General features: G+C 42.4%; 9 protein-coding genes and 2 pseudogenes across 9 annotated transcripts in view; 4 read left to right on the top strand and 7 right to left on the bottom strand.

Moving 5' to 3' along the window:
• Window positions 1-13,176: 13,176 nt before the first annotated feature.
• On the bottom strand, window positions 13,177-19,681 carry LOC142951324 (serine/threonine-protein kinase pim-3-like). The gene is made up of 8 exons (XM_076092821.1): window positions 19,675-19,681; window positions 19,439-19,533; window positions 19,283-19,358; window positions 19,007-19,200; window positions 18,733-18,913; window positions 18,512-18,621; window positions 13,572-13,626; window positions 13,177-13,456 (listed from the first exon to the last, which is right to left on the bottom strand). Exons 1-8 carry the CDS (start codon window positions 19,679-19,681, stop codon window positions 13,365-13,367), a joined length of 810 nt encoding a protein of 269 aa, XP_075948936.1. The 3' UTR covers window positions 13,177-13,364.
• An 11,998-nt stretch (window positions 19,682-31,679) lies between these two features.
• LOC142951323 (free fatty acid receptor 4-like) lies at window positions 31,680-33,439 on the bottom strand. The gene is made up of 3 exons (XM_076092820.1): window positions 32,900-33,439; window positions 32,688-32,819; window positions 31,680-32,045 (listed from the first exon to the last, which is right to left on the bottom strand). The coding sequence occupies exons 1-3, from the start codon at window positions 33,437-33,439 to the stop codon at window positions 31,680-31,682; spliced, it is 1,038 nt and encodes a 345-aa protein (XP_075948935.1).
• Window positions 33,440-34,742: 1,303 nt separating this feature from the next.
• On the bottom strand, window positions 34,743-36,802 carry LOC142951915 (centrosomal protein of 55 kDa-like). Its single transcript, XM_076093794.1, has 6 exons — window positions 36,655-36,802; window positions 36,317-36,422; window positions 36,003-36,234; window positions 35,826-35,900; window positions 35,370-35,492; window positions 34,743-35,051 (listed from the first exon to the last, which is right to left on the bottom strand). Exons 1-6 carry the CDS (start codon window positions 36,728-36,730, stop codon window positions 34,869-34,871), a joined length of 795 nt encoding a protein of 264 aa, XP_075949909.1. The 5' UTR covers window positions 36,731-36,802; the 3' UTR covers window positions 34,743-34,868.
• A 2,336-nt stretch (window positions 36,803-39,138) lies between these two features.
• Window positions 39,139-41,935, bottom strand: LOC142952162 (centrosomal protein of 55 kDa-like; annotated as a pseudogene).
• A 1,342-nt stretch (window positions 41,936-43,277) lies between these two features.
• Window positions 43,278-61,821, top strand: LOC142952161 (myoferlin-like). The gene is made up of 48 exons (XM_076094218.1): window positions 43,278-43,440; window positions 43,915-43,970; window positions 44,126-44,217; window positions 46,434-46,542; window positions 46,765-46,861; window positions 47,150-47,319; window positions 47,685-47,813; window positions 48,202-48,264; window positions 48,382-48,432; window positions 48,513-48,543; window positions 48,636-48,751; window positions 49,233-49,359; window positions 49,452-49,555; window positions 49,651-49,719; window positions 49,825-49,868; window positions 49,956-50,038; window positions 50,130-50,162; window positions 50,286-50,410; window positions 50,520-50,633; window positions 50,849-51,026; window positions 51,295-51,419; window positions 51,514-51,623; window positions 51,837-52,029; window positions 52,122-52,277; window positions 52,386-52,517; window positions 52,606-52,769; window positions 53,184-53,298; window positions 54,017-54,119; window positions 54,234-54,373; window positions 54,460-54,624; window positions 54,886-54,973; window positions 55,120-55,197; window positions 55,324-55,505; window positions 55,611-55,769; window positions 55,857-55,958; window positions 56,180-56,341; window positions 56,453-56,618; window positions 56,705-56,775; window positions 56,873-56,887; window positions 56,977-57,075; window positions 57,482-57,610; window positions 58,061-58,216; window positions 58,371-58,462; window positions 58,862-59,032; window positions 59,138-59,286; window positions 59,589-59,694; window positions 60,903-61,031; window positions 61,682-61,821. The coding sequence occupies exons 1-47, from the start codon at window positions 43,353-43,355 to the stop codon at window positions 61,012-61,014; spliced, it is 5,319 nt and encodes a 1,772-aa protein (XP_075950333.1). The 5' UTR covers window positions 43,278-43,352; the 3' UTR covers window positions 61,015-61,031; window positions 61,682-61,821.
• A 3,059-nt stretch (window positions 61,822-64,880) lies between these two features.
• LOC142952160 (2-oxoglutarate dehydrogenase-like, mitochondrial) lies at window positions 64,881-80,605 on the top strand. Its single transcript, XM_076094217.1, has 23 exons — window positions 64,881-64,995; window positions 65,623-65,846; window positions 66,232-66,402; window positions 67,235-67,337; window positions 69,099-69,214; window positions 69,306-69,460; window positions 69,947-70,093; window positions 70,175-70,265; window positions 70,346-70,525; window positions 70,641-70,769; window positions 71,196-71,375; window positions 71,463-71,615; window positions 72,221-72,323; window positions 72,453-72,581; window positions 73,071-73,221; window positions 76,059-76,186; window positions 76,259-76,437; window positions 76,586-76,657; window positions 77,192-77,317; window positions 78,232-78,304; window positions 78,403-78,566; window positions 78,669-78,823; window positions 78,915-80,605. Exons 2-23 carry the CDS (start codon window positions 65,625-65,627, stop codon window positions 79,036-79,038), a joined length of 3,051 nt encoding a protein of 1,016 aa, XP_075950332.1. The 5' UTR covers window positions 64,881-64,995; window positions 65,623-65,624; the 3' UTR covers window positions 79,039-80,605.
• Window positions 80,606-81,356: 751 nt separating this feature from the next.
• On the bottom strand, window positions 81,357-81,857 carry LOC142951236 (UPF0728 protein C10orf53 homolog). Its single transcript, XM_076092733.1, has 3 exons — window positions 81,764-81,857; window positions 81,546-81,665; window positions 81,357-81,421 (listed from the first exon to the last, which is right to left on the bottom strand). Exons 1-3 carry the CDS (start codon window positions 81,855-81,857, stop codon window positions 81,357-81,359), a joined length of 279 nt encoding a protein of 92 aa, XP_075948848.1.
• A 1,560-nt stretch (window positions 81,858-83,417) lies between these two features.
• On the bottom strand, window positions 83,418-87,140 carry LOC142951322 (choline O-acetyltransferase-like; annotated as a pseudogene).
• Window positions 87,141-87,954: 814 nt separating this feature from the next.
• Window positions 87,955-91,495, top strand: LOC142951544 (uncharacterized). Its single transcript, XM_076093153.1, has 8 exons — window positions 87,955-87,979; window positions 88,069-88,164; window positions 88,253-88,419; window positions 89,360-89,543; window positions 89,683-89,888; window positions 90,665-90,891; window positions 90,924-91,014; window positions 91,154-91,495. The coding sequence occupies exons 1-8, from the start codon at window positions 87,955-87,957 to the stop codon at window positions 91,400-91,402; spliced, it is 1,245 nt and encodes a 414-aa protein (XP_075949268.1). The 3' UTR covers window positions 91,403-91,495.
• Window positions 91,496-96,647: 5,152 nt separating this feature from the next.
• LOC142951321 (phosphatidylinositol 5-phosphate 4-kinase type-2 alpha-like) lies at window positions 96,648-104,180 on the bottom strand. The gene is made up of 9 exons (XM_076092818.1): window positions 104,005-104,180; window positions 103,772-103,868; window positions 102,419-102,571; window positions 101,494-101,622; window positions 101,131-101,238; window positions 97,716-97,829; window positions 97,331-97,571; window positions 96,977-97,080; window positions 96,648-96,838 (listed from the first exon to the last, which is right to left on the bottom strand). The coding sequence occupies exons 1-9, from the start codon at window positions 104,124-104,126 to the stop codon at window positions 96,758-96,760; spliced, it is 1,149 nt and encodes a 382-aa protein (XP_075948933.1). The 5' UTR covers window positions 104,127-104,180; the 3' UTR covers window positions 96,648-96,757.
• A 14,254-nt stretch (window positions 104,181-118,434) lies between these two features.
• Window positions 118,435-132,396, top strand: part of LOC142951374 (formin-like protein 1) — a 25,837-nt gene continuing 11,875 nt past the window's right edge. Inside the window, exons 1-9 of the mRNA XM_076092878.1 lie at window positions 118,435-118,742; window positions 125,923-126,006; window positions 126,540-126,623; window positions 127,972-128,045; window positions 128,647-128,730; window positions 128,828-128,968; window positions 129,682-129,790; window positions 130,290-130,366; window positions 130,504-130,597. Of these exons, the coding sequence (XP_075948993.1) occupies window positions 118,578-118,742; window positions 125,923-126,006; window positions 126,540-126,623; window positions 127,972-128,045; window positions 128,647-128,730; window positions 128,828-128,968; window positions 129,682-129,790; window positions 130,290-130,366; window positions 130,504-130,597 (912 nt within the window). The 5' untranslated portion in view covers window positions 118,435-118,577. The remainder of the gene's footprint in view (window positions 118,743-125,922; window positions 126,007-126,539; window positions 126,624-127,971; window positions 128,046-128,646; window positions 128,731-128,827; window positions 128,969-129,681; window positions 129,791-130,289; window positions 130,367-130,503; window positions 130,598-132,396) is intronic.

The following is a 132,396-nucleotide window of genomic DNA, read 5'->3' as shown; positions in this document are numbered from 1 at the left end:
AATGCAAATAAAAAACACTGTGCTAAGTGAACACTTCAAAATAATATTACAACAAATAAATGATATATAAACACACACACACACATGCATGAAGACATCCTTTTCTGACCATTTATGTAACGTTCAAACATCGACATGTCAACGAGTCATCTTAGACATTACGTTACTCTCTGGCTTGATTTGAGAATACTTTCAGTCAAATGTTGCACTTGCTGCAGGAAGTCTCCATGCTGTGGTCAGTGGAAGTCTCACCGGTCCATTGCATGGTGTCAATGTACATGTTGAGGTTTAAAACAAAGGATGTGAGAGCCTGCAGGCCGCAGGTACTTTTCTGCTGCGAGCTTCTTACTGCGCATCAGAAAAATGAGCTGGATCCGGTTCAAAATTAAAAACAATATTTAATGTACTACACAAAGTTCAGTTACAAACTGAATTAACTATCAATAGTAATATTTCATGAAATAGAGGCCCCATCCGCACCACACGACAGACTGGTGTGTCCGCCTCATGGTCCAGATGAGGTCTGATTATCTCCGGGGATTCAGTTTCTTTGTCTCTCCAAAGTCTCTGAAATGTCTCATATTACACATTCCTTAGCCCATCGATCAGCTCAGTGATTGGCTGAACCCTTCGGCCTTCAGTCGGCCACTTCCTTGACCAATTCACCCCCCTTCTTGAAGGCTGTGCTCAGAAAGTCTTCAGCAACATCCCCCTCTCTCTGACTTAATGGCGGTGTCATAAAGTCTCTGGTTTCTCTCACAGTGCACAACAAATTCAGTAACTCTCCCTTTAGTTTAAACCTTCTACAAGTAAACATATTGTAACACATAATATCCATCGCTAGGAGCGCTTTAAAACTTAAATTCCTCACATACAGATCCACTGGTGCCTGTTCCGTGCTTTCTGAAACAGCATGGACTTTCTCGGGCTTGTATTTTCATGGCTGCTACTGTGTTTTTGTCCTTCACATATTAGCAAAGTGGTTGGGCTTTTTGCATTTGTTACACTGACGTCCTTTTGCGGGGCATTGCTCCGTGCGACCGTGTTCTCTTCCTGCTAACTGCATGAACAGACTGGCTAGCTGTATTAGCGGCGGGGCAACCCATAGTCTTTAGCTGCTGCTGTGACAGCTCGTGTGAGCTGCAATGTCGATCGCTTTCTCGAGCGTGAGATCTGGACCGTGACTGAGTAGTTTTTCCCGGACTCTTGGAGAGTTTGTACCGAAAACGATCCTGTCTCTAATCATCTCATCACCGTTAGGGTAGTTGCAGTCTTTTACTAGCAGCTTTAGCTCAGTCACAAACTGGTCCAAATGTTCACAATCCTTCTGTATCTTTTCGTCAAATTTATATCGCGCGAAAATGGGGTTAGCTTTGGGCGTTACAAATGCTTCAAACTTCGCATAGTACATTTGGAGTACCTTCCTCTCATCTGCCGTGAGGGTCCATGTATTATATACATCTCTGCCTTTTTCACCGACCCACAGGAGTAGATAGCTGCACTTTTCTTCCTCCTCTTTAGCGCTCAGCGGGCCGGAGAACATTAGCTCCACATGCTGGCGAAACTTTCTCCATGCGTCGGGCAGGTTAGATGAATCCCAATCCACCCGTGGCGTGGGGACGCCTGTGTTCTCCATCTTCCGTCGTCAGGTCGAAGTGAAAACCAAGCTATTCTGACACCATGTAATACTCTGTTTCTACTGACATGTAAGTGTCTAAGTAAAACGAATGATACCAGTTTGTCTCATAGGGCGCGGTGGGCGTCCATCTTTGTTTGTATCGTTCGTTGAACCGGAAGTATCCAAGTATCCAAGATACCATACCCATGCCGTTCTAGAACGGCATGGGTATGGCGTCACAGATCAAAGCACAGATCAAAGCACAGATCAAAGCACAGATCAAAGCACAGATCAGCATAGCTCAGCACTCAAAGCCCACATTTACATTACATTACATTACAGTCACTGAGCAATCGAACACGCTAAAGTTCCTGAAGACGATCCTCTGCCTAGTCCATTCAAGAGACGGAAGAGAATGACTAACACAGTAGAAGAGGAGAGGAGCTGCAAAAAAGTCAGATGGTGGGATGAGTCTGCTGAAAGCAGCACCGACATCAACAAGGAAACTGAAACTAGTTCAATCGAACACACTAAAGTTCCTGAAGACGATCCTCTGCCTAGTCCATCCAAGAAACGGAAGAGAAAGACTAACAGAGTAGAAGAGGAGAGGAGCTGCAAAAAAAGCAGACGGTGTGATGAGTCTGCTGAAAGCAGCACCGACATCAACAAGGAAACTGAAACTAGTTCAATCGAACACACTAAAGTTCCTGAAGACGATCCTCTGCCTGGTCCATCCAAGAAACGGAAGAGAAAGACTAACAGAGTAGAAGAGGAGAGGAGCTGCAAAAAAAGCAGACGGTGTGATGAGTCTGCTGAAAGCAGCACCGACATCAACAAGGAAACTGAAACTAGTTCAATCGAACACACTAAAGTTCCTGAAGACGATCCTCTGCCTAGTTCATTCAAGAGACGGAAGAGAATGACTAACACAGTAGAAGAGGAGAGGAGCTGCAAAAAAGTCAGATGGTGGGATGAGTCTGCTGAAAGCAGCACCGACATCAACAAGGAAACTGAAACTAGTTCAATCGAACACACTAAAGTTCCTGAAGACGATCCTCTGCCTGGTCCATCCAAGAAACGGAAGAGAAAGACTAACAGAGTAGAAGAGGAGAGGAGCAGCAAAAAAAGCAGACGGTGTGATGAGTCTGCTGAAAGCAGCACCGACATCAACAAGGAAACTGAAACTAGTTCAATCGAACACACTAAAGTTCCTGAAGACGATCCTCTGCCTGGTCCATCCAAGAAACGGAAGAGAAAGACTATCTATTATCTATTATCTGTCTGTCTTTCTATTATCTATTATCTAACAGAAAGACTAACAGAGTAGAAGATGACAGATAGTTATATGGACTGAGTGAGTCAGACAGACAGTTTTAAGGAAGGAAGTAACCTCTTGAACACTAGCCCTATTTTTAGGCCTCTGCTCGAAAATTGCATACCCATACTAAAGAGAGTGTATTTCTGCAACTACAAGGTCTATTTTAATAATTTTTTGATTGTATAATACAGGTAACACTTGTGAGATGTGCTAATATGTGTATCAGCACAAAAGTTTCAGGTTCGCCTGAAAAAAAGCACTTGTGTCTAAAATATTACTTGAAATAATGCCTAAAAATGTCAATGGCATAGCCACAGTCATAGCACAACAGGTTTTACAGTCTCTAAAACTGATTTGACTTCGATTGAGTGAAGCAGGCCAGCATAAACCAAGCAAAGGCATGCAAAATTCTCATTTTTGGAAGCTCATCCGCCATGAACGCTCTGCGCTTTCTCATGAGAGACCAAAACAAAGACCATAGTACGCAGTATTTATGGTCGTTAGGATTTTATTGTCATATACATATACACATACACAAAATTTGACTTCTGCATTTGACCCATCCCTGCATATAGGGAGCAGTGGGCTGCCAATGATAGGCGCCCGGGGAGCCGGGGGTTCAGTGTATCTATCTGTCTGTCTGTCTATTATCTGTCTGTCTGTCTATTATCTGTCTTTCTATTATCTGTCTGTCTGTCTATTATCTGTCTGTCTTTCTATTATCTATTATCTGTCTGTCTATTATCTATTATCTGTCGGTCTATTATCTGTCTGTCTATTATCTATTATCTGTCTGTCTATTATCTATTATCTGTCGGTTTATTATCTGTCTGTCTTTCTATTATCTGTCTGTCTATTATCTATTGTCTGTCTGTCTATTATCTGTCTGTCTGTCTATTATCTGTCTGTCTATTATCTATTGTCTGTCGGTCTATTATCTGTCTGTCTGTCTATTATCTGTCTGTCTATTATCTATTATCTGTCGGTCTATTATCTGTCTGTCTATTATCTATTATCTGTCTGTCTATTATCTGTCTGTCTTTCTATTATCTATTATCTGTCTGTCTATTATCTATTATCTGTCGGTCTATTATCTGTCTGTCTATTATCTATTATCTGTCGGTCTATTATCTGTCTTTCTATTATCTATTATCTGTCTGTCTATTATCTATTATCTGTCTGTCTATTATCTATTATCTGTCGGTTTATTATTTGTCTGTCTTTCTATTATCTGTCTGTCTATTATCTATTGTCTGTCTGTCTATTATCTGTCTGTCTGTCTATTATCTGTCTGTCTATTATCTATTGTCTGTCGGTCTATTATCTGTCTGTCTGTCTATTATCTGTCTGTCTATTATCTATTATCTGTCGGTCTATTATCTGTCTGTCTATTATCTATTATCTGTCTGTCTGTCTATTATCTGTCTGTCTTTCTATTATCTATTATCTGTCTGTCTATTATCTGTCTGTCTGTCTATTATCTGTCTGTCTATTATCTATTATCTGTCGGTTTATTATCTGTCTGTCTTTCTATTATCTGTCTGTCTATTATCTATTGTCTGTCTGCCTATTATCTGTCTGTCTGTCTATTATCTGTCTGTCTATTATCTATTGTCTGTCGGTCTATTATCTGTCTGTCTGTCTATTATCTGTCTGTCTGTCTATTATCTATTATCTGTCTGTCTATTATCTGTCTGTCTATTATCTATTGTCTGTCTGTCTATTATCTATTATCTGTCTGTCTGTCTATTATCTATTATCTGTCTGTCTATTATCTGTCTGTCTATTATCTATTGTCTGTCTGTCTATTATCTGTCTGTCTATTATCTATTATCTGTCTGTCTATTATCTGTCTGTCTATTATCTATTGTCTGTCTGTCTATTATCTGTCTGTCTGTCTATTATCTGTCTGTCTATTATCTATTGTCTGTCTGTCTATTATCTGTCTGTCTGTCTATTATCTGTCTGTCTATTATCTGTTATCTGTCTGTCTGTCTATTATCTGTCTGTCTATTATCTATTATCTGTCTGTCTGTCTATTATCTGTCTGTCTATTATCTATTATCTGTCTGTCTATTATCTGTCTGTCTGTCTATTATCTGTCTGTCTATTATCTATTATCTGTCTGTCTATTATCTATTATCTGTCTGTCTATTATCTGTCTGTCTATTATCTATTATCTGTCTGTCTATTATCTATTATCTGTCTGTCTATTATCTGTCTGTCTATTATCTATTATCTGTCTGTCTATTATCTGTCTGTCTGTCTATTATCTGTCTGTCTATTATCTATTATCTGTCTGTCTGTCTGTTATCTAAACAACCGACCAGTGTTGAAATCAACAGGAGAGCTAACAGTGAACATTTCTATTGTATTTCCTTTTTTATAATAATAATATAATAAATTAACTTAAATTTGAACAAATTTTTACAGTATTGTTCTCATATTTTGCCTTTTATTTAAAATGTAAATGAATGTTTAGGTTGAAACGTTGGTGATACAAAGTCATGAGTTTTAGAAACAAACATTTGATTCCCAGCTTTAGTCACGTTGACTTTATGCCCAAAAATAGTCACAAAAACACTCGATTTGTTTGGTTCCAGTTGTTTTTCAGCCATCAGGTGACAAAAAGCAGATGTCACAGATTTTTGTAACTTTAACCACAACATCATGTGCAGCAGCACCATATTTATATTTCAAGGAAGTGAAATATTACAAAATGCTTTCACGCTGTTGTGGAATAGAACTTGACTTTCTACTGTCAGATTTAAGCCTTTTGAGCTCAGCCTGTGTTTCAGAGTTGCTTTTTATTAACAGACTTTCTTCTGCTCTCAGAATAGTTTTCTCAAGAGGATCAAATGTCTTTGTTTTGATCTCATGTCCTCTGTTTGCCTGCTCATGTCCAGGGTGATGTGTAATAATGTACATATAATAATGTACATTCTTGGGTATTAAATAAAGAGTCTGTGCTGTCGGGTTAGAGGTACATGTGTCCCTGTGATTCTGTAGCTTCTCTTCACTAGATTTGAATCTTAACCTCGACCTCATCGCCAACCGAACGGAAACAAAACGAGACTTCTGTCCACACGTACGTATCACTTGAAACTGAATACTTGTGCTGATAGATCAGATCATTTAAATGTGTATTATCATTGGACTATGATAAAAAATGTGGTTTCACAAAGTAGCATGCAAGGTATCATAATTCATATTATCATTGTATAGTGAGACTTGTTTGATTTGCCTGTGTTGTCAAAGTGTGTTAAATATAAATTGTTTATTTTGATCTGTAGTTTTCTCCACTCACCTTTTTGAATAAACTTTAACGCATTTAATAACTTAAAGACTCGTCTTTCCACCAAACCTTTTATAGCAGCAATATTATTAATAATACCAGACAAGCAGATGTTTTAAAACATTTCCTCAAAGCCTCTTCAAATTTATTTTCTGTCAGGAGATTACACACACACACACACACACACACACACACACACGCACACACACACACACACACACACACAGACACACACACACACACACACAGAAAGTTCATCATAATATATCAAAAGTATTTAATGCACGGCGCTCTCATTGAGAACAGCTCTTCTGCTGCAATGCGACGTTTTGACCACTAGATGTCAGTGTGATGCAGTGATTTTAAGGACATCCCTTAAAACAGACACGACTCATGGAAGATGACAGAGACAGTATCACAGACTGGTTTCATGTCATCTCTAATGTAATATTTATTACCAGATACTATTTAATCAATGACAGTACAGGGCTGTCCTGAAGATCCACTAAAAATCACAATATGGCCGCCTGCAGTTCACAGCAGGCGCACCATTTGTAAAATGTCAAAAATACCATTTTACATGTCATTTGTCTTGCTGCAGAGATTCCCTGTTCGACATCATATTCTACAGATGTAAAGCCTTTAAACACTGCAGGAGTTTTTTAATTATAATACTGTTGAACACCATTATTTGGCAGCGAAAAAGCGACATCATTATTTTACAAACTTTATTACTCTTTTTAACCTTGACAAATGCAGCGCAGACCAGATCCACCCTCTTACCTTTCACAATAAAAGCACTACACATATGACGTGCACAGGCGAGTATTTTACTTTTTCGTATAGTTTATTCTTCAAACCCCAATAAACATCCCACCATAATGATTTTTCAATAAAATAGAATAACGATGTAAACAATGATCATTCCCTTTTAATATCACACATCATATGCAATCATTGGAATTAGTTTTTCTAAATATTTCTGCTCAGGTGACGTGAAAGTCTCTCACCTATAACAGTTTACCAGAGTCCAGGGTCTCCGATCAACAAGCCAAAGCCCAAAAAAATTCAGTTTAATATCAACTACAACAAAGAAAAGCAGCAAATCCTCACAGTTGAGAAGCTGAAACGAGGTAATATTCAGATTCTTCGCTTGGAAAGTGATTCATCAATGTAGAAAAATAAAAAGCTGATTCGTTTTCTAATCGTTTCTTCTGGCTAATAATACCTTTAAATGTTCTTTGTTGGTCTAACAATAAGGTTGTTGCTGTTTATTTGCCTCTTCAGACTTTTTCTCTTCTCTATAGATAGCATATAAGCACCTTTGGAATTCGGTGAAGTTGAGCCAGAAATGCATAATCGGCTTTTCTTTTTTTTTTTTGCATGTGAGCAAACTGAATGCATTTCACAATGAAAAAGGCCTCAGGTAGTCTTACATAATACATGTGATGCATTGGAGAGAATTGTGTGGATGTTTTGATCCTGCTTTGTTTTTTCTGTATTCATCATCACTTTTTATCTAAAATTCTAACTTTTTCCCGTAAACCCGGTGAACAAAGTCCCTCCGCTGAATGCGTCACGCTTCATTAGGTCCTGTGTGCTGCTGAACAGGTGTGGCCAGACACGCAGGTATCAGTGTGACGCTCATTACTTATTAACGTCCACCTTCCAACAGTCAGTCGCTCTGTAGCCAACAACATGCTCACTAACAGAGAGGCCTTATGTCATCGCTGACACACAACTTATGATTGTGATTAAGCGCATGATCCTCTTTAGCAGCCGCATTACAACTGTGGTTTGTTTGGACGCCGGGTATTATGAGTTTCTGATGACGCAACATGTTGAATGAGGCTCTGATCACAGACGGAGCTGGTTCTGTGAGCTGCCAACAGACCTGGACAGACCCAGATCTGGAGCTCCGGAGGGAGGAGGAGAGCTCAGCTCCCGGTAGCAGCAGCAGCGTCTCCTCCTCCTCCAGGAGCAGAGCTTCTCCTCTCTGGGAGCCAACACCGACACCACGCTGCTGGAGACCCAGGATGTATGGCTGGACCGTCTGGAGGGAAGGGAGGCACGGGAGAACCAGAACCAGGACTGAGAGGGTCAGACTGTCAGACCCTGCTGCAGTAAAATGAGATGTTTTCTAAAGGTTCAGAAACACTACCACTTTAGTCCACAGGGGGAGACAGAATCAACACGAATGAAAGTTCATTGTAGTAGCTTTAAATATCGCAATGCAAACACAAAAACAAAACTTCCCATTATTGAATAAAAACATTAGGTCCAAATATCATTGACACTTAAATAAAATACATCTTTACACAGCAGATGTTTTGACCCTAAATCTAAAATGAATTCTTCTTTTTTACACCTGTGCTTTTTCCTCTGCGACACCCATCTACAACTTCCTTGACTTTCTTGTCTGGACTCATATTTAGTGAGTAAAAAAGACTTTAACTTCCTGCAGCAGCTGGTCACTGTAGTTTTTAGCAAACATTACTCAAACAGGAGGAAATGGTGCATTTGTTGGGGACTATTTTCATCGGCGGTATGATACAAATGTGGCGCACTAGTGCAACCCAGCCGCCAGACTTAAATATTGGAATTGTACGTTTCTGCAACCCACGGATACGTTGAATCTTGACGTTTCTGAACCAAAAATATGTCAACATTATGTATCAACGTTGCGCTTTTGCAGTTTTAAAAACGGTATTCTTAGTTACGTTTAGGTTCAGGTAACAAAACTTCTTGGTTAAGTTTAGTAAAAGTAAAACACAGACAAGTGGTCTCCTGGGTGAAAAGTCCCATGTTTGACTCATCCATCCGCCTCCACCTCCTCTCTACGCAGACTTATATTAAACGTATTTGTGATACATCAAAAATAAACGACATCCGGGAGAAAATACTTTCCTTCGAAACGTCATTGACAATGAGGTTCTATTTCATCCTTACTGACCGCCAGAGGCAGTGCTTCACACTGGATATCTTCCGTCTCGCGCGTGCGCAGGTCGAATATTTATACCAACAAAGTCACCTGTGACCTCGGATGACCCCCGTCGTCTATAAGTTCCGGTGTCATCCTGAATTCAGTCCTTTTTCATCTTCTTGCTACGCAGGTTAGCTACCATGGTAGCATAAACAAAGATGTGTCTACGATCAAGACATATTAGAGCTTGTCGCTGTAGCCTTGTGACCACCGGTCGGAGTTGCGGATTTCTCGCCCTCCAAGGGCTGCGACAAGCTGTCCCTCTTCGGAGGGAGCGGTGTGTTCGCCGTTCGGACATCGAGCCCCGGACCGGTGGACGCCCCTATCATCGGTCGTCACCAGTCTGATAAGGGCCACCTAAGTCGTGAAGACAGCAATCGGTGAGATCGATTAACATTGTTTTCTATAACCGTTGTTCGTTTTCCACGGTTGGCAGAGCGCTTCCGCTCTAGCTAATCGGGTGGCGTGCTAACGAGAGCGTAGAATATACGCTGTCGGCCCGCCCTTCACAGTGAGCAGAGTGTCCTGCTCAGGCTAACTTGATGAGATGCAAGTTCGACTAGATCGACATTAGCATTAGGTCCACTGATGTTGTAACATTACGGCTATCACAGTGAGCAGAGTGTTGCTGCTCAGGCAAACTTGGTGAGAGACTAGATCGACATTGGCATTGTGTCCATTGAGATTTAGTTTTTACATCTGACATAATTCACAGTTAGCAGGGTCTTCACTCAGGCTAACTTGGTGAGATGCTAGCTAGACAAAGCTGATACTGGGACTGTGTCCATCAACTTTGTAACCTTACGGCTGTCACAGTTAAACTTAGCTTTATTAAATGTCAGGTCTCTGTCAGGAAAAACATTTTTAATCAATGATTTTATTGTTCGGCACAAACTGGACATTTTGTTTTTAACTGAAACATGGTTAAATCAAGATAACAGTGCAGCTGTTCTTATTGAATCAACACCTCACAGCTTCAGTTTCATGAGTGAAACAAGAGTGCATAAGAAAGGAGGTGGAGTTGCTATTTTATTTAATGATTCTCTTCAATGCAAGCAGATGTCCTTTGGTCATTTTAGTTCTTTTGAATATGTGGCTCTGAATTCCACTCAAGCTTTATTCCTAAACATTTACAGACCGCCTAAATACTGTGCAACCTTCTTTGATGAGTTTACTGAACTGCTGTCTATAATCTGTATTGATTTTGACTGTGTTGTTATTGTTGGCGATTTTAATATCCATGTTGATAATCCCCAGGACAGAGGGTCTATAGAACTATGTGGTGTCCTTGATAACTATGATCTGACTCAGCATGTGACAGGATCCACACACAACAGGGGGCACACTCTGGACCTAATCATCACCAAAGGTGTAAACATTTCCAAGGTCGCTGTGACTGATGTTGCACTCTCTGATCATTTCTGTGTTTTCTTTGAGAGTGCAGTCTCCTTGCGCACAAATGTCCAAACCAAGGTTGTGATGAAGCATTACATCTCTGAAAACACCAGTGAACTATTTATTCAGAAGTTCTCCTCCACACCAGCCCTCTCTTGCATCTCAGTCAATGAGCTTGTAGATGGCTTCAATTCTAAAGTATATCAAGGATTAGAGGACTTATGTCTCAACAGGATTTGGATAAACTTGTCCATGCATTTATCTTCAGCAGACTGGACTACTGTAACGGTGTGTTTACAGGTCTCTGTAAAAAGTCTGTCAGAAAGCTGCAGCTGATTCAGAACGCTGCAGCTCGAGTCCTCACTAAGACCAGGAGGGTGGATCACATCACTCCAGTTCTGAGGTCTTTGCACTGGCTTCCTGTCAAACAAAGAATTGACTTTAAAATCCTGCTGCTGGTTTACAAAGCACTGAATGGTTTAGGGCCAAAACACATCTCTGATCTGCTGCTACCTTATGAACCATCCCGACCCCTTAGGTCGTCTGGGACCGGTCTACTTTCTGTTCCCAGAGTCAGAACTAAACATGGAGAAGCAGCGTTCAGTGTTTCTGCTCCACATATCTGGAACAAAGTCCCAGAAAGCTGCAGGTCTGCTGAGACCCTCAGCTCCTTTAAATCAAGATTGAAGACTTTTCTGTTTGCTGCCTTTAATTGAACCACATTCAATTAATATATTAATTAATTTCCTGCATTTCTGCATTTTACTACTGTATTTTATTTCTTACACTGTTTTGTAATGTTTTAATGAATGTTCTTAATTGTTTTTAAATCTCCTTTTCTTTTGCCTTATGTTTTGATGCTTTTAATGGTTTTATGTGAAGCACTTTGAATTACCTTGTTGAAATGTGCTATACAAATAAACTTGCCTTGCCTCTGGGGACGAGTATTATTAGAGGACGGGTGGAGTGAACAGGGCCCGGCTCTATTGCCAGCCGAGCTCTCCGGTGCAATGTCATCAGAGCTGCTGAGAGTGTTGCAGTGCGAGATGATGCGTTGGAGACGGGAGGATGTGCTGCTTGACGGTCTGAATCACAATCACTCAGAGAGATGAGAATATCAAGGAGGAGTATTTTCTTTGCTGCTTTTCTCTCTCTCTCTCTCTCTGTGTGTGTGTGTGTGTGTGTGTGTGTGTGTGTGTGTGTGTGTGTGTGTGAGAGAGAGTATTCCTCCTTCGAGGTCCAGGTTTTGCTTCACGTGAACTGATTTGTTGTGCTGCAGAGAATCTTCAGGAAAAAAAAGTATTTGTGGCAGCACTAAGAAAAACACGAAACATGGAACTACTTTCAAAAGTACTGTTTACTGCAACCGATGGGAGCAGTGAACTGATTATCAATATAATATCAGTGATGTTATTTATCAACCAAATGATAACGGACACACTCGATTAACTCTGAAGAGTTCATTAGATGGGGCAGCATGTTCGATTCATCAAGCCTCATTGAGTACGTTTCTAAGTGCATCACGGACAGAACTCATTGTCTGCTCTAGAAGTTTCCTCCCAATCATCCAGCCCCTGGCTATTTATTATCACATCTTTGCCTCCTCGGATTATACATCATACGTACTCTGGGCACTTCTTCTGTGCTGCAGCCAGAGTCAGTCTCTCATGGCAGATTTCATTTTTTCTCATTGCCCTCGTAGAAAGCCCTCATTAAGAAAATGTGTCTGCCTGGATATGCAGGACGGATGGATGTTGTATGTGGGTGTCTCTACCTATGGGAGGCTCCGTGGGAGGATTTCTATGATGTTTCACGGCTGGGGTGAGGGGGCGCTCATTCATTTACAGTATGCCTTACAGATGGCCTGCGTGAGTGGGAGTGCAAGGACAAGCTGCTTCAGAGTGAGCTCAGAAAAAAAAGACACAGAGAAGCTACTGCTTCCCTTTGTCGCTTAGTCTGCTGTCTTATTGTGAGGTCAGGTTGATCTGGGCCCAGCTCCTTTACCTGTAGTTTCTCCGCCAAAATTCTCCTCTCAAACGGGTCTTGGAGTAGAGATTTTACCGAGTTAGGGTTGAGTCTTGGAGAAGTAGTGTTAGTGCTCTCGCTCGCCATTGTCATGTCGTTAAAATAGTGCCTGTAGAGACTTCTCCTGACAGGAACGTGCAGCTTGGGGCAGAATTAATTCTGCCCCAAAACGGAATCTATTTGAGGACGCTGATTGGCTAAATTGTATGTCACTCATTTATATCTTTAATCAGCATTAAAGCATCATTGGCTAAACTGCTTCATAGATCCGCCTCTTTGGGGCAGATTCTCCAGCGTCCCAGCCAGCTGAGACGTGCAGACAGGCGGAGAAGACGTGCAGACAGGCGGAGAGGACGTGCAGACAGGCGGCGAGGACGTGCAGACAGGCGGAGAGGACGTGCAGACAGGCAGAGAGGACGTGCAGGAAAAGCATATATTTACCGCAGATATCATATTTTACACATATTACTGGGTGATTCCATATTTTGTGTGTGTGGTGTGGTGTTGTGTTGTGCGTGTGGTGTGTGTTCAATTCAATTCAATTTATTTTTGTATATTATTTATTTTTGTCTCAAATTACAAATTTGCCTCAGAGGAACAGGAAAAACTCCCCCAAAAAAAACCTTTCACGGTGTGTGTTGTGTCACACAACACACACCGCACCACACGCACACAACTTGTGTGGTGTGTGTTGTGTCACACAACACACACCACACCCGTGTGTGTGGGGTTAACAGAGCCATGGATGACTCCTGAGCTGTTTCAGGGTAGGACGCTGATCAGGGTCTCTGTTCAAACTTGTCCGAAAGAAATCCTGGCAATCTGGAGAGAAAGAAGGAGAAGAAAGGTGAGGGCGACGGCTCCGGTGATCAATCACAGTGTGAACTAAAATGAAAGGATTTGTGTCTGCCGACATGTTTCTGTATGTTTTTCTTACTTTCGGAGAGCTCGTTGCTGATTCTCTGCTTGTTTCGAAAGAACCTTGTAACAGGCTCCCTGCTACACGGTGGGTCTGTTGAGCACAATGACGGCAGCACACGGTTAAATGACGGTTTGCAACAATGTTCTTTATTTGTCAGGAATCGGCCTAGCTTGGCCGTGTGCTCTCCGTGCTCGTCCCGAGCTGTCCTCCTCGCCTCCGTCGCTACTGTTGATTAAAATACAGCTGTAAGAGACTTAATCAGGATCAGTTTCAGCTGCGCCTAATTAAGTCTCTTCCCGGCACCGTTCCCTGAACCACTCCCACACTCCGTCCCCTCCACAGCTGAGCCACCCACGCCCGCCACCACATACCCCCACCGCCCGACTTAGGCCGGGGAGCCATCCGGCCTGACCTACTCCCCCCCCCATGAGAGCGGGAGAGGAAGTCGGCCACGGTCATCTGCGCCCCCGGCCTATGGACCACTTTGAAATGAAATGGCTGTAAGGCCAGATACCACCGAGTGATCCGGGCGTTGGTATCTTTCATGCGGTGGAGCCATTGCAGCGGGGCGTGGTCCGACCAGAGGGTGAATGAGCGCCCCAGGAGGTAATAGCGCAGGGAGTCGACCGCCCACCGAATGGCCAGGCACTCCTTCTCCACCGTACTGTACCTGGCCTCCCTCTCGGAAAGTTTTCGGCTGATATACAGCACGGGGCGGTCAACCCCCCGTACCTGCTGGGACAAAACGGCCCCCAGCCCTCTGTTCGATGCGTCAGTCTGCAGAGTAAAAGGAAGAGAGAAGTTAGGAGTATGAAGGAGCGGTTCCCCACAGAGAGCCTGTTTCACCCTCTCAAACGCCAACCGGCACTGCTCCGACCACTGGACCGGATCTGAGGCACCTTTCCGGGTCAGGTCGGTCAAGGGGCTGGTCAGCTCTGCAAAGTCCGGGATGAACCGCCTGTAATAACCCGCCAGCCCCAAAAACCCCCTCACCTCTTTTTTGGTCTTGGGCCGCGGGCAGGCTGCGATAGCAGCAGTTTTGTCCACCTGAGGGCGCACCTGTCCGCCGCCCAAGTGGTACCCCAAATACCGTACCTCCCTCCGTCCAACTGCACACTTCCCTGGGTTGGCGGTGAGCCCCGCCTGCCTCAGGGACTCCAGCACCGCGGCCACCCGCTGCACATGCTCCGCCCAGGTGGTGCTGTGGATGATCACATCATCCAAATAGGCGGCCGCATATGCAGCGTGTGGACGCAGCACCCGGTCCATGAGGCGTTGGAACGTGGCTGGGGCCCCGAACAGCCCAAAGGGAAGTGTGGTAAATTGGTACAAACCAAACGGAGTGGAGAAGGCCGATTTTTCCTTGGACTCTGGCGACAGAGGAATCTGCCAGTAGCCTTTGGTCAAATCCAGTGTCGTAAAGAAACGTGCAGTGCCCAGTCGGTCCAGGAGGTCGTCGACCCGGGGCATTGGGTACGCATCGAATCGTGACACATCGTTCACCCTGCGATAGTCCACACAGAACCGTATAGACCCGTCCTTCTTGACTACAAGAACAATGGGGCTACACCAGGCACTGTTGGACTCTTCTATTACCCCCATCTCCAGCATAGCCGCCAATTCCTTCTGAACCACTTTTCTTTTGTGTTCAGGTAACCTGTAGGGTCGTAACCTCACCGTCACGCCCGGGGGAGTCTCAATTTGGTGCTCTATGAGGTTTGTGCGTCCTGGCCGGACGGAGAACACGTCAGCAAACTGCTTTTGCAACTGGGCAATGTCGGTTCTCTGGGTGTCGGAGAGATGGGCTTCACAAAGGAGCGAGGTGGGATTAGTGGATTTTGACACCTCCGGCCCCAGCTCCTCTCTCTCGGATACCGCGGACACCAGAGAAACAGACTCCGCCTCTCTCCATGCTTTCAGGAGGTTGAGGTGATAGATCTGTGTAGCCCCACCCCTGTCAGAACGCACAACCTCATAGTCGACATCCCCCACTCGCCGTGTGACCACAAAGGGCCCTTGCCACTTGGCGAGGAGTTTAGAGCTGGAAGACGGAAGCAATACAAGTACCTTTTCTCCCGGCGTGAATTGTCTCAGCCTGGCCCCTCTGTTGTACAGCCGTTGTTGACGTTCCTGGGCCTGGAGCAAATTCTCACGTGACATCCGACCCAGTGTGTGGAGTTTTGCTCGCAGGTCCAGGACGTATTGAATCTCATTTTTCCCGGTGCTCGGACCTTCCGCCCAGTTTTCTTTAATCAGGTCGAGCACCCCCCGTGGTGTCCTGCCAAACAGTAGTTCGAAGGGAGAAAATCCCGTGGAGGCCTGGGGAACCTCCCGCACTGCAAACAACAGAGGATCAAGCCATTTATCCCAATTGCGTACATCTTCGTTAATAAATTTACGGATCATGGACTTTAAAGTTTTATTCAGACGCTCCACCAGACCGTCGGTCTGGGGATGGTAAACACTGGTCCGAATAGATTTAATGCCCAGTAACCCGTAAAGTTCTCTCAGTGTGCGTGACATAAACGAGGTGCCCTGGTCAGTCAGAATCTCTTTCGGGATTCCGACTCGGGAGATGACCTGAAACAGTGCCTGCGCGACACTCTTTGCAGAAATGTTGCGCAATGGCACTGCCTCGGGATATCGTGTTGCGTAATCCACTAGGACTAACACAAAGCGATATCCACGTGCACTCCGGTGAAATGGCCCGATGAGGTCCATGCCGATTCGCTCGAATGGGACCTCCATTAATGGCAGAGGACGTAAAGGCGCCCTCGGAATGGCCGGCTGATTTACCAATTGACACTCCGGGCAGGATGCACACCATCGGCGCACATCCCCCCGGATACCTGGCCAATAAAATCGGGTCATTATCCGGTCCAGTGTTTTTTCATATCCCATGTGGCCAGCCATCGGGTTATAGTGAGCCGCCTGGAAAATACTTCCCCGACGGCTTTTCGGCACCAGCAACTGGGTGTTTTCCTGACCTGACTGAGTGTCACGACTCACTCTATACAACCTGTCCCTAATCAATGAAAAGTGCGGGTATGACTGTGCTGCGTCAGGGCGCACCAGCTGACCATCAATGCGTATCACTTGGTCAAAGGCTGAGCGTAGAGTATCATCCCGAGACTGCTCAAGTGGAAAATCTTCCATGGAGTGTATTTCGGGACCCGGTGGAGTCTCCACGGGAGGCTCCGCCGGTTCCCCCTCCCCGTCTGCAGCGTCGGACAACCTCGCGTCACCGCTGAGCACAGCACACATACCGCATGACCCTGTCTGTCGTGAACGCACCCCCGCACCCAGCCCCATTAATTTATTCAACCCTGGCCAATCTGTTCCCAAGATTAGGGGGTGCGTAAGGCGGGAGCTAACCGCAACCTGTAGACTATGTTTTTTCCCCATGTATCTAATTTCTACTGGCACCACGGGATATTCGTGAACATCCCCATGCACACACTTAATTTTCACCCACAATGCCTCCACCAATGCCCCGGGCCGAACCAGGCTCTGGTGAATCATAGACTGGGTACAGCCAGTATCCACCATTGCCTGATGTACACCCCCCTGAATCCTTACCGGAATGCGGTACGTCGACCCTGGACCGGGGGAGGGTGTTGGAGGGCCGGCAACCCGAATCACCTGGCCCACCTCCATCAGCGGACATTCCCTCCGGAAGTGACCGGGCTGCCCACACCTCCAACACTCCAGCCCTGGCGCTTGAGGAGCCCCCTGTGGGTTGGGAAGAGTGCCGGCGGATGCGGAGGTAGGTGCCTCGGTAGATGGCAGGAAGGGGACCGACCGCGGAGCCCGTGGGGGCCGAGCCAGCAGTTGCGGATGCAGCCCCCTCCGAGGTGCTGGCGTCGGCCGGGCGGCCACTGTCTCCCGGGCCGCTGGAATGAACCGCCAGATGGTCTTCTGCCAGGGAGATGGCGGTCCCCAGGGTCGTGGGCCGGTGATATCGGACCCAAGCTGACGTCCGAGCAGGCAGCGCCCCGACGAACTGCTCCAGGACCACCTTCTCAACGACTCCCTGCGCCCCCCCTGGACTCTCTGGTTGCAGCCACCTGGCTGCGTCGTCCCTCAGCCGCTGAGCAAACGCGAAGGGCCGGTCATCGGGTCCCAGTCTGGCCTCACGAAATCTCCTCCGGTGGTCCTCCGGAGACAGGCCCAGGCGATCGGTGACAGCTTTACGCACGTCCGCGTAGCTGTGCCTCGCTGCCGGTGGCAGTCCCAGGGCCGCTGTTTGTGCCTCCCCAGTGAGGAGAGGCAGAAGCCGGACCCCCCACTCTGCCGCGGGCCAGCCGCACGCCTCCGCCGTCGCCTCGAATGTGTCTAGAAATGACTGCACGTCGTCGGCGGCACTCATCTTGTGTAGGACCACCCCGGCCAATGGAGGGGGGGGGGCGTCACCGGCGGGGCTGCCGCTGCCCGGGCTACGAGCTGCTCCAGGGCGTGGGCCTGCCGCTCCGCCTGAGCCTGTAGCGCCCCCAGGAACTGCCGGTTCGTCTCGGCCTGGTCCCGCTGCATGGCCGCGATCCCTCCCAGCATCTGGCCCAGCACCATAATCGGCTGCGTCGGCGCCTCCGGTGCTGCTGCGTCCATCTCTCTGTGCAACCCACGTTTGGCTCCACTGTAACAGGCTCCCTGCTACACGGTGGGTCTGTTGAGCACAATGACGGCAGCACACGGTTAAATGACGGTTTGCAACAATGTTCTTTATTTGTCAGGAATCGGCCTAGCTTGGCCGTGTGCTCTCCGTGCTCGTCCCGAGCTGTCCTCCTCGCCTCCGTCGCTACTGTTGATTAAAATACAGCTGTAAGAGACTTAATCAGGATCAGTTTCAGCTGCGCCTAATTAAGTCTCTTCCCGGCACCGTTCCCTGAACCACTCCCACACTCCGTCCCCTCCACAGCTGAGCCACCCACGCCCGCCACCACAAACCTGTTCGGAACAAATGTATCACTGTGGAGCGTCTCAAAGAGGACCACTCCCATCTGAAACACTGTGGTGGGTCCGGCTCTGTAAAACCCACGATCGTGATACTCTGGGGGGATGTGAGTACCTAGAATATACAGACATAATAAAAAGACAGTGAGGATGAGGAGCTTTGTTTCAATGTCAAGTCACAGATGGGTAAGTTAGTGAAGAGCAGGAGTAAAGCCAGACGTCTTACCGAAGAAGACGCGGTAAGTGGATGTTTTCTTCACTAAGCAGCTCAGACCAAAGTCAATGAGGCGAACTCGCGGGATGTCCGAGCTGGTCTCGATCAATATGTTTTCCGGTTTTATGTCCCGGTGGAAGACGTGTTTGTCTTCAAGATCAATTGCTGCATCGATGAGCTGTTTCAGAATCACCTGACAGACAAAAAGAGAGTGATGATGATCAGAGAGGAGGATGTTCTGACATGTTCTCATGGCTGTGACTCGGAGCCGACTACAGCAGCTTACCTTGGCTTCCTCTTCGTCTAAGGGGCCTCCGTTAGTTTTGATGTGGTCTAGAAGGTCTTTGGCAGGGATTGGTCTCTCCAGCACCAGGATCAGCTCCTGGTCCAGTTTGTAGCAGTCCAGCAGGGATACGGGTGCCGATGTCCCCTCTGATTTGGCCGCCAGTTTTGACATGACGGTGACCTCCGCGGAGATCCCTTTCTGAAACATCACAACAGAGTTGAGTATGAGAGAGAAACACGATTCATCCGTAATACATTCAGAAAGAGAGCGCAGCACATTTCAACAGCAGCAGGTGTTGCTCACTCACGCGTTGGCAGAGAATCTTGTCATTAGGAACGTGTTTGATGGCAACCTACGAGGTACAAACAAGACTTGGTTAGCACTTCCTGACCATAGTGTGTGTGTGTGTGTGTGTGTGTGTGTAACACTTACAGGTAGATTATCTGCTTTGCGGTAGCCAGCAAACACAGATCCACATCCTCCTTCGCCGAGCAGATCCTGCTGCTGGTATTTGGCCTCAAATTCAGCTAAACAGAAAAACAAATATTCAGTTTTATTACATTTGTGAGTAACAGCAACTATATGTTACCTAAATATGAATCCCTCCTACGTTTGTTATATCTAATATAAATTATGATTTTACACTGAACATAATAAAGCCAAACTACTGACCATGTACCGACAAACCCCGTTGGGTGTGTTTAGTCTCTGTAGGTCCAGAGGCCTCCTTCAGGTCCAGCCTGCTCTTCTCTGGACCTTCAGCACCGGCGACGGCCTTCCTCTTATTGCCTCTCTTGCTCACATCTTCCACAGATGTGTTGCAGCTTTCTACAGATGAGGAAAACAAACAGAGGAACATCAGTTTGTTGACAATCACAACACTAACGTGGACAAAAACTGATGATGGGATACATTTCCAACAGCAGTTTCACATGATCAGCTTACCAGAGTCTTCTAAGGTGGACGCCTCTACATCTTCTCTGACTTTCTCCGTCACTTCTGTCAGGCCACATTCGTCAGAGGAGGTTCGGTCGTCACTTTTAGCACTCCTTGGCAGGTTAACACGGGGGGTTAAAGCGGCGCCATTGCGAGGCCTGATAGTCCGGTTAGGGTTTCCAGATGCTGAACTTTGTTCAGATGTGCTGGTATTGAGATCTACAAATGAGAAAAATAAGTGGAACATCAGTTTGTTGTGAGCTAATGTCACTACACACAGAAAAAAAAAGGTTCTTAAATGGTTCTTTAAAAGGCCGTGTGGTTCCACGAAGAACCATCCCCTACTGAAGAACCATTTTATCTATTGGATGGTTCTACATGTTTTTCATATGGTTCTTTGGGGTATTAAATGGTTCTTTGGGGTATTAAAGGGTTCTTAATTCATGTTTGAGTTGTTGAATCGTGGGGGATGGGATAAATTAGAAAAAAAACTATCTTGCCATGATCTGGGTGTGGGGTAGTTAGCACTTTATGAGTGATACGTATATATATATATATATATATATATATATATATATATATATATATATATATATATATATATATATATATATATATATATATATATATATATATACATATAAACATATATATATATATATATATATATATATATACACATATATATATATATATATATATATATATATATATATATACACACATATATATATATATATATACACATACATATATATACACATACATATACATATATATACACATACATATACATATATATATACACATATATTAATCGCTGTGTTCCAGAAAATTCTAAGGGGAAAGTCATGAATGACAACATAAACCACCAATCACGATCATGAGATATGTGTCCGCCCCGCCTACTTCCAAGTGACAGTCGTCCATCTCTCTGACTGACCAGACCAACGTCTTTTCAAACCAGTCGCCCACAACTAACAGTGGTCGGTCTAAGGTAAGTGTTGGAAGCTTGGTTATTACAGGCAAATTATTGCTCTTTTTTATCATGTCACAGCCATCTGTTATTCGAGTGTCTGAATAAGCTAGTCTACATCGAATATATAGTATTGGTGCCTGTAGCTTGGCTGGAAGCGCCATATTTCCCTCTTTTGTGGATGCCGCATATATATATATATATTTGTGGATTTTGAGGTAATGTTAGACTTTTAGTTTCAACAATCCTTAGGTTGTTGAAACCGTTATGAGTTCATTTCGCATGTATTTCGTTTTCTAACGGTAACTTGACCGTTAGTTAATTGCCTTTGCTTGTCTGCTAGCTAGTTGGCTGAAGCTAACGCTAGTTAGCTAGCTAACATTAAATCGTGGCCTAGATAGCGCGCGAAAATATATTTAACCGTAATTTAGCTAAGGGGCTATGCTTCTGCCTGTGAAATATATGTAAAATGTCATTAGCGTTAGCTGATTAACTAACACGGGTTAATGTTACTGTATGTCTAGATGTGAACTATCTAATTACTTTAGCTATCAAATATTCTTTATTAAAACTTTTTTACCAATTAAAAAATGATGCCATTGCTACATGCGCAGTTAACTCAATGCAATGTTATGTTAGCTAGCTAACTGCCCACGATTGAAAACGCTACCATTTTGTGCTTGCTAGTCGACGGAGTATTTCCAATTGTTGAGAGCTAACGTTAAAAAATGCCCTTCGGTTAGAGCTGCTTCGGACTCCATGTTTGACTGACAGCGGCCGACAGCTGAGCTGTCTGGTGGGGTAAGACAGTAAATAAACGTGTGTTTGTAACTGTAGCTTACAAGTTAAGGTCAGAAAGCTGCGTTAGCAACTGATGAAGATCAGTCTTGACAATTTCAGGCACCGCTAGTGTTTTGGCTAACGGTAAACTAGCGATGTGAGTGAGTGGGCGAGCGAGAGAGAGGGAGCGGCGTTGTGGCTGCTGTCAGACAGAGCTGTGCTGATCCACGCAGAGCTTAGTGAGCTGTAAAAACTGAAGGAAGCTGTATACTATGTGCCACATTTTGTGATTATATAAATTATGTGGACCTTAAAGCAATTCCTGAATGTTGTGTAAATACACATTATTGATTACAGATAACAGTAATGACATGTTATCTGCCTGTAAAACAAGTTTCCTTGTTAATCAAGTTTTAGGTCTGTATGCCATAGTGAAAACTATGCATCATGATGACAAACTACACATTTGCAGACCTTTACCTGCTCTTTCTGATCATTTGAGTTAGGTATCTCTGTTTATTGCGCTGATCTGGAATGTTAATCTTGTATAACGCCTTGTGTTTTGTTCCTTTTGAAAACTTACAGGTATCCGTCTCATATTCAGTATGTGCAGCTCTTTAAGTCTGTCCTGCTCAACTTCCCTTTTCTGAAGGAAAGTTATGGATCTGGATATGTAAGTATTTTCTCATTGACTAAAAGAGTAATGCTAAACTGAATTTTATGCTTCATACTTCATGCTCCAGCTCAGTCCTAATTGTGTCATTGTTTATTACTTAGCAAACAGATGCAATGGATGCTGGGGACGACGAAAGAAGTACGAGCCACCATATTGCAACAATGAAGCAGGAGTGCCAAAAGATGAGGCCCAACTTGGTCATCATTCGCCAATGCCTCCAGAGAGTACAGAAGACACTATATTCAACAACACTCTACTGCAGAGGTCTTAAAAGAATTCACCTGCTTCTCTATTCCAATCTTGGTGAGTGTTTTATCTAATATATAACACATGTACAACAAGATGGTTTTACAAGTAGCCAAATAATTTCAAATCAATAAATAACTTTAAAACTGTTAATCAACGTTAAATACTTTTTCTTGCCTCATTGATCCATTTTCCCTTTAAGCCTTTTAGAATATCCCATATACTGTGTTTTGTGTAGAAGTGCTCTAAAAAGTTGACTTGACGTTTACCTAGATACTGTTATCCAAATCAACACTCCTGAGGAAATTGGTATGATAGTCTCAAAACTTTGCAGAATCAGAATTGTGACATTTATTGAAACATGATTTGTCATTTGCAGGCCTGTTGGTGAATGCAGCCATACTCCTCCTACCATCGGTCTTCAAAGAAAATGCATCACAGCTCTTTGCAATAGATAAGGTTAGTCATTTGTGTTTGTGGGGGGCAACTTGAATTTGTTCATTTAAAAAAGGGAAATATATTTTCAGAAAATTAAGATAAAGTGCAATTTCAAAAATATGACATCTAATCTCAACAAACTAGCATTTTATGTGCAACTAAGCATATCAGAAAGCTTTGATCTTTAAACATTACAGAATACAGCTTTAAGTTTCAAATGTTTTGTTTCAGATTTTGTTTCAGACAACCCACAATTGTCCTGAGCAGCAGTGATGGCAAGCCCCTGAGTGACGGCACAGATGTTTTTGTAGCAGTGGATGGACAAAAAATGATGGTGGACAATGAAGACGCAGACGGTTCATTGGCCATGGGTGTTGTGTTGGCCCTCTATCATCTGAAAAAAACATTTTCGTTTTTGGAGGAATTCATCCTGAAGCTGGACACATGGGTACCTGTAGCTGTGCAGAGAGTGGCAAATGCTCTGAACATTTCTTAGATAGGACACTGCAGCACATGGATTACATTGTATAGAGTTGATTTCTGACAATAAAGTGAAGTGCAGTACATCTACAGGTGTTTCTTTTATCCACAAATCAATTTTGCCATAATTTCCGTGCATGTAAAAGATGATTTTATAGCTCATCACAGAAAGGATCCTGGAATATGATCTCTAAAAAAGAGTGGGAACCCTGATTCCATTGTTATGCTGTTTAAATGTAAAAAAAAAAATCACGTTTTCCAAAAATCAGTTCTTTAAAGAACCATTTATTCCTTGAAAGAACCATTTTTAGCTAAAGAACCATTTGAAAAGGGTTCTTTATGGAACCATTTGGGTCCATAAAGAACCTTTTTGAAAATAGTTCTTTAAAGAACCTTTTTGTCTTTAGGTTCTTCAAAGAACCAGAAATGGGGCTTCAAAGAACCATTTTTTGAAGGTTCTTTGAGGCACCTTTGTGGGTTCTTTAAAGAACCGTTTAAGGAAATGGTTCTTTAAAGAACCCTGGTCGGAAAGGTTCTTTGTGGAACCAAAAATGGTTCTTCTATGGCATCACTCCGAAGAACCATTTTCGGTTCCAGATGGCACCTTTATTTTTCTGTGTGTAACTGTATGAAACTGTCATCTTTCATCATTTCACAGACTCGGATCACAGTAAGAAAAAGGTCTCAACAGCAGGAATCAGGTCTATCTCGAGGTACTAACTCTAGATTAGTGCCTTCTCCTCCCTCCCTAGATTTATGCCTGGATTTCTCACTTACCTTGATCTCTTTTAAGGGCCGGAGAACCGCAATTCATTGTCTTCTTTGCAGAGTCTTTGTCCATTAAGATATTGAAGAAGTTTCGAACAGGAGAACTGTGTGAGTACTGATCCAATGCTTCACTGAGTGAACTTGCCACCGAGTGTCTTCTTAAAGCTGTGATGAGCGGAACATAGAACATGGTGAGCGGAACATAGAACATGATGAAATGTTCTATCATGAGGTCATGTCTGTAACAGAACAATCAAGTGTTCCGGAATTATGCAAATTAGTGTTTATAGTAAATTGTGTATGTGTGTGTGTCCAGTATATTTGTATAGATGGAGGTTATCCACTGAATATATTCATACAATGCATAAAATACTATGTGTACAAGCATACAATACTTGATATTGACTCTTTCTCATCTGGCTGACTTTCCTACAAACTATTAAAATGTCCTCAGGTTGTTTCTATGAACTGTTCATCTTGATCTTAAAGTCAAAGACTTTAAAGAATGAATAAATACTACATCGTGTAAATACGTGGCAATGTGATAATAACAAAAAAGTACTTTTTGAATGAAGTATTAAATGTCTTCATGTCCTGCTGCCACTGCTGACTTGTCTTCATGTAAAGTTACTGTTCAGTTTTGAGGTAGGCTACTTATAGGCTGCTATACGTTTCATTTTCTGCTACTTTATACTTCTACTCCACTAGATCTCAGAGGGAGATATTGTACTTTTTACTTCACCACATTTATTTTGAAGATGTCTTCACTTTGAAGATTCTGATAATGAATACATTATTATGTATTAGTATAGGTAGTAGTTGAAATTAGCTTCAACATTAAATTGATGAACATATGAATCAGCATTTATAATATAGTAATTTAATTTGACATTATTTTGAAATGGGCCATTCTGCACAATGAAGACTATTACTTTAACTTAAACGCCCTTTCTTGTCCTGCAAAAAAACAAAGATTCCATTTTAAATAGAATTATAGGATGAATAACAAGTATACGTGTCAGGTCAAACTATTTGAGTCATCATTCTCCACTTAAGTCTCACCTGCAGCAAACCTGCTTTTCGAAGGATTGGCTGTTTGGGTTCAGTCACACACAGACTCCTGGGCAGATCGGCCCCTTTACGTAACGGAGAGTTGGAAGGCAGACGTTTGTCGAATAACTCGGGAGACAGGGGACCTCCAAAGGCAACCCCTTCCTTCTTCATCTGGGATGTGGGCAAGTCGGCTCCAAGTTCTTCACTTTTCCGTTTCTTGGACATCTCTTTCACCAAGAAATGAAGGAGAAGAAAGGTGAGGGCGACGGCTCCGGTGATCCATCACAGTGTGAACTAAAATGAACAGATTTGTGTCTGCCGACATGTTTATGTATGTTTTTCTTACTTTCGGAGAGCTCGTTGCTGATTCTCAGCTCGTTTGCAAAGAACCCGATGGTATCAAATGTATCACTGTGGAGCGTCTCAAAGAGGACCACTCCCATCTGAAACACTGTGGTGGGTCCGGCTCTGTAAATACCACGATCGTACCACTCTGGGGGGATGTCAGTACCTAGAATATACAGACATAATAAAAAGACAGTGAGGATGAGGATCTTTGTTTCAATGTAAAGTCACAGATGGGTAAGTTAGTGAAGAGCAGGAGTAAAGCCAGACGTCTTACCGAAGAAGACGCGGTAAGAGGCTCTTTTCTTAACGAAGCAGCTCAGACCAAAGTCGATGAGGCGAACTCGCGGGATGTCCGAGCTGGTCTCGATCAAGATGTTTTGCAGTTTTATGTCCTGGTGGAAAATGCGTTTGTCTTCAAGATCAAATGTAATTACATATGAATCAGCATTTATAATATAGTCATTTAATTTGACATTATTTTGAAATGGGCCATTCTGCACAATGAAGACTATTACTTTAACTTAAACGCCCTTTCTTAATTCTTTTTTTATAAAAGTTAAAATGGGACAGTTCAAAAAGTATAAAAGATATCAAAAAGCTGAATAATGCGGCAATAGATTAGGGTTTTCTCAACATTTTAAAGTTGAAATGGTGTCTGTAGCTGAAAGTATGAGGAAGTAGAAGGATTTGAAAGTTGAAGAGGATTTGAACATTTTCTCCATTGAAACCCATTCAAAGAAAAATGTGCAAAAAGCTTAATAATTCAAAAAGTTTAAAGATTATAATTATGAAAAGTCATAGCACCCCTCTGCTGAAAGAGCTGAACATTTTCATAGCATAAGAAAACAGAACTAGTCACAAATCAATTGGTGGTAAGTTACGTTGAAGTATAAGTGTAGTGCAACAAACCTGTTCTCGGCCCACTTGAACATCCACATATATACTTTTGTGTCCCAATAAAAAGCACAACTCAAATTTGGACTCTTGAGATGTTTTGCTACTCTCATAGACTTCAAACATGTGGCTATATTTTGAACTGGCTGGGTGTCACCCCAATACAATCTTCAGTCTTGAGTCCAGCTACTTTTTAAATGTATACAACTCTTACAATTTTGCTTGCAAGATGGCAGGAGTCAGGGAAATAAACAAACCTGGACCAATGCTAATATTAAGAATAACATCATTGGTTTAAGTGAAGACCGACAACAGCCATTTTGGGAGATTTATCACCGCAGAAAAGGAGCTGACTTTTTAGGACATACCAGTCGTACCAGTATAGATAAACAGGGGAGCTGGGAGAGAGAGAACAGCATCATTATAAGATATATTTTCCATCAGAGCCCAAATGTGTGTCAAGCTGTCAATAATGAGTGGGGAAATGGGACATTGTGCTCGGAAGAACCGACTCCTTGAAAGTGCAGCGTGTTAGCGTGCACTTCCTCTATGCTAATTCACGAGGCATTAAATTCTAAGTGGCTCTAATTAAAGTGTAATCAAGACTGACTGATCATGTAATTAACCAATATGTAGAGGTGTAAATACAGTAAGAGGGAACATGAATTTGCAATCTGGTAAAAGCTGCACTCAAATCAATAGTGCAGAGAAGTATTTAGTGAGTATTTAGAGTATAAAGCGACGGCTTACAAAACCATCAGCATACACTTCAGAATGTTTTCTCAACACACACACACACACACACACACACACACACACACACACACACACACATCATCATCAGTGTTGTGCTTTTTAGGAAATATCTCTAATACACAAACATTGAGCCTTAACCAACTGGTACACTCGCTGACCACAACATGACAGATGATATTCATGAACCACAAAGATACTCATATACAGTATGGATACACAAGCTAAATGGAGATTTGCCATTTAACAATCAGATAGTGAGCATCAAAGGTCACATAGAGCTGTAGCAGATTGCATTGAGTCGAGAGTGGACTTAACCTTTCACTGGCCACTTTACAAGGCTATTACATCATCTCCCGACCTGTTAACAATCCCAGAACTATTCATAGTATGAAGCAATTTTAACATTAGCCACATAAACAAGAATACATATTACCCAAGGAACCAAACCAAGGTTAGGTTGAAAGGCCTAAACACAGTACAACAATGGTATCACAGATTCATTGGGCCGTAAAAAGGAATCATCGCAGAACAGGGTTAGGGTAGGTAGATAAAAAAGATGAAATGTACAACTATCGTTATCTATCCATTAGTCATCAACAAACCAAAATCGGTCTACAGTTAATCTTCGAACTGTTGTAGCAGTACTTCCTTACAGGAGTACTTCTTCTGCTTTAAACCACATGCAATGATCAGTCCCTCACAATGTAACAAAAAATAATGTGACCATGACAGGCTGTATGTGACCTAATTCTGTGGAGCAGCTTTAACTTCTCAGTCAGGGCTACCCCCTTACTCCAATTCCTCCCTCTGCTCACAACCACAGCATGGAAAGGTCAGCCATAATGAGGACGCAGTGATGCTAAAAGTAGAGCAGTGGTAAGGTAAAAGGACTGCTGTGCATGTGTGTGTGTGTGTGTGTGTGTGTGTGTGTGTGTGAGAGAGAGACAGAGACACAGAAATAAAACAGGGCAAATGCAACCAACTACCTGAGTAAGACATCTGCAGTGCAATTAAAGGCTTATGGTAGTCATGCCTTGTATTGTGAGACGTGCATTCACATCAGACACTAACAGCTGGTTCAGGTGTAGTTCAGCCCCTGTTCGTCACCAAATCGCACACACTGAGCTGCTGAAGTGTGCGTTTCTGAGTGTTAGACTACCGTAGAATATGCCAGGTACACTCAGCCTATTCAAAGTATAATTCAGACAAATATTATTCAGTGTTAGCATCTCCTTCGGGGCTAAGTTCTTACAACAGACAAACTCCTATCTATGTCGAAACACTAAATGTCGAATGACTAAGGTCAAAATAGGTCACACAGAAATTAAAAGTTGTCATCAAGGTACATGCAGACAAGTCAACAAGTCTGTTATGACAACAGTGCTGTGCAAGTCCAGCTATTAAAGGATATGGTGATTTAGACTGACTGAGCAACAAACAGGCTTATGGTATATGGCCTGTGCTGTTGAGGGAATGAAGCTGCTCAGCAACATGTCGCATTTCATTTTGGCAAGTGTGCCACAGGCCCATGGCACAGTGACTCTGTGGTGAAGGAAGCACACACGCACACACACACACACACACACACTAGTAATGCAGGCACTTGGATACATGTTTGCATGCATGCAAGAGCAGATCAAATATATATTTTTTATGTTTTTTGAGACACGTTGGAATGAAACCACAAGATGCTTCTATGAGTTCCTCTAGCTGTCATTGCCTCAGGGTGCAAAGGATGTGAGGCTTCCAGCTTTTCTGTTTTCCTCACCGTAATCACCACACATATTAGCTGTGGGTCACTCCTGCAGATATTTATAGAATCTCCCTTTTATGCAATCCACAGAACCAGGCACAGCTACTCTGAGTCAGACAGAGAGAAAGGACACAGCAGAGAAAGGGAAGAGAGAAGGAGACGGGGAATGAAAAGTGAGCCAGATAGACAGGGTGACACAAAAAGGGGCTATGACAAGAATAGTGAATGAACCTGCAGGTTGGGGAGGGTTTAATGGAGGTGCAGCAAGTAAAGAGTGGCGCATAGAAACACTAAAAGTAGAAACCTGAGGAAGACCCAAAGGAAGGATATTTAGAACTAGAAAATGCATTTCCTGCTGAAAATGCGTTGGAATGCTGAAAGCTGAAATGAATCTCAAAAACATTGCTGAAAATAGATATCCAATTTAAAAAAAATTGCAAAAAGCTTAATAATTCAAAAAGTTGAAAGATTACAAATATGAAGTCATATGTAGCTGAAAGTATGAGAAGAAGAAGGCTTTGAAAGTTGAAGTTTAACAGGATTTGAAGATTTTCTCCATAGAGATCCCATTCAAAAGAAAATTGCAAATAACTTAATATTTCAAAAAGTTAAAAGATTACAAATATGAAAAGTCAAAGCACCCCTCTCCTGCAAGAGCTGAACATTTTGATATTCGAACGGTTTCTGTGGCTTAAAAAATGTCAGCAGTAGTGATATTTGTAGTAGTAGTACTAGAAGTTGTAGTTGTAGTAGAAGTATTATTAGTAGTAGAAGTATTAGTAGCATTATAATAAGTAGTAGCAGTAGTGATATTTGTAATAGTAGTAGTAGAAGTTGTAGTTGTAGTAGAAGTATCATTAGTAGTATAAGTATTAGTATTTAGAAGAAGTAGTAGAAGTAGTAGTAGTAATAGCTGTAGTAGTGGTCGTAGTATATAATATAACAGTAGTAGTAGTAGTAATAGTAATGGCAGTATTTGAAAAAGTCTAATTTTGAGCTTAATGTTTACATACAGTTAATCCATGGGGATGACTTTGATCAATATTTATGATTTTGATGACCAATGGGTTGACTTGGCAAGAATAACTGATTATTACAGGTATATTCACACAATATTACAATTCAAGGGACAATACTTATCAAATGAACCATCATTATCAAAGTGGGGCCAAAAAGATGGGACTCTAGTTTGAGTAATGTTTTCCATGTCCTAAATTATAAATATCCTAAATAATTTAGAATGACTTGGCTTTTTTATTTAAAAGAACCCTATAAATTTAAGACTCATTTTTAAAGATGTATTTCTTCAGTAGGAATTATGTGGCTGAGTGCCACAGGCAGGGTGGGAGAGTTTAACTTTAATTATGTATTCTTATAGTGTGGCTGGGATCCCCTGTTCCTAAAAACCTCACCTTTTAAACAGTCCTTTCCTTGACTACCTCACAATTTTGTCAATAAAAAAGCATGACAACTGAACTCCTGCTCACCTGTTCTCACTGCCACAATCAGTCATTTATCAGCTCAGTTTATTTGTTCGCATTTGTTCTTTATAACAAAGTGTTTAATGGTCTAGCTTCCACCCTCCACTAGTGCTGTGAGTTCTTGTTATTAGTCTTTTGGATTTTCTTGTTGCCTACATGCAACATGACTGCCGTTACCTGCCTGCATTTTTAAGTTATTTTCAAAATAAATTACTTAATTCTGCTGCTTCGTCATCTATCTGCATTTGGGTCCAGTCCCTGTTTCCCTGCATTGCCTGCCCTATACTGTGACGGAGAAGCTTTGCCAGAAGGTGATTTGAGGACAGAATCCACAACTGATTCAGAGCCTAAACACAGAATCAGGAGAACTTTAAAAACGGTTTAGCATCTGTTATGTTTGTTTTACATGATTATACTACAATCAGCCACAGAGGTAATGTAGGCCTAATGACAGTCCGGCTTACCTGGGCCACTTCTGTGAGCTAGCACGTTAAACCATAGACAGGATTAAGTGGGATTGTAAACGGCTGATTAGAGCTTAATTACTCTTGTTGACAGACAAACTGCTATTGGTTAGTAGATCTGCTTATAGACACTTTCACACCAGATAATGAGGCAATGGCATGACTAAAACATTCTCTCAGTAAAGGGCTCCCTTTTTTATATTAGTCACTTGATTGTTGTTGTCACTGATAGTTTGAGAATCAAAACACTATTCAATATTGTAATTTTTAAGGCACAGAATGTTATAAAATAACTAAATATTTAAGCTAATCTGTGCTGTATTTGAGGACACATCACATTTATTATTTAGCATTTTAAGATTAATTTATCGTAGATTTGAAAAGAAACAAGACTCTTTAAGTGGCAGATGATTTATTGTAAAATAACTCTTTACAGTGTTTGATCTTAGGTGTTTATCTTATATTAACATTAATGAATAGTACTAATGCACCTATGAGCAGGCATTGTATCTTCCATGAGATGTATATCAACAGAGGTGTTGACGTGCTGCATACATTCTGTAAGTTTGAACACTCCATTAGACGAAACAGTCATGATATTGATCATGGATGTTTTCCTTGTGTTCAACCACTGCCACGAGGTCCTTTCCTCAGTGGCGCTACAGCAGAGCCACAGCAGAACCTGCGCCAGCTGTTCTTGAACTGGCAGACCGAGTAGAGGATGGGATTGAGGGCTGAGTTGGCCAGTGTGAATGTTAACACCCAGAAGAACATGGTAGAGGACACATCTAGGTGACCCAAGAAGTTCCTGGCCAGGATGAGGAAGTTTATGGTGAAAATGGGACTCCACATTATTAAGAAGGAGAACACGAGGAACAGAAGGGTACGGAAGAGCTTCATATCCTGGCGGGAGACATGGTATTCAAGAGCGTCTCCAACTGGGGACTGGCTGTCTCTGGGTCGGAGCCTTAGCCGACATCTTTTAGCAATCTGTAACACAATAAAATGTTGCATAACGGCATTCTGTATTAAATGGCCTTATATAATGTGGAGAAAGATATAACAAAACTTTGATTGATTTACATGTAGTCTTTGTTTGCCTCCCTGGGTCTGGGACCCAAACATCAATAACATCTTCCCAGAGATACAATCAATTTGTGGCTTTGTGTCTCTTTTTTAATTGTCTGCATCACTTAAATGTCCACATTGGTAGAACTGGTTGCTCAATGTAATATTGACAGTTGATAGCGCAAAGCTCTGAACCTACACATCATTTCAGCTTCAGTAATTCATAAAACACCTGCATGTCTGCTCAAACAATGACGGAGAAATGTCTATTCACAAGTGGCAGTCAATATATCAGCAAACCAATGGGTTGAGTTGACACGAATAACTGATTGAACTGAAGGAAAATACTTAAATGAACCATCATTATCAAAGTGGGGCCGAAAAGATGGGACTCTTGTTTGAGTAATGTTTTCCATGTCCTAAATATTTTAGTATGACTTGGCTTTTTTATAAAAACGAACCCTATAAATGTAAGACTCAAGTGTGGCTGGATCCCCTGAACCTAAAAAACTCTTCTTTGACTACCTCACAATTGTGTTCATAAAAAAGCATGACAAAACCCACCTGTAATATTTTGCTGTAACTGGCCACAATTATGAATCCTGGGAGAAGGAAGCACAGGACGGTGAAGGCCACATTCCACACAATCTCTGCAGTTGTGTCAGGCCACTTAAGGGTACAAATGTGTACACGTTCCTGTGGAAAGAATAAACCTAAAAAATACCTTAATGGTAGGGACACTGAGCCTTTCCTTTCATCCATCAATCCATCCATACCTGCTCAGGGAAATCCACTTCCATCACAGTGAAGAACAGACTAAGGGGTATGGAGGCGAGTGCAGAAAAGGCCCAGATGAAGAAGAGGGTGGCGGTCACCATCCTGCGGTTTAAAGTGGGCACAGTCCGCAGTCGAAGGATGGCCTGCACCCTCTCCACGCTGATGGTGGCCAGGGTGGTGACGGTGACACAGCCGCTCACACAGATGACATACAGCACAATGTGACAGGCCGTATACCCCAGCATCCAGGACACCGTCCACCGCACTGCCACAATCAGCGGGATCATGCTGACAAACAGCAGGTCGGCCACAAACAAGTTGAGGGTCAGGATGGTCTTGTTGGTCAGCAGTCTGCGTTCCCACATTACCATGGCTGCAGCTCCCACATTTGCCGCCACAGAGACCAGGAAGACAGCGGTGATAGCCAGGGTCTCCACAACAGTGGTGGCCACATGATCTGAGTGGTGCACCTCAGAGAAGAAGGAAAAATAGGTGAAGTTTCTCAAGTAGAGAAAGTGAGTGTGAGGGTTTATATCCATATAGGCTGAATTCACGCCTGGAGACAACCAGAGAAGTGAATGGGGCAAAGGAGCTGATAAGGCATAAAGTGATACCAGAGATGGGGAGGAGGAGGAGGAGGAGGAGGAGGAAGAGGAGGAGGTGGGGTGGAGGGTGGTGACTAGCCTCTATAATGCTGTTTGCTCAACCTGAAAGGGAGTCAAACATTACAGGATGTTCTTTGTGCTGCGCAGTCAAACACTCTGTGCTACTTAAATGTCACATTTGTTTTCCAACAATATCAAACACAGGTATACTTGCACACTGTGGATCACTGCTTTGACAGCACATTAGGTTGTTGTTGACTGGGATTGACACGGCTACCCTGAGCCTTAATCCAGTTTCTAATCTTCAATCAATGGAGCTGTTGATCAGTAATACCGTGTAAACCTTAGTGTAACTAATTAAGATATAACACCTGTTGTATTTACGTTGTGAATTAGATTACCAGGTTTACTTCCTCAGCAGTGATACATTAATTGATCAGTGGCTTTACTGAAAACAGGCTTTCCATCTTGTTCAACCTCCACAGAGATTTAAAACTGTTTAGGATGTGGAGAGATTTACCTTTTTACAAACTAGTTTAACACACACGGTCCTCTTTTCTCCGAAAGTATTTTTGTCATGTCTGGGGTTGATCATCTTCAAGGCAGTCAGAGAAACATCCTCTTGGAAATACTGTAGGTCTTCCTCTCAGACAGGCTAAACTCATATTCAACTTTCCATGAAGATGTTTCTGTATGAAAAGTTGCTGAAAGGCATAGCAAGCTAGGAAATGTCTACACCATATTAGCATATTTTTCTGAAGCTGTTGGCCAACAGTAGCTTAACCCTTGGAGTCACATTTCCTTTCAAAGCCCTCCGTCACTGCACAGACCTCTGACTCCCCGTTTGAGAGTGTGCGACGTAGGGATGTGTGTTTTACAAAGTCTCACACACAACTCTTTATTCATTTTTTGGGAATACTTACAAAGAAGACTACAGCCATGCTGATGTTTAGCAGGATATATTTACCAGGTTCACCATCGCAGATTAGCCTGTTAGCATGCTAACATTTGCTAATCTAAGAATGTCTGGATAAAATGTTGTGTCAACACATCTGGTAGATGTTGGGACTTTGACGTGCTGGTGCTGCTAGAGGAAAAGTTTGAGTAAAAGTCATAAGACTCAATCCTCTAGGGACCTTGGATTCCTGCAGAGCTGCTCGCGTGGCTAAAGATCTGCTATCTTCTGATAAAGTAAGAAAGAATTCAAGATACTCTGAAGCACCACCTCAGCAAGTCAACAAGTAGTTTATTAAGATAACCTTAAGATGACGTGTACCTCTGGTTACACAGTGTACTGTAGGTTAAAAAACAACAACAATCCATATTACAGAAGATACAGAATTGAAGAAGTTCTCGTCTCGGCTCAGTCGAAACAGATTTCCAGGTGGCTCAACAGTTCTCGGTAGTGACTGGCTGGATACTCGGCTCGGCAGCTGGGACACTCCAGGAAGCTTTCATCCAGCGAGCTGCTGGGAGGGGACCATGTCGGGGTGTCTCTGGAGCTCAGGGAGGCCGCTTCACAGGAGGTGCGATCCTGCTGGTCTCTCTGATATGAATGGAGTCAGCAATCAGTTATGACAGATAAGACTCTGGGTAACAAAATCAACTTTTCAGGTAATGTTATGGTCAACCAGCAAAACTTAAAGCTGTACTAATCAATATTTGATATTAAAAATGGATCAAATTAGCTCTTTCAGTTTGTTTTGGATTATTGTTTTGGTTTTTCAAACCGCATCTGACTCTTATCAATCTTTTCTGTGTTTTTACGCTGCCCCTCCAAAAATCAATTACTGCAGCTTTAAGGTTCATCGCTGATGAAGTTAGGATACAATAATTACTAATCCTTTGCACTATTCATGCCAACCTTTGACTGTTTTGTCGCGTGGTCTCTAGGTTTTTGCAGCTTCTTCAGAACTCTGACCATTTGCTTCTTTAAATATGAACAATTCTGCTTCTCATCCTCGAGGTCTTGTGAAGAAATCTTGATCTAAAATGGAAACAGTTTGCATTATTATATAATATTGCATAGTTGTGGGGTATTAGTTTTCAAACACAAAGAAGTAAATCCTTTGCGTATGTGAGAACAGATAGTTTCCCTTTAGAAGAAAAGCAAAGAGGTAAGAAAGTATGACACGCCCACTTCTGTGGAAGATTGAGGCTTAGATTCACAAAGACAGACTGAAGGACACGAGTCGATGATCCTCCTCACAAAGTAATTAATGTGGAAATATTGAGAGTGGATGGATTGACAATAGCCCTCAATATTTAGTTAAAACTAAGGATTTATTACAGTAAGGGGACCAAAAGTGAGATTTCATACCTGTCGCTCCAGGTCTGCAATCTTTTCCTGGTCTGCATGTTGATGATTTAACAAAACCTTCTGCAAGACAGACGACTGAAAAGAAAGATTCTACTTCCATTTGGTCTGCTTTCTTCCCTTGTATGTTGAAGGTAAGATTCTTTATTTTTCTTACTCTACAGTTCAATGAAGACGTACCTGCAGCTCAAAGTGAGCAGACCTCCGCTTCTCCTTATGCAGTCTGCACTGGAGGTCTTCGGTCTCAGCCCTCTGCCATTGTTCTTCATCCTGGAGGTTTTCGGTCTCAGCACTCAGCCATTGTTCTTCATCCTCAGAGCAATGATGATCTCCCGGTGCACTTGTTCTGCTCATATTTGCAGTCTGCAGCTGTTGCTTTAGCTCTTCCAACCCCCTCTCTGTTTCCACGCACCTACACATAAAACGGTCTGTCTTGCAGCTGACTACCAACTTTAAGCAGCAACATATTCTTTATTTTTTAGCAGCAGACATACCAGTTTTGGGTCATGTTGAACTTCTCTCTGAGCACCTCCAGCTCGTCTTTGGCTTTCTGCAAGAGTCTTTCATAGTGCTCCTGCATCTGGCTTATTTTCTCCATCTCTGTAGCGTAGGATTGAGGACAAAATTACACAATCACAGATGTCAGAGACAGCTGTACAACATGCACCATGTAGTAATAAAATACATGTTTTTGCCAGTGCATTGCAAGCTGCGGATTCTGTAATAGCGGGCTACTCAAGGGCAATCTTGATACCCTAAAAACCTTGTTGTGACAGTCTGTTGCCACTTGTGGCCCCAGCAGTGAGTGTCCACTGCCCACTGTCTCACTCACTATCTGAATGGTCCTCATTGTGCTGCTGTAAGCGGGCCTGATTGGCTTCGTTCAGCTGCTTCTCCAGCCATAACATTCTGGCCAGAGTTGCCCCCACGTAGGCCTCTCTCCCCTGGTCATATTCCAGCCACTGCTTGTTCTTCTCCAAGGCCTCGGGGGATTGAATAAAAGAAAGAGAAGCACATAACTGAGAAACACAAAAGCAAGTCTTGCTGGGGGGGGTATACTGGGGTATACTGTACACAGGCCCACGTGGAAACAAATGCGCACACAAAGTAGGCACTAACCACGAATACAGAAAGGTGGATTAGGCTTTTCTGAACAATACAAACAGAAGAGACCTTTTCCCTCCAGATGTGTGGCCAACAAACAACACTTACCTCACTTAGCTCATTTTTGAGCTGTATTGCAGTGTTGGTTGAGGCCCATTCATCTGAAGCGGAGTCCTATTTGACAACAGGAACATACAGTACAGCATTACACAACTCTCCCCACTGCTTTAATAAGACACTGCATTGTGACATGTCATACCAAGGCCCGAAACACAGGCACAGTGGGATTTAAAGCAACACATTCTCAAGTGTTGTGACCTCTACAATATCCAAAAAGTCACTGTGAATGCATGCTCTGTATGAGGAAGTGTGAACAGGACTCCTCTTCTGAATGGGAGACACTGCAAAACAACTGCTGCCATCTAGTGGTGTAAAACTGGTAATCACAATCACTAAGCAGCAACATTTGTCATTTAATACTAAAATCAAGTCGTGGTATACCTTCTTCCGTGCAACTTTGTTCTCGAGATATTGACACCTAGTTGAGACCCTCACGAGCTTGTTCTTGATTTCTTCGACCTCTCTTGAGTAACTGGATATGCTTCTCTTTCTCCTCATACTCACTACGTCCACCTGCTTCCCTTCTTTCTTACTCATCTGCTCCGACGGCAAAGCCTTCTCGTCTCTGGTCGTGAGCTGCTGACAACTCACAAGCCCGACAGTTTCAAGAGAGAGCAATCTCTCAAGTTATTTTACTGATGCTAAGCTATTGTAAATCCATACCTTGTATTAAAACAACTCCCAGCTCCCAGTGGCAACATGATTTAACAGATAAATGTGAGAACCTTGGCTAGTTGGCTTCTGTTGGGTAAATACCAGAGAGTATTATTGAGTTTACCTCTACTAGCCTATTAAATTCAACCAGGGTCTTCTTCGGAAAGGCATTCTCCTTCCTCAGACTGCTGACGACCACATCAAGCTCTGACTTGAGCTTCTTCTTGAGGGCACGCTTATATCTGGGTGACGTCATCTCAATCACCTGCTAACACATATCACAAGGGAGATAATACATTTTCACATTTTGTCAGAATTTACAATTTCAACAATAAACATTCTCAAAAGGGTTTAAGTTGATTTCCCTCCAGATGTCATTAGCAAAGTAACTTTGTTTTTTATGCAATTCAGACATTTAGCGTTAGCTGCATCATACTAACACATTTACAATCTAAAGTTCCAAAGCATTAATTCCACAATAACCTTTAGGTAAACATCTTATGACATCGAGTTAGTGTTCTGATTTTAAAATTGTATTGAGTTAAATTGGCTAGCTTAACTTTTAAGCTAACATGGCCCAGTGCTCAGAACTAAATGAAAATAATGTAACCGAAAATAATTCTTCATCTGAATGTAAACTACAAACCGCTAACCTTACTAAATGGACCTATAGTTTAGTGACTGTTTGGGCAACAAGTTATCGGTAACTTAACCTTACATTTATTAATGTAGCTAACGCTAACACGTTAGCTAACTGATTGCCTTTATACTGGATTTTCGATGCTGGTCTTACTAAGCTAACGTTAGCAGCTAACTACATAGCTAACAATATGTTAGCTGAACGTCAATTTATCCTACAGATATTTTCACATTTTAAAGCTTGTTTTGTTAGCCAGTAACATATTCATGCTAGTAGATGACATCACATAACGCTAACGATCATTTAGCTCGGTAACTAACCTTATTTTTGATGACTATTTCACCAGGTCCCCTTTAGTAGTAAAGGAAGTCAGTAAACGGTCTAGCTAACGTTAACTGGCTAACTGTTAGCTAACGTTAACTGCGCTGCTTTCAACACTGCCGCCTAAACTCCGGCCCGGTCCAGCCAGAGCAGTTCAGTGCCAGCATGTTTAAATAACAATAACATTGTTTCTGGAGCAGCGTGTTTTTGTGACTTAATGATCTGGGAATTTTAGTTTAGTTCACGTCTCATCAAAGTAAGGAGTGAAGGCTTACTGCAAGCTAGCATGTTTAACATGTAGGTAAGGTTAACTGCTAGTTATTGCTGACATCATAGGATGATGCATTACGCCACTAAGGGGCGTTGCAGCACAAGAGAAAAGAGGACCAACTCCGCAGGTTTGCCTGGATGGTACATGATTTAACTCCCAGTTCTGCACAATGATGCCAAGCAATATATAGTTATACGCATGACGCCTTTTTGAAAGCTAACGAGGCAACTAGGCTCTCCTTTCCTTGGTGTGTGTTTCTCGCCTCCAAACTCTCGCCACCTAGGCTGGCTGCGTGTGTTTCCTCTGACTCATGAGTGAGGCTGCCCTCTGGTATCCAGGGCTCACCCCTCTGCACATCTGTGCGTTTCAGTTCCCTCTGTAGCGGTCTCCCTCTCTCGCGACGGAATATGATTCGTTTCTCTGAATAAATTTGGACTTTTACCAAAATGCTTCGTGTAATTGTGGAGTCGGCTTGTGGGATTCCCAAAAAGAGAATTGGAAACCCAGATCCAATCGCTGCGATTGTCTTTAGAGGTGAGACTATTGCTTTTTAATTTTTTCCCCCTGTGGTAACAGCTGTAGGCTCTATTTACTCTTTATTCATGCACACAGTGTTTCACTTTCTGTCAAGCTATCATCTTTTCTGTCATCATGGAGGTTTTCTACATCACTTTTGCAGTTAAATGCATTAGCAGTTTACAGTAGTTTGAATAAGTTGGTAGTGATTCATAATCAAAACGAAGAGTACATCCTTATAAGGTCAGATAAGCCCTCTGTCCACAGATCTCAGCCACTTCCTTTGACCTCAGCTTGGACTTTATATTTACAAAATGAGATACCTAAGTGTATTAAGTGGTCCTCTGTTTCCAGCAGATTGTAAAATGTTGATTCAATCATTTTTTTTTTTTTTTTTTAGAGGAAGTATCGACTGTTCTTTCCAGAACATAAAACTGTAAAACCAGATTGTGAGTTTTTTTATATGAATATGGTCTGTTTGTTGTGTTTACAGGTGAAAAGAAGAAAACCAAAGCAATTGACAACGAATTGAATCCTGTATGGAACGAAGTAAGTGCAGAATGAGTTAACTGTAATGAGAGACGTTTACAGTGTGTTGACTTGGAAATGACTTACCTGAGAGCTGCTGTCATTACCTCAGTTACCTCAGTTACTTCATCCTCAGAGCAATGATGATCTCCCGGTGCACTTGTTCTGCTCATATTTGCAGTCTGCAGCTGTTGCTTTAGCTCTTCCACCCCCCTCTCTGTTTCCACGCACCTACACATAAAACGGTCTGTCTTGCAGCTGACTACCAACTTTAAGCAGCAACATATTCTTTATTTTTTAGCAGCAGACATACCAGTTTTGGGTCATGTTGAACTTCTCTCTGAGCACCTCCAGCTCGTCTTTGGCTTTCTGTAAGAGTCTTTCATAGTGCTCCTGCATCTGGCTTATTTTCTCCATCTCTGTAGCGTAGGATTGAGGACAAAATTACACAATCACAGATGTCAGAGACAGCTGTACAACATGCACCATGTAGTAATAAAATACATGTTTTTGCCAGTGCATTGCAAGCTGCGGATTCTGTAATAGCGGGCTACTCAAGGGCAATCTTGATACCCTAAAAACCTTGTTGTGACAGTCTGTTGCCACTTGTGGCCCCAGCAGTGAGTGTCCACTGCCCACTGTCTCACTCACTATCTGAATGGTCCTCATTGTGCTGCTGTAAGCGGGCCTGATTGGCTTCGTTCAGCTGCTTCTCCAGCCATAACATTCTGGCCAGAGTTGCCCCCACGTAGGCCTCTCTCCCCTGGTCATATTCCAGCCACTGCTTGTTCTTCTCCAAGGCCTCGGGGGATTGAATAAAAGAAAGAGAAGCACATAACTGAGAAACACAAAAGCAAGTCTTGCTGGGGGGGGGTATACTGGGGTATACTGTACACAGGCCCACGTGGAAACAAATGCGCACACAAAGTAGGCACTAACCACGAATACAGAAAGGTGGATTAGGCTTTTCTGAACAATACAAACAGAAGAGACCTTTTCCCTCCAGATGTGTGGCCAACAAACAACACTTACCTCACTTAGCTCATTTTTGAGCTGTATTGCAGTGTTGGTTGAGGCCCATTCATCTGAAGCGGAGTCCTATTTGACAACAGGAACATACAGTACAGCATTACACAACTCTCCCCACTGCTTTAATAAGACACTGCATTGTGACATGTCATACCAAGGCCCGAAACACAGGCACAGTGGGATTTAAAGCAACACATTCTCAAGTGTTGTGACCTCTACAATATCCAAAAAGTCACTGTGAATGCATGCTCTGTATGAGGAAGTGTGAACAGGACTCCTCTTCTGAATGGGAGACACTGCAAAACAACTGCTGCCATCTAGTGGTGTAAAACTGGTAATCACAATCACTAAGCAGCAACATTTGTCATTTAATACTAAAATCAAGTCGTGGTATACCTTCTTCCGTGCAACTTTGTTCTCGAGATATTGACACCTAGTTGAGACCCTCACGAGCTTGTTCTTGATTTCTTCGACCTCTCTTGAGTAACTGGATATGCTTCTCTTTCTCCTCACGCTCACTACGTCCACCTGCTTCCCTTCTTTCTTACTCATCTGCTCCGACGGCAAAGCCTTCTCGTCTCTGGTCGTGAGCTGCTGACAACTCACAAGCCCGACAGTTTCAAGAGAGAGCAATCTCTCAAGTTATTTTACTGATGCTAAGCTATTGTAAATCCATACCTTGTATTAAAACAACTCCCAGCTCCCAGTGGCAACATGATTTAACAGATAAATGTGAGAACCTTGGCTAGTTGGCTTCTGTTGGGTAAATACCAGAGAGTATTATTGAGTTTACCTCTACTAGCCTATTAAATTCAACCAGGGTCTTCTTCGGAAAGGCATTCTCCTTCCTCAGACTGCTGACGACCACATCAAGCTCTGACTTGAGCTTCTTCTTGAGGGCACGCTTATATCTGGGTGACGTCATCTCAATCACCTGCTAACACATATCACAAGGGAGATAATACATTTTCACATTTTGTCAGAATTTACAATTTCAACAATAAACATTCTCAAAAGGGTTTAAGTTGATTTCCCTCCAGATGTCATTAGCAAAGTAACTTTGTTTTTTATGCAATTCAGACATTTAGCGTTAGCTGCATCATACTAACACATTTACAATCTAAAGTTCCAAAGCATTAATTCCACAATAACCTTTAGGTAAACATCTTATGACATCGAGTTAGTGTTCTGATTTTAAAATTGTATTGAGTTAAATTGGCTAGCTTAACTTTTAAGCTAACATGGCCCAGTGCTCAGAACTAAATGAAAATAATGTAACCGAAAATAATTCTTCATCTGAATGTAAACTACAAACCGCTAACCTTACTAAATGGACCTATAGTTTAGTGACTGTTTGGGCAACAAGTTATCGGTAACTTAACCTTACATTTATTAATGTAGCTAACGCTAACACGTTAGCTAACTGATTGCCTTTATACTGGATTTTCGATGCTGGTCTTACTAAGCTAACGTTAGCAGCTAACTACATAGCTAACAATATGTTAGCTGAACGTCAATTTATCCTACAGATATTTTCACATTTTAAAGCTTGTTTTGTTAGCCAGTAACATATTCATGCTAGTAGATGACATCACATAACGCTAACGATCATTTAGCTCGGTAACTAACCTTATTTTTGATGACTATTTCACCAGGTCCCCTTTAGTAGTAAAGGAAGTCAGTAAACGGTCTAGCTAACGTTAACTGGCTAACTGTTAGCTAACGTTAACTGCGCTGCTTTCAACACTGCCGCCTAAACTCCGGCCTGGTCCAGCCAGAGCAGTTCAGTGCCAGCATGTTTAAATAACAATAACATTGTTTCTGGAGCAGCGTGTTTTTGTGACTTAATGATCTGGGAATTTTAGTTTAGTTCACGTCTCATCAAAGTAAGGAGTGAAGGCTTACTGCAAGCTAGCATGTTTAACATGTAGGTAAGGTTAACTGCTAGTTATTGCTGACATCATAGGATGATGCATTACGCCACTAAGGGGCGTTGCAGCACAAGAGAAAAGAGGACCAACTCCGCAGGTTTGCCTGGATGGTACATGATTTAACTCCCAGTTCTGCACAATGATGCCAAGCAATATATAGTTATACGCATGACGCCTTTTTGAAAGCTAACGAGGCAACTAGGCTCTCCTTTCCTTGGTGTGTGTTTCTCGCCTCCAAACTCTCGCCACCTAGGCTGGCTGCGTGTGTTTCCTGACTCATGAGTGAGGCTGCCCCCTCTGGTATCCAGGGCTCACCCCTCTGCACATCTGTGCGTTTCAGTTCCCTCTGTAGCGGTCTCCCTCTCTCGCGACGGAATATGATTCGTTTCTCTGAATAAATTTGGACTTTTACCAAAATGCTTCGTGTAATTGTGGAGTCGGCTTGTGGGATTCCCAAAAAGAGAATTGGAAACCCAGATCCAATCGCTGCGATTGTCTTTAGAGGTGAGACTATTGCTTTTTAATTTTTTCCCCCTGTGGTAACAGCTGTAGGCTCTATTTACTCTTTATTCATGCACACAGTGTTTCACTTTCTGTCAAGCTATCATCTTTTCTGTCATCATGGAGGTTTTCTACATCACTTTTGCAGTTAAATGCATTAGCAGTTTACAGTAGTTTGAATAAGTTGGTAGTGATTCATAATCAAAACGAAGAGTACATCCTTATAAGGTCAGATAAGCCCTCTGTCCACAGATCTCAGCCACTTCCTTTGACCTCAGCTTGGACTTTATATTTACAAAATGAGATACCTAAGTGTATTAAGTGGTCCTCTGTTTCCAGCAGATTGTAAAATGTTGATTCAATCATTTTTTTTTTTTTTTTTAGAGGAAGTATCGACTGTTCTTTCCAGAACATAAAACTGTAAAACCAGATTGTGAGTTTTTTTATATGAATATGGTCTGTTTGTTGTGTTTACAGGTGAAAAGAAGAAAACCAAAGCAATTGACAACGAATTGAATCCTGTATGGAACGAAGTAAGTGCAGAATGAGTTAACTGTAATGAGAGACGTTTACAGTGTGTTGACTTGGAAATGACTTACCTGAGAGCTGCTGTCATTACCTCAGTTAAACTACTGTATGTTGTTGTTTTAAATGATTGAGTGTAAAGGTCTCTTCCCTTTAATTACAGGTGCTTGAATTTGATCTGAAAGGCTCTTCCCTGGATGCATCTTCATTCATCAACGTGGTTGTCAAAGACTATGAGACAATCGGCAAAGACAAGTATGTGCATGACAAGCATCAGGCATTGACATTGTGACATTTGCATGTTTCATATTGTTAGCTTAAAGTGTACTAAAGACATTGTTTAGTTTTTTTTTTTTTAAATGAATGACCCTAAGTCTACATCCCAGTATGACTAAATACTGATCATTTAAACACACTGTTTAGTGGAGGAGGGCCTGTGAGTGTGAACCACTTCCCCATGACTACGTGTAGGCGGTCTTTATAGAAACCCCCCTCCCAAAAAAACAAACACCTATGTTTTGCTTTGTAGCGCAGGTAATAACTGAACGGGGAAACCTCACTACGCCTCAAAGGTTTACCTTTTGAGAAGGTACACGTGTGATTCTGTGAAAGTGCTTGTTTCTTACTACAACTGATACTACAACTATCCATTTTAACATGTTGAGAGTAGGTATGATCTTTTCTTAAGAAACAGAGCAACATGTTTTAACTTAACTGAGCTATATAACCACAGGAATCACTGCGGCCTTGTTAAGACTTGCAGCAGCGTCTGTGAAGAAGCTGTTTTGTCTACATCACAATCGCACTCTCGCTCTTACGAGCAATGTTACCTTAAAAGGAAAAAAAAGTCATTTCTTTCTAACCCTCCCTACGGTAGACTCTGCAATTTATTATGTTTCTGCTTCATTTCTTATCGTTTATCTGTTTGTTAGGCATTATTGTAATTGTGATTTTGACTCTTTTTGTCTGTCTGCAGTGCAGGCAAGAATGTGGAAGTAATAACAATAATAACAAGTGACTCACTAGTATAAATTATTCTGGGGCAGGCACAAGGGATGGGGGGAGGATGGGGAGGTGACTGCTTCAGCCACGAACACACGGATATTTTTCCATGATCGCTGCCTGCAACGCATGAGGGGGGGGGGGTGAATAAGAGAGCTTGCGCTGGCTTGTCATTGGCACATTTGTGATGACTAGTTGTAACACAGCCTGTAATCCAAAGCGAAATAAGCTTCAGACAGACAGTCTAGCTGATTCTGGAGGAAAATATGTTTGGCAACACTTTGTGACAAACTCTTCCCCATGTCTTCAATCTAGGAAAATCTAGAAAATGAATTTGACTCAAAGAACAAGGAGATTTGTTGAAGTTTGTTAAAGATTGCTTTACGCCTAAATTAGCTTTGTTTAAAAGTGATGTCCAAGTAGTGGAAAATATATCAGTATGCCAGGCAAGTATCTATCTGGCTCTCTCACTGTGGATAGAAAAATTAGTTTCTTTCAGTGAAGCAGATCTAAATACTTGAAACTAGAGTTTTAAAGTTTTGTTTTCGTTTCTGAAGCGAGTAATGGAAACAAACGTTAATTTGTATAAACCAGTCCTTGCATGTGGCCTCTGCAGTGGTTGAGACAATACATTCTCGACAGTAGAGACAGTAAAGTTCCATACCACATTCCTCTCTGTTACCCTCCACAGTTGACCATGCTTTCCAAGGACAAGCCACGTTTTTAAAGCTCTGTGTAATGATTAATAATGGCACAAATGTTGAGAAAACATAGCCTGAGCATAATCACGAATATGGTTTTGCCTGCTCTCGCGTTGCTTACCTCAGACTGCCTTTTCTCCCACCTCCTTTGCTCTATATTGGACCACACTTAATCTGGGCACAGAGCGCCCAGCACATGCCTGTGGTAGATGTTAATTGTTTCCATCTTTCTGCTTTTTCTTCTGCACTTTTTCATCATCTTGGGGCCTTGCCAGTGTAACCAGCTGACCCTTGTCACACAGCAAAGTATCCAGTTTGTTCTCTTAACCTGAGATACTACTGCTGCCCACAAATGGCTCTTTTGTTGTTGTTTTTCATGTTGCTATTATGATTTTAGAAAATGCCCAATGTGTTGTAATCCATTGTGGTTAATAATCACTGTTGCTACATGACTTCTGTTGGGTAGAACAAGTAGGTGGTGTTTCTAGGCTTGTCATAATATGTGAAGAAGTGAAATTGGGAAGTAGAAACCGCCAACTATCCAGAGCAACGAGTAATTACAGTCCCAAACATTGCTTTGAATCCCCTCAGGTGGTAATTGCACAAGTTTGTCACAAACTGTGGAACCAACGCGTCCTCTTATTGTTTCTTTTAGCTATTCGTCCCTTTTTAAACAAAGACTATTGTTTCTCTGCAGCTGCAATGATGCATTTAAGATGTGTGTGTGATCGGCTGTCAAAAGGAAAAATAAGTGTGATTGCTTTTCAGGTTCATTGGCTCGGCAAAAATCCCTCTGAGAGACTTGGCCAGTGGTCACATGAATTCCCTCCCATCAAAGAATGTGCCCTTGATCAATGAGAAACAACACGCTACTGGGGTGAATACATTTATCAATAACATGTGATACTTATGCAATTTTACAATACAGAATATAATAGTTCCGCTTCAGCTCTGGCAGTGGATGGTATCTGTATACCATATACGATCTGCAGGAAGTAGTTGACGTTGAAGTAGTTGACTATCCTATGACATATATTTGGTGTTTGACATATACAGTAGAACTTATAATGCTAATTTAGAAAGCATTGTCTTTGTTCAGGCAACCATCAATTTGGTCATTGGGTATGAGCCACCAGACGACACGACTGTAAACCCAAATGACCAACCTGATGGAGACACGTCTCATGTGGATGCAGGTAAGTAAACAGATAAGTCTAAGAAAAGAGATGGTAGCTTCTGATTTTACTTATTCCCTCCCAAAATAACAAAACAAAACATCGCATTCCTTTACAAGGAATAAGGAATTTTAAAAAATAGTAGTTTTTAAGGTGTCTCCTAGAAATAAACTCTGATTATTATCGTCAAGATTTCTATACATTTAAAGAAATGTGTTTGTTGTATTGGAGGTTAGCAGATACATCACACACTCCCAAAAGTGTTTTTGGAATATTGATTTCAATAATTTTGTGAATTGTGCTCTGCAGGAGACAGTGATGAGGGTGATGAGAGGGAGGCAGACGTGGAGGGAGGAGGTCAGAGTGGAAGCCCAGGAGCTCCCACTTCCCCAAACCAGCCTGGGAAACCCAGCCACAAGCCTGTCCGTCTCAGACGTAAGAGGACTAGAGCCTTGGCCAATAAGCCTCAGGACTTCCAGGTATTGTTACAGTTTTGATTCATGTGTTCCTGGATCATCACAAATTCCAGTTTAAGGTGGAATTCTTATAATTAATCACATGAATGACAGCAGGCTTCACCAGTGCCAATATACAATGAAGCCAACAGATAGTGAACTATAACATGTATCCCTCATTTTAGAGAATTGCAAACATGGGAACCTTCTATTGATTATGGCTCAGGACAAGTTTCACTGAGTTTCTTTGGGAACATAATTGTGTTCCTGTAAAAGGTCTTTGTCAGTATTTGTCAACCCAAATTAATCAATGGTACCTTTTCATAAAGGACCCAGATAAACGTTCTCACTGTTTGCTCAGCTGCCTCACTGTGGCTTGCAATGTTCAGATTCGTATTCGGGTTATCGAGGGTCGACAGCTGTCTGGCAACAACATCAAGCCAGTGGTTAAGGTGAACGTATGCGGACAGACCCACAGGACCAGAATTAGAAGAGGAAATAACCCGTTCTTCAACGAGGTAATTAGTCTGTAAAAAGACACCGCATCCTATAGAAAGTAATAGGTGACCGCTAACTTTTGCCTTTTATCTTGCTTGTCAACATCCATGTGTCTTCTCTCTTTGCCACTGAATCTCCACCAGCTTTAATAACTCTCTGGGGTATTTCTCTCTGTGTCGGCCGCGGTGATATGACAGTTGACCTTGAAGGCAGTGTCAGCTTTGTCTAACTCCTCTCATATGCATTTTCCTCTGTCTCAGCTTTTGCCAAAGCATAAGCATCTCAGCTTAACAAATTGTAAGTCCTATCATGTTTGTCACAATCCCTGATAACAACATGTGTCTGACATCAAAAAGTATTGTGCATACAGTGACTAGGGAAATACTAATACTTGTTTATGTCCCTCAGATGTTTTTCTACAATGTTAACATGCTACCTTCAGAGCTGTTTGACGAGAGCATTAGTCTTCGGGTGGGTAGATAACTCCTTTTTAATGCAATTTTCTTTTGCAAACATGAAAATTAACATTCATTTTTTTTTAAATCAGAAAATGTCTACATCTACTGTAAGTTGTGTTTTTCTTGACAGGTTTATGACTCCTTCTCCCTCAGAGCTGACAGTCTAATGGGAGAGTTCAAGGTATGCCAATTGAAGTGCCAGCAGGTTGACAGATTTTACATTTTTCAATGATTAAAACGTTTTTATTCTTGCTTACCCAGCTGGATGTTGGCTACATCTATGATGAACCAGGTCAGTATTTCCATACAAAATGCATACTATGTGAAAAATTAATATTGTTTGTATACTGTAGGTGTTTGAACGTGTTGAATATCTATGTCCAGGTCATGCCATAATGAGGAAATGGCTCCTCCTGAGTGATCCTGATGACTCTAGCTCAGGGGCCAGAGGATACCTGAAAGTCAGCATAACTGTTGTGGGCACTGGAGATGATCCACCGGTGTGTGTACCTTCTTTCTTACCATCGAGTTTATTTCTAGTAGACACAGAAGACAGATCTGTTTTGAAAGCAGACCTACAGTAGAGGGTTGTACATGGGGCAATAGCAACAAATAGATACCGAGCACACCTGGATCCACACATTGGGGAGGAGTGTTGTTTCTGCTGTCAGACTGAGACCTTGGAACACTAGTTTGTTCAGTGTCCTCGACTGTTGAAGGCCCGACTCAGGGTGGAACACGCCTACTACCAGACGGTGGACAATTTACAGGCCTTCAGGGAACATATTGATCATTGTGATTGATTGTTTATTTGTTATTTGGTGCTTTAATGTGGTTAGTTTGATTTTTTTTTTTTTTTAACTTTGCTTTTCAAGTGATGTTTTAGAGTGTTTCCTGTTTTTCCCTGCAATAGTGAAATAAAGGGACTTTAAAAACCAAACCTCTCCTCTCCTCTCCTCTCCTCTCCTCTCCTGTGCCCAGACTGAGAGGAAAGGGATAAGTGAGGAGCAGGAGGACATAGAAAGCAATCTTTTGGTGCCGGCCGGTGTCACAATGCGTTGGGCCACACTCAGCCTCAAAGTCTACCGTGCCGAGGATATGCCACAGAGTAAGTGACCTATAAATTCCTGCAACCATCGTAGTTTAATGCAGTCAAATCCCCTTGAAAAACTTCTATTTAGAACCTATTTTTCATTGCAGTGGATGATGCCTTTATTCAGACGGTAAAGCAGGTCTTTGGAGGGGATGGAGACAGGAAAAACTTGGTGGATCCATATGTGGAAGTTAGCTTTGCTGGCAAGAAGGTACTTCATGTTTGACTTAAAAGAAAAAAAAGATGTTTAAATGTTCTCACTGTGTGACTATTATGTGTATAGCAATGGCATTTTCTTTTTTTTAGCTGCACACCAAACGCGTTGAGAAAAATGCAAATCCGGAGTGGAATCAACTCATCAATCTCCAAGTCAAGGTAAGAAAGATGCATATTAAGATGTATCCAATGGGCTTGATTCAAATGTCCAAAACACTTGAACCTTCAGCACAAATCAACACATGCCTCTGTCCGCCTCTTTAGTTCCCGTCCATGTGTGAGCGCGTCCAGTTGACTATTTATGACTGGTAAGAACTCAAAGTCATTCATACACAGCTGCACAAGTGACAATGATATCAAAACCAATATTTTAAGTGCCAGTTTATTCTTGGCAGGGATCGTCTAACCAAGGACGATGCCATCGGAACAACGTTTTTAAACCTGAGCAAAATGTCTTCCTCTGGTGGAGAGATTGAAGGTAATAATGTAATCTGTATTTTTATAATGATTACATTTTGATATTGCTGTACGACATTTAATATATATGTTTTTTTTCCAACTGGAAACAGACGCACGGGCTGAGTGTAACCCAGTGTCTGACTGTACGTAAGAATGGTCCTCTGCATGTTTTAACATGTTGCATTGAGTGTTTAATCCTCTTGTTCTCATGCACCTTATTGCTTTAAAGCCTTGAAACTGTCAAACAGAGTGTCTGTATGTTACAGTGAGCACTGCAGCATCAGAGATTGGTTTTCTCCCAGCTTTTGGGCCTTGCTATGTCAACCTGTACGGTAGCCCGAGAGAATTCACCGGCCTGCGCGACCCATACGAGGAACTCAACTTTGGAAAGGTAGGCTTACTTTATCAGCTTAGTACAGTCGGTTCAGTGCTCTAGGTATAGACAGATGGGACATTTTACCTACATGAGAATCTGTATATTGCATTTTGATACGTTTCAGGGTGAAGGGGTCGCCTACAGGGGTAGGGTCCTTGTTGAGTTGTCCACTCAGCTGGATGGGAAGGTTGATAAGAATGTGGATGACATCTCCAGTGATGACATCCTAGTGGCACAGGTATACACTTTGTACTGTAACTACTGCTGTCTCCATATTTATTTGATTTCTATGATAATCCTTAAGATAAAAGCTTAAGGTTTTGAATCTGTAAATTGTCATAGATTACTTTAGTAGCTCAGTGTCTAGCGAAATATATTTCCAGTTGAGAACAGACACGGAAGTAATCCCACCCTAACCTCTAACACTGCCACTTCCTTTTGAATTGAGTGCAGAAATACCAGCGGAGGAGGAAGTTCTCTCTGTGCGCTGTGTTCCACAGTGCGTGCATGCTCCAGATGCCGGGCGAGCCAATCCAGTTCGAGGTCAGCATTGGCAACTATGGTAACAAGCTGGACTCCACCTGCAAGCCCCTGTCGTCCACCACCCAGTACAGCTTTGCTGTGTTTGATGGTATGAAAAGCTAAAGTCTGAAAGAATTAAAAAATTACTCGAAGATGTATTCTGATTTATAATCAAGGGTGTTATATGTGTATATTAATACAACCTCTGCTGTAGCAGTGGACAGCTCTCATGTCAAACTGTTTACCATGCTGTAAATCTGTGTTTAACGTGTCATGAAGCCAAAGAGAAGAACCACATGTGCACCAGATATCTATGAGCTGTCTACTCCACAACTTGTGTTTAAAAAGACGGGTTATATTTATCTTCTATCCCACAGGTAATCACTACTATTACCTGCCCTGGGCTGACACTAAGCCCGTAGTGATTCTCACTTCACACTGGGAAGACATCAGCCACCGTCTGGACTCTGTCAACGTTCTCCTCTTCATCGCTGAGAGACTGGTGAGAATGAGTTACAGTAGCACATATTGTACGTCTCAACACAGGTAGTACTGCTCAGTCATCTCCTTTTATCTGTCTTTGTGATTTGTTTTAGGAGTCCCACCTCACGTCTTTAAAAACCGCCATGTTAGCCAAGGTGTCTGAGACACGTCTGGCAGAGATTTGGCTCAAACTCATCAACCACATGATTGAGGACCTGAACAGGTAGGACAGGGCCAGACAGATTCCCACACTGGACCTGTGTGTTGTATGAAGTAATGCTATAATGTAACTTATCATTAGGAAAAATGTAGTATGGTTATTGCTTTTAGGTCAAATACAGATCAAATGCAGGTCGTTGTTAGGGTTTAGTTAAGTTCATGCTTTACCTTGTGTTGTTCCCATCCAACATTAATCTCACGAACAAACTTTTAACAGTTTCCAGCTTCCAGTGCTAGAAGGCCAACCCAATGTGACTGCACTGGATCTCCAGTTGAAAAACCTGCGTGATGCTGCTGTAGTCGATATCAGAGAGATGGCCAATCGCATGAGAGAGGAGGCTACAGATGTCAAGGCTACTGTTGGTGACATTGAGGACTGGTTGGACAGAATCAAGCAGCTGGCAGAGGAGGTCAGGAAATGCAAATAAAATAATGTTATGTCGCTCAAAAATACATCAATTAAACTTAATTACGTAACTGAAATGTAGTGTGTCTCCATCAGCCTCAGAACAGCATGCCAGATGTGATCATCTGGATGTTAAGAGGAGAAAAGCGGGTGGCTTTTGCTCGAGTCCCAGCAAACCAGATCCTGTTTTCAAACTTTAGCGAACAGGCTCGTGGCATACACTGTGGACGGACCCAGACCATCTTCATGCAGGTACAAAACTAGCCAACATACAGTAACACATTCATATATTTTTTATTATATATTTCACTGTTACATTTTCAGAAAGAGCTGCCACACTAATACTTTTTGGTTTGTCAGTACCCCATGGACAAAAACAAAGGTGTGAAGGTCCCTGTTCAGCTGAGGGTCAACATGTGGCTCGGTCTCTCTGCCCATGAGAAGAAGTTCAACAGCTTCTCAGAGGGAAACTTCAGCGTGTATGCTGAAATGGTACAGTAGCTACACAAAGCATTCGCTTTTTTTTAAATGCATACATATTTTAATTTCAGTTGTGCTATCTCTGACTTTAATTCCGCAGTATGAGAACCAGGTCCATGTTTTGGGGAAGTGGGGAACTCCCAGCCTGGTTGGTCGTCACAAGTTCTCCGATGTGACTGGAAAGGTGAAACTCAAACGAGAACGCTTTCTGCCGCCCCGTGGATGGGATTGGGAGGACGACTGGTTTGTTGACCCAGAGCGATGGTAAGTTTGAGAAACTCACTTTATCACACACAAGCACACACACTCTTACAGTTGTACGTGATTCATGGCTTGTTTAGTTTCATGTACAAACATCCTGTTATCACTGAGCTCCACGCTCCAGAATCCTGTTCTTATTTCAGCCCTGTCCTCTATTAATCTATTAGTTGGCAGTAATCATAAATCTGTACCAGCCACAGCGTGAAAACAATCACAGGAAATTAAAAGGAATTTCGGCATTTCTCAGGGTTTTGGTTTAAGGAGGTCTCCCTCCCACCAAGGCTCATGTCAACAATTTTAGCTCTCTGAAGCTTGTCTTCCTGACCTGTTCCACTTAGTTTGTCATGGTCCTACATAGCTGCCGTGTGACTCACAAAGCGTCCCATTAACTTTGTGCTGTGGTGGTGTTTCCTATAGCCTGTTGACAGAAGCAGACGCCGGCCACACACAGTTCACAGATGAAGTTTTTCATAATGAAACACGTTTCCCTGGTGGGGAGTGGAAGCCCGCGGCAGAGCCCTACACAGACGTGGTACGACCTACTGCTCTCACACAGATACAGTATACACACATTCAATTTATGTGAAAAATGTGGATGAAGATAACAGGACCAACGTTTTTTTTCCTGCGCCATCATGTACTTTGGAAATGTAGGTTGCATAGTTGTTGGTTTTTATTTAGATAAACATATGGACCTTTGCAAACCTTTCATGGATGTGACCTGGTGTCTTCCTGGTTATGATATGTAGTTTCCATTAGGGCTGATACTAATAATTGACATAATTTTGGGTACTTATAGCTAAAAAGAAATAAAGCTGCTATACTCAATATTTTAAATGTATTAAATTACTATGTGTGATGTAGAGTGGGTCACTCAAAGAGAACTATCACCCAAACTGCTCAGTTCTTTGGAGCATTTTTGCATCAGCTTGTTTTAGTTTCATGGGCGACAACTTTACTTTTGGATTCACTTTTATTACAGAAGTCTCTCTGATAAACGCACTGTATGCTACCAGCAACAAAAGTTAAACGCACAAAACGAGCGACTAGATGGTGAACGTAAAGAACCGGATATTTTCCTCAGGAGTTGGTAGAAAGATAAAACAGAGCTAGAAGAAGAGGGCATGTTGGATTTCATAAAGCCACAAGTAGCAAAAGAAAATAGTAATGCTTATAAGCATTGATAGTGATATCAATAGAAATTCTTTACACCGAGTAAAGTTGCTCAAATTAGGGTCTGTGTTGTCTAGAATGGCGAAACGGTTCAAAGCCCAGCAGAGTTTGAGTGTCCACCTGGATGGAACTGGGAAGATGACTGGAGCTTTGACAGCGACAAAGCTGTTGATGAGAAAGGTATCATGAACACTAAAACTGAACTATGTGATCAAAAGCTTCTATTCATTGTGTTTGAAATACTGCAGGTTTAATTGATCTGTGTGTATGTCTGTGTGTGTCTTATGACACTAGGTTGGGAATACGGAGTTACCATTCCTCCGGATGATAAGCCCAAATCATGGGTTGCAGCAGAGAAAATGTATCATGTCCATCGCAGGAAGAGACTCATTAGACCACGGACGAAGATATCTGATAAGATGGCTGTTATTGAGGTGAGGAAGAGGAGATAAAGAGTCGATTTGAGAGATGTTATGAGTGCAGTTTCTCATTATTTTTCCTGTCCTTGTCTCTTCCACAGAAGCGAGAACCAGGGGAAGGCTGGGAATACTCTTCCCTGATTGGCTGGAAGTTCCATAGGAAGGAGCGTTCCTCTGACACGTTCCGGCGCCGCCGCTGGAGAAGAAAGATGGTCCCATCAGACTGCATCGGTTCCTCCGCCATCTTCCGGCTGGAAGGGGCATTAGTGAGTCTTACTTAAGTCCCCTGAGAAACTCTTCTACATATGAGTTGTATTCTTAAATTTCCCCGAACGAGGCCGTTCTCATGGCAACAACAGTTACTTTATGCCATCTGAGTCACATCCTCTCATTATTCTCCTGCATATGCCTGTTCCTGTCAGAAGTTGGCAAATCACTCAGGAAGTTTGTTTTGGTTCTGCATTCTGTCCTCCACATTTTCTTCTATTTTGTTCTTTTAAACACTTCACCCTGCGTTTTGTTAACAGGGAGTCGATGTTGACGAGAAGGCCAGTAAAACGGATGCAGCCAAACTATTTGGTGCCAACACACCCACTGTTTCCTGCCACTTCAGCCGTAAGTTGTTGGGTCAGATAAACCTAATTACTGGTCCCTCATGCTGATTGTTTCTTTAAACCTCCTGATGCACGATAACATTCAACGAAGAAGTCAGTTTTTACAATTTACAGTTGAACATGCTGAGGAATGTTATCTCCCTTCAGAGTCTCACCGTTACCATCTGAGAGTGTACGTGTATCAGGCGAGGAATCTCTGTGCCATGGACAAAGACAGCTTCTCAGGTAAAAACAAAGCAAAGTGCAAGCCTGGTCAAGAGGAATAAATGACAGTCACAGTATGAATTACATTAAACAGAACATATTCACATGATTTGAATACTGTTCATCAATACTCCTGGTCCTCCCCAGATCCCTACGCTCATGTGTCATTCCTACATGTGAGCAAGACCACCGAAGTCATAAGGTCCACCCTGAACCCCACATGGGATCAGACTCTCATCTTTGAAGACATTGAAATCTACGGAGACCCACAAACTATTGCCCGCAACCCTCCTGATGTGGTGTTGGAGCTGTGCGACAGTGATCAAGTTGTACGTTGTATATTTAATCTGCAATTTAATGCAAAAGGGGTTCATGGACAGTGTGATCAGGCTATGCTAATTGTCTGTGTGCTGTTGCGCCGCTTTATTTCCAAGGGCAAAGATGAACCCCTGGGTCGCTGTACATGCCCTCCAGTAGTGAAACTGAACCCCACTGTGGCTGTCAGCCCTAAGCTGCTGTGGTTCCCGGTCACCAAAAAAGGTTGCAGTGCTGGGGAGATACTGCTGGCTGCAGAGCTCCTGCTGAAGAACAAGGTAAAGAAGAAACTAGAGAAAGTAAACATACTGTGACTTTAACTATGAAACTGTATTTAGGAGGTGATGCTGTGCTTTGCCGTCCAGGTGAATGACGGAGATCTGCCACTGGTGCCTCCTCGCAGGGGGGAGAAGCTCTACATGGTTCCCCAGGGAATCAGGCCTGTAGTGCAGCTCACTGCGATTGAGGTACACCATCACACCACCCTGCTCCTTTGCCAGCCCCTATAAATTCCCTTCACACACATTAGTTGATCAGCCAACACCAGCCCAACACTAAGATTTCTGCTGTGATTGCATTTCTCCCCCGTAATTCTCTTTCACCTGTATCCTACCACCATGCCAGGCCTTTAATCTGCTCATCTGCTCAGGTTTTTTTTAAGTGCGTTAATGTGTTCCTTTGATCCCAGGTCTTGACTTGGGGCTTGAGGAATATGAAGACCTACCAGTTGGCCACAGTTTCCTCCCCCAGTTTGATAGTGGAGTGTGGTGGTGAGATTGTTCAAACCGCTGTAGTCAAGAACTTCAAAAAGAACCCCAACTTCCCTGGATCTGTGCTGCTGCTCAAAGTGGTACAAACCCTTGAACTTTCTAGAATAAATATTCAGACACCTGTAAGTGTTTCATGTCTGGACTCATCCATATTTTCCTACAAGTTCTGTTCTATTATTTTGTCGCCTTAGCTTCTGCCCAAAGAGGAGATGTACACCCCTCCTATTGTGCTGAAGGTAATCGACCACCGGCCATTCGGTAGGAAACCAATAGTGGGTCAGTGCACCATTCACTGCTTGGAGGAGTTCCGCTGCGATCCGTATCGCATTAACAGTGAAGTCTGCATGTCTGCAAGAGGTACATACAAAAATGCATGTAGATAAATGCACACTCAGCTACATATTCTAGAGGCTTATTGTATCCTGTTTCCATTGACTTTGCAGTGGCAATGATAACTGCTGCCCAGGGAGATGTCGTCATAGACATTGAGGAGAGACCCATCGTAAAAGCTGAGGTAAATAGCAATGCTCTCACAAAAGGTGAGAGACAATATTTTTTATATTTACTTACTTTTATTGATAAATATTCTTTGTTTGCTTCTCACTTTGCAGCTTCAAGCAGAAATGGTGAGATGTTCTCTTTTCAGAGATCTACAGTCTAATGATAGATAACATCCCTAAAAATACTAAGTTCATCATTATTTTCCATCGTGTAGGAGGAGGAAGCAGTAGACTGGTGGAGTAAGTTCTATGCCTCTGTTGGAGAACAGGAAAAGTGTGGGCCTTACCTGAAAAAGGGATACGACACATTACACGTAAGAACATGTCGTTGCACTTTGCAAAAACTCAATTTTTGATTTTATCTTTCCTTTTTTCCTTGATTGTGTTGGTTCTACAAGCAGCAGCAAGCTAGATGTGACAGACAGCGTCCTTGATCTCGTTCCTTTTGATAAGAGTTTGCAGGTTTATATAACCAAAACAGAGAGACGATTGCTGACAAGAGCAGTCAAACATTAGGGAGACTCAGTAGTTAAGTTAGGTTTTAAGTTTAGTTCAGGTCTTTAAATGAAAAACAAGACAAATGCAACTTGCAACTAAGGTGTGAAGTATAGTTAGGTCGAAATCTCATACTAATGAAAGTTTGACTTAGTTTTGTGTAGCAGATAGTACAACATTATGTGATTTACCATCTGTGATGTGGTTGTGTTATATGGTTTTCAGGTGTTTAACAGGGAACTAGAAGAGGATGCACAGTTCCAGGGACTCAATGATTTCTGCAGCACTTTCAAACTTCAGCGAGGAAAGACTGACAATGAGGAAGAAGATCCCTCTGTGGTGGGAGAGTTCAAGGTAAAGAAGCTACATTTTGAGGAGATATTCCTGTCATGAAGCATCCCATTATACCTGAACTTTTGTAACATGTGAAGTCTCTGCTTTTGCTGTTGGACAGCCACGTCTGCCCTCTGGTGGAGGGATTTATGAATTTCATAGACATAGTATGGACAGCATTATTTATTGAGCCTGCAGATTGGTATGTCTGTAAGGGGATAGTTTGTTGCATGGTATTACATCCTGCCCTGAATGTTTAATTTAGTTCTGCTATATCTTGAACTGGAATTCACTTTGGATTATATGGATCATTCTTTTTATATTGTTGCAAGCATATTTAATAATTAAGAGCAGTCACAATGTTTAAAAAGATTGACCAAGCTGAGTGGCAACGTCAGTAACTTGATATTTTGTTGCTTGTCGATAAGATGTTGTATGACTAATGGTGCTGTCCTCTTCGGTGATATTCAGGGCTCGTTCAAGATTTACCCACTGCCCGATGACCCAGGGGTGCCAGCTCCACCCCGCCAGTTCAGAGAGCTTCCTGTGAGCGAACCTCAGGAGTGCCTGGTCAGACTTTATGTGGTGCGCTGTCTTGACCTGCAGCCGAAGGATACGAATGGCATGGTGAGTATTATATGATGCTACAACTGATCAACCAACCTGATTTTGTGATAAAGAATTGAATCACAACCACAACCATGCTCTAGATTTAATTAAGTGAAAAAGATGATTGAAGCTAATGAAGCTAAGATTGTTTTTTTTTCCGTTCTCATTTCAGTGTGACCCATATGTGAAGATTGCACTGGGAAGGAAAACACTGGATGACAGAGATAACTACAAACCAAACACCCTTAACCCAGAGTTTGGGAGGTGAGACTGAACCTTTTGTTCATTTATTATTCGTTCAAATGGTTATGGCTGCTTTTAAAGGAATACCTCACCCCCAAAAATGACCATCTGTGTATTAATTACTCAGTTACCTTTGATTCTAAAGTTAGTTTTTCCTGCATGTCTACACGGTGAAGGAAGAATCCAAAAATTTAGAAAAGTCTTGATGAATTGAGCTAAATGGGGGCCACATCACATCAAGACTATTCTCAGTTTTTTGATTCTCCGTACACCATGGGAGCATAGGAAGACATTTTTCTTTAAGAATTCAAGATTCACATTTGAATTATTGATGTAAAAATGGTAATTTGAATGTTAATGTATACTTTTAAGTTTGACATAAAGGAGCAACAAACACATTATATGTCCATTTATGTCCAGGATGTTTGAGATGTCCTGCTTCCTGCCTCAAGACAAGGACCTGAAGATTTCTGTGTATGACTATGACTTACTGAGCAGAGATGAAAAAGTCGGTGAGACAGTCATCGATTTGGAGAACAGAGCCCTGTCTCGTTTCAGGCCCTGCTGTGGCCTGCCACAGACTTACTGTGTGTAAGTATGTACTCTGACAGTACAATAGCTACAGTACAGTACAGTTGATACATCCTACAACGTAAGCCTCAATGCCAAACCAACAAAGCTACAATTTTCCTGCAGCTCAGGGATCAATCAGTGGAGAGACCAGCTGAAGCCTTCTCAGATCCTCCAGAACGTGGCCAGAGTGAGAGGCCTTCCTCCTCCACGCATAGAGGCAGATGGCAGCTCCCTGTCTTTCTCAGGAATACAATACAACCTGCAAGATTTTGGTAATGCCAAATAAGATCTCTAGATTTCTACTTTTTCTGTTGAGGAATTAGGCAAAACATTACGCACCTGTGGGCACTTTCAAAGGCTTTATTGCAATTCACCACTGTGACTTTTTGATGTTCAGCCCACATTAGACCAACCAAACTGAAACCAACACTGCTGTATACTGTACATCTCAATACAGCACCCACAGTTCTAATATATTGTACAAATAGAACGTAGAAAAATATTGAAAAAGTTTCTCTTGTGTCTATTTCCTCCCCACCTTCCCTTCCTCCCACTCCCTGTGCGTGTATCCCAGGCATACTGTGGATTCTTCAGACACAACGCAGACAGCAAGCCCCTCTCTGCAGTAGCCACAGGCAACTGGGGCTGTGGGGCTTTTGGTGGAGACACACGGCTCAAAGGTATCGTTAGCTGAATTACAAACATGTATCCAGATAGATTGTGTATAACAAATAAAGCTTTTTCATACACCAGAGCTGAAATGGTACCACTGATATAGGCCAGGAGATGCGTAATATTCCTTACGTTAAAATATGAACCGTGGATTCTCAAGCAGGAGGTAAATATAAGTAGCTCAGATGGACTCCTTGTCGCAGCCATTGAAGCTCCTGCTCTCGCCCAATCTCCTCTGGTCAATTAGTAGCTCTTCCAGGGTGTCACTCACCCGTCCCGTCCCCCCGTTTATAGATCAGCTGACACACATTTATGTTTTCCATTAAAAGGGCAATTGATTATAGGGAGGGGACACCATAAATCCAGGCTGATGCAGTTCTCTGCGGGCTTACACTACATCACTCTTCACAAGCAGAGCTGACTGTCCCCTCCAGTAAACCACACTGCACAGTTGTTTTTTTCTAGTCAATGTCTTTAAACATTTTAATTAACTGTTATGTTGATCGTACTTATCATTAATGGGGGCTGTGCTTTACTAAAACCCAAATCTTCCCATGAATGTCCTTCATTATTAATGTGATTGGAATAGCATAGGTATGTTTTTTGTACAGTTTCATTTAGAACTGAAGCTGTTCATTTCCTCTGCAGCACGCTATGAATAGATCCCCTGGATTTGACAAAGTCCCTGAGGATGATATTAGCTTTCGGGGACCCCCGCCCTTTAGCCCTGGAATTAGCATAGCAGGTATTTTTAGACGGCAATAACTGTATTTTACATCACAGTCCCGAAGCTGAACTGAGATGTGGTAGTTACATAATACCAAGCTGTTATGTTGTTGTTAAGATTATAGACCTTTTGCAAATTATGTTCGTTTTGTGTGTTTTAATCTGGAATCCATTATGTTAAATATTTAAAGGTGTTAAGACCCAATTTGCAAGGGCTAAAAGATTGAGTGCTGTTGATGAGGCTATGCTAGCAGTGGTGGATTATTTACTCTTCTGATACAAATTGCTCCTGTCACTCCCGTTCTTTTCTGCCAGAAGCCCTACCTTATCCAGCTTATTAACCAATTACTTCCTTTCCTCAGCTTCTTTTCAGCGGTCAATTACACATTTATGATTGCATTCTGAAACTGAAGGATACTAATGATGCTAATATGGTAAATTGGTGTTGCCTGGATTTCCCTTTTAGCTTCTCACCCTCTCACTTTCTCAGCCCTGATTCAGTTGATGGCTGCAGCAGAGGCCGGGAGAGACGTGGCGTACTTCACATTTGGAGATGCTCAGCTCATGAGGGACGTTCACAAAATACACACGTTCCTCACTGAGAGACAAGTCACCGTCGGTAAGACTCGCACACAAATGTTTTTAGTCTTTTTGTTTCGGGAGTTAGACTCTCTAGTCACTAAATTGCATAACAAACATGAATGGAAATGATACCAGCCGCTGTTAGGAGTGCGGGGCTCATGAGGCTCGTACAGCACACGGAGGTTGTTCCTTGCTGGCGTCATTACAGAGACAGTATGCATAAATAACAGAATGCAGTCCATCTCAATGTTAAGTTATTCCACCTCGTGGGCCATCTCTGTTCCTCAGCCCATCCATTCAGCCTCAGCCGCAGAGTGGATTACTGCCTGAGCTGACCCCAGCCTCTCCCCTCCCCCTCTTTTCATTTTTCTTCCGCTGACATTTATTGAAGCCTTTCAGAGAAATTCCCCTCTAGCCATCCATTTCCTAAAGTGGAGCTACAGAGAAAAAGCTGACAACTTGTGTGTACGTGTGCTTGATTTATAAATGAGCCCGAACACGCTTTCATTTTTCTTTTTTCTTCTGGTTCAGTTTCTGTCTCTCTTGCTTGTACTGTGACGACCTGTTTATTCTCATACTCCACATTTTCTCATAAATCCTGTTTTTATCTCCCTTTTATTCCTTTCTTCTCTTGACCCCTGCACCATCCCCTCTCTCTATCTGCACCTCTCTTCTTTTCTCTTCCAGGGAGGCTGTACTACCTTCTGAACCAGTACTCCAGTTTGATGTGCAAGAATTGCCGCACGACGCGACCTGACGTCAGTCTCTACGGTTTCATCTATAAGAGAGTCTCTTCCCCTGCGCCCGCCGACGCCCCAGACTCTGCTAAGGATTCTGGGACGTCCTCTCTCACATCAGACTCTCATTAATACGGACAGAGCTGCAACTTAACCTCCCTCCCTCTGTCTCTAGTGTAAAAGAGACTCCAGGTTCCGAAAAAGCCTCAATGTGCTCTCAGCCTTGTGCTTACAATCACGTTTTCTCTCACACACTCTCCCTTTAAGTTTGTGATCCCAACACAAACTACCAAACACACAGTTTTGCCTTTCTCGTTGGTGGTATTATAGGAGCCTCGTAGTATGTCACCTACATGTGGTGAAATGTTTCAGAGACTTATAGCAATAGTAAATCCTGGTTGCTGTTAGGCCTTTCTTTAGTCTAAATGTGATGTGGAATTATTTAGTTTTTACACCAATTACAAATATTGCCAAATATTCATCATATGCATGGTTGTGGACACTTCATTGTTAATAATCCAGGACATGATGATCATCCCTAGTTATCTTGTCCTATATTGTGTTTGCTTCTGTTGTGGATGAGTTGTCTTCTCTATTTGCCATATCCAGGCTGTGGTGATGTTCCTGAATGCAGAGAGATGATGAGATGCCATACTGTAGTCTATGCATGGGTAACATTTATTTATCAAATATTCTACAAACATATGCTGCTCTTTTATATCCCCTAGGATGTAGATGTTCAACTCACATATTGTCCTTATTTTAATATGAGTCAAAACCAACTATAACATTTCACCAGTATGAGAATCATCTCGGATGAAACGGATGCGTTTAATTTATGCTGATTTTCATCTTCAGACCTTTGATTATATTCTGAGTAACATAATCATTTTCAATATATATTTGCTGTTAAGCACAGCAATATTACTGTACTTTATATACAAATTAATAAACGGGAAGCAGATAAAGAAATAGTTGCACGCAAAATATTATTTTTGTTAATGTTTTTACTCAACTTTTACTTTGGCGATGTTTTTTATTCTTTACTGTATTTTCTGATTGACAGTGTGGGTTCTATTTAATGATGGGTTCGTAAATAAAATGAAAGGCTGTAAATGTCTTGCATAGTAGTGTACTTTAGTTTTTTAGGTTGTACTCTTTATTATCTTTTCTTAATTAAAGTATGTCCTGTTAAAATGGTATTTCTCTGCTGAAATCATTATGATTTACTGCCTGATGATCAAAGGATCACTAATACAAGCAAAACCTTTGCAAAATAATATGGGGACCAGCTGTTTATTGGTTGCACAGCCTCGCTTCAGTTCACTCACACCTTTTGATGTAAACCAAAAAAATATGTCAAGAGGCCATTCTGCTGTATTTTCAGTATGTAGTTTATTTACATCAGAATATGATGGTAATGTAATTATTCATAGATAATCTAGAAATAATTATTTCAGACACATCAGAGGAAATTAATGTCTCATGTGCATGTTTGTGGTTGTGCCTCGGCGCCACAGATTTGTCACGTAATTTCACATAATCGTACATTATTTAATCATATGGAAATGTGATTGATTTTTGTGATAGCACGTGTACCAAGGGCTTTCAGACAAATTTAATTCGGCCTCCAAACATGCTTTATTAGATGAATTACGGCTCCTAACTACCCTCATGATGTGGACTTCCATAAATGGGGTGCAGGCTTGGCTAGGGTAAGTGGATTACACATTATCTGCTTCTCCCGCTCTTTGTACTGAGGCCGGCAATGAGCTGTGGTCTCAAAACAAAAGTCAATGTGGTTTGGCAGGCCTGACTGTTGATGGCTGCTGTGAGCCGGGGTCACCTGGACTTGAACTTTATTTGGGTTACTGGTGCCTCCTGGATTTATTGACCGAATGTGCCAGCCAAATCCAGCAAATGAATAGCCATAGTCAACAACAACGATGACATATTTTGACTTATTCATATATAAAAAACAATTTATGTCAACAAAAATAGAAGGTTAGAGAGATTGTCACTTGTTTAATTTCCCGCTGGTCCAGTTTTGGCCTGTCTAGTGATGTAATTATTCTAAAACAGAATGTAATTTAACGCTGAGCCTGTAATGTTACCCAGCGGCACAGGTCTTTTCATCGATAAACACTATTAATAAAACGCCAAAAAGCAACTGGTCTTCACTCCATCTTTGTCAGGTGGTGAAATCACTGCAACAAAATGGCATTTCAGTTCATAATTGCCTGACCCTATACGTTCTCCAGGTCAGCCGGAGACCAGCAGCAAACACGAATGCAAATAATGAAAAAGGAGGAACTCTGTCAGGAAACACTGAGCATGACTGTGGTTTGTTTTAGACTCAATGCATAGTGAATATGTTCTTGACGTGGGTTTGCTTTTATTGTTTGCTTGTATAAAGTGTGCTGTGCATTATGTGAATACATATTTTAATGGTTACATTTTACATTTTGCTGTTGTTGAAAGGGGAGACACATAATGATGTTCTAATTCATGTGACGCTCTGATATTTAGACCTACACCGTTCTGTCTTTTAGATCCTCTTGCAGCTCTTGCCCACTCCATTTTCCCCTTTCCAGGGTCGTGTTTGTCATGATTGATAATACTGTTCATTCTGTGCCAGCAAGTATGAATGATGAAAATCTAGATGAGGAGGAGAGACAGAGAGGTTGGGGAGGGAGGAATGACAGAGGGAGGGAGGGAGAGAGGGCCAATTATCTTATTGTTTAACCCACTCAAGGTAGAAGCCCATCAATCTGAAACCACTTGCTCAAATGACTCATGTTCAGCCTTTATAAAAGTTTAATTGCCTTATATAATTAACACTGAGGGGAAAGACGTATGCGTGATGTAACTTAGAGGGAAAAATGACTTGTCTGGATGAGAAGTGTGTGCAGGGACTCAGAGTACGGTAAGTAGTCTGATTATAACATTGGTTGCTGTTACAAATAATACCCCACAAACACAATAATACATTTTTTTTATTTTTAATCACTTAAGAAAAAAAAAATGCATGAAAAGATATTTAAGTTTGATGATTCTTTTCCTTTCTCTGTTTCCCTGAGATGGTGTGTTGGTCCGTTACCTGTGCATCACCAGCACCTTTGGGTGCAGCAGGCTGCTCGCTGTGCACAGGAAGCACCACCTGACACGCGGGGGGGGGGGGGGCGTGTCAAGCCACTCGGATCTGTCACCTTCACTGATACCTGTCCTGTTTACATCCTGCGGCGATGACAATAAGAGTCTAAGGTAAATGTAATGTAAAGAAGTAAAACGTGGGTGACATTTGAAACCACTGTGCTATTTCCCGTGATACCGCGCGAAACGCAGAGACTAGGGGGGATTATGAGGATTTATGTTGACGTTGAGGGATTAGTGGTCAAGGGGAAATAGACCCAGAATGAAGTAGGCAAAGATTCGGCATTGATTTCATCACTGTAGCTTGAAGAAGCGTGTAAAGCATCCTGCAGGAAAAGGTGAGAAAGTTAGTAGCGGTAGACGCTGCAGCGGCAGACCGTCATACTTTGGCTGTTCGCGGCGCTTCTTGCAGCTGCAGCGACTTTGCGCTGAAACAAACGCGCAGGCCGTTACGTGGCCGTATTTAGTCTTGCAGAGGTGTTATACGCTGCTTCGGTCAGTGGAAAGCCCATTGAAAATATACGCATGTAAAGGTCATTCATGACGTGCGCAATTATAGTGCGATATATGCGCTCTGCGTCTGTGCGTAACGTACAATTTAAGCAGCTGAAATATTGTTTGACGCGTCACATTCAGAAATACCTCATTCAGAGGTTGTTTTTAATAAACCATCAAACCCAATAATGTGCACACATTGTTGACTCTCTAACCCCCAACTTTGTCTTTGCCTCTCTCTAGCTATGAGTCAGTTTCGGGCGTTAGCGGGTGTGCTGAGGGGTGGGTGTGTTGGAGGGAGTCAGTGGCTGCGATGGTGTGGAGGTGTCCCGGCCAGGCGCTGGGTTGATCCCAGGAGAGGCTGCTCCTCCGGGGCCGGGCCTGTTCTCTCCGCGGTGGTCAGCAGCCCCAGCTATGTGGAGGAGATGTACTTTGCCTGGCTGGAGGATCATAAAAACGTCCACGAGGTAATAGTGCAACATGTGCCATATCTTCCCACGTTACAGAATAAGAGATGACAATGTAAAATTGAGTGTGTTTTTGCCCATGAATGGATATTTTTAGAGGGAACACACAGAGTTGGGTGGGAGTGGGTTTAGCAGCTACATTACCATAAACTGCTGTTGCCAGTGTTGGTCTTGAAAAGGGCACTTATTAAATGCTCTGGTAGCTCAGATGCCTGGGGCATCTATAAAATGGAGGCTACTGCTGCAATGTCTTGGATTCCTGTCCAGTGTTTCTCTGTCCTGTCATCCTCCAACCTAGCAGTCAGTAAGCAGCAGGGATACTCCTCCTCCGTGTTTGCGATGGACCTGTTTGCCTCTGCTGGATCTGTCTTTCTGTGTGTTCTAGTCTTGGGACACCTTCTTCCGTAACATCCAGGCCTCCAGTCCGTCTGGCGAGGCGGGTGAGAGACGCCCTTCCGCTCTGCTCCAGGGCCGAGCGCTGTCCCACTCACCAGACATGGCACAGAAAGTGGTGGAGGACCACCTGGCTGTGCACAGCCTCATTAGAGCCTACCAGGTACTCCACACTCACCCGGCCCAGCTGTGACACACACACACACACACACACACACACACACACACACACACACACACACACACACACACACAGCTATCAGCTTGTATAATGTACATTTATTTTATTCACAAATTAAAAGATTGATCACATATCTCATGGGCATCTGTTTAAATTGTAATGCAGTGTCTGTGTACAGAATTAAGATGTCATCTATACCCCGAGCCGCAACTCGACGTGTGTGTGAAAAATGCATCAAACAAAATCCACTCGACTTGCCTAAACAGATGCATCTGGCAATGAAAGCTGTTTATACTCTGTGTCCTTGTATTAAAAGGAATATACAATTTGTTTGTCCCTGCACGAGGTTATGCAAATTGCAAGATTACCTCTAACCTACTTACCCTTGCTGCTTTTTGAAAACTGGAAATATCAAAGAGATTACTTAAACAAAACAGGAGGTAACATTTCCCCTCGACCTCAAATTAATTCGAAGAACTATCTGAGGGATTTATTAAATTCTGTCTTTTGGCAAAGGCGTCACTTTTATTCCCAGTTTGATGCAAACCTGGTGGGAGTGTGTGTGTGTGTGTGTGTGTGTGCGTGTGTGCGCACGTGGACATAAAAGCTCTCCCATGGGGCTCTTTTCTCAGAAAGGCTGACCTATAGCTGAGTGTTAGCTTATTCTCCAGCTGTTCACACTCGGCATCATAATGGTAGCCCCTTGCTGAATCTTACTCTCTCCTACCTGTCACTTTCTCTTTTCTTTACCTGATTCTCCTCAACTCTTCTTTTCTCCCTCCTCCTTCACATCTTTGTCTGTCTCTCTGTGTAGATTCGTGGTCACCATGTTGCCCAGTTAGACCCTCTGGGAATCCTGGAGGCTGACTTGGACTCCTTTGTTCCCTCTGACCTGATCACTACCATCGATAAATTAAGTGAGCCTCACAACACCAGCAATCATACCAGAGACATCCAGATCACAAAAGACTACCTAAAATCTAAATTGTGAATAAAAGAAGATTTTCATGATGTCTTGAGTAGATTATCTTCATAGTTTTTCATTTACTCAAGTAGTTTCATAACCATAGGCTCCATGAAACACATATAAAACAGGCTGTATCATTTAAACAATACACGTCACGTTAAAATGTTATGTCATGTAAATACAGGTCTACAGTAATACTTGTACATTTTCTGTATTAGATTTTGTGCGGATATTGTATAGAACTCCCTCCCCCATTCCTAACTAACGGCAAATAGACATAACCCACAGGCGGTAAATATACTAATTAGATTCCTACTATAGAAGTCCTTCCTTCTAATTACCTCAGGATACTTGTTGTGCTTACATATTTCAGTCATAAGCATATTATTCTCATTTACGGTTTTACTTCAAAAGCTTAATTTGTCATTTATAATGGAAATATCTGGATTTAAATGTTTCCTCCTCTTAATTACAATAACATTTTTTATCCCATTGAGGGTTTGTACAGTACATACATGTGCATCTATACACACATTATACACACCCAGGGTTGCAGAACTCATCATCAGACTCTAGAGTGTAAGTGGTATTTCAGTATAAAAGGCCCCATCACGTTTCCCCGCCAAGTCTGTACAGTATACGGGCTGGTCAGCCTAATGCTGTCATTAATCTCAGGCCAAGCTCTTGTCATTCTCCATTTCATTTAGCGGACTGAGGATCGGTGGGATGCGGGACGGCCACTGAAAGCAATCAAAGGCTACAGTAATAGCTAGTAAAGAGGAGAGAGAGAGAGAGAGAGAGAGAGAGAGACATTGTTTCTGTTATCAGTGTGTGTCAGGACATAGCGTTGCATTATGTATTGTTACCAGGGCTAAAGCTCCCTAATGAAAGCTAATGACAGCCTCCGTGGCCCCTTATTTGGTCAGCTGATAGTACAAGAGTCTATTCTCGGCCCCCTTTGTCTTTGCTGTGTTCCTAATATGATTTGCACCTGTCTCCTCTTATGTTGCCTGCGATCTTGAGCTTGACCAGCTCTCTCAGGTGGGCTTTGTCAGCACTGAAACTTATGTGGGTCCTCTGATATGGGTGCTGTATCTCCACAGGTCCTGCTATTGTACTGTCTATAAACACGTCCTGGAAGTTGTTTTTATTTCATAACCAAGCTATATTTTCGATAGTTTTTGTCATCAAAAACAAATTTACTTGGATCAAGATGTAAGTTAATTCGCTGCATGTTTGCAGGGAGCATGACTGTCCTATTCATAAAAAAAGGTCCAGTCCAAAAAGTGATTATGCTACCCTTTCAATAAGATTGCAGCCTCAGTTAAGTCTGCAGGTAATAATTATATTTATGATCAAAACAACTTATTTGTTGGTTATTATTTTTTCAAATCAATGCATTCATTATTTTGGCTATAAAATGTTAAAAAGTTGTGCTTGTTTTGCCCACCAACAGTCCGAAACTTCACAATGTTAAATTTAAAATGCTTGGATTGTCACTGGAATAGTTCTCCTTGTAAGCTGGCAGCTTCCCTCCTCCACAGTGTGGTACTGCACAAACACATGATAGCAATTGATACATATCAATAATTTAAAAAACACTTTAACTATAATTTGTGAGGGAGATTCTTTTTGGCAAGACTTGGAATACGTGTTAGTTCTGTCTCAAAAGTCTGAAGCAAACCTGTGTTTCACACGGTGTTTATCGTAGGTTTCTACGGTCTTGATGAATCTGACTTGGATAGAAGCTTTCAACTTCCCCCCACCTCCTTCATCGGAGGAGGAGACAACACTCTTCCTCTTAAAGAGATCATACGCAGACTAGAGGTATTATATTTGTTTACATGTGTTAATGATGGGGGGGGGGGGGGGAGCCGTAAAATTATACCATGCTATTTGTTTATCTCTTCTTTTTCAGGCATCGTACTGTGGTCACATAGGAGTTGAATTCATGTTCATTAACTACGTGGACCAGTGTCAGTGGATTCGTCAGAAATTTGAGACTCCGGGAATCATGCAGTTCACTAATGCTGAGAAGAGGACTTTGCTCGCCCGTCTGGTCAGATCCACACGGTCAGCAGTGAATAAACATCTACTGACTTCCACTTTGATGACAGCACAATACCTCACTTTTAGTTATAGCTCACATCAGAGCCTCACATAACATTAACACAACTCTTGCACATGCATATATTTGGAGAGATAAACACCCTATTCTTCATGTGAGCTAATTTTCATCTTTGATGAATGATCTCGGGAGTTACTGGAGTTTCCTAGAAGTGATCTGTCTATTGTTAATGTGTATGCACTTCTTATTGTATCCTTGCTTGTACTATGCTGTTGCAGGGTTATCATTCCTATTAACACACACACATTGGTCCTGAAATACATAAGCTAAATTCTTGAGTACAAGTTCTCTAAACCATCACAGTTTTGTTCTCATAATAATTGTCTGTACAGCGCTTTATTTACCATCAATACCAGTCAGTGTAATCTGTATCATCAGTTGTGCAGAAAAACATCCGTGAACCCTACATCTGAACATTTTTTTATGCCCAGCTTTGAGGACTTCCTGGCCAGAAAGTGGTCATCAGAGAAACGTTTTGGTCTGGAGGGCTGTGAAGTGCTCATCCCTGCCCTTAAAACCATGATTGACAAGTCGAGCGCTGCTGGCATCGACAGCGTGATCATGGGGATGCCTCATCGGTACCGTGTATAACACATTTCCTCACATCTCAGCTCAATCTGTGCACACAGCTGATTCTTGCCCTTCCATATTTGATATAGGGGTCGACTGAATGTGTTGGCCAACGTGATCCGTAAGGACCTGGATCAAATCTTCTGTCAGTTTGACCCCAAGTTGGAGGCTGCTGATGAGGTGAGGGAACAGTGTGGAAAAGTATCAGAGGAAAGCATTCTGGAGATGCTTTATTTCATAACCTTTCTCTACACCTGTAGGGGTCAGGTGATGTTAAATACCACCTTGGGATGTACCACGAGAGGATTAACCGTGAGACAGACAAGAACATCGCTCTATCACTCATGGCGAACCCCTCCCACCTAGAGGCAGTGGATCCAGTGGTTCAGGGCAAGGCCAAAGCCGAGCAGTTCTACAGAGGAGACACTCAAGGAAAGAAGGTAACTCTTATTGTACTGGATACATGGTGCCTTATTTTCTTTTTGGTGGCTGTAAATGTAGATTTCCATTAGCGATACGTTGTGTCCTGTTAAGTCTATGATGTCCTTTTTACAGGTGATGTCCATCTTGATTCATGGCGACGCTGCTTTTGCTGGACAAGGAGTTGTGTATGAGACTTTCCACCTGAGTGAGCTCCCCTCCTACACCACACATGGTACAATCCATGTGGTGGTCAACAACCAGGTATTGGAGTGTTTGGTGTCATGGGACCTGATACATTAAACAACCAGAATGCATATATTTTTTAATGTACTCGCATGTTATGGCAGTCATACTAATCTAATACTAATGATATCACTGTTACTACTATATATTTAGTACTTCTGCAACTATTAATAATTGGGGCTGGACAATAATTCACTATCGTCTGTTAACTGAAGGTGTAATCATATCGTTTTATTGATTCATACAAATCTGTTGTTTAAATTAATTATACCAAGAAAACTCTGAAGTAAAAACTAACAAAATGAACTGTTAAACGTTTTGTTTTAGACATATTAAGATATTTTACAATGTTAGTCATAACACATATGGGTATTTCGTTGAACATGATTTCATTAAATGTGCATGTGGCTCTCAATGATTTGGTGTGTGATTGTTGCCTCTCAGATTGGCTTCACCACAGACCCTCGAGTGGCCCGCTCCTCCCCCTACCCCACCGATGTGGCTCGGGTTGTCAATGCGCCCATCTTCCATGTGAATGCCGACGACCCCGAGGCTGTCATGTACGTGTGTCGGGTGGCTGCAGAGTGGAGGAGCACCTTCAACAAGGATGTGGTCATTGACCTGGTTAGTCACAGCCATGTCTTAATGGATTATCAGGAAACACAATTATAAGTGCACACTTAGACATGGTTCCTGCGTGTGTATTTACAGGTTTGTTACAGGCGGTTTGGCCATAATGAGATGGACGAGCCCATGTTCACCCAGCCGCTGATGTACAAACAGATCCGTCGGCAGCAGCATGTGCTGAAAAAGTACTCTGACAGGCTCATTGCGGAGGGAGTGGTGACACTGCAGGAATTTGAGGTTTGTGATCTAATGCTGTTTGCTCTTATTATATATATACTGTATATTGGTAGCCGTTACTGTATACTGTTTTATCTGGCATCACCATCCGCAGGACTAAGTGCATTAAATCACGCTCAGAGATTACCCTAGCCTTCGAGTAAATATGTTGCGCCAGCAGTGCTGTATTTGAGTTTCAATTTACTGCCTCAGTTCAATCACCTAGCCTCACAATCCCTCACATAGAGAATATATTGCTCAATGAAGTTGAAATACACCTCAGATTCTTGCGCCATTCAATGGAATTGCTCAGGCTCTTCATCCAAAACAGAAACTTTGATTGTAACATACATTCTGAAAATTTTTTTTACACCACCATGTCAGAGGAATACTTCCTGGCTTTTGATGGACATTGTTTTCTGTTGTGCTATTTGGACTCATCTGAAATATAGCAAAGCAGAACCATTACTGCCGGTGGAGACTTCTCTCCTCTAATATTTCTCTCTCTCTCTCGTGTTCTCTTTCTTTCTGTCTCATTTACACACAGTGTTGGTTAGCTGTAGTCCTTTAATTGAAGTAATTCAACTGTGCATCAGTTAATATGTGGCGTTTGTCATTGGTTGCAGGAAGAAGTTGCCAAATATGACGAGATATGTGAGGAGGCATACACAAGCTCCAAGGATGAAAAGATTTTACACATTCGACACTGGCTCGACTCCCCCTGGCCAGGTAAATTGTTCCTTTGCAATCCAGTAATTCAAATTAAGAAAAGAAAATCTTTTGATTGACTCCCTTTTCTGTGGATACTTTCTGTTCCTGCTGGAGTGAAGCTGTCTCACTCTCTTTCTCTCTCTGTAGATTTCTTCACAGCTGAGGGAGAGCCCAGGAGCATGAGCTGTGTCCCCACGGGACTGGATGAGGAGGTCCTGCAGCACATTGGCCAGACAGCCAGCTCAGTGCCTCTGGAAGACTTTCAGATCCATGCTGGTGAGTTTAGTACCTTTGTGCTGGAGAATGGAGCAGACTGACTGATCTGATGACGGTAGTCCTACTGATATGCTGTGCTAGAAATCTACACAATGACAGACGAACATTACTGCAGGATACGAGATACAAACTGCCGAATGATCAAGATCCTTAAAACACTTAAACCTCAGTGCCACGATTACTTAATTTGTTGTCTGCAGGGATGATATCAAGTCAATTAAAGGAGTTCACCTGTAAACACATCCTTTCCTAACAGCAGGTGTTTAGCCTGCACAGCTGATTTGGCGCACACTATAACTATTAAGCCTGCCACAAGGGTTTTTAATGTTATTTATGACACAGTGCGTCAGTCCATTACGTTTTACACTCGCTTCCCCAGTGCTCTCCTAAGAAATCCCTTGGTTTCATTTTTGTTCATCTGTCTGTCTCTGTGCGTGTGTGTGTGTGTGTGTGTGTGTGTGTTTGTGTGTGTGTGTGTGTGTTCTCCAGGTGTGTCTCGTATCCTGCGTGGCCGAGTTGACCTGGTGAAGAATCGGCAGATGGACTGGGCTCTAGGAGAGTACATGGCCTTTGGTTCCCTTCTCAAAGATGGCGTTCATGTACGACTCAGTGGGCAGGATGTAGAGCGGGGCACCTTTAGGTGAGTCCATGTCAACCCAACTGAAAGAGTAAGTGTAGCCAGTGAATAAACAGAGCATTTTAGGAATATTGATTTTTACCGTTTATAGCTTGAGAGTCCTTGTGAAGTCATTGTCTCGTCACTCGCTGAATGAACTCACTTACTGGGTCACACATTAGCTTTGTCTTTCCTTACAAGGCGTGTTGCTAATTGGTGCTAAACAAACTTAGAGCTAAATCATATCGAGATGAAATTGAATTATCTTTTCATAATTCAACAAAGGTGTTGTCTGGAGCGCATTGGTAGCCGAATGATTACAGCGCATGACGTAATTTAACCGCATCGTCATTTTTATTCTGGCCTCGGGACCTTTGTTGCATGTCACAACCCCCCTCTCTCCCTCTCTCGCCCATTTTTACGCTATCCTCTCTTAAATAAAGGCAAAAATGGCAAAATAATAATCTAAAAAATCAAACTAAAAAAGTGTTGCCCAAAATTAATAAAAGGGGTTGTTTACTCATGAAGCATTTTTTAAATTTTTTTATTTAATGTACAACACTGGATCGTTATTGGAAAATATTTTTAACATTGAGATATTGATTTCAACTAACCACCCAGCCTAACAATGACTTGAATCGATATTGCCCCAAATGTATTATTTTGAAATAAAATTGGCTCATTTGTTGAGTCTGTTGGGGCCAGCCTGCCTGACTGGACATTAAGGGTAAATCACCTGGAAATAGTGAATTGAGTAATTGTGGGGGGGGGGGGGGGGTCTGACAGACAGAAGACGTCAGCACAGTCTCCTGGGAACTGTGAGGCCCACGTGGTGTTGTCATGGTATGGAGGGACGAGTGACACATGAACAAAACCAGCTCCCCCTTTCACTGTGCCTGTCTCATCTGTCCCCTATCATTTCTCCACCAGCCCATCTTCACTGACACCCCCCCCCCCCCCCCCCCCCCCACAACCCCCATCCCCCCTCTCTCTCAGCTCACAGCAACATACATCACACTAACTAACTAGAGGCTACGGGGCTTTTTCTCCTGCCTCGCATTTACCACTGACATCTACTTCTTCCCAGCCGCTGTCCCCTCCAGCAGGGTAATTTGCCAGGCTGACAAAAATGACAGCAGCCAAATACTCCACCCTTTATCTCCGTATCACCTGTTGTTCATTTAAATCCTCTTCCGTGTGAGAGTCCGCATTGTGTGATTTGTTTTCTTTCTCATTGAACTTCAGGTATACTTTACCACCTCTTACTGCTTTTTTTCATCCCCCGCTACTCTGTTTCCCTTCACAGTTCTTAGGAGCTGAGCATATTGGCATGTTACAGTCGAGTGGGTCTGTTTGCGTTTCTGTGATGTACGTAACAGCGTGCACTAATGGATTCTTTCGTCGTGTTTGGGTGGGTTGCGTGCGCTGTGCACCCCTTTCCCTGACTAATGGGGCCCCCAGGCAGAGGAAGTGTGTGTGTTTTTGTGTTTGTGAAAGAAAGAAGAGAGGAGTGGGCACACAGTTTATGAGGCAATCCCAGAGAAAGACCTCATTCTCGTGAGGTTTTTGGTTCCTCTTTGGATTGCATGCAAGTGGTTCGAGAAAATGAAACGTGAAATTATGTGCGTTACCTCAATTAATGCTGGATGCTCTCGATTTTGTTCGTTCATCAGAAGATTTCTTGAACAGAAAGTGTATGTACGAATGTGGATCAAGGATCAAACCCAACAATTATGCAGTACATTATATGCCTTCATTAGTCCATAATTATGGGTGGTGTTATTCAGAGCACTCAAATCATGATTATCTAGTCTTCAAGGTGGTAATATATCATGTTCAAGATAATAATCAATAGATTTTGGTTATTTCCTGCAGTTCTTCCGCCTGGCCGTTACATAACCTTTCGCAGTGTGTGTGTGTGTGCATGTGTGCGCGTGTGTGTGTGTGTGTGTGTGTGTAGATTTCATTAAAGTGATGTTAAAGGGGTGTAAGTGATTGTCTGATCGTGCTGGTTTTGAAGGCTGATTCTTGCAGTGGGAGCGAGTGGACTGCTAGAACGCTTGGTTCTTTGCTCCCATCAACTCCTGTACAACTCCTCATACTGACTGAAGATGAGGAGAGAGGAGGGCACTCTTCATGAAGCGCCTTTATGTGCAGTGTGTGTGTGCACCCTGCATTTCCTCTGTTAAGAACCTTTTTAAGAAATCCTTTTACCCTGTTGTTTTTACCATCGTCATTTATTAAGACAGCTTAAGAGTCCTGCAAATCCTTTATGGCAATATCGGACCGCTGTTATAAATACTACACTTTGTTTTTGTCCTCTACTTTAAATACTAGTGGTGAAATTATTTATGCAAGCAATAATTAATAACCATCAAGTAAAAATATTTGAAACATTTTTGAATCAATTATGAAAATGATCATGTGTTTCAGCCCTGCTGAAATCCGTTTTACGTAACATGTGTCACAGCCTCTTAAATTGATTTGTGTGGTTGTTTTTGTTTATATCCAACTTTATCAATTCATCTCAGCTAAATGTGATGGTAATGTCTTTCTGTTGGTCAGTCAGTCCACTTTGATCTGGGCTGGAAACAACTATTGATGGCTTGTCAAGGTCCCCAAAGGATCAATCCAAATGGCTGTGTTAATGTTTGCATGCTATCACACTCAACTAAGATGGTTAACACTGTAAACATCATAACTGCTGACAGTTAGCTTGTTAGCATTTTCATTGTAAGCATGTTAGCTCAAGCCACAGATGTAACTAAGTACAAGCTCACAGAGCCGACAGCATGGCTGTAGTTCTGTTTCTTTATGCCTGTTTCAGTCCTTTCTGTTTCTGCCTCCCTTATGTTTTGCAGCCACCGTCATCATGTTCTGCATGACCAAGAGGTGGACAAACGTACCTGTGTTCCCATGAATCACCTGTGGGCCGACCAGGCTCCTTACACTGTCTGCAACAGCTCCTTATCAGAGTACGGAGTGCTGGGTAAGCCAGACAGCATGCTTTAGTTGATACGTCATTTTCTGTAGCTCCATATAATGATGCATGTGACTCCAGGTTTTGAGCTTGGCTTCGCCATGGCGAGTCCGAATGCTCTGATCATCTGGGAGGCCCAGTTTGGAGACTTTCACAACACAGCCCAGTGTATCATTGACCAGTTCATCAGCCCGGGTCAGGCCAAGTGGGTCCGCAACAATGGTATTGTCCTACTGCTGCCACATGGGATGGAGGGAATGGTGAGAAGGGAAAACAAAGCAGTCTATATGATGTCATTCTGTAGTATTTAAAGATGAATTTGGGTATTTTTGGAATACATGTTTTAGTGTTATTCCTCTTCCATTTTGTCATCATGTGTTATATGCTGTTGTTCTCTTCTGTCCTCAGGGCCCAGAACATTCATCAGCTCGACCTGAACGTTTCCTGCAGATGAGCAAAGACGATCCCGATCACTTCCCTGTATGTTCCCTTGTGCAATTTACATTATGGCTCTAATGGTTACCAATTTAAGTAACATCATTACCTAATGCAAAAACTCTAAGCCACCACACAGTGACCTGCAGTTATCCAATAGCTTCCTCTATTATTGGCTATGCTGATGTCATGACCACTTAAGTGATGGCTTAAGTGATGACTGCCAATTTCTCTAGAGTTTAAAAGTCTCTTCATTATGGCCTCCAAAGAGTTGGTACTCAGCAGTAACTCATGTCCCAAGGGTGCGCTGGTATGAGTGAACATTCAAGGAGGTAACCACAGCGGGCTGTATCAGCAAAAGCTTACCAGATTCATCTTCAAATGGGATATTGATCAAACTATTAGTGGGAGCACACAAAGGGATTAACATTCAGTGTGTGTGTGTGTGTGTGTGAGTGAGAGAGTGTACACTGATGCACTCATGCAGAGAAAAAAACCATGGCTGCAACCAACACAATAACCAAGAATCAATAACCTTTATAATGCTTTTGTAACTCTTCTTTTTTTTTTTTTTTTAAGGAGTTCAATGGAGATTTTGAGGTCCAGCAGCTGTACGACTGTAACTGGATTGTGGTAAACTGCTCAAAGCCTGCTAATTACTGTCATGTGCTCAGACGGCAGATTCTGCTACCATTCAGAAAACCGGTAAAGTGTAACATCGTCTTTACTATATTTTCTGTGTCTTAATTAGCTCCAGTTTGTGCTTGTTTTGTAATTATTGATTTTACATTTGAAATTCAGCATAGATTGAAGTCACACACGTACAGTAAGCCTACTACCAGAAAACGTCCAGATGGTCATTTGACAAGACTATATATAAAAGGCAATTCCTTATTTCCTTGCTGACATAAAAAAAAAAGCAGTTTGGGCTTTGCATTTATCTTTGAGTGGGTCATGTCTGTTATTGGAATGAAATCAAGAGTCTCAAATATGAAAACATAAGAGGCACAAACTGGGGTTATGTCCTTTTCACATCTGTTCATTGCTTTATCATAAGAGACAAACTATTAAAACTACTATGTTATGATACAATACTATATTAAAAAGGATCTCTGTTTTCAGAAAGATGCAGAACCTGATTTAAACCTCTAAAGTAGAGCTAGTTTGGGTATAAAGTTTTGGGACGTAAAGCATTTCTCCTTTTGTGTATTTGCACAGCTCTTTTTTCAGTCTCTCACAGTTTTCAGCCACAGTGAATGTCTTAACTGATCCCCTGTTGCACATAAATGCAATGCTTTACGAAGCATGAGAAAATGACTTCCTGAGCAAATTAGCGAGGGGGCCAATTGGGGATAATATTGTTTGTTTTTTATGAAAAACTCTGGATTTGGTCGACTGAGCACAAAGGGTTTTATTTACTTGATTGTTAAAGAAATGTTTTGTTTTCCCAATGCTGATGTTGCGTGCTGTATGGTGGCAGCAAATTAGCGTGAAAAGAGATAAAAACTTTTTTTCTCTTGAATTTTTTTCAAAGTGTGCAAAAAAAGATACGGATGATAGAATCAATCTGTTGTTTGTCATTGACGGAAACGTTTTCCTTTTTCTTTTTTTTTTCACAGCTGATCATTTTCACTCCAAAGTCTCTGCTGAGGCACCCTGATGCAAGGTCCAGTTTTGATGAGCTCGCTGAAGGTGGTGTTTTACTTTGTCTCAGTAAAATGTGACGTAAACATCTGTCATAAATGTTGGTGGACTGGATTTGTGTTACATATCATATTCGATGTTTGCAGGCACTAAATTCAAAAGGTTGATTCCAGACGAGGGCCTTGCGAGTCAAAACCCATATCAAGTGAAGAGGGTGATTTTCTGTACTGGCAAAGTCTACTATGAACTGGCCAGAGAGAGGAAACAGCACAAATTGGAGCAAGACATCGCCATCATCAGACTTGAACAGGTGTTTAACCCCTCAGCGCATGCCATGCACTGAATTTTGAAAAAAAGAGTGATACAATGTCATCATTTCCTCGTCTACTTATTCTTCGACCTCCCCCCTCAGATCTCTCCATTCCCGTTTGACCTGGTCAGAGCAGAGGCAGAGAAATACATCAATGCTGAGCTGGTCTGGTGTCAGGAGGAGCACAAGAACATGGGGTACTATGATTACGTCCGGCCACGTTTACTCACAGTGGTGGCCAACAGGAGGCCAGTTTGGTAAGGGTTTATGTTCACTTGTCACCTGATTTGTTCATGACAGAGGTAAATTGGAATAATCCGGTGACAAACCTTCAATGTTTTATTTCAGGTATGTGGGACGGGACCCTGCAGCTGCTCCTGCGACAGGGAACAAGTCCACCCACCTGAATGAGCTGAAGAGGTTCATGGACACAGCGTTCAACCTGAGCGCCTTCCATGGGAAGGACTTGTAACTGAGAACTGGAGCGAGAAACAGACTGGAGGTGCATTTTCATCTCCAACCATTATGGTCTATTTATTAAGTCTTAAATTAAGTGCAAATTGGCACGCTTTTAACTCTTTTAGCTTTGTGACAATCTGGAGCATAGTGTTTTTAGTAAATATAGTTTCAACCCATAATAATCTTATGGGAAAGAAACATCGACAGCACTAACTGACCTACTCCTGGATCAGACGGCACAACGTTTATGTTTATTGAGATGCTCTCTATGTCAGATTTAGTAAGCGATCATTGTTCAAACCCGATCAATAATAGCTTGCAGTCTTTCACGACCTGCAACAACTATGATGTGAAAAGCATCATGAAGCACAACAACAAATTGGACGCACTAGTCTTCCCAGGGGCCTCGCGAGTATCCCAAACACTGTGATAGAACGACAAACTGTTGTGCTCTGACCATGTCCCATGCAAGTAAAATCAAGTCGTTCTGATTGGTGTAGCCTCAAATAACCCTTTATAACCATTTGTCCTTTTAACCTCAGTTTGGATAAGGGACACTCCACACAAAACACCTCATCTGTCATCGGCCATTTACAGTCCAATCACATGTAGTCTGGATCTGCACTTTATTCAATGAACACTACTCATCGCAGGACATTTACTGTATGAGGGCTTATATGTGTGCATGCACCACAAAGCCTTGTCTAAAGAGAACCAGACACAAAGACTTCCAGGCTCTCAACCGTGCTACAACACCTTCATTTCAAAATAAAAGAAAATACAAACATCAAATAAAAGTCACAGAATTGTTACCCAGTTATGTGGTGAAGTAGCAACTGTACCCTCTTTGTACCCCTAATAACACACCAAAATCAAGATTTGTGACAATCACGGTTATTGGAGTAGCTTTAGTACTGTATTGCCGCCATGCTGAATACCAGTATATGATAGTAGTAAAGATTTGTTTTTGTATTGATATTTGTAGATGAGTAATAGAAGCAATGAGACGCACACAAAACACCAACTGGTGTAATTAAACAATGAATGTGAAATACATATCGCAGGTATGAAGACTGTTTTGAAATTTAACACATCAGTAGGTTTAGTGCCTGTATTTGTTTTGGCTACCTTAGCTGTTAGTGAAGGAGTGTGTATTTATTGTCACACCTCACTTCACCAGGAGACGTGAGCCAGCTGCCACAGCGACTGGCAGCCATGTTTTCTATTGAGGACATAAGGCTCAGCTTCCTCTTTGGAGGCTGAGGGATGCGCACACATAAATACAGCAAAGCTTTGGATGCTTTCAGAGCAATATTGACACTTGGTTGTCACGTTAAAATCCCCAGGTATTAGTTACCACTGTGTTTAGAAATGTTATGTTTCCTGTTTCGCTGTACTGTAGCTTACCTTTTTTCACTTTCAACAGGGATATTTAAACATAAGCCATGCACAGATGTAATTTTACATATCTAATTATTTTAAAGACGGATTATGTGTGTTAGTTTTTTTAATGAAAAAATAATGTCCACATATTGTCGTGGGCATTAAGAGATATGCAATAAAATATGCAATAAACTATATTTAAGTTGAATAACCTGCTTGGTCATGATTTTTGGTTGCAGATGATGCTTAACATAATGACTTAAAATAGTTTAAAGTGAGAATTCATACATTCTTTTTTTAAATTTATAAATACACTCAGATGTTTTGCTGCTACACACGACTTGGTCCGGAACAAATCAGACCAGTCTTGTTTCAGCAGACTTGAGATAGATTTTGCTGTGTGACCGACATTAGAGTCAGTTTTCAGGCTGTGTGACTCTGCTCTATTACTGTGTTATTGTTTTCATTTACTGTTATTCCATACAGTAGTTGTTGTTCAGAAAAAGTGTACGTACACAGCAGGACAGAAATCTGTTAGCGGCATCATGTATGTAGTATCACCTCCCAGGTTGTCATTTAGTAAAGTCAACACAATGGACTTCATATGGCAGAATTTGCCCAGAAATCAGCCTGTAAACATATGCTGGAACTATACAGACAGGTGTTCTGTGTGTCAGTTAGTTTGTTATAATAAATATAATTTAGGAATAAAAACATGAAATAATCATGACCCTGGAATATGCGATGGGTGACACATGCCCCTCTAAAAAAGACCGGCCCACCGGATTAGCAAGTAATGCAGTGATAATAATAATAATAATTTGAAAAACAACAACCAATAAGTGCATTTATATACAAATTAACTGTTGTCTTACTAGACTGGGTTGTTGAACAAGAGAACGGAATGCACATGAGTGTTTTATATTGTATATATGATTTCTGTTATCTTCAGTAAGCGTTCTCCACAGCAGTAACAGCCTCTTTGCAAACTGGGTCCAGTTTTCCATCTCCACCTACAGAGAAAAAGCATGAATAGGTTTTCAGACGATGACTCTGCTTAACGTCACACGGTGATATCACATTAACGTAACACGTAGTCTCCGCTTTCGGTCGAAGGTCAAAGCTAACTAAACTCACCAAACTCCAGCTGCTTTACATTACAACTGAAGACGATCTCCCCGTTGACCACGAGCTCCACCATGTTCCACTCGCGCGTGTTTTCCAAGACGCATTGGTGCCCGCGCGATCTCAGAGCGGCTGCAGACATATTGGACGGACACTGTTTGAACTCACTTAAAACAGTCAAGACAGACACAACATGCTGGTATCCTTGTTGGACTAGCAAAGAAACATACCCAGAAGACCCTGAAGGCGGAAGGTCCTGTGTTCTACTACTCCATTGGATTCATAAGGTCCATTGCAAAGAGTCACCCGCGCGTTTTTCGGCATTGTTTGTTGTGGTCACCTCACCTGGGTTACTGTTGCACACTATGCACCTGTTGCAAACATGACCTCTCTGAAATCTGTCCAAGGATTTCTTTGCTCCTCTTGTTAAAAGTTTGAAATATTATTTTTTAAGGCTATGTGATCTAATAGTTCTTTAGTAGAACACTAAATGACATGTTACGATAAATCAAATATCAACATTATTATAAGTCAATATACTGTAAGAGTTAAGACTCAGATTTTACTTTTTTTTCACCATAAGAAACTTTATTATAACCATATATCACAAATAAGATACTATGATATGACTTACTATGCTGGTTATATTTAAACGAACTCTTTGTTTGCCATAATTCCAAGGGTTTTGGTTAATACTGACACATTTGCAGATGTTGATCAATGTGCATTGTCAAAATGTAAAAATAAATACCTAATTTAAGAAGTCATAATTATGAAAACTTGCTAAAAATAAATGATATAGTTATGATCAAATGGACATCCTGATTCCATAATACAACTGGTCCATCAATTCAGAGCAGTTGCTGGCATGCTCAGTGTATAAGTTAATGTGGCGGATATGTGTTTTAATAAAGCAGAATCAGAGTAGATTATTTAAAACTCAAACATGGTATTGATATGCATCTACTCTGTGAACATTCAAATGAATACAAGCCTTTAGGTTTCTTTCTTTTAATCTTCAACAGTACTTCATAAATACAATTGGACGGTCATTAACACAGTGATCACCTCTGGTTAGTAAGTTTGATATACTTACTTCTTATACTTACATTTACACGTAACATTAAATTATATGATACAAAAATAAATAACTTAATCGATATCTTCTTTTCATAAATTTACAAATAAACATTTTTTATCACACTTAACATTCTTTGATAAGCTAAACAGCATCCCTTTAAAATCTTTGCCAGTTGCTTTTTCCAGTTTATGGAATACAGAACTCAGAATGATTTTATAAAAGGATACTTTTGTTTTTAAATAGACATGTAATTATTAGCACATGTATTGTTGGTACATTAGACACAATTTATAGACATTGAAATTGCATAGAAGATTCTAGTTTAAACAAGTTACCTTAATCTTCAGAAAATCATGAGATAGCAGCATGCTATTTGCAAGTTGACATATAGTGAGATGATCAGCAATTTATCAGAACTCACAAACTACTTTTGCTTCACACCAAAAAATATATTTACTCTTTTCTTTGGCTGATTCATCACAGTTTAATGCAAAACAACAATCAAAAGCTCAGCTTGATTTTTTTTTTTTTTTTAACCTACACATTTTGACAGACGTTTCTTGATTTTTTTGTATGTGACAACAGAAAATGTCCTCTATAATAACCAAACACCTCTAATATTCTCTAAGTAAATTACCATCAGCATGTCATACATTTTACAGTGTACAACGAACAGCTTTACGTAACATTTTGTATCACAGTTACAGTGCATATTTTGTGAACGACTCCAGGAATACATTGTGACAGCACAAATATACACTTAAAATCACATCACCACTATTTTCACTGGCACTGACAGTTCCCTATGATTTTTTTCCGTTCTTCAAAGCTTGTGCCTCTTCCTGTGATGAAGTCTGGGTTTGAGCCTCCACTTTAGTCTGGTCTGGTGTCTTCAGCAGAATCTGCGGCAGTGTTTGCTGATTCTTGGTCAGGTCAGTTGGTCTCTGAGGTGTTTTGTTTGGCCAGTTTGTGTCTGTCTGCGTGTGCGTCTCAAGGGTCTGACCCTGTCTTTGCTGCGCCGGGTTGGAGCCGTAGTTACATCTATTGCAGAGATCCCTCATGTTCAGGAGTCCCTGCACCAGACTCTTGACAAATTCTGCTGAACATGTCTGCGAGCTCTCGCGGAAACTGGACACTGAGAAGATAATGTGGTCTGATTGGGGGTTGTAGCACGCTCCATATCCGTTTGGAACCACCGGCCCGTAGCTGCAGAACATCTCAACAGTAGTAGGAACCTGAGGGAAGACCAAATCCTTTAGTACTGATCTAATGACAGTTTAACTAGTGTGTTCAAATACTGCTTTTAGGCCATGTATTAAAGGGGTACGCCTGCGCTTTAGTAAGAAATGAATGATCAAAGCTAAAGCAGCTGAGGCCGAGATACCCTGAAATACCCCCGAGAAAATGTTGGCTTCTACACTTCCCATTATGCAACTGAGCAGTGTCTTTCATTTAGAGCTGCAAGAAAATTAAAAGAAAATTAATTGCCAACTATTTACAAAAAATTTGATTCCAGGTTTTCAAATGAAGATGATTGAAGAAGTTTTTCTTGTTCTTACATTCTAGAATATCTTTTGTGTTCCGAACTTTTGGTCCGATACAACAAAACATTAGATGACAGATAAAACTAGAATAGGAGTAGAAAGGACATTGGACTGTTTTCTTTGGGCATTTTATTAGATTAAAAAAACAAAGCAATTGTTGTTCATTGTTTTGGTGACGACACACGTCAGTGGGGCAGTAAAGTATAGTTGCAGCTCGCCGGGAAGAGACCGGACGCAGCTCCAGAGAGATGGCTGGCTAGTTAGCTAGGTAGCTTGTCCTTGTCAGTAACGATGGGGAGTGAGGCGGAGGGACAGTTAGACCCAGCGCTGCCACTGGCCAGAAGTCCGCTGTACGGCCCCCTTTTCTGTAACCAGTGTAGCATTAAAGCATGACGGAATTAGCAAATTAGCCAGCTGTCTGCTAGTTAGCTGGCCAGCTAGTTAATTCCACCATGCTGAAATGCTACATGGGTTACAGAAAAATTAGCTAAGTTGTCACATATGGCGATAGCAATGTGCTTTCCTACACCGTGACAAGAGATGAAGCATTAAATTGTTCAATTTTACTCATTGACTCTGCTCTCTATGCTTTGAAAGATTATTACTGCACCGCTCATTTTATTCGTTACTGCAAAATCTCACCTCAGTGAGTACGCAACGTCCCGTAAGTTTGTTTAGTTTATGATGTTATATTTTCAGACTTTAGAAAGCTTCTTGTAGAGCCACAAGCTCACAGGCTGAGCAGTACTCCTTGTAGTGAGTAAACTGAACTTCATGTGTAAAATCGGTTGATATTTCTGATTTAAATATAGTTTCAGTCTAATGTTTTAAAAATCAGATGACAATACCTGACTTGTAGAGAGAATGAACTGATTACTGATGAGATGAGCTTCGTCTTTGAATATTTCTGGCTTCTCCATCTTCAGTTCACGTGCAATTTCACGTAGTCCTAGTAAGTGATTGTCTATTGCCATCCCTGTAATAGCCTGAAAATGAGAATGAATACATATGTTATTGTGTTTTCTTTGGCAAGTAAAGTCAATGTTGTCATAGAAATCAGTTTGAGGTTAGGGAATAGTCACCAGAATAGTATATTTTGTTTGCGCGGTTATGGCACTTCGTAACATCTCCATCTTCTCCGTATCCTGGAGATGTAAACAAATGAGAGTCAATTGCTAGATTATTAAATCCCTTTACTTGTAAACATAGTTATCATGGTGAAGTTCATCAACAGACTGAAGTAGAACATCGAAACACACTCTCAAAAAGGCAAAGACAACTGCCAATCTCATTTAAATTGGACAGTACGTATCTTACGTTTGTGCTCAGTTTCCCATCAGTCATTGCTTTGACAAAGGCCAGAGCTTCTGGTGTGGCTGAGCGGATGTTGTCGACCCTGCCCTCCTGAAAACGCCGAATAGAAGCACTCTCATAGGTTGACACCGCTCTGCCGTGACATCTGACACAAAGACAAAGCCTTGTAGCTTGGTGCTCTGGGTTAATGTGACGTATGAGAATCAGTCCTGTTGTAATCATCTCTTTCTTACCGGTAGTAGGCTAACTGAAGAGCAACCTGGATGTAGGCATCGGGACTCATCTTCTGCTTCTTGATGAACTCTTTCCCGTAATCGAAGAATTTGTGGACATTCATGTCCAGATTTTTCACCTGTCTGAGCAAATAAGGATACACCCTGCTGCAGTACAAGCTGAAAGCATCTACTCACATATTTGATTTCACAGAAACTAGAGTAAACACACACCTCTGTAGTTTGTCAGCAGAAGAGGCGAGGAGTTTGTGAATCTCTGGAGTACATTTCCACCGGAGCCTGCGTGGTGCAGGCAGCTCGCTCACACTTGCCGCCCTGACCAGCTTTGATGGGCTTCCAATCCTAATTTCACATGAGAATATTATATCAATTGGCATGTTTGTTTTAGGATAGTCTTATTTGGATTTTCTCATCATATCGCACACACATTTTACATTCCATTTCTTACATGTATTTGAGCAGATATTCTGTGCACTGCACAAGGACAATTCCTTCAAATGCTGAGTGTTCACACACAACTCCGCAGCAGCCGTCAGCTCCTACAACAAACTGACACAGTCATGCTTTTGTCAGTGGTACTTTCTCATTGAACCAAACTGCAATGCTTGATTATCTAAGATTCAGTTAATTTGCAGTGAAGAAATCATTTTAAAAAAGAAAGCCAATTCATTCGAGACATTTGAATTCTTCATCAAAACATCTCCATCAAAGTTCATGCTAATTAAGGAGATCCCATCTTTACATACATTCCTCGCTTCATTCTTGTTTTCTCTAACTGTTTAACAAGTTCTTTAAAACATTGAGGGACAGTGTGCAACATGCGAAGGAGGCCAACATTAAAAGTAGCCTTACTAGCTCACTGTGCTCACTAACCTGCATTGGCTTGTCGTACCAGCGGTTGCCCCCATTCTTGGCCACTCCTCCGCCGTGCAGCATCAACATGGCTCTTGTTGCATCATTTAGCCCCAGCCCACTGGCGTCATCCAGACAGACCAGACACAGACAACGTTCAATCATGTCCAGAGAGTCCCTGTTAGTAGACTCTAGAGCATAAACAAAGTCAATTTGTTGGGGCAAATTGGAAACACTGAGATCCACCTGACTTAAAAGAGTTTCGTACCTCTCATTAGCACACTGCGAGACTCTGCCCACTCTGTCCGTCCATCTGAAGTGAGGAGCCCGTAGGTGGGAGCTGCTCTTCTTCGCTGTCAGCCATCCTGGCGATCTTGTCCAGCTGAGTCAGCAGGTCTTTTTCCTTCAGTCGGCGGAAGTTGATAACCACATCCAGCACAAAGAACTGGACAGAGGTTCAGGTTGGACAGTAGATGTTTCAGTGCACTTGTCCCTCAGGTCTTATTTTAATATTAGCTGGGAATATACAATGCAGGCTGAAGCACACAGGAGAATTGTTTCTGATATCTGGTAGGATGTGCATGTTGAAGGGCAGCAGAGACTTAAAGGATAATTCTGTTTTATTACAATTAGTAATTGTTAAACTTTGATAAACTGGTCTATGACAACTTTGGATTTGTTTTTTTCACTGTGTCTGATAGGTTTAGTAATAAATAAGTCCTGGATCGGATTATCTAAAATATACTTTATTTCAGCCATTGAGTTGTAGGATAACATGACCAAACGCAGTGATATGTCTGTTTGCCCGATTGGACTTATTTCTATTCATAGGCCTACTTTTGTTGAAATTCCTTCACATATTGTTATCATCGCCTTTTCTTTTCTCTCATCTGCAGGCTCGACAGCACAATTAGACCCACGCAAACACCAACCGAGAGAAGGAGGGTTTGGAGTGATCACATTTCAATGAGCCCACATATTATAACGGCCTAATAATAATAATGACAAGCTTTATTTTGGCCATGTCACTTTTTAAATACTGGATTTACAAAGAGCAACAAGAAGAACTCGCACAGGCAGCTCATCCGAGGACAAACTCCTCGAGCAGGCAAGGCCAGCAGAAGTTGAAAAGAAAGAAATGAGCACAATGCCATGCTGTGCAGGCTAAAAAAAAAGGCGGATTGCGAAAGTAGCAGGGTGAGTCATCTTTACACGAGACGATCTTCGACCGCAGCGCCAATCTGCTTCCTGTCTGTTGCCACGCCAACACTTAACAACAACACCATCCAACTCAAACCTGGAGACGGCCAGGAGAAACACTGCATTGAATCCTGTGATAAAGTCATTAAAGTAAATAATAACTCTTTAGGAGGAGGCACTTTTCCATCAGGGTGACAATGACTCAACGACAGATCATTCAAGGTAAGATCCACCAGCTGTTTTGGTTCATAATTGATTGAGATTATGCAGTTTAAAGTCAAACTGTCTTTCTGTTTGTTTGTGTTTTGCAGTTTTTGAGCAGTATCAGAAATCAAGGATGCAGTTTGTGCAAGCTGTCGCTGATCTGGCAGCCAGACCACAAAACATAGAAATCCTTCAAAATGCTGGTAAGAAACCAACGCTGGATCATAACCAGTGGACCGTGTTAGCTTTAGCTTTGCTATTCCAAGTGTTAACTGCTCTCTTCTCCTGCAGGTGTGATGTCCATGCTGCGTCCCCTCCTGCTGGATGTGGTCCCCAGCATCCAGCAGACGGCAGCTTTGGCTCTGGGCCGCCTGGCAGACCACAGCGATTACCTGGCCACGGCCGTGGTGAAGGAAGACATCCTGCCCCAGCTGGTCCATTCTCTGGTCTCGCAGAATGTCAGTATCTCATCCTTTGGTAACACAAGTGCTATAGTTTCATAGAGACAGGTTGTCCAATGCTCCGTCTCCGCCCTTTAGAGGCTGGTGCATTTGTGTGTGTGTGTGTGTGTGTGTGTGTGTGTGTGTGTGTTTGTCTGAGAAAGAGAGAGGAAGGAGGCCCTGCAGGCCCTCAGGGTCAGCCCCCTGGATGTTAGAGTGGGTTTTGGGCTACTTGGCAGCTCGCCTGGGGGCTACTTCAGAACCTAAGAGCCCTTTACCATGAGAGCAACCAGGCCTTTGTTTTCTCTCTTCCTGCCTCTCAGCTCTTTCAGAGAAGACACAGAGGGTTTAGCTCTTGTTGTTAATTGGATATTGCAGTCTCTTATAAGCATAACATTGCACACAATTCAGGTTATATTTTTCAACATTTTATGTCAAATATGATAAGAAGAATTTTGTTGCACTTTAGCGAAAAATCTCCATCGGAACCTTTATGAAACAAAATCACAATGTCTGATGTGGCTTCACAGCTGTTTACGGTGGGTTGACAACACACAAATGCTCAAATATGAAAGCCCAGTGTTTCTATTGACTGGAAAAGAAAAGAAAGTTGTTTTTGAAAGAAAATAATTAGTTGATTTTTGCAATTATTCCTATTCTTACACATGCAGTAGGTATGGAACCCCAAACAATGAGGAATTAAAGTATATGAGAACAAAACACAAGGACGAGGATACATGAGATGATTGAATCCTTATGTTAAAAACAAACTGGTTTTTTTTACAACACAGGGGATAAATATCAAATCTCATTCCAGGCTCTACTTGGATATTTGTCATCAACTCATGGAACAATACAGCTGCCTAGTATCTCATTCACAATGGAAGTCTAATGTTGGTTTATACCTTAATTTGGGCCGTGACAATGGATGTGTGTGTGTGTGTGTGTTTGTATTCAGAGGTTCTGTAAGAAGGCAGCAGCGTTTGTGCTGCGTGCAGTTGCCAAACACTCCCCTGAGCTGTCCCAGGCTGTGGTGGACTGCGGGGGAGTTGATGCCCTGGTTCTCTGCCTGGAGGAGTTTGACCCCGGGGTGAAGGAGGCTGCTGCCTGGGCTCTGGGCTACATCGCACGACACAATGCATGTAAGGAACACACACTGACATGCTTAGATTTCTATGATTTCCATTCTTTGCCAGCATTCTCTCCTTGCACTGGCACTACATCCTTTACCTCTGTGTGTGTTTGTGTCCATGTTTCACACCTCTCTCTATTGCTGTGCAGTGTTGTCTCAGTCGGTCGTGGACGCGGGTGCGGTCCCCCTGCTGGTGTTGTGTCTTCTGGAGCCCGTGATGGCCCTCAAACGCGTCACAGCTTCCACCCTCAGCGACATCTCCAAGCACACACCTGAGCTTGCCGAGACTGTGGTGGAGAATGGAGCCATTGCACATCTGGCACTGATGATCCTCAACCCAGACGCCAAACTGAAGGTAGGAGAGCTCAAAAGACTCACATAATAGGAATAAATGATTATAGCAGAACCCTTAAATGCATATTTGTGAAAAATGTTCTGTTCAAAAAATGTACTCAAGCTATAGACGTACGTCTAACTATATATATATATTTTATTTTAAATTTATTTTATGATTCTATTGGGCTCAATGTTATTCTCCATTCTCCATCTATTTGTCTTGTTGCCCTTTTATTCACCTTTTTAACAAACATCTTGCCCTATGAGCATTTCATGCAATGCATTGTGATCCAATTGTGGATGAATTGGGATTTAGAAAGAAATCTTCAAAACATTTTTATTGAAATGCAGAATGTCAGGAAACATTTTACTACAAGGACAAATTACCATCTTAGTAGCTCAACACTTCTGACAAAACATTACGTGGTGGAATAGAAAAACTAAATTGTGTGTGCATTACAGATCTTGTAATACAAGAAGTCAGGTTTCTATCAGCCTTGGAAACCTGAAAAAGTGGTGACATTTGAGCAAAAAGTGGCATCTTCATTTTTTTTTAATTTAAAGAATATTAGCATTAACTGCAGGTAGATTTTTTTCAACTTAAAAAACAACTACATAGTCAATTTAATTAAATTGAATAAATGTAACCTCCAAGTGTAGCTCAAAAGAACCAGGTATCTAATGAATAACAGTGAGATTTCAGCATAAATGCTGGACATGAAGCTTGTGATTGAATTTACAAAAAAATGCATGAGCTCCGGAAATAATTCAGACATCATTTTGGTCTCCATTCAGAGGCAGGTGTTATCAGCCCTCAGTCAGATCAGCAAACACTCGGTCAGCCTGGCAGAGATGGTGATAGAGGCTGAGATCTTCCCCGCAGCGATGGCCTGCCTCAAAGACCCAGATGAGTATGTCAAGAAGAACGTCACCACTCTGATGAGGGAGGTGGTGAAGCACACACCGGAGGTACGGCACTCTCTCACACTTGTGGGCACCGACGTGCATGTCTGGACACAAAAGTAATCTGTGTCTGTGTTTCCAGCTGTCCCAGGTGTGGAAACCTGCGGTTGCCTGGGATCATGATGCTGGGATATGTGGCAGCTCACAGTGAGAGCCTCGCCATGGCTGTCATTCTCTCCAAGGTGGTAATCTCTCTTGTGATTCCCCTCCTTAAGCCATGTGACAACTAAACCCACCCCTAAAACCCACAGACTAGGTCCAGTATATAGGTCATATTGACTGAACCAGCCCTATCATGCTGTGTGTCTTCCTGTCCCACAGGGGGTGTCCCAGCTGGCCCTGTGTCTGTCCGAGGAGCACGAGCCTCACATCAAGGCGGCCACAGCCTGGTCCATCGGCCAGATAGGTCATCACACCCCTGAGCACGCTAAGGCGGTGGCCACCGCTAACCTCTTGACCAAACTGCTGGAACTCTACATGGACGCCAACAGCTCAGAGGACCTGCAGGCCAAAGTAAGAGCTGCAGCTCATGTTTTGCTTCTCAAAAACAGACAGATTTGGGATTACTAGTTTTTTTTACTTTGGGCCAATAACTACAGTAGCCCTGAGAGCTCAACGAACTAAAGATTAAGAAAAGCCATGCAAAAAAACTAAACACAAGCAAATAAAAAAAAAAATGTCACCACAAAAACACAACCAAATATGTATATATATGTAATATACAATATGCAATTAGCTCACACTACAACAGAAACTGTCTCCAGGGGTCACAAAACATATGCTTATTGATGCCATGGTTTTTGATTTATAACGTTATTGAGTGGTGTTAGACAATGAGCTAGAATATAGTTGTGGTTTATTTCAACATTTGAATCGAAATAATTTGATAGTGTTGCAGATATATAAATGTATTAGCCTTATACTTTTCATTAGCCTGCCAATACAAATAATCTGATGAAATACACACAATTCATTTTAAAACAGGCTAACCTTATGGTATTTATATCAAATTGTTTTGATATAAATACCACATTTTCTATGTGTGACGTTTAATATTTTGCTGGCATAAAAAAGGCAAGGGCAATATCTTGACGCTGGACGTTTCTCTATAAACGGACTGCCCCTCGCATTAGATCAGTTATTATCAGTGGTGTGTTTGGGTCAAACACTGCTCTGAATAACTTCACTTCTGCAATCACGTTACACTAAATTATGCATGAAGTGGTTTAAAGCATGTCGCTATAGTGTAGTTTTTTTGTGTGCAAAATGCAAGTAAATGATGCAACGATTTTAGCAATTATAACGTTTTGATCCTTCACGTGCAACTAGGAACTTTGTTGAATCGATTGAAAAACGCAAACGGTCTTTTCAAGGCGTTTTGTTTTTTTTTACAAACAAAACCACATTAAAAAAAAAATAAAAGTTTTTGTACATGTTCTCCAACTTTGATTACATTGTTAATTCAAATGTTGGTTGCCATGTATTTGATTATATCAGAGGAAAGGACAGACTTTAACTCAGGATGAGACTGATGCACGAGGTTGAGCTAATCCCCCAAAATAATGCTTCAAGTTTTCTTTGCAAAAAAAAAAAAAAAAAATCATTTAGGAGTCATGGGAAAGCCATTTCTTTGTTCATCTCCTCCGTAGCAGAGACTGTGTAAACTAGAAACCATCTCATTTCAGATGTAAAGTATCAGTGTAAAACAAACGTATTTAGAAATGAAGGAACAAAGTGTTGGAAATGGTAAACAACAAAGAACAAAACACCAGAGGTAGAGTTAAGCAGAACAAGTGCTTTAATTGGTTTGAGTGAACGCTTATGGAATGGAGTGTATTCTCAACACCATCATTAAATGTGAAGAACAATAAACATACATTGTCATTTTGGCCTCTCTGCCACTGAAAGAGAACTCTCACCAACCATTGTCAGACGGCAATAAACACACACACACACACACACACACACACACACACACACACACACACACACATACACAAGACTTTTAGATATTTTCTAAAAGTACTTGGGACTTTTGTGAGACCAAAGCTCAATTGCAGACGGGCATGTTTCAGAGCCCTGGCTCTGTTGACTTGACATGCAAATGCAAAGAATGCAAAGAATTCCTAAATCATTTTTTTCTCCACAAAGATGTCTTGGCTTTGAATCTTAACGCCCAAAGGGAATTTTGTCATCTCTGCAGTTCTTGCCTGGCCTCCGGTCATTTGCATTTGTAATCAAATTTTCCCTTAACACGTTCAACACTTAACCACACGAGCACAGGGCTGTTTCTCATAACTTTGGACATGTTCACATATCAGTGATGCACACCTCGCTCCATTTCCCAGTGCATGTAAAAAAAACAACAAAAATTCATTTCAAACAAACACACACTATACACAATGTTCTTCAAGCTCATGTGTGGTATTTCTGACCGTTGAAAGATGCTTTTGGCAAGTCAACGTGGCAGCAGGTTGACTGGTGGGGTTGATGGGTGAAGGAGCTCATTCACGAGAGAAGTCACAAAAGCAAGGACCTATTAAAGTCAAGGTACAGCAGCAGGGCGCATGTGTTGTTATCGTCATTAATTTGCATTTGTTTAGTTCTGGCATCATCATCGCCTTCCTTACATAAGAGCCAGATTTAATATTCCCAAAACAAAACAGAAAAAAAAGAAGAAAATAAATCACTCTCCCAGCATGCACTGCTCTGTTTTCTACTTGCTGATATCTGACCAGAGGGAGGCCTCCAGGGCCAAACAGAGCAAAGCAGACTAGAGCGTGATTATGTTCCCTCATTCCCTGTTTTCTTTATGACACAACCTATGTACAGTATGAGCTATGTGACAATAGAAACAAAACAGCCCAGAAATACTGAAAGAACACTGAAATATCAATTAACCACCGACTCAGGATGAACTATCAACTATCAGGGTTACACAAAATGCAAGAAAACATAAACCTGTTTCAGAAATGAGTCGGAGTTTTATATCAAAGTGAAATTTTGGACAAAAAAAAAAAAAAACATTCCTGAAATCTGTGGTTAGAAGGTTAACGTGACGATGATGCTGACAGACTCCTGAGGTGGGGTGGGGGGTGGGGGGTGGCAGCTGTCAGTTAACGAGTACAACAAAACACATTTCACAATGCACTTCCACACACGCACGTTCTTTATAAAGGCAGGACCAGCGTGAACGAACAAGGGATTAATATCAGCAGACACCCCCTCACTCTGAGGAGCAACGGGACGCCCGTACACACTGAATAATCACAATGATAGATTTCAATTTACAGAATCCAAACCAATCCACCATATTCAAATGTAAGACAGCTATTCACTTGTTAATGTCGGTTAAAACCCAATCAGTCGAATGGTTTTGTTTAACTGACCGAATAATATGAACAAATTTAAATACAGAGGTGGTGGAGTGGAAGAAGGTTGAGCAGGGGGAATAATCCATGTGAAAGTACATACCCTATTGTTAAAATAACCGTTTACCTTTGTTTTAAAAAAAGATTACAAAATATAAAATTTAATAATTTTGGAATATAAAGGCACACATCTTGCACAGTGTATACAATGAAAAACAGTTATTTAAAGCATGGTAGGGACTATTTTACGCTAAACAGCTCACAAATATGGTTAAAGTGTAGGGACACAAAGAGAACCTGAACAGCCAACAACACAGACTTAGCGAGGGGGAAGGAAACTTAGTCCTGTGACATGCAATTTTTTTTATGATTTTTTAAAAAATTTTAAGTACATCTATCGTAAGTATTGTGTAAATTCAAGCAGCATCATTCTTCATTTACCACAGCACCATCATTCATTCACAAGGGTGGCTCCTTTTTTTCTTTTTTTTTAAAAATAAAACTATATTTCATGACTAAAATCCAATGTAAAAATATAAATGTGATTCCTAACAAAGATATTGTGATGGAAGCTTTTTGCATGGGTTACAATGGTCAAGGAGGACAACTTTACTTGTTTTAGTTGGTTATCCAGAAGTGATACACAACATCACACGCACAACTTTTCTCACTTACACACAAGTATATTGCATTTCCCTTGTTAAGACTATATCAACTAATTGGGATCGTATTCGTAACATTTGGTTCCTTTCCTCTTGTGCAAAATATACAAAAAAACTCAAACAGAAACAAAACGATTATTACCACGTTAATTCATAAAACCGCCAAATTCAAACACAGATAAACCACCTTTAAAAATGTCAACAATAACAACACAAAGAACGATGAATAACAGACTCACAGCTGAGGTTAGAGAAGAGAAAGATGCGAGAAAGTTGGTGTTAATGACTTAATGCGCATCTTTACATCTGCAGCTACTCTTTCCAATCTTCCCTTTCTTTTCCCCCCCATTTACAAGTTTTGAACACTGACACACACATCGTTCGCCATCATCGAGTGTGTGCTGGTACGATGCTGGAGGTAAACAGTCTTCTGCCTGCCCTGAACGCACACTCACACCGTTGCCTGGGCCGAAGCCCCGCCAATCAGACACCCTACAGCACTTCTGAAAAGGATTGGAAGGTTAGTTTACAAAAAGCCCTGTAAATAGAACTCCTCCACTTTTCCGTCTAATATTGCAGTAAAGTCTTCCTTACCAATCCCGACAGTAAGTGTACCCATAGGTGAGAAAGGAGGCGGACAGGAGGAGACAGGATCTGAGATCAGGCCCCTAAAGATTCAATTCTTAAAGAGCAGAGCTCCTTTCCCTCTTTGTTGCAGCACAAGTAACAGAACAAGAGCTCCTAACCTCAAATAACAAATAAAAGTGCAACATTTTTGATTTTTTTTTTTTCATAAGGTGCTGATGGCAACAGAAAGGTAAGGGCTGTTGATGTTTTAATCTGGAACACCCTACATGAAGATATAACAAAGAGTGACGGACTCTTATCACTACAGCCACACGAGTTCTGGGTCATTCCCTCCCACAGGAACAGAAACCAGGCCGACATAACAATGCCCAACGTATCATTTCTAGGTACACATCTTTCCCTTATTCATTCTTAATCCTTGTGCATCACAACAAAAGGGACAAAGCACCGACAACCACTGAGGTGCAACTCGTGCTGGAAACAAGCATCGAAATTTACTTTAACAAGTGAACTCATCTCGGCTAATGCAAAGTGTTTGTTGTTGTGAGTGTGTGGCAAGAGGATAACCCAGAAGCACAATTTATTAACTGTACACGAAGGAAAGGGTGGGGACGGGGTGGCGTCTAAAGGTTGGGTGATGCAGAAGGAACTCAAGTGGGAATATTTGTTTGGCCGAGTGCTTGTATAGCATTTGGGTGGGTCGGGGGGGGGGGTCTGGCTGTTGGCCTATTGGAAGACTGCTTCCCACTCCCTGAAATGACGCAATTGCATTAGGCAAGACTCAACATGAACTTTCTCATTACATCCCGCTTAAGCCTTCCCCTTGCAAGAGGAACCTCACCTTGTGCCGTAATCTGACCTCTACACTCCGCTTCATCACGATAAAAAAAATAATGCAGGGTGCTGGATGTTGGATTAGATGCAATAAAAAGCCATATTCCCACATAAACAACCATACAGACAAAAACAAAACAAAACAAAAATGTAATGACTTGGATGCTTTCTTTCGACACCCTTATTCAAAGTAACTCATGAGCAAAAGTCAACAGAGGAGAGGTTAAATGTAAACGAATGACGTTTCTGTTTTAGCTGCAGAGCATGGCACGCCATTGAAAGAGAGAGAGACAAACGGGGAGGGATGAGGAGGATGCATGAGGGAGAGTGATAAAAAGCCATCACAGCACCTTATTAATTCAGCCTCTTGATGGTTTTTTTTTTTCTCTCCGTCACCCCTCTGCCCCGACCTACTCCCCATTTGCCCTCCCTTTCCTATGTGCCTCGGTGCCCCCTGTCGCTCCTGGAGGCTATGACAGGATAGTGGTGATGAAATCGTAAAACCTCTTGGAGTACTGCTCTGGGTTCACCGTGGAGATCTCCGCTCCGGCCTGTGAAAAAGGGACACAAAGACGACTGTCATTCACCAAAAAAGTATATTTGGCTTCCGACTCAAGTCGGTGTGATTCTTCTTTTTTTTTTTTCTTTTAACAGAAGCATTTGAATAGCTCTCGGGTGCAGCTACATACTCCATGTTTGACAGTCTTGGCGGCGTGAGCAGCTTTCTTCTTGGCATCGTAATGCTGCAGGATGTCTATGACAGCCATGAAGTAAACCTCCTTCTTGGGAGCACCTGTAGTTTAAAACAAATGCACCCTGGATGACAATCTATACATCAGCACAGTGTCATCAGGCAAAACCAGGTATTGTTAAATGAGACAAACAGCCGGTTTGACGACTAGAAAGAGAACTACAACACCCAGTAGGGGGAGCTCTCAGTACAGTATATATTATTTAGTTGTAAAGTACAACCCTCACATTACACGGGTTGTATTTATCATTGTATCATAAGCCCGAAAAACACATCGCGTCTGGCGACTCACTATCATTGCTTCTGATGGCGTAGACGTCAATGGCGGGATCAAACTCTCCAGGTGACAGATGCTTGGTGCTGTCCAAGGTGTTGCTGGGACTGTCGGGGGGTGTTCCGATGCCTCCTCCGTCACTCTCACCCTCCTCCTCGGGCTCGTTGTCCTCGCTCTCCACGTCTTCCTGCTCGGCTCTTTCCACATCGTGGATCCCCACCAGCAGACTGTAGTCCATGAGCTTCAGCTGGGCAAGGAACTAAGGACGGCGGAAGAAGGTAGGACAGGGGAGGAAATAAAAGCAAGTGAGGAGGGAGATGAAAGAGAAAATGTATTTATACAGACAGAAAGGAGTGATACTGAAGGGGGGTGGACTTTTTCTGTAACTTTCTACGACACATACCTCTACGTCTTTCCTAAGCTTCTCCAGGAACATCTTCTTGTTTTCCCCGTCAATGCAGATCTTCTGCCCGTCATTGATGAAGTCATTGTCCTTGTAGGTGGGCAGCTCCTTTGCCTGCCCATTAGTATTGGAGATTAGTGGCCAAATAAACAACAGCCAGAACATATAAAACTTAGACGGTTCAAACCTGAGAAGCACTGTAGGCAGTAGACCTGGGCAAAAAATACGTCACAGACTTCTGGTGAGCAAATCAAGTTTTCTTTGAGATCAGATCGGTTCATTTAATAACACAAAGCCAAATCCCTAAATATAATTGATTATTGTTTGAGATATTTGACATAAAAAGGTCAAAAATTGAATAGAAAGAAAACATTTACTAAAACCAATAACACCAGAATCAGTGTTCTTCATCCTTTTCCCCAGAACAACATCAACAATGTAATAAACTGTCATTACACAAGACTAAACCATAGCATATAGCCGTCTTGTTCAACTGTAACAATTAAGGGGTATTTCGAAATGCCCGACGACAAAGATTAACACTAATCTTAGAAATGAATCATGTCAACAGCGTGTTTGACTGTATCTGCCTGACAAGAAAGTCGTGCATGTTGAAATACCCCTTTGTCATAAAAGAAGCCTTGTGAGCCTGTGGTTTGTTGGATAAGCCCGTCTGATTCAGCCAACTACAACACGCATCACTGTCGAAGGAGTTGGCTGACAAGGTACAGGTCAGTCCAAACCAAGGCTAACTGTGCAAAGTTGTACATGCAGCATGCTCACAGCAGGGCACAGATCCATCTGATGCACCATTTGCATATTTTCCATATTGTCCACAGTGAAACATATTCACTTCTCAGTGCCATCAAACACACGGCATTCAGCATTTTTGTGGCAAATTGCACAGAAGTTTGGTCTTTAGATTTTTAAATGCATCCGGTAGATCCATACTCTGTCATGAAAGAAAGGACGTCCAATCAAAGACATGGAACGGCCTTGTTGGCACTGGGCTGGTCTCCAAAAAGCATCCCGTTCTTATCGGTTTGATAACAGAGTACATCCCTCACTGAGACAAATGATACGCATATTGTTCATCCAAGATGCTTCTCGGAAACCAGACTGTGGTTTGCATCAACTAGAAACTCTTTTTATAACTCTGTTAAGCCAGCGCATACGGTATCGTGACGGATTCCCACTATTCAGCCTACAAACAGAATGAAGGAGTCTCCTATTTAAGAGTCTGTCCACTGGGATCAATTGACTTCGTGACCAGGCTGCTTGCAGAGCTGCCAGCAGCCTGTAGGGGGTGCTATGTGAGGAGGGACGGGGCCTTGTTCTGAGTCACTTAGGAAAAAGAGAGCAGGACATGAGGTAACAAGGCAGCAGCAGCAGCAGCAGCAGCAGCAGTTTAGTTAGTACAGTGTTTCTATAGCAGCAGGAGAAGAGCAGCAACACAACAGCACTCTGTAGCACTAGAATGAGTTTGGACGGCACACATTGACACACAAACACACACATACAGATTACACCGTTACACGGATGAAGACAGGATTACATCTCACAAAATAGGACATTTGAGCACATATATATATATATATACACAGACATAGACCTCCAATTTGCAAGAAATATGGGATGTACAACTTGCTAGACTGACCATTAACGCAACATAAAAAGTAAATGAGGACGCAACATAAGGCTGACTGCAAAGGGTGAACATAGCCTGAAAGCATTTCGCAGGCCTGTCACCTGAACCGACACCTCGACTCTTACATTCACCCGTCTTTTGTACGCCGTCGTTCTCAACTGCCTTGTATTTCTATGCCGTACACTCTCAGACTTTCTAACCGGTTCATTGAGCCTCACACTTCCTCCCAGTCGTGCGCAGGATTCTGTCAGTGGGCTCGTTACTGATTTTCTCGAGTACAATGACTGCAATGAAATGTTTCTGACTCTTGAGCGGATTCACTACATCGAGGTAAGTAGAAGAAACAGAAAGATATATTAGAGGCAGGAAGAAAGGGTGGGTTGCTGATGAGGCTTGTAAAGCTGTGTGACAGGTGGATTTTTTCACAGGAAAAAAACCAAAAAAAAACAAAAACATTTCTTTTCTGTCTCCTGACAGCTGGCTGGAAAATGGATCTTGGCCTTTGGCAACTTGATGTCTTGCCGTGTCAGAGGAGCAAAGCTATGCCTGTAGTCTTTGTGGGCTGCTCCTAGACCTTTGTATCCAGTTATATTCCCACTGACAGAGTAACATTCACCGATATGCAGTTTGTAAATCCTGCACTCTGACTTTAATAGAATTTGTTTATCATCAACAGTCACTTTCTTTATTCACGTGGAATCGTCATTCAATACTTTGATCAGCAGGTTCATATCAACCACATGCAAGCCAAGGCAACGTCAAGCATTTCGTGTGTTAACTAGCATTGGTATGCATGTGAACACAGTATAAGCTGTGAATATAATTTATGCACAATCAACTGTTCGGGTGAGTAGGAGAGCTCTTGGAGTACGTAACAAATACTGTAGTTTGCACCCAGTTCATTTCATAATTTTATGTCAAATGTCCTGAAACTACTTCTGCATTTATACTAAAAGCTAAATATACAAAACCATACCGTCTGTCATATACTTGACTTTTTAATGGAAACAATGTCCCCGAAAAACTAGAAACAAAGTGAGAATTGAGACACATGTAATTGCTCAAGGATGCCTAAAAAACAAACGGGACTCATTTCTCAGACTAGCCATCAACTAATGTCCCACGGCACCAGCTCAACTACTGCCTAACACATTATATTTAACAAAGCAAAGTGGGATGTAAGACATAGAGAAAGGACACGTTATCTTCTGCCATCTTGATTTGAACTCTTCAGAAACTGAAAAAATGCACTCTGTTCTCTATACTGCTGTGGCTAGTGTACACAGGTCAGTTAATGTGGTCTGCTCATCAATTGTACTGCAGAAAATCGTAGCATTTTGTTTTAAACTTAGAATTAAAATTGCAACGAAGCAAGAGAATTCTCCAGGAATGCAAGTATACGTTCCCTTTCCATCTCTGGTTCCTGATTATTAGTTTTAGTTTTTGAATGTCCCTCCCATTCATGCCGCCACCTTACTCCTCCACTTCTTGCTCTCCAGTGTTTCACATACATGTTGTTGCCGTTGAGTGAATGGTGGGAACAAAAACAAACTGTCTGGCAACTAAAACATAACTTGCTGACAAGTTGAGCAAAAGGTGACTTTAAATGGACGAAAAGTGTGTAAAATATGGCCTTTAAATAACAGTGCATCAGACTGAATCAGACGAGGAAACGAAAATGCTTGACCGTAAAAAATAAAATAAAAAAAAGATTGGTTTAATAGATCATGCCTGGTATATGAGCCCTGGTTCTCTTACATCTCTTACGTGTTTCATGGCGCAGTAAAAGCGCGTGGCAATCCGCAGTGTTTGCAGCCTTTGCTGAACGTTACCAGATTTGGGCCGCAGGGGCACATCCTCTGGTTGGGGCGGCTGCTAGAAAAGGGGGAGCGAAGGAGGGACGGTAGGGGTGGAGGAGAGGAGAGAAGAAAGGAGAGAGGAAGGGAGGAAGGAAGTTGGAAGTAAAGGCAAAGTGTTTAAAATGTAACAGAACACAATTGTTTTTTCAAATTGGTAGAGGGTTGGAAAGGGCAAGAACGCGAAAGATCCGTCTATAAACTTTTTGCAGTTACACTAGTTAGTTTAACTAGTCAATAGGATTTTATTTCTATTCAATGTATTTCTGCCTACACTGGTATTATGACTGTTTCCTGGCATCAATGCCTGGTAGAGGAAGGAAGCAGCCTGCAGCGCTACACTAAGGAGGCTAGGAGCTGGAACTGCGAAGAGCAGTGTGTTGCCATGGCACTCCACGATAAACTACGAAAAGACAAGGAGGAATATGAATGTTTAAAGCGTGTGTAGCATTTGTACGCTTACTGCCTTTAGAGGGGAGACAGTGAGAAAGAAAGGTTTGTTAGTGATACCTTTAGTATCACTCTGTGATCAACAGTAAGGTGATAGATAGACAAGAGTGCTCTGACAACAGCTGGATTAGGAAATGATGAATGAATTTGAACCCTCACACTTATTGAAAGTTATTGAGCGAACCAAAATCAATATTTTAGAGCACAAGCTGTAAAAGCATCATTGATGTTATTAAAAGTCTTTGACTTCTGTGGGCCAATGTGTCAGTTTGTAATGCAGGAAGACAAAAAGGGTCAAGATGACCAATTACATGCGTTTTATAATTTAGTCCAATTTTGTACAAGCTCCTTCAAAGAATGAGAGAGAAAGACAGAGTCTCCGACGTCCAGTGGTCCCCCTAGGAGACAGGTGTTTCTATCAGAAGAGGGTGCTAGTAGAGTCAAATTATGTTTGAGGTATTTTGATTCTATCAAAGACACACGGTTTGAGAAAGCTCATCTTATAGAAGGATCAAGGCTTGTGTTTATATATATATGTATAATATGAAACTTGAACACTTTCTTCCACTGCGCACACAGAACGAACAGCTGGCAGACCGTGAATATATTCGCTGAATTTGACAAAAAGTGTCTTATTATAATTGAAAAAAAATGAAATGACGGCTAATAAGATATGACAGAATTTTTTGCAACACTGTCAGTCAAAATGGCGGGCAACGAGAATGTCCAACTCCACCACTGGTTCTCACCTGATGATATTTCTTTAGAATGTTGTGCATCTCTGCCACATCCTCGCTGCTGATGGTCTTGATGACGTAGCGTTTGTCATAAGAGGTATGGAAGCGGGCCCCGCTCCGTCCCTGGGCCTCACTGTTCAAAGGCGCACTGCGTGTCAGAGAGTTCTGAAAACACAGAAAACATTTTGTATTTCAAATGCTTATTCAACTACGAGTACACGTTTTCTTAGTTGGTTCAACGGTTGAAATAGTCTGGTGTACTTGAATGGATCCCACGATACTGCATGTCCTGCCTCTACGCTCTAGTTGTCCGACCACCTTCCACCCTCCAGTCTAAACATGTGGGGTTCTGACTCCGATGCCTGCTCCCTGTCCAAACCTACACACAGACACAAACAGCTGCTGCCCAGACTTTGGAGCTGAAAAGTAACATGATCCAACACCCTTGGCTGCACGCCTCATTCTCCAAGAATTCCTAATGTCCTCTGCCCTCGGTGCACTCTCCCCTCTTCACGCCATAGCATCTTTTGCTTAAAACCATGGAACCTTAAGAGGCCCACTTACAGTCCAGGTCCTGGTGCAACATTGAGGTGGTTTGTGTCACAGGCTGAAATGTTTAAGAGGCCCTTCGCCTGAGGCTGGCATAGATAAAAAAAAAATTAAAAAAAGCTTTCAAAGGAATATCCTAATGTTTGTTTTAGTTTGTAATTTTCTGCACCAGACATTTATCATAATGTGGGGAAAAATGTTAATCTGTTTGCACTTCTGTTACCCTCCCAGAACTGAATTTAATACTGCTAGCATTGCTTATGAAAACTAATGGGTACTGTGCATGTCATCAAAAGAGCCTGCAGCTGGTGGTACCCATTGGCTGTACTGAAGAATTTCACCAATGGAATTAGAAATAATACCAACAGGCCTTTAGAAAAATATAAACCAATAAACCTTTTTGACCACAATGTGACTTGTGCCTCATGTAGAAAAGTAGTTGAGAATGTCACAACATTTCTTTGCACTGGCCAGTGTCTTAACAACCCCAACTGCCCACTCACTGCAGCCAGCCGAACCCTAATGTAAACATGCGAGAAGGACAGCTGCACTGAGCTGGGACGCAACGACCTCCAAATACTGCCAACTCATTGCCTGCTCTGGGAGTGGGGATTTACTCGGGAAGAGTGGAAAAAAAAAGAAACGGAAATCAAGGCTGAAACAAAAGAGGGAAAGGAAAAAGTGCAATCATTTACAGAAGAAGACTGTGATCAAATTAGTTTAGAAATAGTTACGAGTGTTTCAGTGGTCTAATAGGACCACAGGGTTACATTTATTACACACTCTTCAGATACATTTGAGGATAATGTTTCTTACCAAGAAGTCCTGATCGTCGATGCCAAACCTCTCTCTGAGGTTTCGAAACACCAGAGGGCAGTACTCCTTGAACTTGAAATGGCTGGGCATGTTCTCCCTGTGGGTACACAAAAAAAACAATAAAAAAAAAAGAAAAAACAGTGACATAGTTTATGAGATGCTCTAGGTTCTAAATTCACAGGTTTATGAAAATAAAATACTATAATTGTATAATATACTTAAAAAGACCTTACTTGTTGAATAGGTGGTTGTCCACTTTGATCTTAGAATAGGCCTTGAAGTCGTCTGGCATGAGCATGATGGGGATCTGAACATGGCTTAACTCATTTATCTGGGTAGGAAAAAAAAAAAACATAGAAAAGAAAGGGAGGTCAGTGAAGTATCGAGCAATAAAAAGCAGTCGAAAACATGTCAGTAAAATCACGTTACATAAGTCATGCTAGAAGCCTTGGGATACCGAGAGTGCACTGTTCAGCTTTCTTTCATGTGCTAGCTGTGTGCTTCCTTTTTCACGATGCAATATTATCACACCTAATCAGCAGCATCTTTTAACAGACTGGTGTAAAGATAAGCAGTGGCTTACACGTGACTGGATTTAAAAAAGACATTCAGTGTAACACAAGGATTTGGTTTTTGCATTGGCAGCGCGAAAACGACTCGCATGATTAATGTCACTTTTCTTTGTTAATCATCTCTGATAAAGAGTGAAAGTGTGGTATGTTGCGGAATTACAACAAAAAAGCGTCACTCCTGCAAGAAAGATAAGATCTGTGTCGTCTGTGATGCAGTGCAATTTTCTAATCTTTGAGTGTGTTCACCATTCAAGAGCGTATTTGCTTTCTACTTGCACTCATATTTGAGACTTAAGTTTGAAAATACATAAACTAGATGTTGTGTACTACCAGGTGAGTTAGACTGTTAACTAGAGAGTCACCAAATGTTCTTGGCCGGTTCCGATATCCAATATTTTAAAAGTCTAGCCTGCCGATTCAGAGTTGCCAATTTCTTTCTAACAGCTATATAATTGACAAAAAGGCTCCATACTGCCGGTCAGCGTTCGCTGTACAGCTCTGTGCTGCTGGCAGACGAGCCGGTCACTGCGATTACTCGGAGCAGCAGCATGGGAATGAATTACCATATAATAAGTGTCTGATTAAGTTAGTTGTTCCAAATGTTTTTAAGATGAACAAATTGTGAGCTTTAAGTCCTCTTCACTCAGCGACACGTGTGTGTGGCTGTGAAGTTACTATCATGCAGTAAATATAAGACTGACCCGCCGGTAACAGGTCACGGCCGAATCAGCTGAAAACACGTGTGTGTCTCGACTGTTAACACTTGATTATACGAGTTCCATGTTTCTACACATTTATGGTCATGATTGCCACCCAACAAAATGCAAATTACAAAACACTTCAAACCTTGCGAACTGCATGAACAACGGGGCTTCTAACACATACGGCACATTGCAGGGGTTACAATTTGGAACTGGTCATGCATCACTGATTGCTGCAATACGCAGACCTGACATTTGTTATGACTCAGGCACAGCTTGATACAAATAGGATGATGATGGTGCGTGTGTGTGTGTGTCTGCGCACCCTTGTGTATTCGTTGTTGGCTGCAGACAGGAGTGTTGGCAAGTTTCTTGAATCTATTAATACTCTTTCATTCTACCAAGCACACTTGTGATGTAGGTGTACTGAATACACTTAAACACTCAAACTTTGGTGGCAATAACTGCCTGGCATACTCCGTCAGACTTTCTGGCAGTGAATTGCAAGCCCTGCGTAACGTTACAGAGTGTCCGCTCGAGAGAGAGAGAGAGAGAGAGAGAGAGAGAGAGAGAGAGAGAGAGAGCGTTTGTGTGAAGATGAATATATAGTCAGCAGTAACACTATTTCAACTTTGCTGTTAACCAAGTCAGCAAACATGCACAATTTGAGCACAGAAGCGTTTCAAGAACAAGCCTGTTTACCTTGCCTATAGCACTTTGATGTTGTCTTACTATAGGTAAGAGTTACCATTCTTACTAAATATCCTCTAGGATTATTGTAAGCTTTAAGCAAATGTGTGTGCACGGTTAACAGAAGATAGCCTAAGAGCAGGAGAGAATTTCTCGGTAGGAAAGAAAAAAAAAAAAAAAAAAAAAAAAAAAAAAAAGCGTGATTAAAAAGATACGGAAAGGAGGGCATTAGAGAGACAGAGCAAGCAGAGGATCCAAGTGCCATATCCAGAAATATTTCAGTGCCCTGGTGTGACAGGCACCAACGTCACAGTGATGCTATACCACAGATGCATCCTGGGTACTCAGTGGGGAGATGTCGCCTAATCAACAAAGCTGTGTTTCACACAAAGGCAGAGACAGTGCCTGATCTTACAAAGCACACATGCACGCACGCGAAGACACCTAGTGTACAAACATGCTTAAACACAAAAATCAGGTAAAAATAAATTCGATAAAAACAATGCATAACTAAAAATACTCCTTTCATCTGCTCGGCTCTGGTCATAATGTCTATCTTGAGCTAAGTGTGGCTCTTGTGTGTTGTTTCATCAGATGTCTCCAGCGTATCGGCCCATCTTCCTGCAGCTCGCAAACTTGCAGACAATTTTCACACCACCACTTCCTGTTTGTCTCCATGGTGATGAAGACTGGTTTTCCGGCCCAGGGTGAACCAAGCGTGTGCTGTTGCTCCATCGGACGGGAAGTTAGTGAGTAGAGTGTGCTCTGTCAGCAGCATGGCATTGCCTTATCTCTCTGAACAATGACCGATAGATGACTCACTCTCGCAGATGACAGCCCGACGATAGTGTTGACTGGGTGACATTGCAACAAGTTTTAATTTTTTAAATCTTGGTGTAAAGATACAAACGATCGGGCCATTTCTTAGGAGCAAGATATAAAAGGGAAATGAAAGTATGGAGAGAAATCTCTCCCAAAGGAAAGAAACAAGACTAAGCATCAGGTATGACAGCAGGATGGAGGGGGAAAGCTAAAACTGACCGTCATCTTGTTCATCTATTCTAAATTCTGACAACTCAGTTAGTGACCTACAAGCTACAACATGAATGTGTCACTAGAAGAGATTTTAGGGCTGTCCAGAATACCAGTTTTTGGAATCCGGAGACCAAGAGAGCCGGTTTTACTCCTCGTGAGAACGATGCATGATGCCTCAGTCTGTGCGTAGCGTGTCCTCTCCTCATCCCTCTGAGTGAGCGAGTGTAGACATTCCTCAAAAACACATTTGCGGGCCTTCTCCCCCTAAACGCTGGCCCATTGGAGGCTGCTGTCTCCGGGCATTATGCGATACATCAGTGCCCGGCTACCGCTCAGCCCATTTCGGCCCAAGCCCTGTGAGGGTTGTGCCGACACAAGCAAATGGCCACGTTTGATTGGCTCATCTCCATGACATGACGAGTGAAGGACTGAGGCAGACATTTCTCCATTCTAGGCTGAGATGGACGGCTTAGTGCTGCAACACAGGTCTTTACCTTGAATTAAAGGTAGTCATTTTTAAGGATCCTACAGTATTTTGGGTTGTATTTATATTTGTTATTGAATAAGAAGCATTTTTCAAAAGGTTTGGTTTGATTTATGCATGCTTCTTCTCCCGATGCGTTCATGGTTCACTTGCTTCAGTGCCACCAATACATGAGTGGTCCCCATCTGATTCATAGGACTGATATCCGTATTTACTAACTGTCCATCACATGTACTTTAATTTCTCGCTGTACAGGCTGCTTTTGTACAAAGCCACAATGCAGCCACAAGCATAAGAAAACAGAACTAGTCACAAATCAATTGGTGGTAAGTTACGTTGAAGTATAAGTGTAGTGCAACAAACCTGTTCTCGGCCCACTTGAACATCCACATATATACTTTTGTGTCCCAATAAAAAGCACAACTCAAATTTGGACTCTTGAGATGTTTTGCTACTCTCATAGACTTCAAACATGTGGCTATATTTTGAACTGGCTGGGTGTCACCCCAATACAATCTTCAGTCTTGAGTCCAGCTACTTTTTAAATGTATACAACTCTTACAATTTTGCTTGCAAGATGGCAGGAGTCAGGGAAATAAACAAACCTGGACCAATGCTAATATTAAGAATAACATCATTGGTTTAAGTGAAGACCGACAACAGCCATTTTGGGAGATTTATCACCGCAGAAAAGGAGCTGACTTTTTAGGACATACCAGTCGTACCAGTATAGATAAACAGGGGAGCTGGGAGAGAGAGAACAGCATCATTATAAGATATATTTTCCATCAGAGCCCAAATGTGTGTCAAGCTGTCAATAATGAGTGGGGAAATGGGACATTGTGCTCGGAAGAACCGACTCCTTGAAAGTGCAGCGTGTTAGCGTGCACTTCCTCTATGCTAATTCACGAGGCATTAAATTCTAAGTGGCTCTAATTAAAGTGTAATCAAGACTGACTGATCATGTAATTAACCAATATGTAGAGGTGTAAATACAGTAAGAGGGAACATGAATTTGCAATCTGGTAAAAGCTGCACTCAAATCAATAGTGCAGAGAAGTATTTAGTGAGTATTTAGAGTATAAAGCGACGGCTTACAAAACCATCAGCATACACTTCAGAATGTTTTCTCAACACACACACACACACACACACACACACACACACACACACACACACACATCATCATCAGTGTTGTGCTTTTTAGGAAATATCTCTAATACACAAACATTGAGCCTTAACCAACTGGTACACTCGCTGACCACAACATGACAGATGATATTCATGAACCACAAAGATACTCATATACAGTATGGATACACAAGCTAAATGGAGATTTGCCATTTAACAATCAGATAGTGAGCATCAAAGGTCACATAGAGCTGTAGCAGATTGCATTGAGTCGAGAGTGGACTTAACCTTTCACTGGCCACTTTACAAGGCTATTACATCATCTCCCGACCTGTTAACAATCCCAGAACTATTCATAGTATGAAGCAATTTTAACATTAGCCACATAAACAAGAATACATATTACCCAAGGAACCAAACCAAGGTTAGGTTGAAAGGCCTAAACACAGTACAACAATGGTATCACAGATTCATTGGGCCGTAAAAAGGAATCATCGCAGAACAGGGTTAGGGTAGGTAGATAAAAAAGATGAAATGTACAACTATCGTTATCTATCCATTAGTCATCAACAAACCAAAATCGGTCTACAGTTAATCTTCGAACTGTTGTAGCAGTACTTCCTTACAGGAGTACTTCTTCTGCTTTAAACCACATGCAATGATCAGTCCCTCACAATGTAACAAAAATAATGTGACCATGACAGGCTGTATGTGACCTAATTCTGTGGAGCAGCTTTAACTTCTCAGTCAGGGCTACCCCCTTACTCCAATTCCTCCCTCTGCTCACAACCACAGCATGGAAAGGTCAGCCATAATGAGGACGCAGTGATGCTAAAAGTAGAGCAGTGGTAAGGTAAAAGGACTGCTGTGCATGTGTGTGTGTGTGTGTGTGTGTGTGTGTGTGAGAGAGAGACAGAGACACAGAAATAAAACAGGGCAAATGCAACCAACTACCTGAGTAAGACATCTGCAGTGCAATTAAAGGCTTATGGTAGTCATGCCTTGTATTGTGAGACGTGCATTCACATCAGACACTAACAGCTGGTTCAGGTGTAGTTCAGCCCCTGTTCGTCACCAAATCGCACACACTGAGCTGCTGAAGTGTGCGTTTCTGAGTGTTAGACTACCGTAGAATATGCCAGGTACACTCAGCCTATTCAAAGTATAATTCAGACAAATATTATTCAGTGTTAGCATCTCCTTCGGGGCTAAGTTCTTACAACAGACAAACTCCTATCTATGTCGAAACACTAAATGTCGAATGACTAAGGTCAAAATAGGTCACACAGAAATTAAAAGTTGTCATCAAGGTACATGCAGACAAGTCAACAAGTCTGTTATGACAACAGTGCTGTGCAAGTCCAGCTATTAAAGGATATGGTGATTTAGACTGACTGAGCAACAAACAGGCTTATGGTATATGGCCTGTGCTGTTGAGGGAATGAAGCTGCTCAGCAACATGTCGCATTTCATTTTGGCAAGTGTGCCACAGGCCCATGGCACAGTGACTCTGTGGTGAAGGAAGCACACACGCACACACACACACACACACACACTAGTAATGCAGGCACTTGGATACATGTTTGCATGCATGCAAGAGCAGATCAAATATATATTTTTTATGTTTTTTGAGACACGTTGGAATGAAACCACAAGATGCTTCTATGAGTTCCTCTAGCTGTCATTGCCTCAGGGTGCAAAGGATGTGAGGCTTCCAGCTTTTCTGTTTTCCTCACCGTAATCACCACACATATTAGCTGTGGGTCACTCCTGCAGATATTTATAGAATCTCCCTTTTATGCAATCCACAGAACCAGGCACAGCTACTCTGAGTCAGACAGAGAGAAAGGACACAGCAGAGAAAGGGAAGAGAGAAGGAGACGGGGAATGAAAAGTGAGCCAGATAGACAGGGTGACACAAAAAGGGGCTATGACAAGAATAGTGAATGAACCTGCAGGTTGGGGAGGGTTTAATGGAGGTGCAGCAAGTAAAGAGTGGCGCATAGAAACACTAAAAGTAGAAACCTGAGGAAGACCCAAAGGAAGGATATTTAGAACTAGAAAATGCATTTCCTGCTGAAAATGCGTTGGAATGCTGAAAGCTGAAATGAATCTCAAAAACATTGCTGAAAATAGATATCCAATTTAAAAAAAATTGCAAAAAGCTTAATAATTCAAAAAGTTGAAAGATTACAAATATGAAGTCATATGTAGCTGAAAGTATGAGAAGAAGAAGGCTTTGAAAGTTGAAGTTTAACAGGATTTGAAGATTTTCTCCATAGAGATCCCATTCAAAAGAAAATTGCAAATAACTTAATATTTCAAAAAGTTAAAAGATTACAAATATGAAAAGTCAAAGCACCCCTCTCCTGCAAGAGCTGAACATTTTGATATTCGAACGGTTTCTGTGGCTTAAAAAATGTCAGCAGTAGTGATATTTGTAGTAGTAGTACTAGAAGTTGTAGTTGTAGTAGAAGTATTATTAGTAGTAGAAGTATTAGTAGCATTATAATAAGTAGTAGCAGTAGTGATATTTGTAATAGTAGTAGTAGAAGTTGTAGTTGTAGTAGAAGTATCATTAGCAGTAGAAGTATTAGTATTTAGAAGAAGTAGTAGTAGTAATAGCTGTAGTAGTGGTCGTAGTATATAATATAACAGTAGTAGTAGTAGTAATGGCAGTATTTGAAAAAGTCAAATTTTGAGCTTAATGTTTACATACAGTTAATCCATGGGGCTTTTATTTTGAAAGGGTGGGGCTGGGTGGGGGGGAGAGGAGACATAATCATAATGTTTGACACATAAACAGAGGTTATTAAATGACAGGCTTCATCACAAGCATTTCAGTTAGAATTCACTCTGTGGGGCTTTTACTTTGAAATGGGGTGTGGGGGGGGGGGGAAAGAGATGGACTCATAATGTTAGATAAACACAAACAGGTTATTAAATGTCAGGCTTCATCATAAGCATTTGAGTTAGAAATCATTCTGTGGGGCTTTTATTTTAAAATGGGGTGTGTGTGGGGGGGGGGGGGGGGATCCTCTAAAGATCTCTAAGAACCTGAATGACTGTATGAGAGAGAGAGAGAGAGAGAGAGGAGTGTGTGTGTATGTGTGTCTGTGAGTCTGTGTGTTTATCAACATCACTAATGAGCTTAATCAGAAACACCTGTGTCCTTGCAGCCTTTTCATCGAGATTAAACAGGGAAACACCTCTCAAACAAATCCTCAAAACTCCCATAACCGTAGCTCCTATTGCTCCGATATTAATAAATGAGAGGAAGGATGAGTTGAAGAACAGATCCTGTAAAAATTGTATCTGTAGTGTAAAAAATGTGGCTGAACTGGCGATTTAGAAATGGGGTACCGTGTTCTGTGGAAGATGTGTTTTCATTGTAATCATTGTAATCTTTCAACTTTTTGAATTATTAAGCTTTTTGCAATTTTTTTTAAATTGGATATCTATTTTCAGCAATGTTTTTGAGATTCATTTCAGCTTTCAGCATTCCAACGCATTTTCAACAGGAAATGCATTTTCTAGTTACTTATTAACGTCCACCTTCCAACAGTCAGTCGCTCTGTAGCCAACAACATGCTCACTAACAGAGAGGCCTTATGTCATCGCTGACACACAACTTATGATTGTGATTAAGCGCATGATCCTCTTTAGCAGCCGCATTACAACTGTGGTTTGTTTGGACGCCGGGTATTATGAGTTTCTGATGACGCAACATGTTGAATGAGGCTCTGATCACAGACGGAGCTGGTTCTGTGAGCTGCCAACAGACCTGGACAGACCCAGATCTGGAGCTCCGGAGGGAGGAGGAGAGCTCAGCTCCCGGTAGCAGCAGCAGCGTCTCCTCCTCCTCCAGGAGCAGAGCTTCTCCTCTCTGGGAGCCAACACCGACACCACGCTGCTGGCGACCCAGGATGTATGGCTGGACCGTCTGGAGGGAAGGGAGGCACGGGAGAACCAGAACCAGGACTGAGAGGGTCAGACTGTCAGACCCTGCTGCAGTAAAATGAGATGTTTTCTAAAGGTTCAGAAACACTACCACTTTAGTCCACAGGGGGAGACAGAATCAACACGAATGAAAGTTCATTGTAGTAGCTTTAAATATCGCAATGCAAACACAAAAACAAAACTTCCCATTATTGAATAAAAACATTAGGTCCAAATATCATTGACACTTAAATAAAATACATCTTTACACAGCAGATGTTTTGACCCTAAATCTAAAAGGAATTCTTCTTTTTTACACCTGTGCTTTTTCCTCTGCGACACCCATCTACAACTTCCTTGACTTTCTTGTCTGGACTCATATTTAGTGAGTAAAAAAGACTTTAACTTCCTGCAGCAGCTGGTCACTGTAGTTTTTAGCAAACATTACTCAAACAGGAGGAAATGGTGCATTTGTTGGGGACTATTTTCATCGGCAGAATGATACAAATGTGGCGCACTAGTGCAACCCAGTCGCCAGACTGAAATATTGGAATTGTACGTTTCTGCAACCCACGGATACGTTGAATCTTGACGTTTCTGAACCAAAAATATGTCAACATTATGTATCAACGTTGCGCTTTTGCAGTTTTAAAAACGGTATTCTTAGTTACGTTTAGGTTCAGGTAACAAAACTTCTTGGTTAAGTTTAGTAAAAGTAAAACACAGACAAGTGGTCTCCTGGGTGAAAAGTCCCATGTTTGACTCATCCATCCGCCTCCACCTCCTCTCTACGCAGACTTATATTAAACGTATTTGTGATACATCAAAAATAAACGACATCCGGGAGAAAATACTTTCCTTCGAAACGTTATTGACAATGAGGTTCTATTTCATCCTTACTGACCACCAGAGGCAGTGCTTCACACTGGATATCTTCCGTCTCGCGCGTGCGCAGGTCGAATATTTATACCAACAAAGTCACCTGTGACCTCGGATGACCCCCGTCGTCTATAAGTTCCGGTGTCATCCTGAGTTCAGTCCTTTTTCATCTTCTCGCTACGCAGGTTAGCTACCATGGTAGCATAAACAAAGATGTGTCTACGATCAAGACATATTAGAGCTTGTCGCTGTAGCCTTGTGACCACCGGTCGGAGTTGCGGATTTCTCGCCCTCCAAGGGCTGCGACAAGCTGTCCCTCTTCGGAGGGAGAGGTGTGTTCGCCGTTCGGACATCGAGCCCCGGACCGGTGGACGCCCCTATCATCGGTCGTCACCAGTCTGATAAGGGCCACCTAAGTCGTGAAGACAGCAATCGGTGAGATCGATTAACATTGTTTTCTATAACCGTTGTTCGTTTTCCACGGTTGGCAGAGCGCTTCCGCTCTAGCTAATCGGGTGGCGTGCTAACGAGAGCGTAGAATATACGCTGTCGGCCCGCCCTTCACAGTGAGCAGAGTGTCCTGCTCAGGCTAACTTGATGAGATGCAAGTTCGACTAGATCGACATTAGCATTAGGTCCACTGATGTTGTAACATTACGGCTATCACAGTGAGCAGAGTGCTGCTGCTCAGGCAAACTTGGTGAGAGACTAGATCGACATTGGCATTGTGTCCATTGAGATTTAGTTTTTACATCTGACATAATTCACAGTTAGCAGGGTCTTCACTCAGGCTAACTTGGTGAGATGCTAGCTAGACAAAGCTGATACTGGGTCTGTGTCCATCAACTTTGTAACCTTACGGCTGTCACAGTTAACAGAGCGTCTCCGCTCAGGCTAACGCAGTGGGACGCTAGCTAAACAAAGCTGATACTGGGACTGTGTCCATCAACTTTGTAAACCTTATGGCTGTCACAGTTAACAGAGCGTCTCCGCTCAGGCTAACGCAGTGGGACGCTAGCTAAACAAAGCTGATACTGGGACTGTGTCCATCAACTTTGTAACCTTACAGCTGTCAGTTAACGGAGCGTCCCCACTCAGGCTAACTCAGTGGCATGCTAGCTAAACAAAGCTGATACTGGGACTGTGTCCATCAACTTTGTAACCTTACGGCTGTCAGTTAACAGAGCGTCCCCGCTCAGGCTAACTCAGGGGGAAGCTAGCTAAACAAAGCTGATACTGGGACTGTGTCCATCAACTTTGTAACCTTACAGCTGTCAGTTAACGGAGCGTCCCCACTCAGGCTAACTCAGTGGCACGCTAGCTAAACAAAGCTGATACTGGGACTGTGTCCATCAACTTTGTAACCTTACGGCTGTCAGTTAACAGAGCGTCCCAACTCAGGCTAACTCAGGGGGAAGCTAGCTAAACAAAGCTGATACTGGGGCTGTGGCCATCAACTTTGTAGCATTACAACTCACAGTTAGCAGAGTGTTCTCGCTCAGGCTAACTCAGTGAATGCTAGTTATACTAAATCAACATTGATGTTGTGCCCATTGATGCTTTTTACGCATTACGTCTATCGCAGCTGGCAGTGTCCTCACTCAGGCTAACCTGGTGGGACACTAACTAGACTAGGTTAATACTGGGATTGTGTCCATCGATTTTGTAACATTACGGCTATCGCAGTTAGCTGAGTGTCCTCGCTCAGGCTAACTGGTGGGACACCACTATTTACAAGCGACGGTCCTAGTGAAGAGTGTCCTCGCTCCCCTCTCACTGTAAGGATTGTTTTTTGGGTCTGTTTCCACAGTAGCAGAGTGCTCTCGCTCAGGCTAACTGGTGGGTCACCGCCTTCCCGCCCTCACCACCTTTTCTGTTCCTCCCTCCGGGGAATATCTGAGGGAGTTGCATGCATGCTGGAGAGACACCAGGGCTCTCTCCCGCCTTACATCAGATGGCGAACCCTGACGGCCATGCAGGAGGTGGCAAAATTTGGCCTTGCACGTATGCCAGCCATTTAGCCGACTATTGCGTCCATCATAGTTTCCCCCGAGGAGACTCTGAGGCCCAATGCCAGGTGCCCTCGACCCAACGTCGGGTCAAAGATGACCTGCTATCCAGGGCTTATGACATAGCAGCGCTGTGCACCGTATCGACAACTCCCTCTCCCACCTCATACTTGCCCTCGCAGCTTCTCTGCAGCAGGCTACTTCGACGCTTCCGCCTCCAGCCTCAGTGATGCTTCATTGCAGGCATTTGCGCTCATGTCGAGGGAACTTGGACGTATGACTCCAGCTTACCCTAGTAGCCGCCACAGGCCTCAGCGTCCTGCTAAGAGGCCGGGCCGCTACCCATACAACCCTACCTGCATCACCACAGGCAGTTTCTACATTTCACCTTTTAAGGCCGCCACTTTCAGTCCAGGGTGCTTCCATTCGGACTCTCCCATCTCCCCATGGGTGTTCACAAGGTGTGTTACTGCTGTTCTTTCCCCCTGCAATCACAGGGCGTGAACATACTGCCGTACTTAGACGACTGGCTGACCTGGGCGCCATCCCGGCTTCAGACGCCACAGGACACTGCTCGCCTTCTCTCACGTGGCCCGGTGGGCCTCAAGGTGAACATGGAGAGGAGCTACCTGAGCCCTTCTCAGAGCATAACCTTCATTAGTGTGGCCCTATGAGGGCCTGTTTATCACCCCAGCATGTGGACAACAACCCCCACAACCTCTCCCCCTTCCGAGGGGGCAGATGGTTGCCCTACATCCTTTTCTCCGACTGTTGGGTAAACTGACAGCTGCCTCAACTGTCGTTCCCTTGGGTTTGCAGATGGCTGAACAGCCTTCACTTGGATGCCAAGTGGCACAGATACAGGGCAATAATATTATCAAAACAGTGCCTACTCACTCTATCCCCATGGAGGGAGAGTGCATATCTGGCAAACAGTGTCCCCATGGGCTCGGTTCCATTCCACCGGGAGATTGTCACAACAGATACCTGCCTCTCAAGGTGGGGTGCAGTGTGACAGAACAGACAGCTTGGGGGCAGTTGTCTGCTCAAAGACCGCAGGGGCAGGTCAAGGTTCTAGAGCTAGCGCTCAAGCACTTCCTTCCATATTTGAAGGGAAAGCATGTGCTTGTCCGGTTGGACAACACCTCTGCTGTGATTTTACATAAACTATCAATGGGGCACCAGATGTGCAGAAGTTGCTATGGGGATCACCGTGCCCTTCTGACTTGGGAGGCCCCTCGCCTGACCAGCCTGTGGGCAATGTACCCACCAGGAGAACGGAACCAGGTTGTGGTTTTCCTGTTCCGTCACAAACCTCCACCGTGAGAGTGGCGGCTGCATCCAGACGTGTCGACCCACTGCCCCACTGGGTCTCCCTGACAGAGAGGACCAGTCCTCTGGGTCAAGATGCCCTGGCTCACACGTGGCCAGAGGATCTTCTTTATGCCTTTCCACCATTCCCTCTGATTTTGCTAAACGCTTGTCAGAGTTCTTCCCCGACAGGAGGGATCTCCTGTCGCAACTAGAAGGTCGGATTTGGCAATCCAATCCCTGCCGCCTTCAACTATGGGTCACGGGAGGGCCCGACCGGATGCTGAGTGGCTGCATAGAACCACTCAGACTGACTATTCTGAATGGCAGCGCGATCTACCTGCCTGCAGTACAAAAACAGGTGGAAGCTGTTCTCTGACTGGTGTGCGGCTCAGAACAGGGTCCCAGTACAGCGCCCCGTGCCTGCTGTACTGAGTTTCTACAGTCCCTCCTAGATAAGGGCTGGTCTCCCCTGCATGGGACCTACCCTTGGTACTGGACACCTTATGCTTGTCTCCTTTTGAACCCCTGGCACAGGCGGAGCCGAGATGGCTATCGGCTCCGCCACTCTCCTTGTCGTCAATTCAGCTCAATGTGGGGGCGGGCTGCATGCCCTGTCGGTGAAAGAATCATGTCTGAGGTGGAACTCAGATGGCTTGGGTGTCACTTTGTGGCTTAATGCAGTGTTGGTATAAGTCATCCAGTGTCTCTGGTGGTCAGTAAGGATGAAATAGAACAAAAGTTACGAATGTAACTACGGTTCTATGAATCCTGGATGACCGCCAGATTTCTTGATTCCATAGGACTGAACTCAGGATGACACCGGAACTTATAGACGACGGGGGTCATCCGAGGTCACAGGTGACTTTGTTGGTATAAATATTCGACCTGCACATGCGCGAGACGGAAGATGTCCAGTGTGAAGCACTGCCTCTGGCGGTCATCCAGGATTCATAGAACTGTAGTTACATTCGTAACTTTCGTTTTATCGTATGGGATCATAACCTATTTCCATATTTCTGAATAAACTACAGTGTGTGTGTGTGTGTGTGTGTGTGTGTGTGTGTGTGTGTGTGCGTGTGCGTGTGTGTTTTCATGGCAATGAAGGAACAAGTCAGCGAGTGCAACAGTGAGGCTCATTGATGAGTTTTTAATGGAGCTCTAAAGAGGAACAAGAGATATCAGGCTTTGATACACAAACAACACTTATTATTAGATACAGTTTTGATGTTTTGATGTGATTTGTATAGAAGAAATATAGAAAATCAATCTTTAAAATTGAACGTGTGGCTCAGTTTATGTCAGAAATGAGACGCTCTACAAATCACATGTGCCTCCTTGTACCTGGAGGCACTAGGACCCAGAGAGCTCCCTGCTCTCAGCTGTGAGGTACTACCTCCACTGCTGCCGCCTGTCTCTCTCTCTCTCAGTGTCCCTGTTTCGGATAGACAGGGTGTCTGCCTGCTGGATCGCTGCCTTTTCCCCTCTTTTCCTCCTCTGGATGCGGAGATCAAAGAGACTCCCAGCATCCAACAGCAGATGGAGGGCTTCCAAAGACCAGCTAAGTCTCATCACCAGAGACCTCTGCAGCTTTTGGAGTAGTTTAGAGTTTTCTCCTCCACCTGAAGCACAGAAGTGATATCTTTTCCTGGTGAATCTTAATTTTCTTCTTCTTCTCTTTTGCAGCCTCGTCCTCTGAACTCTTTACCTCCTCCTCCCCCTTTTTTCCCTCTTTCACTCAGCTGTCACTCGGCCTGTCACTCTTTAGGATATCCCCTTCCCCTCTCTCTAGGGTTTCATAATGCTTCAGGATCTCATTCAGAGGCAGGGGTGGATTTCACCCCGCTGCTTTCTCCTGGTTTGAGAATCATGGACGAGTAATGAGCGGCGCTTGAGTCAACAGACTGTGGTGGGGGGGTCATGGAAATAACGAAAGGTCACGGGCCAAAGCCTCAAACTTTGAATAAATAAATACAAAATACTTTTTATTATCATCTTTTTAGCGGAAGCAGGTTTTTTTGGGGAGTATTTCTTGGATCTATTGTATTGACAATCATGGGAAACGCAGCAGGAAGCATGGAGGTGCCTCAAGGAAAGGAGGGCAAGGCGGCGGCATCGTCTGTGGCCCCTCCGGGCTCCACGGGCCCCCAGAGACAAACGGGGCTCAAACTCCCGATGCCACCCGAGGAGGAACTGGAGCAACGCTTTGGTGCAGTGCTGGTGAGTTGTGACACAGAGCAGCAGGCGAACACACTGCAAAAAGATAACAAAGAATTTGGAATATGTTGGAAATGTGCACGTCCTCAGGACAAGCTTACCACAGTGCCAGGTACACAATGCCGCTGTGGAAAGATACATAAGAGGTCCTTTATACTGGAGCTTACTGCAGCATTAGGCTCACTGCAGAAGAATGAAGGGGGGGGGGGGCGGGTTGTTTACAATTTAATAAAAGGTGCAGCTAAACTTTACTTCTTTTTTTTCATCACAGATTCAATTTCAGCTCAGATTAACTTCTTTATGATGATTTATTTCATGAGATTACATTTAGAGAAGGTCAAATGTTACAAAGAGTTTTACATCATGTGGCCAAAAGTATGTGGACACACATTGGGTCTACTTGGTTTGGTCTGAGCCTCTAAGGCCCAGAGTCCGTATAAAAGAAGTTGTGGGCGATCGTGGCTAAGTGGATAGCAGGGCCGTCTTTCAATCAGAGGGTCGGCGGTTCGAACCCCAACTCCGGCTCTGCTAGTCGCATGTCGATGTGTCCTTGAGCAAGACACTTAACCCCAAAATTGCTCCTGTAGCTGTGCCTACGGTGTAGAAATGTGATATAATCTGAATTGTAAGTCGCTTTGGATAAAAGCATCTGCTAAATGACTGTAAAAGTGGATGTAGTCATCGTGACATCACTCATTGGTTTGTGGACTGATGTTTTGAAGCCGTGGCCATCTTTGATTACGGCCGTCGCCATGTTGTTGTTTTGTTTGTAACCGACAAACAGAAGTGACCATATCTGGACTGAGGAGGAGTGACGTAGAGACGCCGTATACGTCTCTGGTAGAGACCTGTCAATCACCGTGTAGCCCCGCCCTAAAGCATCCCCTGCTTTATGGTCTGTTTGACTCTAAATGGACCATAATGTACTAAATGAACATCATGCTGTATTGAAGAAGACTTGAAACTAGAGATTGAGACCATAAACTCATGTTTACAATGTTTACTGAGGTAATAAATCAAGAGAGAAGTAGAGTCATTTTCTCATAGACTTCTATACAACCAGAGGAGTCGCCCCCTGGTGGACACTAGAGAGAATGCAGCTTTAAGACAATTCAGCATCGGCTTCACTCGGAACAACCAGAGGTTGCCGCCTGCTGAGTCCCAATCAAGAGGAAGTAAACTGCGGCAACTGTTTGTGTCTTTCCTGTTTCAACATGAATTAATGTCCCGGTGCGTAAAAGCAAAGTCCATAAAAATAAATTGTTATTTCCAGTTACTCACCTGCAAATATTTCGCATCATAATTCATACCGGCAGCGGGCTTCTGTGTTGTTGTACAACACAGTCTACGCTTTTGATTGGCTGAGAAACAACAACAAAAAAATAATAATCACGTTGCTTTTTTTGCTGCATAATCTTCCCTTTCTGTGTGAAAGTACTCGTGACTGGAAACATATATTGAAGCGTGAAAGAAAACACACCCCCAGTGTTTAAAGGCCTTGAAATGAGACGATATAATGTCATTGTCAAAACTAGTGTTTTTTGTTTTGACACACTCTACAAGTCTAGATATTATTCGTTTCGTGCTTTATTTTGTTTATATCGCACTAAAAGGAGTTTTCTCATAAACAAACGAAAGTCATGTTTACATTCTGTGTTGGTCACTAAAACACCTCAATCCTTGTGGTCTTAAACAATTATTTAATTGACTTCTTTTCCTCTTAAAACACTTTAAAATCTTTGCAAGAAGACTTCTTCTTCACTGCCTTCACTGCTGCGTTTCTGCCACCTGTAGATCAGAGGAATAGTGTGACCCCGTTGGGTTCAACATCAGCTGCTTTAGCAGCAGATTAACGCTCGTAGTCTCACTTGTGGTTTTATTGTTTATCACTTTCGCTGACTTTGGGTGTTTCAGGCTTTTGTAGCGAAGAATATAGCAACACCTCATGCTAGATAAAACTTTACGTGCGTATTTTATTGCCTGGACTTCCCCCATGACTCGGAGTCAAAGCCAGCGACCATCATTCCTCGACCACAACTTGATTTTCTCTCCGTGACTTCCTTCACTGAGATGTTTGTTACGTGGTGACAACCCTCATGCCTTCATGGTGACAGTCAGAGAAAGATCTGTGGCAGAGACAAAGCAGCTATGTTCAACATGTGGCCGGACGACTTGTATGATGAGCCACATTCCTTTTGTCTGAGAGGTGCATGATGGGATGTGACATCATGTTGAGCTGATTTGAGGTTTAATAACATATAAGAGTAAGTCTTTATCAACAAAGTTTGCTAAGATTTCCAAACTGAGGCGTCCAAACCAAGAAAAACAGCCCCACATCAAATACAGAAAAAAGAGAGATAGTCAGATGGTGTATTCACAAAATACTGCATTTATATCAGTCAGAATGTATTTATACCTGTTTCAACATGTCTGATCCATGCTGACCGACTATACGAGACCTCCTCACCTAAAGCAGATAAAGCCTCTATTCTTGTCTCTTGTTTTGCATGGAGACAGCTGTTTGCATATGATGTCTTTACTCACAGTGTGTATATATACAGTACATTGAGTGTGTGTTGCAGTGGACTGATTTGTGTGTGCAGGCGGTGCAGCGGGGTCGTGGGATGACCACTGCAATGAATTAATGTGACAGCAGCATACGTCTTGTGCCAGCGGCTGCAGCTTTTTGTTCCTGCTCGAGCATGTGCAGTCTCTCATGTGCAGTCTCTCATGTGCAGTCTCTCATGTACTGTCTCTCATGTGCAGTCTCTCATGAGCAGTCTCTCATGTGCAGTCTCTCATGAGCTGTCTCTCATGTGCAGTCTCTCATGAGCAGTCTCTCATGTGCAGTCTCTCATGTGCAGTCTCTCATGAGCTGTCTCATGTGCAGTCTCTCATGTGCTGTCTCTCATGAGCTGTCTCTCATGTACAGTCTCTCATGAGCAGTCTCTCATGTGCAGTCTCTCATGTGCAGTCTCTCATGTGCTGTCTCTCATGAGCTGTCTCTCATGTACAGTCTCTCATGAGCAGTCTCTCATGAGCAGTCTCTCATGTGCAGTCTCTCATGTGCAGTCTCTCATGAGCAGTCTCTCATGTGCTGTCTCTCATGTGCAGTCTCTCATGAGCTGTCTCTCATGTGCAGTCTCTCATGTGCAGTCTCTCATGTGCAGTCTCTCATGTGCAGTCTCTCATGTGCAGTCTCTCATGTGCAGTCTCTCATGTGCAGTCTCTCATGTGCAGTCTCTCATGTGCAGTCTCTCATGAGCTGTCTCTCATGAGCTGTCTCTCATGTGCAGTCTCTCATGAGCTGTCTCTCATGTGCAAACCCAAACAGGCATCACTCTGCTGCAGTTTAACTGTTTGCTGCATCTGATACATCATGTCTCCTCCCACCCTCTGCTGAACAAGTGTGCCTTTTTGCTTCAGCGCCATCCTATCCCACAACATATAGATCATCTCTTCCACCAAACAGCCCCCCCCCCCCCCCCCCCACACACTCGTCTTCTGCTGAGTCTGCATAGCAAAATCTCCTGTTCTAAATGGAGAAGATACTCCGTCTGCATACAAACCAGCCTGTGAGTGAGGAGGTAACAGTGAGGGATGCTGCAAACCGTCCCTGGTCTCATTCTGCAGAGGCTCAACGTGTCGGACTTTCCCTCACAGGTGTGGCTTTGGGAGGTGGAGGACAATATGTGTGTGTGCTCACATTTGCATGTGAACATGCAGTATTTACGTGCTTTAAAAAAGCCAGTGTTTTTCTATTTGTTTTATGAGCAGCTCTTATTGATGTTTCACTCATATTGTGATGGATTTGTGCGATGCCACTGCAGTGCTTTCAAACTGAGAAAATCAATATCGGAGCAGCAGAAGTCCTCACAGTGCTGTGCTGCATGTGACTCTGATGACGCCAGTCAAATCCAAATTTACTTGGAGCACCCCCCCCCCCCCCCCCCCCCCCCACTGTTTTGCATAACACTTTGCATATTTCCCAACAGGGAACGCGGCAGTGGGTGGACTTGTAAATATACATCTGTGGATTTGTGTACTGTATTTACAGACGCAGAGGAAAGGAGATAACATTTACTCACTTGTTAGCAGTTTTTTGTTAAACTGTTAGCTTCATCCGAATGATCACAACATCAGGGATGTTATCTCTACAAAGAAGATCTTTAAAGCCATATCTTCACCAGGCGGTGCAACCAATGGGCACGTCCCCCCCAAGAACGCTGTCAGCAGCAATACCGGTAGCCAGGCAATAGCATAGCCCAGTATAACCTCCACCCCCTCATGTCACTTCTGGTTCCAAAAACCAAGATGGCGATGGCAGAAAACTTAAACAAAATGCTGAACTCGAGGCTTCAAAACATTAGTCCACAAACCAACAGGTGACTTCACGGTGACTTCGTCCACTTCAGTCTGAGATCTTGACTTACACTTTCACACCAGACATTAATATGCATTTCATTTCTTTAAACATGATTTTATCAGGATGACATTTACACCAGATAATGAAATGCAGTGCACTTAGCCTTTCCCTTTATTAAATAGATGTATCGATCCTTAAATGTGTTTCCCTGTGATCACATGTGATGCAACAGACTCAGCGTTGTACTGTTAGTCGGGTTGAACGGGGAGACGAAGGAGGACAGTAATTATTCATCCACTGCTGCAGACGCAGCTTGTTCCTGTTCACATGACGTTTCATTGATCCGTCCTTTGGGGACCGTCAGCACGTTTAGAAATGCAGGAACGCGTCTCTGCACGTCCCACTTCTTCTGTCTGCCGGATTCAACACGTCGTCTTCCTGCTAACAGTCTCAGCCTCTTGAATTCACAGCTGTTGTTTCCAATAATGTTTTGACGGTGTGTGTGTGTGTGTGCTAACAGCAGGCGTAAAGGTCGCTGATTTTAACTTTTTAATGCCGCTTAAATCAGCATGTTGAAGCAGAGTTGGAGGGATTTGTGATCCTTGAGCACACGGAGGCAGTTATTGTGCAGGTTGTCATGGCGAGAGTGTTAATTTGAGTGTGACAACTTGCTTTCACACTTATCACGAACATTCATGTCCTCATTTTACAACATGTTGTACTGGGTTTGGACATAAATGGGACAAGCTGATCACACTGCAAACCTTAGTGCTCGATTCTGGCTTATTGCTCGCATACAATTTTATTTGTTTGGCTTTTTGCATAATTTTTGAAATGTGGCCAAAATCAGATTCCAGCGTGAACCACAGACTGTAAGAAGTGGACGTAGTCGTCGGGACGTCATTCATTAGTTTGTGTGTTTTGAAGCCTCGAGTTCTGCGTTTCGGTTGTCGCCATCTTGACTTTTTTGCAACCGGTGAACAGGAAGTGACCATATTTGGATTAAGGAGGAGTGACGTAGAGATGCCGTATACATCTCTGGTAGATAGATACCTGTCAATCACCGTGTAGCCCCGCCCTAAAGCATCCCCTGCTTTATGGTCTGTTTGACTCTAAATGGAGCATAATGTACTAAATGAACATCATGCTGTATTGAAGAAGACTTGAAACTAGAGATTGAGACCATAAACTCATGTTTACAATGTTTACTGAGGTAATAAATCAAGAGAGAAGTAGAGTCATTTTCTCATAGACTTCTATACAACCAGAGGAGTCGCCCCCTGGTGGACACTAGAGAGAATGCAGCTTTAACACATGAAGCATTGGCTTCACTCGTCAGCTTATACCATTGCCGTTCTGTTGCTTTTGTCGCTCGTAGTGGGAACATAACCTTCGACTTCTGTTTTGCTCACCAACAAAATACCAGTTGGGATATTCTGACCCATGTTGCTAAACTGTCCGTTTGACATTGTTGGACAAATATGACAATATTCTCACAGATGTAAGTTGGTCTCTGTCAATCAAGCCACATCCACACTGTTCTGATGAAGCACATTAGAGTTTTTAATCATAAATAAAACCTTAAGATGTTTTTCCAAAAGTCCCTTTTCTACTCGTGATTCTTTAATGTCATTAATAAATACTGTAAATGTGCAGCAGAGTGAAGTAAGCTTGTTTCTCTGTGATCCAGCAGGTCAAATATAACCAGCATTGATCCTCAGGCCTGATTTATCAGGTTCACATCCAGCCTCACAGCAGCATTGATTTATTGAAGTGGAACCCACTGTGCCCGTTTTTAAACTCGGCACGCTAATGTCTGCACAGTAGACTTCCATGTGTTCCAGTATTTAGACTGCATCGGCTTGTACCTCAGGGAAATGATTGTATAACTACTTCATATAATAAAAGAACAAAAGTCCGATTTAAAAGCTGTTTTATGCGGTTCAGCTGAGGCCCGGAGGTAAAGTACAATCAGCACTAAGTACCGACTGCTGGACATTTACTCAGAGTCCGTCTCGATGACCTCGTGAAGGAGTCGCTCTTCTTCAGGAGGTGTGAGGATGAAGAGGAGAAACCGATAAAGAGATGTAGCTTTGAAACAAAGTGAGGAGTTAGCTGAGTGTGTGGGCGTCTCCTGTCGACTAGCCCAGTTTCATGTGTGGGTTATAATTAGTTCAGCTGATGTGTCTGTAATATGGGACACCACGACGGGTGTATTAATGTGTATTAATGTGTGTGGTGAGTATTTTTTTTGTCATCCACACAAACAACGTTGTCGTTGACCCCATCAGCTGACACTCAAGAGTTTAGGACGAGCACTTCATCAAAGTGCAGCATCGGCTTTCTGTTTAGAGATGATGTTGCACACAAAGCAGCGTTATTAATATGCAATTCAAATGTTCTTAATCTAGTCATGTGTTGTTACTATGGAGTCAGATCAGGCTCAGAACTAATGAATGCACACAGAAGGATTCACAGATGCGTTTTGTGTTTTATTTACAAATGACTTTCTCCACAAAAATAGTTTTCATCGTGTATAAATGTAAACAAAAGTAACAATATATTTGTGAATTCTTCTGTGTGCTTTCGCTGATACTGAGACTGATCTGACGTCTGTTTGTGAGGACGTGATGAGTAACAGCATCCGTAACACAACTGTTGTGACAACAGACCTGCAGACTGAACCGATATTGGTCAGCGACGTCTGACTCATGGAGTCATGACTCAGCACCAGACGAGTGACTCCAATAGGACTAATGACGATTCTCACTGGAGTCATGTCTTTAACAAATTCTGCATCTTTCCCTCTGTTTTCAGAACACGATGAATCTTCCTCCAGACAAAGTGAAGATCCTCAGTCAGTACGACAACGAGAAGAAGTGGGACCTGATCTGTGACCAGGTGGGTCTGCTCTCTAGATCCCCTCAGTCATCATGCATATCGTCTCTCTGGTTACTTAACAAAGAAAGAGGACAATCAATGGCTTTCTATGTGCAGTGTAGGGCGATCGATGTAGTGACGTAATGTCATTACCAAACATCACAAACGCACACGGGAGGAAGCTCATTAACACTGTACGTCACCGGAGTAACCATAGGGAGGTCCAGAACACCGTGACGGGAGAGTGACAGAGGACACCGCTCACTCTGCTCAAATTATACATCATAATTATAACTGCACAAAGATGGAAGCCAATCTTTGAAAGCTGTTACTGATGATTTTTTTACAAAACGGACAAACCGTTACAGCTGAAGTGTTTGTGATGTAAAACCGCTGCACCGCAGTAGAATAATTCCTGGAAGCTTGTTGAGATCCAACACATTTGCATAAAAGACGCTGTGTAATCAAACTGCCCTCCGGCCCCCCCTTAATGCAGTACCGCAATCAGATATAATTATAGATCTCTGTGTGTGTGTGTTTCTCTGCATCTTCAGGAGCGGTTTCAAGTGAAGAATCCACCATCGGCTTATCTGGAGAAGCTGAAGAGTCACCTGGATCACGGAGGAGTCAGTCGGAAGGTACGACCCAACGGACTCACGTCTCAGCTCAAACCTTCAGTTTCTGTTTGGTGTGAAAAATGATTTCACAAAAGTCTTTTATCACACAGAGCAATTGTTTCCTGCTATTTTCTTTATTATATGAATTTTACCGTATTCTTTTTCTTTATAATCTCATTATTGTCCTTGGTACATTCATGCCAGTAAAGCACATTAACACTCTAAAAGGTCTCGGCCCGCTTCCAAACAGACTGGTGCAGTTTGTTTGTGGTGTGATTGCAAACTACTGTGACTTTAGCAAGATTTCAACAGCTTTAACTACGAATAAATCATCTGCTGATTGTAAAACTCTGTTCAGGAAGCAGTCGTATTGATCTGTATTTAATGTCACGTATATAAGCACGTCAGCAAAGGTTTTATTACCTGATTAAGAGGTCAAAAGCTAATACTAATAATGCTTATAGTCAGGTATTAATCAAAGAACACAAATAAGCATCAGAAGCATCAAAGTGAATTTAATTTCACCACGTGTGTCCTGAAGTCCAATCAACGAGTCACCTGTCAGTCTGTACGACGTCCCGTCAGCGTGAACAGGAACCGGAGCAGCGATGAAATACAACGGAGTAACTTCTCTTCCATTGTTCCGGATCAGATGAACCCAACAACAGGTGTGAAGCACCCAGACTGATGGTTTCTTTTACACCCAACCAGAACCAGAACAGCAAGAGCACCCTGTGTGTGCGCTGTTGAAGATGTGAAAGACTGATTAATAGCCATTTTTGTAGCAGCCATTTTTGTCCAAAACAAAACCAAAACCGTTCTATTCCCCAAAAACACGAGTCATTCAGGTATCTGATCTCTAGTCTGTTTCAAACTTGAATCGTCCGTCATTTCTACACTTCCACTCAGTTTCCTCTTGAATCACCTCAGCGTACAGTAAATATTGTCATTTTTAAAAGATGCTTTGCAGACGTTAAAAATGTCCAGTGAAAAAAGCTGACTCGGGTAACATTTTTAAATTGGATGAAGGTAACAAAAGAAGCAATGTGATGTTTCACATCCTGGTCAGAAGGTTTATGGAAGGATTTATGATTTGATTTGATTGGAATCAGGAGATCATGTCGGAGTTTTTATTAATGGGATTTATTGTGATATGAAATGACCATGAAGGACTTCTGTGTCACTCTTTGATCGTGCTTTTTAGATAAACAATGTTTGTTGCTTGTTTCACTGGCAGGAAGGTTTTTTTCTTTTTAGTGTGATTGCTTCTTAAATTCAAGCTACAGATCAGTAAACAGAACTGCCCGGCATCTTTTACATTTTCTGAATAATGAGGCGTTTACTGACTTTACAACTTCCCTCCTGTCAGTTTAAGAGACGCGTCCAGGAATCCACTCAGGTCCTCAGAGAGTTGGAGATTTCCCTGAGGACTAATTACATCGGGTGAGTCTCCCTCCAATCCTCCAAGGCTTTGTCTGATTATATCACACAAAGTGAAAACTCTGACAAAAGTTTTAAAAACCTACTTGAGCCTCTGAAGGAGATTTTAATTAAAGTGATGTTTGTCTCTGTGTGAATACATTACAGCAACACTTTCATTGAAACAAAAACCTTTGAAAAGCTTCTTGGATACATTAGTTTCTTCTTGTAATTATTTGTTCCTGCATTAAATAGAAAATGCAACAGTGTGTTTGTAGTTTGTAGTTTTATAATCCTAAAATGTGTTTTGTTATTTGCACACACGTAAGACTTCATAAGATAATATAAAAAGTAAGAAATGTGACAAGAGTTCAATAAGCCAACGCTCAACATAAGGAGAAAAACAAACATCAAAATAAGCACAAAAACTAAGTAATCTGTGGCCAACAATCCAATAAATACAAATAAATACGTGACAAACGATACGTTAAATAGAAGAAAGGAAAAATATAAATGTAAAACACATATTTAGACATCATGAATTAAATTCAACATGTTTTAAAGATGCAGAGCTCTTGATAACGTGTGTTTGTCGTTCCATATCTCATGTATTTGGTCTTTGCAGCTGGGCTCAGGAGTTCCTCAACGAGGAGAACCACGGTTTAGACGTTCTTGTGGATTATCTGTCCTTCGCCCACAGTGCTGTCACGTAGGTATCAGCTGGACATACCGGTATTTGTTGGGTTAGGCCTAACTATGTTCGTCTCTTATCTTCCCGTGTGAACTCTGATTCTTTTGGCTCGCAGGTATGAGGCGGACACTTTGGACAACGGCACGGTGCCCACAGATAAAAAAAACGTGGAGAAGTCCGTGGAGGATCTGAGCAGAAGTGCCAGCAACTCACCCACTCACAGCGCCTCCAAGGCCAGCAAGGCCTTCACAGTGAGGTGCGTACAGAGTGGCTGAGAGGTTTGATGGACTCATGTGAAGCTTGATGTCCCAAATAAAAATGACAAACTCTACAGTGGTGCTGTATCGGACCGCAGTTATGCCATGATCCCCCCTAAAATAAAGTTTTACTTTAGGAATATTCATTATAAATATGCGATCAGGGGATTGGTATGAATGCCTTCTAATCGTCGATCCCTGATGACGCTACATTGTGAACAACCGATAGAGCAGGAGCGCTAGTAACGTTAGCAGCACAGTGATGTAATGATGTAATTCTGACAGCAGTGTTTTCAAACCGAGTGCAATGATCTCTGTAGGTTTTAAAATGTCGCACAGCAGATGAAGTTGTAACGTGAACACACACACACACACACACACACACACACACACACACACACACTGTTCGACATGTAATCTCTCTGATCTGAAGCGACTGCATTCTTGTCATAGCCCGGTGGACTCTGGTTCAGACTGCACGTGTGTTTCTTTATCACACGTTTGAGCGTGAATGTGACACTCAAACTTATCGTGAAACAAAGTTTACAGTTTGACTCATTTTGACTTTCCTGTGTACTTTACCTTATTGTCATTATGGGATGTAGATGATGGCTGTATGGATTATGTTTTTCATGTTTACTAATTAGTTAATAAAGATATTTGAGTGAAGACGTAGGGACAAGAACGTAACCGCAGCGTCTCTCACCTGCAGATTCAACTCTCTCCAAAACAGGAAAGTCCAGAGGAGCTCTCGAGCTGTGAGCCAGACCGACGACGTTCATCTCTGCATCATGTGTCTGCGAGCCATCATGAACTACCAGGTATGTGAAAACAGCAGCAAATCTCTGTCTCATGGCCTTTAATATGTTTAAGACTTAGAGTCACAATATTGTATATTATTACGATCTAAATATTTTAACTCACTATCTCATAATTTTCGGCAAATATATATAAACATTTGGTGTATGGTGCATACATTGTTTTTGTTTGATATTTTTATTAAGAAATACAATGCAGTGGAAACAAAAAGTACATAATTATCTGATTCTATAATTACATTTTATTTTCCTGACAGACATTGACTTTTAAATTAAACATTTAAACATTTAATGAGGTTGAATTATACTTTAAATGACAGCAGGAGTCAAATAACAAGAAGAAGAATACAAGTCATGTAGTTTATTTTAAACATTAGTCACTCTTGTAGCTTCTATTGACATTTTGGTGTGTGTGTGTGTGTGTGTGTGTGTGTGTGTGTGTGTGTGTGTGTGTGTGTGTGTGTGTGTGTGTGTGTGTGTGTGTGTGTGTGTGTGTGGTCAGTCTGGGTTCAACCAGGTGATGAAGCATCCTCGCTGCGTCAACGAGATCACGCTCAGCCTCAACAACAGAAACCCGAGGTAACCTTAACGTCTGTGTTGACTGTGAGCTCACTTCGATGTCACGACTTCACTTAACTTGAAGTTAACTCCGTCAGCTGGATGAATGCAGAGAATACCTGATTTATCAAGAGTAAAGTTACATTTGTGCTCCTCAGGACGAAGGCGTTGGTGCTGGAGCTGCTGGCCGCCGTGTGTTTGGTGAGAGGAGGTCACGACATCATCCTGTCCGCCTTCGACAACTTCAAAGAGGTCTTTAAACCTTTCTATGAATATATAATAAATGTTTGTGTATAAACAATAACGACGCTGCCGTATTAAGTTGAAATGAGGCATGTTATCAAATATGAATCTAAAAATTACAAATTGTATTTACAAATGAGGAACTATGGAAATAAAGAAAGACGATTAAATAGTTAAAACAAGGTTACAGACACATTGCAGTCGGTACCGTTTGATATCCAGCTCTCAGGAGCGGATCAATAAGTCTAAGCTGAGATTTGACTGAGAGGACAGTTCTGGTGTTTTTGAGTAGTTTGTAAATAAGAGCAGGTAGTGTTGCGTCCCATCATCCATCAAAGTTCACTGTTTCCACGAAGACCTCTATCACTGCAGCAGGGACGACTCAACCAACATTATTCTAAACTGGTCTGATGCTTAACATAGAGAGGCGGTATCAGTGTTACAGCACCCGCATACCAGTCGTCCTCTAATGCACGGAAAAGCTGGTTAAGGGGAACCCCCCCCCCCCCCTCCTGTCCGTCAGCTGCTCGGCCCAGTTGTCCCGCCGCCAAACGGATACTGACTGAAGAGGCGTAAATATGTGGAACACTTGTTGAGTCGCCTCTGACCTCTCCTTGGCCTTCTCGCGTCTGAGAAAGCAGCAACTGTTGCCAACAGATCGCCTCCTGCAGCCGCAACAACGCAGACAGACAGGAGCACAGACCTGAACCAGGAGGCTCTATTATTAGTCAACGGTGTTTGAAACCTGCCCTGCAACAAGGAAGGCTGCTGTCTGGATCCACATCTCGAGACGCACTTACAACAAGTTCCATTAGATGTTGTTATTTAAATTTAAGGACAGAAATCTAAACAAATAGATTTTAATTTGCTGAATTGAATACAAGATGTCTTCTCTGCTGAGGATGTTTCCTAGTTTGTCATTTGAAATCCATCTCCTGACTGAGCACTTGAGCCAGAACACATCGTAGAAAGATGCTCAATACGCAGTAAACGGTTCTTTCACAAGTCGACATTCAGCCCGTTCTTATTGTTCTCTATCGAGTCGAGGTCATTAAAACAAAAATGAAATATAGAAAAAACATATAGAATTTAATAAAGAAAAAGAAAACTAGGTGACCAGTCCTCCCCTCTCCTGGTTGATGAGTTCATCAGTTACCACAGCGGTGACTTGAGCATCACAGCGAGTGGCGCGTGTTTTGTTTTTTGCATAACTGAAGCGTGTGTGGGCGAGAGGAAAGATGGAGGCAGCGATGGATCGGTCGTAGAGTGGAGGCAGGCGGGCACGGAGCCAGCAGCCGGCTTATGTGTCCCTCAGTAGCAGAACGTGGGCTTTGTTTTGGGTTCTGCAGGCTGTGAGGTTGGCGTGCTGCATTATTAAGCAGGACATGAGTGGGCAGAAAGGGGGAGGGGGGGGGGACAGGAGATCTGCTGAGCTGTTAGTAAAAACACAATTATAATTTAGCCACATTATTTTGTCCTCGAACACATAGCGAAGCCTTGTTCAAGTTGTGCAGACAGAAGAGCACACTGGACTGTTGCAGTTCTCCTGCACTGGTGTTATTGTTGCCATCGTTTCTGTTCGTCCCTGAACTCAACTGAACCTGAAACTTTACTCACAACAAGCAACTGCTGAATCATCCTCCTCTGTCGACACTTTACTGTTTAATTAGATCACATGTTTGCTGGAATATAGCTGATTTACACAGATAGATGGATGGATGGATGGATGGATGGATGGATGGATGGATGGATGGATGGATGGATGGATGGATGGATGGATGGATGGATGGATGGATGGATAGATGGAT

Source organism: Anarhichas minor, unplaced genomic scaffold, assembly GCF_050575085.1.
Source record: "Anarhichas minor isolate MPS153535 unplaced genomic scaffold, ASM5057508v1 ptg000017l, whole genome shotgun sequence".
In the NCBI taxonomy this organism is placed as follows: domain Eukaryota; kingdom Metazoa; phylum Chordata; class Actinopteri; order Perciformes; family Anarhichadidae; genus Anarhichas; species Anarhichas minor.
The sequence above is the reverse complement of the archived record's forward strand: the minus strand, read 5'-3'. Positions and strand labels throughout refer to the sequence as shown.

Coding starts and splice junctions, on each gene's coding strand:
- LOC142952161 (XM_076094218.1), top strand. CDS start 43,353: ATGCTTCGTGTAATTGTGGAGTCGGCTTGTGGGATTCCCAAAAAGAGA. Junction 46,543..46,764: donor AGAAACAACACGCTACTGGG/GTGAATACATTT, acceptor GTCTTTGTTCAG/GCAACCATCAATTTGGTCAT. Junction 50,411..50,519: donor AGGAACTCAACTTTGGAAAG/GTAGGCTTACTT, acceptor GATACGTTTCAG/GGTGAAGGGGTCGCCTACAG.
- LOC142951323 (XM_076092820.1), bottom strand. CDS start 33,439: ATGGATATAAACCCTCACACTCACTTTCTCTACTTGAGAAACTTCACC. Junction 32,820..32,899: donor AAGTGGATTTCCCTGAGCAG/GTATGGATGGAT, acceptor TTCTTTCCACAG/GAACGTGTACACATTTGTAC. Junction 32,046..32,687: donor GTTACAGCAAAATATTACAG/GTGGGTTTTGTC, acceptor ATTGTGTTACAG/ATTGCTAAAAGATGTCGGCT.
- LOC142951236 (XM_076092733.1), bottom strand. CDS start 81,857: ATGCCGAAAAACGCGCGGGTGACTCTTTGCAATGGACCTTATGAATCC. Junction 81,666..81,763: donor CCGCCTTCAGGGTCTTCTGG/GTATGTTTCTTT, acceptor ATATGTCTGCAG/CCGCTCTGAGATCGCGCGGG. Junction 81,422..81,545: donor TGTAAAGCAGCTGGAGTTTG/GTGAGTTTAGTT, acceptor TTTTCTCTGTAG/GTGGAGATGGAAAACTGGAC.
- LOC142951324 (XM_076092821.1), bottom strand. Junction 19,201..19,282: donor ACACCTGCTGCTGTTGAAAT/GTGCTGCGCTCT, acceptor TGTTTCAGAAAG/GGATCTCCGCGGAGGTCACC. Junction 18,622..18,732: donor CACTTACCGCGTCTTCTTCG/GTAAGACGTCTG, acceptor TGTATATTCTAG/GTACTCACATCCCCCCAGAG.
- LOC142952160 (XM_076094217.1), top strand. CDS start 65,625: ATGAGTCAGTTTCGGGCGTTAGCGGGTGTGCTGAGGGGTGGGTGTGTT. Junction 69,215..69,305: donor AGATCATACGCAGACTAGAG/GTATTATATTTG, acceptor CTTCTTTTTCAG/GCATCGTACTGTGGTCACAT. Junction 76,658..77,191: donor ACGATCCCGATCACTTCCCT/GTATGTTCCCTT, acceptor TTTTTTTTTAAG/GAGTTCAATGGAGATTTTGA.
- LOC142951544 (XM_076093153.1), top strand. CDS start 87,955: ATGACTCAACGACAGATCATTCAAG. Junction 87,980..88,068: donor TCAACGACAGATCATTCAAG/GTAAGATCCACC, acceptor TGTGTTTTGCAG/TTTTTGAGCAGTATCAGAAA. Junction 88,165..88,252: donor AGAAATCCTTCAAAATGCTG/GTAAGAAACCAA, acceptor CTTCTCCTGCAG/GTGTGATGTCCATGCTGCGT.
- LOC142951915 (XM_076093794.1), bottom strand. CDS start 36,730: ATGTTATGGCTGGAGAAGCAGCTGAACGAAGCCAATCAGGCCCGCTTA. Junction 36,423..36,654: donor CAATGAGGACCATTCAGATA/GTGAGTGAGACA, acceptor CCTACGCTACAG/AGATGGAGAAAATAAGCCAG. Junction 35,901..36,002: donor CTGCTCACTTTGAGCTGCAG/GTACGTCTTCAT, acceptor CTTTCTTTTCAG/TCGTCTGTCTTGCAGAAGGT.
- LOC142951321 (XM_076092818.1), bottom strand. CDS start 104,126: ATGTTTTTTTTTTTTCCTACCCAGATAAATGAGTTAAGCCATGTTCAG. Junction 101,239..101,493: donor GAAACAGTCATAATACCAGT/GTAGGCAGAAAT, acceptor CCCCTTTTCTAG/CAGCCGCCCCAACCAGAGGA. Junction 96,839..96,976: donor CCAAGACTGTCAAACATGGA/GTATGTAGCTGC, acceptor CCTTTTTCACAG/GCCGGAGCGGAGATCTCCAC.